This window comes from Poromitra crassiceps (assembly GCF_964638095.1).
Source record: "Poromitra crassiceps genome assembly, chromosome: 15".
Taxonomy (NCBI): domain Eukaryota; kingdom Metazoa; phylum Chordata; class Actinopteri; order Beryciformes; family Melamphaidae; genus Poromitra; species Poromitra crassiceps.
This window is the reverse complement of record NC_139634.1, coordinates 16,343,606-16,465,302: the sequence shown is the minus strand read 5'-3', so window position 1 is coordinate 16,465,302 and position 121,697 is coordinate 16,343,606. Positions and strand designations below refer to the sequence as shown.

General features: G+C 44.5%; 14 protein-coding genes across 20 annotated transcripts in view; 6 read left to right on the top strand and 8 right to left on the bottom strand.

Annotated features, from left to right (window-relative positions):
• Positions 1–5,053: 5,053 nt before the first annotated feature.
• LOC310789902 (uncharacterized protein) lies at positions 5,054–11,753 on the bottom strand. 2 transcript variants are annotated; one of them, XM_083651610.1, is made up of 9 exons: positions 11,618–11,753; positions 11,444–11,498; positions 7,398–7,543; positions 7,093–7,267; positions 6,675–6,950; positions 6,228–6,542; positions 5,965–6,143; positions 5,672–5,821; positions 5,054–5,505 (listed from the first exon to the last, which is right to left on the bottom strand). In XM_083651610.1, the coding sequence occupies exons 2-9, from the start codon at positions 11,493–11,495 to the stop codon at positions 5,332–5,334; spliced, it is 1,467 nt and encodes a 488-aa protein (XP_083507736.1). In that variant the 5' UTR covers positions 11,496–11,498; positions 11,618–11,753; the 3' UTR covers positions 5,054–5,331. The 2 variants fall into 2 exon arrangements, with proteins under 2 accessions (XP_083507736.1, XP_083507737.1); XM_083651611.1 differs by having other exon boundaries at positions 5,965–6,115.
• A 1,845-nt stretch (positions 11,754–13,598) lies between these two features.
• LOC310789753 (uncharacterized protein) lies at positions 13,599–20,574 on the bottom strand. Of its 2 annotated transcripts, XM_083651420.1 has the most exons (8): positions 20,505–20,567; positions 20,329–20,377; positions 19,596–19,650; positions 19,075–19,347; positions 18,638–18,931; positions 18,345–18,511; positions 15,995–16,117; positions 13,599–15,840 (listed from the first exon to the last, which is right to left on the bottom strand). In XM_083651420.1, exons 4-8 carry the CDS (start codon positions 19,163–19,165, stop codon positions 15,622–15,624), a joined length of 894 nt encoding a protein of 297 aa, XP_083507546.1. In that variant the 5' UTR covers positions 19,166–19,347; positions 19,596–19,650; positions 20,329–20,377; positions 20,505–20,567; the 3' UTR covers positions 13,599–15,621. The 2 variants fall into 2 exon arrangements, with proteins under 2 accessions (XP_083507546.1, XP_083507545.1); XM_083651419.1 differs by lacking the exon at positions 19,596–19,650 and having other exon boundaries at positions 20,505–20,574.
• Positions 20,575–21,462: 888 nt separating this feature from the next.
• LOC310790695 (uncharacterized protein) lies at positions 21,463–26,864 on the bottom strand. 3 transcript variants are annotated; one of them, XM_083652429.1, is made up of 10 exons: positions 26,788–26,864; positions 26,627–26,675; positions 25,298–25,455; positions 25,041–25,173; positions 24,577–24,849; positions 24,087–24,437; positions 23,822–23,982; positions 23,667–23,692; positions 23,477–23,633; positions 21,463–22,441 (listed from the first exon to the last, which is right to left on the bottom strand). In XM_083652429.1, exons 2-10 carry the CDS (start codon positions 26,670–26,672, stop codon positions 22,280–22,282), a joined length of 1,467 nt encoding a protein of 488 aa, XP_083508555.1. In that variant the 5' UTR covers positions 26,673–26,675; positions 26,788–26,864; the 3' UTR covers positions 21,463–22,279. The 3 variants fall into 3 exon arrangements, with proteins under 3 accessions (XP_083508555.1, XP_083508553.1, XP_083508554.1); XM_083652427.1 differs by having other exon boundaries at positions 23,477–23,692; XM_083652428.1 differs by lacking the exon at positions 26,627–26,675 and having other exon boundaries at positions 23,477–23,692; positions 26,738–26,849.
• A 7,235-nt stretch (positions 26,865–34,099) lies between these two features.
• Positions 34,100–40,489, bottom strand: LOC310789899 (uncharacterized protein). 2 transcript variants are annotated; one of them, XM_083651608.1, is made up of 7 exons: positions 40,055–40,489; positions 38,029–38,086; positions 37,178–37,471; positions 36,155–36,469; positions 35,875–36,068; positions 35,620–35,757; positions 34,100–35,254 (listed from the first exon to the last, which is right to left on the bottom strand). In XM_083651608.1, the coding sequence occupies exons 2-7, from the start codon at positions 38,081–38,083 to the stop codon at positions 35,120–35,122; spliced, it is 1,131 nt and encodes a 376-aa protein (XP_083507734.1). In that variant the 5' UTR covers positions 38,084–38,086; positions 40,055–40,489; the 3' UTR covers positions 34,100–35,119. The 2 variants fall into 2 exon arrangements, with proteins under 2 accessions (XP_083507734.1, XP_083507733.1); XM_083651607.1 differs by lacking the exon at positions 40,055–40,489 and adding an exon at positions 38,174–38,342.
• Positions 40,490–40,970: 481 nt separating this feature from the next.
• On the bottom strand, positions 40,971–44,834 carry LOC310789943 (uncharacterized protein). The gene is made up of 6 exons (XM_083651663.1): positions 44,675–44,834; positions 43,445–43,726; positions 42,988–43,326; positions 42,601–42,776; positions 42,362–42,478; positions 40,971–41,298 (listed from the first exon to the last, which is right to left on the bottom strand). The coding sequence occupies exons 1-6, from the start codon at positions 44,736–44,738 to the stop codon at positions 41,161–41,163; spliced, it is 1,116 nt and encodes a 371-aa protein (XP_083507789.1). The 5' UTR covers positions 44,739–44,834; the 3' UTR covers positions 40,971–41,160.
• A 1,464-nt stretch (positions 44,835–46,298) lies between these two features.
• Positions 46,299–50,642, top strand: LOC310789842 (uncharacterized protein). The gene is made up of 7 exons (XM_083651537.1): positions 46,299–46,326; positions 46,690–46,971; positions 47,321–47,523; positions 47,624–47,805; positions 48,257–48,418; positions 48,504–48,638; positions 48,743–50,642. Exons 2-7 carry the CDS (start codon positions 46,691–46,693, stop codon positions 48,947–48,949), a joined length of 1,170 nt encoding a protein of 389 aa, XP_083507663.1. The 5' UTR covers positions 46,299–46,326; position 46,690; the 3' UTR covers positions 48,950–50,642.
• A 473-nt stretch (positions 50,643–51,115) lies between these two features.
• Positions 51,116–58,449, top strand: prpf19 (pre-mRNA processing factor 19). Its single transcript, XM_083652116.1, has 16 exons — positions 51,116–51,271; positions 51,461–51,610; positions 53,525–53,601; positions 54,271–54,412; positions 54,505–54,578; positions 54,683–54,748; positions 54,859–54,900; positions 55,042–55,116; positions 55,224–55,299; positions 55,425–55,534; positions 55,695–55,850; positions 56,016–56,085; positions 56,178–56,351; positions 56,702–56,784; positions 57,402–57,507; positions 57,631–58,449. The coding sequence occupies exons 1-16, from the start codon at positions 51,253–51,255 to the stop codon at positions 57,726–57,728; spliced, it is 1,518 nt and encodes a 505-aa protein (XP_083508242.1). The 5' UTR covers positions 51,116–51,252; the 3' UTR covers positions 57,729–58,449.
• Positions 58,450–60,076: 1,627 nt separating this feature from the next.
• tcirg1b (T cell immune regulator 1, ATPase H+ transporting V0 subunit a3b) lies at positions 60,077–71,618 on the top strand. The gene is made up of 21 exons (XM_083652115.1): positions 60,077–60,210; positions 62,477–62,599; positions 62,785–62,863; positions 62,974–63,122; positions 63,537–63,632; positions 63,759–63,820; positions 63,916–64,042; positions 65,065–65,147; positions 65,244–65,337; positions 65,516–65,728; positions 66,254–66,404; positions 66,559–66,698; positions 67,123–67,280; positions 67,379–67,469; positions 67,572–67,690; positions 68,239–68,452; positions 68,644–68,754; positions 68,847–68,936; positions 69,031–69,151; positions 69,874–70,045; positions 70,768–71,618. The coding sequence occupies exons 2-21, from the start codon at positions 62,483–62,485 to the stop codon at positions 70,859–70,861; spliced, it is 2,481 nt and encodes an 826-aa protein (XP_083508241.1). The 5' UTR covers positions 60,077–60,210; positions 62,477–62,482; the 3' UTR covers positions 70,862–71,618.
• A 498-nt stretch (positions 71,619–72,116) lies between these two features.
• On the top strand, positions 72,117–74,097 carry mrpl18 (mitochondrial ribosomal protein L18). Of its 2 annotated transcripts, none has more exons than XM_083652447.1 (4): positions 72,117–72,375; positions 72,664–72,832; positions 72,953–73,187; positions 73,573–74,097. In XM_083652447.1, the coding sequence occupies exons 1-4, from the start codon at positions 72,276–72,278 to the stop codon at positions 73,648–73,650; spliced, it is 582 nt and encodes a 193-aa protein (XP_083508573.1). In that variant the 5' UTR covers positions 72,117–72,275; the 3' UTR covers positions 73,651–74,097. The 2 variants fall into 2 exon arrangements, with proteins under 2 accessions (XP_083508573.1, XP_083508572.1); XM_083652446.1 differs by having other exon boundaries at positions 72,935–73,187.
• A 29-nt stretch (positions 74,098–74,126) lies between these two features.
• LOC310790708 (protein phosphatase Slingshot homolog 3) lies at positions 74,127–88,026 on the bottom strand. Its single transcript, XM_083652445.1, has 17 exons — positions 87,899–88,026; positions 86,839–87,028; positions 84,111–84,148; positions 83,827–84,013; positions 82,605–82,720; positions 82,036–82,104; positions 81,065–81,130; positions 80,494–80,676; positions 80,287–80,383; positions 79,973–80,101; positions 79,696–79,742; positions 79,395–79,541; positions 78,882–79,082; positions 78,561–78,783; positions 78,327–78,428; positions 77,553–77,645; positions 74,127–76,059 (listed from the first exon to the last, which is right to left on the bottom strand). The coding sequence occupies exons 2-17, from the start codon at positions 86,884–86,886 to the stop codon at positions 75,922–75,924; spliced, it is 1,884 nt and encodes a 627-aa protein (XP_083508571.1). The 5' UTR covers positions 86,887–87,028; positions 87,899–88,026; the 3' UTR covers positions 74,127–75,921.
• Positions 88,027–89,530: 1,504 nt separating this feature from the next.
• On the top strand, positions 89,531–91,537 carry LOC310790078 (zinc finger and BTB domain-containing protein 5-like; the record flags this gene model as incomplete). The annotated part of the gene is made up of 1 exon (XM_083651771.1): positions 89,531–91,537. One exon carries the CDS (start codon positions 89,531–89,533, stop codon positions 91,535–91,537), a length of 2,007 nt encoding a protein of 668 aa, XP_083507897.1.
• Positions 91,538–91,872: 335 nt separating this feature from the next.
• grhpra (glyoxylate reductase/hydroxypyruvate reductase a) lies at positions 91,873–95,594 on the bottom strand. Its single transcript, XM_083652075.1, has 9 exons — positions 95,465–95,594; positions 94,844–94,974; positions 94,678–94,750; positions 94,477–94,593; positions 94,208–94,296; positions 94,010–94,111; positions 93,532–93,667; positions 92,842–92,972; positions 91,873–92,706 (listed from the first exon to the last, which is right to left on the bottom strand). The coding sequence occupies exons 1-9, from the start codon at positions 95,548–95,550 to the stop codon at positions 92,585–92,587; spliced, it is 987 nt and encodes a 328-aa protein (XP_083508201.1). The 5' UTR covers positions 95,551–95,594; the 3' UTR covers positions 91,873–92,584.
• A 5,947-nt stretch (positions 95,595–101,541) lies between these two features.
• tomm5 (translocase of outer mitochondrial membrane 5 homolog (yeast)) lies at positions 101,542–104,568 on the bottom strand. The gene is made up of 2 exons (XM_083652093.1): positions 104,358–104,568; positions 101,542–101,902 (listed from the first exon to the last, which is right to left on the bottom strand). The coding sequence occupies exons 1-2, from the start codon at positions 104,476–104,478 to the stop codon at positions 101,868–101,870; spliced, it is 156 nt and encodes a 51-aa protein (XP_083508219.1). The 5' UTR covers positions 104,479–104,568; the 3' UTR covers positions 101,542–101,867.
• Positions 104,569–119,301: 14,733 nt separating this feature from the next.
• frmpd1b (FERM and PDZ domain containing 1b) overlaps positions 119,302–121,697 on the top strand; it is a gene marked incomplete at both ends in the record, with an annotated part of 18,663 nt that continues 16,267 nt past the window's right edge. Inside the window, 2 exons of the mRNA XM_083651701.1 lie at positions 119,302–119,408; positions 120,739–120,911. Coding sequence (XP_083507827.1) covers positions 119,302–119,408; positions 120,739–120,911 — 280 coding nt within the window. The remainder of the gene's footprint in view (positions 119,409–120,738; positions 120,912–121,697) is intronic.

Here is a 121,697-nt window from a genome sequence, read left to right as displayed (position 1 = left end):
AAGCACAGTCTTGTTACCCTGTAGTTACACTATAAGTACAGTCTTGTTACCCTGTAGTTACACTATAAGTACAGTCTTGTTACCCTGTAGTTACACTATAAGCACAGTCTTGTTACCCTGTAGTTACACTATAAGCACAGTCTTGTTACCCTGTAGTTACACTATAAGTACAGTCTTGTTACCCTGTAGTTACACTATAAGTACAGTCTTGTTACCCTGTAGTTACACTATAAGCACAGTCTTGTTACCCTGTAGTTACACTATAAGTACAGTCTTGTTACCCTGTAGTTACACTATAAGTACAGTCTTGTTACCCTGTAGTTACACTATAAGTACAGTCTTGTTACCCTGTAGTTACACTATAAGCACAGTCTTGTTACCCTGTAGTTACACTATAAGCACAGTCTTGTTACCCTGTAGTTACACTATAAGTACAGTCTTGTTACCCTGTAGTTACACTATAAGCACAGTCTTGTTACCCTGTAGTTACACTATAAGCACAGTCTTGTTACCCTGTAGTTACACTATAAGTACAGTCTTGTTACCCTGTAGTTACACTATAAGTACAGTCTTGTTACCCTGTAGTTACACTATAAGTACAGTCTTGTTACCCTGTAGTTACACTATAAGCACAGTCTTGTTACCCTGTAGTTACACTATAAGCACAGTCTTGTTACCCTGTAGTTACACTATAAGTACAGTCTTGTTACCCTGTAGTTACACTATAAGCACAGTCTTGTTACCCTGTAGTTACACTATAAGTACAGTCTTGTTACCCTGTAGTTACACTATAAGTACAGTCTTGTTACCCTGTAGTTACACTATAAGTACAGTCTTGTTACCCTGTAGTTACACTATAAGCACAGTCTTGTTACCCTGTAGTTACACTATAAGTACAGTCTTGTTACCCTGTAGTTACACTATAAGTACAGTCTTGTTACCCGTAGTTACACTATAAGTACAGTCTTGTTACCCTGTAGTTACACTATAAGTACAGTCTTGTTACCCTGTAGTTACACTATAAGCACAGTCTTGTTACCCTGTAGTTACACTATAAGTACAGTCTTGTTACCCTGTAGTTACACTATAAGTACAGTCTTGTTACCCTGTAGTTACACTATAAGCACAGTCTTGTTACCCTGTAGTTACACTATAAGTACAGTCTTGTTACCCTGTAGTTACACTATAAGTACAGTCTTGTTACCCTGTAGTTACACTATAAGTACAGTCTTGTTACCCTGTAGTTACACTATAAGCACAGTCTTGTTACCCTGTAGTTACACTATAAGTACAGTCTTGTTACCCTGTAGTTACACTATAAGCACAGTCTTGTTACCCGTAGTTACACTATAAGTACAGTCTTGTTACCCTGTAGTTACACTATAAGTACAGTCTTGTTACCCTGTAGTTACACTATAAGCACAGTCTTGTTACCCTGTAGTTACACTATAAGTACAGTCTTGTTACCCTGTAGTTACACTATAAGTACAGTCTTGTTACCCTGTAGTTACACTATAAGTACAGTCTTGTTACCCTGTAGTTACATGGTTATTTGCGGGCTGTATTCTAAAGCGTTACCCCTAGAACTTTCAGTTTGAAGAGGTCAAATACCATCATCATATCAACATCATAATCATCGTGTGAGATTGAAAAAAATCCCTTCATCTCTCTCTGTCACATCAAGCAATAATTTCTATGTCAACATACCTCTCATAACACGTGGGTGGTTAATATGAACTCTGTATCGTAAAACATTTAGTAACATCAGTTAGTAGAAATCCCCCCCTGATTAATATGCAAATTTATAAGCAGCAGTGAGGTGTTCTGAAAATCTATAGTGAGATGATCAATGGTGTAACGAGGAACTTTCAATCTTGTGTTGTTCTTGAGTTATTGTGTTCACAAGAATGTGCCTACACAGACACACAGACACAGACACACACACGCCACCATGATGACATCATGTCAAACCATCTAGCATGGTGGCAGGGTCCGGGGGACATAATAACAACATAGAAATCAGTCCAAATTTAATTTGTCGCAATGTGAAAGCGGGCAAATGAACTGTTCCAGTGACCACTCAGACCATATTATAGTCTTTTGTAGGCAGGCTGCTCTCTCCATATTTAATGAGTCCAGATATAGGCTAGGCGGCAGAGTGGCAGGGAAAGTCTGTATCAACCAGAGTGACTCATGTTCAGTCCCCAGTGTGCCATACTGCACCTGCCTAACCCTAACTCTGCCAATACACTTTGGGCTTAAGACCAGTGGTGTAGTGCAGGATATACACAGTATTAGCCTGGGTAAACCCAGCCCCCAGTGACCTGCTCTCAGGCTTACCCTGCTTACTGAGAGCAGGTCTGAGAGCAGGTCACGTGGCGGCTGGGTTTACCCAGGCTAACACAGTATACCTACTATACGGTAGAGGCTACCCACTTCTAAATCCTCTCTGATGTAGTGTGCTCCAAATGTTTCTATATATACCCTAGTGTAACTATTACCCAGCAGGGCAAGGAGAGTGAAGGAATATGTAGCTATCTATTGTTGTTTGATGGTAACATTTTACAATAAGGGTAAAATAAGGGTTAAACAGTTAACTAATGTGTCTAGTAATAATTTGCTGATGGTTTTCATGTTAACTAAGTATTAATTCATAGATTATTTAATATTTTAGGGTTAGTTAAAGGTCGCATTCTGTGTAAAACAGGATTTCCATTGCCTCTTTGATTATAAAGGACTTGGACTGATAAACATGATGGAAGTCTCAAAACACACTGGACCCCAGACAAATCCACACCAGCCGTGCCAAGAAACAATGCCTCTGAGCAGTTTTGACTTCCGTGATTCTGTGACATCACAGAGTAACCATTTTCCCATTTTACAACTGAATGCAGAAGACCAAACCATCTGTAGCATAGTTGCATAGTATGGAAAAATGTCCAGAAAACATTAAACTGCACCAAAGATGGATCTATTCTACCATATCGTCTTATCAGAGGTCCCGCCGCCTCAAAACAGCGCATAGTTAATGAGGGGAGAGACACAGCGGATAGAGAAGTCTCACAGAGGCTGGATTCACTTCACTTTTTACCATAGGGGACCATAGGAGACATGTTTTAAACAGCTGACTAGAAATAACCACCTTGCGGTTGTATGCCTCCACCAACAAGTCAAGTTGTAGTCAATAATATATCCATGTCTGTCCAGACTCATACAAGCACAACTACCTTGAAGTCCGTGGCGCAGTGGTGTGGCCATTCAGTCTTATGGCACTTTAGGCAATGTTTGGGGGGGTAACTTAACACAGCTAATCGTTTTCAACATGGAACATGGTAACTATCCCTAACCGTACCCTCCCACCACTCACATACATGTAGCCACTCCTCTAGCCACCCCTGGAACCCCAACTCTCTATGGCCTTCCTATCCCTAGCTACAGTCCCTTTCCCCGCCCCCTTCCTTGATGGAAGGATGGATGTGAGGTCACAGTGACCTTGAACTTTGACCTTTGACAACCAAAACTTAAGTGAATGTTTGAGCCAAATTTGAAGAAATTCCCTCAAGGCGTTCCCGAGATATCACGTTAAGGGACTGTTCGTTCATGAGACTGAACAAAAAACAGATTTAGTTGAGATAAACAGCCAACACTTACTAAGAAAACTTCTGGTTTGGGCCCATAAAGGCCGCCAATGGGATGGGCAGGGCCGGGCTCAGACAGAAGGTGCACGGGCTCGGGTCAGACTTGTTTTTTTGGGGGGTCCAATCTAAGCTCTAATTTGCGTTTAATTTGCCTAAGTTTTATATTTTAATTATGTACCTCAATACATTTCACACATCTAGCACATTGAGTGTTACCTAAGGTGTCCCTCCCTGTCTTTCATACGGAACAGCTCGTTCAGATGCTGCCAGCTGGATACTAAATTTGGTGATTCTCTCCTTTGCCAGACATACTATAGATGCTAGCAGCAGTAATATCACAATGAGATACATCCATTTAGCTATGGATTTAAGATTCAAGATATTTATTGTATATTTATTTTTGTCTTATGCTAGGGACCATTACAAGACATAGTACAAGTACAGTAGGCACATACAGTAGTCACAATATTATATACGTACGGTAAATGAGGCAAACAGTAGACAAGTCAAATAAGGCAAACGGGCAAAAAACTATAGAATAGCAATAAAATATAATCAACAATGAAAATAGCATCACAGTGAAAGGTGCAGTCTCAGCAGTGTCAAATGAAGCTGATAATTCTGAACTAATGTGACGATGGGGATCATTACAATTTGATTGTCTACACCTATTGTCTAATTCAATTGGCGCAAGCCACCAGTTTGGGCGCCCTAAAACAAAAATCTAAATTTACTCATTTACTTTGTGTACATTTAAAAATACACATTAGTGTCATTGTACTAATTATTCCTCACTTTGAGAACCACTGGCCTACTACTGTGGCCTATGTGTTTAATCTCCCAATACCATCACTATAATATGCTTACATTGTACATTACATTACATTACATTGTATGATGATTTATAGTTTTGCTGTGATACTTGTTTAGTATCGTTTTATTTATTTTGGTCATCCTCAACTTGTACAACGATAGTGTTTTAAAACAACATAAAAAAAACATATCCTATCAACAATCACAACCTGCAAAAGTGGTTTTATATCTAGCTGAGGATAGCATGTTGTTCCCTGTGGTTTTCAAAACAATATCAAACTAGAGTGAACGTAGAGTGCATATCTCCGGCAACCTTTCTAGAAAGCTTTGTGGTGTTGCGTGAATCCGCTTGGAAGTTACGGACCTTTTTGTGATTGGTCACGCCCATTGGCACACCCCCTTTGGCCAGTGGGCGTGGAAATGTAATACGTTTAAGTTGGCCCGTGACCTACTTTTCTACAAAGTTTTGTACAAATCTGTTCATAAGGTCATTATAGAAAACAGTGCTGCTGTTCTCTAGAGTTAACCCTAACCCAAACCAGAGACCAAGACGGGACTGGTCTAGAGTCTAGACCAGTCCCATCTTGGTCTCTGATTTGGGTCTTCTCTCTAATTTACTACGCCTCCCTTTTAGTCTTTATTCTATTCCTTAATTTGCCTCTTGTCCTTGATTTCCTTGGCAGCACAAAATGGGCTACCATATATATATAGCAAAAGGCGCTAATTAAATCAATACTGCACTGGCTTCAAGTTTTGTTTGATCACATCTCATTTTCGTGTGTGTGTATTAATCCAATTGAGAATCTGATTAGCTGTGTGCCAGCTTACACAGCGACCACCGAATTAAATTCTGTTGCAAATCAATTTTCCAGCATGCTCCCTAAAGGAAGTTGAGTTTGTCTGAGGTGTAGACATGAGAGTTAGTGGAGTCTGAGCCGAGAGCAGAGGGAAAGCTCAGGCCCTTCAGGTCAAACTGCGGTTCAGGGTTCGAGGAGAGGCAGTCAGAGCCCAGAGAGAAGGATGGAGTGGCTGGCGGGCCTCCTGAAGCTGGAACCTGGAGAATGCAGAGAACAGGAAAGATTAAATGAGTCTGCTTGGGATTTCGCCAGACCAAAAAACAATTCAGAAATTAGCCATTTCTTATTACTTTGTTTGAATGTTTATGACATGAGAGATTGGTGCGTTTACATGGTTGACATGGATAAAAATGCAACACCTACCAGTGGCTCCAGGGACCTGGATTCAGGTTCCATAGCAGGGAGGGGAGTGGGCTCCTGAGTGTATGTTGGAACATATGGGGGAGTCGAGTAACTCGGGCCTGGAACATATGGGGGAGTCGAGTGACTCGGGCCTGAAGGTTGACTGGTGTCCTGAAAGTTGACAGAGGATGTTGAAATGAGAGAAAGTGTCACAATATGAAAACAGATTGGTGCCTTAAGCCCCAAAATATTGCCAACTGGAGATGTGTGACCCCAATACGAGTGTCAGAAAACCCCTTGGGTGAGATACCTACATCATGGTAATACCGAGCGGGCGCTGCTGCAGTCTGAGGAACAGACATGTCCCTTTTAGAGGAGCTCTTCTTACAGCAGCACCTCCTCGTGCAGAACCAGCAGATGACCACCGTGAAGATAGCACCGATGGCAATAGCAATATAGCCCCCGCTATGGAACAATGGAAGTCTGTCGGAGTCTGTAAGAGCACAGAATTGTATTTATGTTGATTTGAAACATTGAGCGATGGGTTGTTCGGACCCCTCCCTTCAGCATTACTCACCATCATCACCAACCACGGCCAAGTGGATAACGAGGGCCAAGTTGCCGTTCTGGTCTCGGACCTCAAAGAGGCCGGACTCTGAGCCCTTTAGGGGACCAATTGTAATATCCAACGTGGATGTCAAGGATGCTGATCGCATCCGAATTCTCTCTGCAAACACAGAATCAAGAGACCGTCTCCCTGCTTCTATCACCAGTATGGGTTTCCTCTTCGAAGTGGGAGTGGGAGTGAAGGTCACGGTGCACAATTCGGTGTCCAGAGGAAATTGTACGATTAGTTTCTCGTCCACCCGTTTCACATATGATTTAGTGTTCTCTGTGTATGATAAAGGGTAGGTTGCATTAGACTGACAGGGGTTATGAACTGAACGTACCCCAAAATACACAGAATTCAACAACAACAAAATTGTGGCCATTTCTAGAACTCTAAGCTTAATACATCGTTTACCTGTTACTGTGAGCTTCTTCCTGGCTACCAGCGTGTTGTCTTTTCTTCTTAAGTTATAGTAGCCGTTGTCTGCCTGGGTAACGTCCATCAGAGTCCAGCCAATACCGGCGATCTTCACCCTGGCTACTGCACTACTGGCTTCAGGGTTGGTGCGATTCCACAGGATCCTTCGCTGAGCAAGGCTGTGCATGGGAGTGAATTCCACGATATCTGTGTCTCTGAGAATGAGGAAAGAGTAGCTGTCCCCATAGTCCTTGGAGTCCTTGTCAGAACAATCTAAAATAAATCATGTATAGAATAAGAAAAAAACAATAGTGGCTGATTCTATTGAAGAAGAAATTTGGATCAAAAGTATTTAGGTGTAATAGTCCACCACTATAACAGGAGTACCTTTAAATGTGCATTACAATGCTCTCACCTATAACTTTAAGTTCGAAGAGGTCCGTTACCATCCATGTATCATTAACATCCTCATCATCATTATAATCACTTACTGAGAGTGAAAAAATGCCATCATCTCTCTCCGTCACATCACGCACAGACATTCTAGAATTGATCGTAGAATTTGACAACGTGTAGCGCGGGTCCTTCACCTGAATATGTAGATGACACAAACACATCCACTCAGGGTCGACAGTAGATTACAATTCTCTCCTGTAATCTGCGGCAATTCAATCGAGATCTGGTTCGCCCTGATTTGAATGGGATCTAATTGTAACGCACCTCTTTGTTTGCCATTATTAGTTTCCTGGGACCTCTGGGGTTAGTTGGAGTGAAGTACAGCTTTCTGATCATCGGTGAATTGATGTTAGCCGGTATATCGACATTTTTGCCATAGCATTTCGTCTTTGTCTCCATTGCATATGAACCTTGAAAAGAAAAGATACAAGTGAAGAGGAGACAGCTCTGGTGAGTTACAAGTAAAATCAGACCCAAAACATTTGAGAAACTGTAGAAACGTGTGTTAAAATTTGTAGCCACAGAACATATCTGTGTTTTAAATTTGATACCACAGGAAAGATTCACAACATGTGACTTGTCGTAAATTGTAAACAAATGTAATAGTAGTTGAAGAATACAATACATTTAGCATGTGTCATTTTATTTTTTACTTGATTTACAGATGACTTCATGCCAATCGGTCAGGGTGAGACGCTTCACTCCTCTGTACTTTGGCACTATCAAACTTCTATTCTTTACTGAGCAGTATCTAATTGATGAAAACAACAACGCTAACTAGCTAGCAAGCTAACGGCAGAAACCTACACACTAGCTCGTTGTTACACGCTGAAAATGGCAAGTTGGATTGTTGTTGAAAACTATTTTCCAAGGGCACTGCCGCTAAGCGCCGCCCATCGCCATTCCAGAATGGTGACCAGCACTGCCAGACTCCTCTCCCAGAAGGGAGGGGAGGCTGACCAGTGAGACTACTGATGCAATAACATTTAGTGAGCAACACTATAGGGCAGATGAGGCTACACAGCAGCTGAGCTATAGGCATCGAGCGTGCGTAGTAGTGCGCGAGATGCCTAGTACTCTCATAAGCCTCAAAATAAATGTATCACATCCATTGACTGTATATATCGCATCAGACAACAGAAAGCACAGAAAGTATGTTTGGGTTCTTCTTCAGCCATTTGTTTACACTAGTGCTGATACCAGTTGGAGCATGCAATCAGTAATTGGATATTTAGTGGGCTCTAATTACTTAATTAAAAAATTCCGCTCTGTCACTGTCTGCTTGGGAGCCCTGCTGCTGGTATCTGGGTTAAACATGAATGCTATTGGGGAGATGGTCGCCCTCTCCTGTGAACTGCGTTGCTGTGGCGCACTGGTAAAGTGGCTTTTCTCTTTGGTGCCATGTTCATGAACAGTGACTGCCTGCAAAACTAAATGCATTTGTGTGTGTGTGTGTGTGTGTGTGTGTGTGTGTGTGTGTGTGTGTGTTCACATGTGTGCTCACATGTGTGCCACCTGGTGTGTGTGTGTGTGTGTGTGTGTGTGTGTGTGTGTGTGTGTGTGTGTGTGTGTGTGTGTGTGTGCGCACACACACACATGTGCGTGCACATGCGTGTGTGTAAATGCTCAATGAAATGTAATTACAAATTATAGCCTAACATTTATCAAAATTAATAGATGACCTGTATTTCAAAAAATAACGAATGGACTGGAAGCAAAAAAAATACAGACTTATTTCAAAATTCTGCAAATGAAGGTGACAAGGTGAAAATAGGAATTACATTAAACAATCGTTTTTTAAATTTCATGTTATTGATCAAATGTACCAATCGTTTGTCAATTGCACTGTCTGGGACAACATTCTGTTACTGTTATGTTACTGCAAATCTACTGGTATAATATGATTTCTAGGCTGCAGTGTTCATAATTGATAGTACTTCATGCAGTTGATGTTTGTGAATGTGCTGCATGGCTTTCGCCACCAGGTGGTGATTTTGAGTAAGTAAATCAAATCGAATAAATAACCAAGAAGGCCAATCAGAAATTATATTTATAGCAAGATTAGACCATTTCTCACCCACACTGTTTCAAATACTTGTTTACATGCAATTTTTCTCTCAACAATATCCTATTGTCTCACAATCTGGTCCCTCACAACAAAGGAAATCACAGAACCTAACAACCTATAGCAAGACTATACAATATAGAGCTTATAAAATCCATGGTAACCTCCCACCCTGGACTCACCATTGTAGAACTACACAAAAGACCTCGCCATTCAATTTTACTTTTTGATTAGAAATAACTCTTCTTTCTCCAACACTCACACGGCTCTGCTTCCAAGACAACACAAGTCAGGAACGCATTGGCAGATCAATCTGACATGCACTCAGTACTGGCCTACAAAAATAATTTTGGACTGAGATCATTGTTTTCACATACACCAAAATCTGAAATGAGGTCCCTTATCACATTAGAGCAATAACCTCCATCTCACATTTCAAACAGGCCTACAAACAACATCTGATTCAAGAATACACCTGCAACAACCATTGATCCAACTCACATTCATATCCAGTACCATCGCACTCCGGCTTCTTCTAATTGTTTATGCTGCTGTATGTATGACTGTTTGCTGTGCATAAATTATGTTTGTGTTTTGTTCTACAGCTATGTGCTGCAGAACAGGAACCTGCTGAAAACCAGTTTTTAACTGAGTCAGACCAGTTTTAATTGCAACACTTGTAATGTCACTTTTAATATTTTCCTGTATAAATAAACTGAACTGAACTTTATTGTCAGTACTCAGTACACAATCATATCATCATCATCATCACTGATGATCATCATCATCACTGATGTAGGCCTATGGATGAATTGACTGGATGTTCTCTAACTGGAGTCCGGGGAACAAATAGCCTAATTTGTTAATTTTATTAATGAATTGTTTAATTAATACAAAAATCAATCAATTTTCAATAAATTTGTATTTAAAGTGCAAAATCACCATAAAGCACACTTTACAATTAAAAGAAAGCATAGGACAAAGTATAACAAACAATGCATTAAAAATATTGACGTTAAAAGGATGTTTAAAAAACAAAACAAACAATATAAGAGCCACATTAAAAACATCGAGTTAAAAGGGGTGTTCGAATACAAATAATAGAAAAAACTAATAAAAAGCCACATTAAAAAAAACTGCCATAATAAAAGGGTGTTTTAAAATGTAAAATGCAGTGAAAAAAGGTGGGTTTTCAGTCTTGATTTAAAAATTTCGACAGAGCTCGATTATGAGCAACCAGATGGCTTAATAACAATAGACCAAATCAAAGTTTATTTGTCACAAAGCCTACTGAGTAGGCCCTACTCCATAATACAAGTACAATGTGCAGTGAAACATTATTGCTGGTTCCTTAATGTGTTGCTTAATACGTAGCCTAGAATAAAGTAAATATGCATTATATACAAATAAATACAAGGATGGAATGAGCTGTTATACACAAATTAATTGTGCAGTTGAGTTAAACAGATGTATGACATAGAAAGAAAAATAATTATATACGCCTATATATGATAGGCAGGGGTTTTCAAAGTCTGAGGCTGTGTGGACTAGGCATGGGTCGATTATGGGCCAGATAGTCAGATAAAGACACACACACACACACACACACACACACACACACACACACACACACACACACACACACACACACACACACACACACACACCACACCACACCACACACACCACACACGCACACGCACATGCACACGCGCAGACACACACACACACACACACAGTTGCATGTCAGTGTCAGCATGTCATCTGTCCCGTTTTAGCTCGGTCAAACTTTTGGCAAACTCGTTGTTTATGTATTTAGTCTCTCAAGCCAGACTGTCTCTTCTACATTCTGCGACAGTTTAGGTGGAAGCATTTGAAAATTGCGAGAGCCAAGCATCTGTTTTAAGAGACTATTGTGTATTTAGGATTATAGGAATGCACATTAATATGAGGAGGCGGGCAAGACAGGCAGGGTGCTCAGACAGTCTGTCTTGTTGCTCAAATCCGCAGCGCCTATTGTGCATTATGGTGGCAAACAAATTCAGTTCAAACTGTTGCATAAAGAATAAGGTAGTTGTGTTAAAAATAAACATCTAGCCTGGCTCGTGTGTCTAAAGTAGGCTACTCAATGTTTCACTATCACTCCTAACGTTACAACTAAAAATGGCAAACATGATTAAATCTACACGTCTGTCAGACCTGTCTGACTGGTTAGGAATAGGAAGACTGGGTTCACTTTACTCACCGACGGAGAAACAACAAACAGCCAGGAGTGGAAGTAACGTTAACCAGAACATGTCCTGCAAGGAAAGGGAACAACATGTTATAACTGGCCTAACCCTAACATTACTTGTTAGAAGAGGACTTGGATAAGGACGGAAAAAAATTGGTATGAAGTAATTAAGATATAGGTACTCACTGCGAAGGGGGGAGAGAGACTAGGTTTTGCCTCCCAGTTGCGGCCAGTTTGCGTTTACACTCCCAGGACAGATCGTCTTTTACATTAGGCTCTCTCTATGTTCCGCTCCGCTAGCAAATACTGGGTAGGCATCCATCCTGTCCTGGTCTAACCCATAATATAACCTTGCAAGGCAGCTGGATTCGCGCGAGATCTTGAGATCTCACTATGCCCCCTACCGAAACATCACGTGTCTGTGGTAATAAATGTAGCCTGCCCAGTGCCTACTGCAGTGGTTTTCAAACGTTTTCAGGTCAAGGACCCCTAAACTGACACAAATTAGACTACAAACCCCCCAATGATAAGATTTTGTCTCAGGGTCTCCCATCTGATAAGAGTATTGCTATTAGATGTTGTATTGCATAATGCATGAAACCCATGAGCCACAACCAAAATAGTCATACATTCTGACATTGTGTTTGTTACTTATGGATGTAATTGTAGTGAAAATAAATGTTTCACCTTTTTCCTGGGGACCCCCTGGAACCCTCTCAAGGACCCATGGGGGCCCTCTGAACCCACTTTCAGAACCATTGGCCTGGCCTACTGTATGCGTTTAATCTCCTAATACCAGTAGCGGAGCCAGAGGGGGGGCAAGGGGGCGGTCGCCCCAGGGCCCACTCGTCAGGGGGGCCCATCAAAAAAAAAATTTTTTTTTTTTTTTTTTTTTTTGCAGGCCAGGCCACCTGGCTGGCAACCTGTGTTTTTATTTTTTCTTCTTCAGAACAAGCTTGTCTGTAAAGTGGCTTCACTGTAGTCTTTCTTGGACATAATATTACTTGGCTCAGTGAGTGACAAATTGTGTTTTCGGATATAGGGGCTATCAGCTATTTTACAGTTGTGACTTAAAATGACTTTATTTAATAAAGTCAGTGGTGTGAGTCTGAGAGGAATTCAATCAATAGACAATAACATTGGTGTGTTTAAAATGAGATATTCCACTAAATATGGCTAAAACCGATTCAAACATGCAAAAAAGGCACATTTTTCTTCGCGGCCTGGCAGGCCCGGTTCTACGGGGGTGCAAAAGCATGCATTGCACCCTTATTTGTCTGCATGCTCAGTTGAAAAGTAAAAAAATGTATAAATGCTACAGCTGCACACTTACTGTTTAAACTTGAATTATAGTTGTTGTTTTTCTTTGTTCTTTGATGTGATTTTATGGCTTTTTGGCACCTATATGTAACCTTTTAAGGTTGAGATAATTGTATTATCATTATATGGTCCAAATATTTCAGTAAAGCACTTGAAACACTTGAAATATTCTTGCTTGGGTGGTATCATTCTACTTGAAATGATGGTCAAATGCATTATTTTTAGTAAAATAACATGTCAAATTTTTCGGCCGGCCGGCCTTTGGCCGGCCACCCGAGTGGGCCCGGCCTTCGGCCGGGCATCTGCACCCCTTCCTATCTAGGATGCACCCCTAGTCATCTTGTTCTGGAACCGGCCCTGCGGCCTGGCCTGGCCTTCAAAAAAAAAAAAAAAAAAAAAAAAAAAAAATCTTTTTTTTGATGGGGCCCCCCTAAGAGCTTCGCCCCCTCTGGGCTGATAGGGTCGCTCCGCCCCTGCCTAATACCATCACTAAAATATTCTTCTGATGATTCATAGTTTTGCCATGTACTTTTTTAGTTTATTTCAGTCCTCCTCATTCAACCTGTACAACTGCAACATAAAAATACATATCAATAACAACCTGCAAAAGTGGTTTTATATAGCTGAGGATAGCACATTGTTCCCTGTGGGTTTAAAAACAATTTCAAACTACATTGTTCCCTGTGGGTTTAAAAACAATTTCAAACTACATGTAGAGGGCACTCAGTAGAGTGCATACCTCCACCAACCTTTCAACAAAGTTTTGTGCTGTTACATGACCATAGCGCAGATTACATTTATAGATTGTACAGGATACAAGTGAGCACAACCTTGATTAAAACAACTTTATTAATATTGCATATTAGGAAATGTGTTTGATTCATATTTGCATACATTTTTTGGGATATGACATAAGTGCTGAGATACACACAGTTTAACAGTTTCCAGATATTGATCTTATTTTTTACAATGCAAATTCAAAATATCACACACACATTTAACACCCTGAAGAAGCTGAAGGCACAATAGTGTTTTAAAATAACACATACAAATACATTATCAATCACAACCTGAAAAAGTGGTTTTACAGTATATAGCTGATAGCAGCATGTTGTTCCCTGTGGGTTTAAAGCATCGACATAAATAAATAGGTTTAAAGGAGAAACCTGGATCTTATTTTCAGCCTAGTTTATGTTAAACTCGTCACTCCACAACTCTCTGAAAATGTTTCTGAAAAACAGAAAATCTGTTGACAACTTCTCGAGATATGCTGCTGACAAAAGACAGACAGACAAACGGGGGGAAACATGGCCTCCGGCAAAATCCGTTGGCGGAGGTCATTATAGAAAACAGTGTTGCTGTTCTCAGTCTAGATCAGTCTTGTCTCGGAGGTCATTATAGAAAACAGTGCCGCTGTTGTTCTCAGTCTAGATCAGTCTTGGGTCTTCTCCCTAATTTCCTATGACAGAGGTTTTCAAACTGGCAGGCGTGCCTCCTCAGGGGGGAAACTGTCCTCCAGACAGTTTCAGGGGAGGCTCATTGAATGGAAGTGAAAAATATTACATTCATTATTACATTAGTTATCAAGAAACATGGATGCGGTCTGAAGTCAAACAGCAATATCAGGCTGTCTTGGCTCAATTATTGAGTGTCTATATGGGATCAAATAAAATAATCATAATGCCATAGGCATCTAGGAATTGAGTGAAGGGGGATATTCCAGGCATTGTCCGAGGGCTGAAGGAGGCCCGCAGTGTCAGGTTTTGAAAACCCCTGTGACCTATGCCATCTCTCTTTTAGTTGTTATTCTATTCCTTAATCTGTCTCTTGCCCTTGATTTCCTTGGCAGCAAGAAATTGGCTACTATGCGTATTCATGATAGATTCTGAGTACAAGATACATTTATGGCATATATTTCCATATAGAGCGAGCGAGTGAGAGAAAGACAGTGAGAAAGAGGAGAGAGAAATAAAATAAAAAATCTGCACACTATGTTAGTCTCATTACAGGAATAGATTTAAATTGGTTCTGGCCTTGGTATTAGTGGTAGTCTCGACTGGTTTGGTCTCAACAACAACCACAGTAAGAGTGTGGTGGTGGGGAATCGATACAGCATCGCAACATTTTGAATGGCAATATATCATATTGCATGAATGCCAAGTATCATATTTTATTATACAAATTGTCAAGTGCATGCAACATTTACGACGCTTTTATGGCAGTGTTGGTAAGTCTGTATGCTTGAGAATCCCATTTTGCTGCAATAAAAATTATTGAAGTGAGATGAACAGACTAGATACTTTATTTCATTAGATAAAACCGATGTTGACAAAGTTTTTTCCTTTGGGGACAGTTTGCAGGTAAAAAAAAAAGGTAATAAATCACAATATATCGCAATACTCAATATATCGCAATACTAGCATATCACAATATCGCAATACTATCGTATCGTGACTTAAGTGTCGTGATAATATCGTATTGTGGGGCATCTGGTGATTCCCTAAACCACAGCACCAACTGATGCTATTGAGTCATGAGGATTGTATGTGAAGTTGAGCAGAATAAAATAAAAAAATATATATTAACATTTTAAAGGGAACTAATTACATCAATACTGCGCTGGCTTCAAGTTTTGTTTGATCATTTTTTGCATGTGTATTAACCCATTGATACCTGATGCAGCATTTGTGTGTATCCCTTTAAGACCGCGCGGTCTTAAAGGGATACACACACAAATGAGGGATATACACGCAAATGCTGCATCAGGTATCAATGGGTTAATCCAATCGAGAGACTAATTGACTGTGTGCCAACTTACACAGCAACCACCGAATTCAATTCTGTTGCAAATTAATTTTCCAGCATGCTCCCTAAAGGAAGTTGAGTTTGTCTGAGGTGTAGACATCACAGTTAGTGGAGTCTGAGCCGAGAGCAGAGGGAAAGCGTAGGCCCTTCACCTCAAATTGCGGTTCAGGGTTTGAGGAGAGACAGTCTGAGCCCAGGTTAAATTGCGGTTCGGGGTTCGAGGAGAGACAGTCCGAGCCCAGAGAGAAGGATGGAGCGGCTGGCGCACCTCCTGAAGCAGGAGCCTGGAGAACACAGAACAGAAAAAAATGGGAAATGAGTAATTTCTTATTACTTAGTTTTAATGCTTATGACATGGGAGATTGGTGCCTTTACATTTCATGCATTTAAGGAGGTTGTGCATCCTTCAGGTTTAGGTGAAAAAAAGACAACACCTACCGGTGGCTCCAGGGACCTGGATTCAGGTTCCCTAGGACGGAGGGGAGTGGGCTCATAAGTGTACGTTGGAACATATGGGGGAGGGGTAGTCGAGTTACTCGGGCCTGAAGGTTGACGGCCGTCCTGCAAGTCAAGGTCAAGGTAAAAGTTTTTATCCACGAGGGGCTCAAAAATCTACCGTTTACACACAAGAAGAAACAACAGCATTACATGTTATTTAAAAGGCCAATAGCAGCAGGCTAGGGTCGGCAAGGATTGACTGGGCCTTCTTTGTGGCTCTGCCTTTGTGCAGTTGGGTGAGGTCCTTACATGCAATTTTATTGCACGTTTTAACAATGCGCTGTACACAGCGTGCAGAACATGCGCTATATACAGCGCCTCATGGTAAACGAGGAAGTCACTTCAGTTCGGTTAATCTTTGTTAGATCTTGGTGTGTGGATTCATTCAGAAAATGACCGTTTCCAGTAATTTTGGATTCTTATTTCATTGCGTGGTGAGTACACGATTCACAACATGTACATGTGAGTGTTTCTGGCGCTGTTGCAATGTGCATTTTGGGTGACTGAACAGGAGTAGGCAGCTGTACCGGTCACTCACTACCATTGTAGCGCTAAGTAGCAGTGAGGGCTGTACCTCTGTGTAGGGAACGCACAATGACAATAAAAGCATCCACATTATCCATTTACTGTCGGCAATATGGCAAATAGGCGGATCTCCCAAAAGGTTGAACTATCCTTTTAATTAATTTATCCATGCCGCACAGCGTTTGATACACGCTGCCTTGCATGCTGAGTCTCAGGGTGCTTTCTCACTGGGGACCCGGGAGCGGAACCGAGCACACTTGTCCCCAAATTGACCCCAGGTGTGGTTCGTTTGATGAGTGTGAACGTTGCGTTCCGTGTCTGGAAACAGCGAACCGTGACATGGTCCACTTGAAAATGTGGTCTGGGAAACACTTTGGCATGCCCGGGGACAGAACACTTGCGAATGTGAACACCAACCATACCGAACCACGTAGACAACACACGGGCGAGGATACACTCCAGACGTAGTTGATGACGCAATTGTTCCGTTCCGTTCCCGAGCACGGAAGACCTTTTGTAATGTGAAAGCTGACCAGCAGGGGAGGCAGGAGGGGGGGCAATCGTACTCCGGCAGTGAGAAGCAGTCTGTAGTCTGCTTTCAATTAACGCTATCGTCATCACTGACAATAACGTTTGACCCACTTGGTTTAAGAAAATACTTTTTAAGGTTTGATTCATGTCTCATCTCTCTCTCTTTCTCTATGCATGTCGTTATGCAGGCGCAGTATAGCCACAGTCTCCACCTGTTGAGAGCTGGTGACTGACCCAGACACATGCATTCCGTGTGCATCCTAATTGTGAATGACAGTAGGCTATGGCTTGTTGTTTCGGTCATTGCATAACATACAGTAGCCTATACTACACTGTAGTAACCTACAGATAAAAATATTTGTTAGGCTATTTAATAGAAGGAGCTGTGTGAAAATGTATTTTTTTGCCTATTTTATTACAACTCAAATTGGGCTGAGAGGGGATTATTTTCACCGTGCTTAGTGACCATCAGGGTGGGAATTACATGGAGGCCATGGCCTCTGTTGCCCCTCCCTCTGGCCGTGATGCCCTGAGATCCCTAAGGCCACCTTGGCAGTGCCCTGCTACTGCTTTAAAAGCATCAGTGGTCTTAGTTTAATGTAGCCTGCTCTATGTAAAGGATGTGTAATTGAATCATTTTAACACACGTTTCAGAAAAATCGCCCTTCACAATGTCAATAGAGCAATTGCACACCGAAGGCCAGATGGCCTTGCCCCTAAAATGATGAAATTCCCACCCTGGTTACCGTCAGATTTTAATTTGTCGGACTTTGAATAATTATAACGGGAAAAGTCTGGCAATTACGGAATTAACGGAAACCTTGATGATCAAATGAGAAAAATTGGCACAATAAAACAGTCGCCTTAAAAGTAACAGTTCACTCGAAAATGAAAATTCTACCCACCCTCATGCCAGTTGAAACACAGGTGAAGTGTGTCCATAATAACATACAGGATAGCTGCCAGCACGACTGGAGAGAAAACCAGTCCCCACTGACTGAATTGTAGTGTACTGTAAGTCAATGGTGACTGGATTTCTGTCGAGTTGTGCTGGCAACCTCGAAGTGTGTTATATGGACAAACTTCACCTGTTTCAACTGGCATGAGGGCCCGTAGATGCTGACAGAATTTTCATTTTTGGGTGAACTGTTCCTTTAGGCCCCAAAAATATTGCAAGGTAGAGATGTGCGACCCCGATACGAGTGTCAGAAAGCCCCGTGGGTGAGATACCTACATCATGGTAATGCACAGTGGGTGCTGCTGCAGTCTGAGAAGCAGAGGTGTCCCTTTTAGAGGAGCTCTTCTTACAGCAGCACCTCCTCACGCAGCAGCAGCAGGCGACCACGGCCAAGAGAGCGCCGCCACCCATAGCAATATAGACCCACTGAGGAGGAGCAGGGTCTGCAAGAGCATTGATTAGAGATGTAAGTGGTATATGGTGATTTGAAACATCGAGTTGTTGAAGACCCCCCCCCCCCCCCCCCCCCCCCCCCCCCCCCCCGCAAGGTAGACCTCAGCATTACTCACCGAGCACCTCCAGCTCGACAACGAGGGCTAAGTTGCCTTTCTGGTCTCGGACCTCAAAGCGGCCAGAGTCTGAGACCTTTAGGGGATCAATTATAAAATCCAAAGTGGAGGATGGCTGCATCCGAAATCTCCTTGCAAACACATAATAATCAACAGACTCTCTCCCTGCTTTTATCACCTCTATGGGTTTCTTCTCCGAACCGCGAGTAAAGGTCACGGTGCACAAGTAGATGTCCAGATCAAATTTGATGGATAGGCTCTCGTCCACCAGTTTCTCATATGATTGAATGGTCTCTGTATATGATAAAGAGTAGGTTGCATTAGAACAAGACTGACAGGGGTATGAACTGAACGTATTCCGATACACAGAATTATTATTACCGTATTTATTATATAATATATATACGATTTCTACAACTCTAAGCTTATATCGTTACCTGCTACTGTGAGCTTCTTCCTGGTTGCTAGTGTGTTGTCTTTTCTTCTTAAGTTATAGTAGCCGTTGTCTGCCTGGGTGACATACATCATCTTCCAGAGATTACGGTCCACCTGCCCCCCGCCTCCCCTACTGGCTTGAGGGTCGGTGCGATTCCACAGGATCCTTGGCTGATCGAGGCTGTGCAACGGAGTGAATTCCAGGAAGTCTGTGTCTCTGGAAATTCTGAAAGAGTACTCGTCCCCATAGTACTTGTATTCCTTCTCAGTACAAACTAAAAAAACATAGAAAAAGTAAACAACAATATTCCTTGATTCTATTGAAATCAAAAACCGAAAAGCATTTATCTGGCGCACCGCTTCTTCTTCTTCTCTGATCTGAAGCAACCCGGAACAACGACTTCCGGGTTGCTCGAGGTGCTCCAGATAAATGCTTTTCGGTTTTTGAGAGACAGAAAAGTGGATTTTATGCAACAATTTGGATGCAACAACTAGGTGTCATTAAAAGAAGAGGATGTTTTACATCGGATAGCGTCTTCACTTCACGTGAAGACTCAGGTAGGAGCCGGCATTTAGACCTAGACGTGAAAATGTCACAGTGTAAAATGGGAAAATGCGTGACGTTCGCCGGGCGCTAATGCGCTCGTATGAGCCAGAAGCGCCCGGCTAGCGGGGTAAATTAAGAGCAACATACCAGAGTCAAATTCCCTGTATGTCTACATACTTGGCCAATAAAGCTGATTCTAATCATATCAATTACGTCAATAATGTGGCCCATCCACTTTAATTTATTCAGGCCCGCCCACCTGCAATTTCATTTCTAGCTACGCCACTGCTCCATTTGTAGGAAGACTTTGCTCAATTTGTTTTTGAAACATTTGCGCAATGCATCCGTGCGTGGCCCAAAATGGTTAACTCATAGTGAAAACCATCTCATATTACACATGTAGGAGCCTTGAGTGTTTGTTAGAATAGTTATTATTGATATAGCTGTACAAACGTGATGTTAGTTAAAAGTGGAAAAATGCTTCCCGAAGATGCCTTTGCTAGCAGGCACCACTGGTAGACACTGCGAACTCAACGGCGCTCAGCGCTGCACACGGCGGGCGCAGCAGCGAGTGTAGCGGGGAGAGGGGGAAATACGTTGTTCGTTCATTTGCTACCTTCAAACCTTTCGCGAACTCTACGTGTATGTCTAGTGGTTGCATTGCCCCTGCCGCTGCCGGACTGCGTGATTTAAAACTGGGTTTACTTACCGACGGAGAAACAACAAACAGCCAGGAGTGGGAGTAACCAGAACATGTCCTGCAAGGAAGCGAACGGATATGTTATGATCTATGCTTAGAAGAGGACGTATTCGGATAAAAGCATTGGACATCAGCTAAAAAGTAAAATAAAAATAAAGTGGTCAGAAGTAACGTTAACGACTCACTGCAATATGTTTTTCCTCCCAGTTCGAGCTCAGATCGTCTCCAGGCTACTCTTCTTTTCTCCGTCCGTCCACTGGCCAGCGTCAAATGAGCAGGAATTTCTGAGCAGGAATTTCTTACTTCCTGTCACGATTTTTCAGAATAAAAGCAATCTATATTATTATATTAAGCTTGCTCCAATCAGTCAGAACACCATGAAAACGGTCCGATTTCAAATAAAGATTAAAAATCAAAAGTAAATTGTTGCACGTCAAACTCACTTGATCCATGTAGAGGCATTTTGTACCATACATATCAGTATAGTACATAAATATACCCAAACACACAATAGTGTTCATACCTGAGTTTTATCTTTGTTAATCACCTTCAAAAAATATTCCACAAATTAACTAATTTAACTGATATAAATCTTTGATTTGCATTTGTTCTAATCTTTGTATTTTTAAACATGCAAATTCCTCTTAGATCATACTGACTCACTCTAAATTTGAACCTTCTAGATACAGTCAGGAAGCATTTTAGGCAGCGGCATAGGCAGGGCCACCCGGTATGGCGGCTGGCCAGCAGGAAGGGGAACCAGAAGACTGAAATGCTGTAGAACACTTGAACTCTGGCCCTGGAGAGCTGCATGCTTCAGTGCTCTCCTCTCACATTGTTCTAGACTTGCCAAAAACTCTGCCTTTTCTTGCCTCAACAGGTCAATTATCTCATATTGTTCAACTCCTCCCAATAACTCAACTTGCCTCAACAGGTCAATCAGGGCGGTACAGCCCAGTATGGTAATCTTGATCTTGGAGGTACCATGTGGTCTATGGTTTGGCCCTTGGAGCCATTATCCAGACAGAGGCTCTTTCCGGCTCAGAGGACCATGAAAAACTGTAAATGCTTATTGTATGCTTAAGTGTTGTGAAAATGCCTGGATCAGAGAGCCTCTGACTACATGAGGATCCTAAGGCCATTTAACCATTTATTTGGTGTCGATGAAGGATGGAAGATGGATGGATACAAGGATGTGAGTGGTACAATCCAAAGGTAGAGTGTGTGTTCCAAACACAAAGGAAATACACAACAATCATGTACAGGTTGCCTGTCCAGTGATAGCACAGCTTGCAGATCACGGACCAATAGCAGGCGGAGCTACAGCTCTGGGAAAACCCTCATCTTGTGCTGTCTTGTGTGAGGTGCACACAAGGATCCCAAGATGGCGACAGGCCACATGGACGTGCTTCAACATGGGAGTCCAAAAAACAACGGTAGACTATGTCCAAATACAGTATACAAGTCAATGGGTGAGAGGTGAGGCATTATGGGAATGAGTCCATAGAAGTCCAGTCCAGCGATTCCCTGTGTGATGCAGCCATCTGGTGGTCCGCGGAGGTATTGCAAGTGGGATCCCAAATAATTTGAGGAAGAAAGAAAAATACATAAATGTGGAGAGCTCCTTGAAAACTGTAACAATGAAATAAAAAGTGCTCTGAGAACACATAATTTGGGCTCCATGTTTTTTATGGGGTTGGAGGTGGACCACGAAAAGTTTCTAGATTTTCAAGTGGGTCCTGAGTTGGAAAAGGTTGGGAACCGCTGGTCTAGTCTCTATATTTTATGTAATATTTTGATATTTTTAAACAAAAACAAAAATCTGCAGACTATTTTAGTCTCATTCCTCAGAATAGAGTTGAATTGATTCTGGTCTTGGTATTAGTCGGGGCTCGGTGCCAAGTCACACAGGGACCAAAATTGCTAAATTCTGTAGCAAATGAATTTTCCAGCATCCTCCCTAAAATTTTAAGTTGAGTTTGTCTGAGTTGTAGACATGAGAGTTAGTGGAGTCTGAGCTGAGGGGGGGAGCAGAGGGAAAGCTCAGGCCCTTCAGGTCAAACTGCGGTTCAGAGCCCAGAGAGAAGGATGGAGCGGCTGGCGGGCCTCCTGAAGCTGGAACCTGGAGAACGCAGAGAACAAGAAAGATTAAACGAGTCTGCTTGGGATTTCGCTGAACCCACAAAATACTTGAGAAATGAGCAATTTTTTATAACTTTGTTTTAATGCTTATGCCAGGAGACAATGGTGCCTTTACATTTCATGCAACTTTCCCCGCCATTGACGAGAACTTCCGTCATTTATGACACAACACATGCCCGCCATTGACAAGGTATGCGCCAATCCATGTTTTCACTGTTATACAGTAGGGGATGCTGTTACGGCTCTTGTGAAATAGTACAGCACTTCCAGGTCCAAAAAAACAAGTGAAGAAGAAGGTCTGCCAGAAACCAGATGGAGAGGATAGATAGGCTTGTTGGTCAAAGTGCTGGTATCGGCAAAGTTAAACCACCCGATCGTGCTCACTCGTCCACAGGAACGCGGACTCGATGATAGTAGAGCGGCCTCTCAAACATTTCAGCCGATGGATGAGCTCCAGATGACAGACCCTTTGTGAAGCACAAGGAATCAGTCGCCTGCACGGCTCAAATGAGAGGTCGGCCACCACCTCTCATCTCAGGCAGCGGGTTTGATCTCTCCTCTAGACGCCAGTGTTACACCGAAATCTGTGACCATCTAAATGTGTGGCCGTAGAGGGCGCTGATACACATTTTCTCCAGATTTCGGGGGAACACCAGACAGTATCTTCCCTCAAGAGACTACAGCCAGGCATTGGATTCGTTTCACGATCCACTTGAAAATGACAGCATTTTGTCCAAATTTTATTTATTTATTTATGAAAATGACAAACATCAAGTGCTGATAAAAAAAAGAATGAAAATAAGAATGAAGAATAAATGTGATTTTTGTGTATACGAACATAAGCTCTGTTCTTTCTTTTGATATATTTACTGTTTACATATTCATAGAACAAAATATTCTGGGGGTCTTGAAAGATTAGTGAATATGATCAAAAATAATACTTTAGTTAAGAGTTAAGTGTATGTGTATGTTTCACGTTTAGGTGAGTTCACATGGATAAAAATGCAACACCTACCGGTGGCTCCAGGGACCTGGCTTCAGGTTCCATAGCAGGAAGGGGAGTGAGCTCCTGAGTGTACGCTGGAGCATATGGGGGAGTCGAGTAACTCGGGCCTGGAACATACGGGGGAGTCGAGTAACTCGGGCCTGGAACATATGGGGGAGTCGAGTAACTCGGGCCTGGAACATACGGGGGAGTCGAGTACCTCTGACCTGAAGGTTGACTGGCGTCCTGCAAGACCAAGGATGTAGAAATGAGAAAAAGCGGCACGATATGAAAACAGATAGTTGTCTTAAACCCCAAAACATTGCCAGCTACCCCGATACGAGTGTCAGAAAGCCCTTTGGGTGAGATACCTACATCATGGTAATACACAGCGGGCGCTGCTGCAGTCTGAGGAACAGAGCTCTCCCTTTTAGGGGGGCTCTTCTTACACCTCCTCACGCAGCACCAGCAGGCGACCACGGCCAAGAGAGCGCCAACACCAATACCAATATAGAGCAAATATGGAGGAGCAGGTTCTGTAAGAGCACAGAGATGTAAGTGGTTTGTGTTGATTTGAAACTTTGAGTGATGAGTTGTTTCAGAACCCCCCCCCCCCACACACACACACAGGATTACTCACCATTTACTTTCAGATCGACGACGAGGGCCAGGTTGCCGTCCTGATCTCGGACGTCAAAGCGGCCAGAGTCTGAGACCTTTAGGTGATCTATTTTAAGCCCCAAACCCCAAGAGATTTCAATAGGTGGTGGCTCTGTATGAATTCTTCCTGGAAATAACTCCTTTCCTGGTGTCCACTCGTTCATATATATCATCAGTTGCCCTGCTTTCATCACCTCTATGGGTTCCAACTCCGTACTGTTTACACCGTGACCTTTACTGGAAGTAAAGGTCACGGTGCACAACTTGGCGTCCAGAGCGAAAGTGATATGTAGGTTCTCGTCCACCAGTCTCTCATATGATTCAGTGTTCTCTGTATATGATAAAGAGTAGGTTGCATTAGAACAAGAGACTGACAGGGGTATGAACTGAACGTTTCCCAATACTAAAAGGCTTAGGCTGTACGTAATAAAACAGTGGCGATTTCTACAACTCTACGTTGACATCGTCACCTGTTACAGTGAGCTTCTTCCTGGTTACCAACTCGTTGTCTTTCTTTCTGAAGTTATAGTGTCCGTTGTCTGCCTGGGTGACTTCCGTCATCAACCAGTGATTGCGGTCCACCCTGCCCGTGCCTCCCCTACTGGCTTGAGGGTCGGTGCGATTCCACAGGATCCTTGGCTGATCGAGGCTATGCAAGGGAGTGAATTCCAGGAAGTCTGCGTCTTTGGAAAATCTGAAAGAGTACCTGTCCCCATATTTCTTGTCATCCTTGTCAGAACAATCTAAAAAAGCATGTATAGAAAAACATATTTTATACACACACACACACACACACACACACACACACACACACACACACACACACTCTTTGGCTGATTGTATTGAAGAAGAAATTGACATGAAAAGTATTTAGGTGTAACAGTCCACCACTATAACAGCAGTGCCTTTAAATGTGACATTACAATGCTCTCACCTAAAACTTTCAGTTTGTAGACTTCAAAATCCACATGCTCGAAGTATAACATTGAAAAAATGCCTTCATCTCTCTCCGTCACATCGTGCAGAAAAACTGCAGAATATGTCTTCCTGTAGCGCGGGTCCTTCACCTGAATATGTAGATAAGACAAACATCCACTCAGGGTCGACAGTACAATTCTATCCTGTAATTGGCGGCAATTAAATTGAGACCTGGTTCGCCTCAGTGGAATGGGATCTCTAATTGTCACTCACCTGTCCATCTTCCATCACTAGCTTCTTGGGACCTGTGGGGTTAGTTGGAGTGAAGAACATCTTTCCGATAGATATAGGGTGGCCGCCTGCTTCCATATCAGACGGCAACCTGAAATTTCCACCATAGCATTCCTCCTTTATCAGCAGTGCATATGAACCTTGAAAAGAAAGGACACAAGTGAAGAGAAGACAGATCTGGTGAATATTACAATAAGTAAAATCAGACCCAAAACATTTGAGAACACAAAAATGAAGAAACTGTAGAAATGTGTGTTTTAGAATTTGCAGCCATAGAACATATCTGCAAACCATGTGCTTTAAATTTGATACCACAGGAAAGATTTACAAGTAACGTGAATTATTTTGTAATAATAATATCAATGTAATAGCCTAGTAGTTGAAGGAAACAATACATTTTGCATTTTATTTTTTTATTTAATCAAGAGATAACTTCATGCCAGTCGGTCAGAATAAGACAAGGTGCTTCACTCCTCTGTACTTTGGCACTTTCAAACTTAATCAGTATACAGAAAACCCCTTTTAGAAATCATGTATTCTTTACTGAGCAGTATTTAATTGATGAAAAGGTATCCTCATTTGTATTGTTATGAAAATTTAACTTTTTCACACAACTTTCTGTGTTTCTCCAAAATAGCAACTTTTCAGGAACTAAGAAAAACAGCCTTGTTTTCACTTCTCACCTTGAACACCCGTGCATTTTTGGGTTTATCCATTGGGTTTTGAAAGAGTCTGAGAATGTGGGCCTCCCCCAAGACAAAGCTTAGAAAAAGGAGCCCCCCTCACTTATCTTATAATAGGTCCATGGTTATAGCCACCCGTCAATTAGCCTGGGTAAACCCAGCCCCCACGTGACCTGCTCTCAGACCTGCTCGACTAGTGAGCAGGGTCTGTCTGAGAGCAGGTCACTGGGGGCTGGGTTTACCCAGGCTACCCGTCAATCACTCTCTCTCTCTCTCTCTCTCTCTCTCTCTCTGCTCAACATTGTTGTAGTAACACCATTTTATTTTGAAATTCAGTTGACTTTGCCATTTCCCACGGATATTGTCGCGTTTTTCCTTCATGGCTTGACAGAAGAAGTCTGCCTTCACGCGCCTAGTCGGCTTGAAAATAGAACAAAAAATCGTTGCAGGTCAGGCAAGGCGTGGGTACACGCAAGGTTCACGCTGAGGCGCCCTGTGTACCAAAATGACGCCTATTTAAAAGCGTGGGTAAAGGCAAGGCGTAGGCAATGCTTGGGTGCCCTGTGCTGTGTGAACATAGGTGGCTGTGTGAACGTAGCCTAGACTGGGGGCGGGCTGAGCTACTCACCGACGGAAAAACAACAAACAGCCAGGACTGGAAGTAACCAGAACATGTCCTGCGAGGAAAGGGAATTAACATGTTATAAACCCACTTAGAAGAGGACATAGATAGACATACATTGGATAAAAGCACTTAACATCAGCTAGAAAGTGACGTTAAGTACTCACTGCAAGTGGGGGGATCCTCCCAGTTTAGTCCCAGCCCAGGACAGATCACAGGCTCTCGGTCGTATCTTCTCTGCGGGGCGAGGCTCCAGTCCGTCCGTCCTTCCTGGTCCTTCCACACAATTTTAGACGGCATGCACAGGTACGCCCCCTGCTACAAGTTACGCCCATTTTATTATTCTGAGGATTCATAGTTTTGCAGTGATATTGTTTTTGTTTGGTTTAGTTTAGTTCATTTTATTTCGGTCATGCTCAACTTGTACTTGTAACTCAAATAGGCCTACATTTGAAAATAAATAATAACACGGTATTACTTTTGAAGCAGTGACAAATCAAATCAAGCTTATGCTGACCGAAAAGGTGGAGAAGTGTGCTGAAGCTGCTTATTACACCTTTTTACATTCATTATTTTATACAGATCCCTGAAGATTTATATACTGAAAATGAATTAAACAAACAAAATATATGTATACATCATACACACATTCCTATTATGCATAGAACACCACACATAGGCCTATAGCATAGACATATTACTATTATTACGTGGCTACTACATGCATACCATGTCATAGACCTACCTACACACTACATATAGGCCTACCCAAAAGTACCAAACAACATTTAGCTATAAACAGATGCTGTGCTCATAGGCCTACATGAATTTTATATTTGCTAAAGAGCATGATGCAGGTAAAAAATAAAATAAAAATCAGAATTGACATTTTGGGCTCCTGCCTCCTGATTTAGTATGAAAATAGCCCCACACAGGACGTTCTGCTGGGGCTCACAGGGATGCAAAGTCATGGACAGTGAAAAAGTTGTCAGTCTGACATATAGGCTACCAGGTCAGAAATAAAACCACTCAGAGATCCTCCTATTTTGGAATGAAAAAGGTGACTGTCACCTAAAGGTGACTAGTTTGCATCCCATTGACATCACAGGTGTAGTTACAATTCAGTAAACCACCTGCCACCTGCAGTTTACAAAAACGAGTCTAGATGCAGCTATGTGGGATTAACCCCCCACCCCCCTTCAAAAAAGGGGGGGGGGAAATCCCATTGCCAATACCCTCCAACATATTAATGCAATGTGGTCTCCAACCTGCACCATGCTCTTCAATCATCTTTATTTATTAAGTGTATTACACATTTTCTTTTTCTTTTCAAAACTTAAACAAAAGTTTATGAATCAGCAAAGTTTGTGTTTAGCAAGACAATCTTAACAAATGAGGAACACTGTTATGACGTTTGAAGCGTAAATGCATTTTTTAAAGTGTGATCTTCAGAAAACGCTTCAAAAGTAGTGGTTTTGATTCAACTATAAATATTGCGTGGTACATACACTCGATTCCTATGGTGGAGACTCTGGAGATGATCTATCATGGCTGCAGTTATGGAAATTGCCTGCTCCATGGGCTCCCAAAATTGTGACTGACAGACAGACACCGCCCACCCACCTAGGCACCATAATGCAACTGTGCGCCATTGGCTCATACTACATCACAGTTGCTCGAGTGACATCACTGATCATCACAACTGCCTGAGTGACATCAGTTGCTCGAGTGACATCACTGATGACATCACAGTTGCTTGAGTGACATCACTGATGACATCACAAATCCTCAAGTGATCCTCAAGTGACATCACTGACATCATCACTTCCATCACAAATCATGACAGACACCGCCCACTTAGCCAATTTTAACTAAGATGCTTAAAATAAGGTCTGTATTTAACAAACGTTTTTGAAAAAGCGAACTTCAAAAGTCATAAAAGTCCCCGCGGTACTCTATAGAAGAAAACTTGAAGCTAGCAATTGAGACCATAAACTCTTTAGGAAAGTGTTTACTGAGGTAATAAATCAAGTGAGAAGTTGGGTCATTTCCCCATTGACTTCTATACAATCGGACTTCGTTTGGCAGCCATAGACTGTATAAACGGGGGAGTTATATAAAAGTCACCAGTGAAATTAGCTATAGAGACCGTTTTATATATGAGGCTGTAAACATGTTTATCTCTGCTGTAAAGTTTGGCATTTTAACATCATAACATAGGGTCTATGGGGAATGATTCACTTTTGGAGCCAGCCTCAAGTGGCCATTCGAGGAACTGCAGTTTGTTGTACTTCCACGTTGGCGTCACTTTTTCAGAAGCAAAGGTTGGGGCATGGTGCCAAGTCACACAGCGACCACAGAATTAAATTGTAGCAAAGGAATTTTCCAGCATGCTTCCTAAAATTTTAAGTTGAGTTTGTCTGAGTTGTAGACATGAGCGTTAGTGGAGTCTGGGCCGAGAGGGGGAGCAGAGGGAAAGCTCAGGTCCTTCAGGTCAAATTGTGGTTCAGAGTTGAGACAGTCAGTGCCCAGCTCAAACTGCAGTTTGGGGTGTGAGTTGAGAGAGTCAGAGCCCAGCTCAAACTGCGGTTTGGGGTGTGAGTTGAGACAGTCAGAGCCCAGCTCAAACTGCGGTTTGGGGTGTGAGTTGAGAGAGTCAGAGCCCAGCTCAAACTGCGGTTTGGGGTGTGAGTTGAGAGAGTCAGAGCCCAGCTCAAACTGCGGTTTGGGGTGTGAGTTGAGACAGTCAGTGCCCAGCTCAAACTGCGGTTTGGGGTGTGAGTTGAGAGAGTCAGAGCCCAGAGAGACAGATGGAGTGGCTGGCGGTCCTCTTGAAGCTGGAACCTGCAGGATGCAGAGAACAGCAAGGATGAAACAGATCTGCTTGATTTCATGCGAATCCAGCTTCCTCACAAGGTTAGTACACAGCAGGAGGTTGAATGTTTGAGTGTGTGCAGGGCTTTTAAAAAGTTTGCGAACCACTGTAGGATAGGCTTGCTGGTCAAAGGGCTGGCGCCTGGCTGGTATCGGCAACGTTAAACCAATCAATCGTGCTCACTTGTGTTGTCCACAAGAACGTTGACTCATTGAATATGATCAATGGCGGTGGCTGGCAACTTTAAAATAATACTCGCGGGGAAAGAGTTAGCAGTGTGATGATGTTACGCTAGATTAGAGACTCTTATTTTAATCTAGGCATGGAGAGGTTTCTCATTTTGAAGCAGTGGCCAAACCAACCGGTTTACTTGTGTGGGTGACCTCCTGGTTTTCGTATTAGTATCTCGTAGAACACTGTGTCATTTAATGGCCAAAAGTAGATTTTGGAACTCAATGCAATGTACTGTAAACAGAGTTTGTGCAACACATATTAGTATTTGGAAGAATTTGTTGTGATGGACTCTTCCATTGTGGGCACTCTTTCTGCTTCAACCTGGACTCTGAGAGAGATGGCGCAGTCGAGCATATTCCCGAGACCTGTGTATTCACACTGTTATTCATTACTCTAATACAGATGCAGGCTGGTGACAATAAGCATGCCTGCCTCTGCCCAGAAATCATAGCGTCTTCATTGAAAACACAGAACTACATGTTTGTGTATCCCTCAAGTTTAACTGAATTCACATGGATAAAAATACACCTACCGGTGGCTCCAGGGGCGTGGATTCAGGTTCCCTAGCAGTGAGGGGACCAGTGGGCTCATGGTGATGAGATGATGATGGAACATATGATGATGGAACATATGGGGGAGTCAAGTAACTCGGGCCTGAAGGTTGACAGGAGTCCTGCAAGTTGACCGAGGATGTTGAAATGAGAAAAAGCGGCACAATATGAAAACAAAAATATCGCCAGCTAGAGATGTGTGACCCCGATACGAGTGTCAAAAAGCCCCTTGGGTGAGATACCTACGTCAAGGTAATGCACAGCAATCTGAGGAAAAGAGCTCTTCCCATAGCAGAACCTCCTCATGCAGCACCAGCAAGGGAGCATCGCCAAGATACCTCCGATAACAATAGCACCCTTATAATAGGCCTGCAACTGAGCATTCTTAGGGCTGCCAGCCTGCCACTGACGAGCAGGTTCTGTAACAGTATAGAGATGTAGAGATGAATGTGCTTTACAAAAAAAGAAAGAAAGAAAGAAAGAAAGAAAGAAAGAAAGAAAGAAAGAAAGAAAGAAAGAAAGAAAGAAAGAAAGAAAGAAAGAAAGAAAGAAAGAAAGAAAAGGAAGGACTTCTGCATTACTTACCATACACCATCAGCTCGACAACAAGGGCCAGGTTGCCGTTTTGGTCTCGGACCTCAATGCGGCCAGAGTCTGAGGCCTTTAGGGGATCGATTTCAAACCCCAACTTGGGTACATTGGATGCTAGCTTTCTAATTCTCCCGGAAAAGAATCCCTTTCCAATCAGTCTCCCTTCTTTCATCACCTCTATGGGTTCCCTCTCCTGGCCGGAGGTGGAATCAACAGATGGAGTAAAGGTCACAGTGCACAAGGCGGGGTTCAGAGCAAAAGTGATAGGTAGCTGATCGTTCACCAATGTGGCATACGATACAGTGTTCTCTGTGTATGATAAAGAGTAGGTTGCATTAGAGCAAGACTGACAGTCAGGAGTATGAACTGAACATAACCCAATTCTAAAAGGCTTAGGCTATGCGTGATAAGAGTGGTGATTTCTACATCGTCACCTGTTACTGTGAGCTTCTTCCTGGTTATCAGCCTGTTGTCTTTTTCTCTGAAGTTATAGTATCCGTTGTCTGCCTGAGTGACTTCCATCATCTCCCAGAGATTACGGTCCACCTGGCCCGTGCCTCCCGTACTGGCTTGAGGGTCAGTGCGATTCCACAGGATCCTCGGCTGATCGAGACTATGCAAGGGAGTAAATTCCAGGAAGTCTGCCTCTTTGGAAACTCTGCAAGAGTACCCTTCCCCATAGTGCTTGTAGTCCACGTCCTCGTCATAACAATCTAAAAAAAAAAACATGTATAGAAAAAAAAGTAAAACAATATTATTTGATTCTATTAAGAATACATTTACATCAAAAGTAATTAGGTGTAACAGTCCACCACTATAACAGCAGTGCCTTTAAATGTGACGTTACAGTGCTCTCACCTATAACTTTAAGTTCGAAGAGCTCCACTTCTGTAACATCATACCGGTATTTTAACATTGAAAAAATGCCTTCATCTCTCTCTGTCACATCAAGCAGATAAACTGAAGAATATGACTTGCTGTAGCGTGGGTCTTTCACCTGAAAATGTAGACAACAAACAAACACATCCACTCAGGGTCGACATTAGATTACAATTCTATCCTGTAATCAGCGGCAATTCAATTGAGACCTGGTTCGCCCTGATTTGAATGTGATCTAATTGACACTCACCTCTCCGTTTACCATCACAAGTTTCTTGGGACCTCTGGGGTTAGTTGGAGTGAAGAACAGCTTTCCGATATCGAAACTGAAATGTGTGCGTATTTTGTCAAATGGTAAAGTGAAATTTCCGCCATAGCATTCCTCCTCTGTCAGCAGTGCATATGAACCTTGAAAAGAAAGGACACAAGTGATGAGGAGACAGATCTGGTGAATATTACGGTAGGCTAAGTAAAATCAGACCTAAAATATTTGAGAACATGTTGGAAAAATTAAGAAACTGTAGAAACATAGAACAGAACAGAATCTGCAAACCCTGTGTTTTAAACTTGATACATAGAAAAATAAGTAGAGTCCGCACCCTGAAAATGTCAGGCTCCTGGTCAGTTTAGCTTTAGTTTTAAACTGACCAGAAGCCTGACAATTTCAGTGTGCGGACTCTACTTATTTTTCTAGTTATTTGCTTTATTTGTCCAGCACCTGCCTTATTGTAGATGTGCATGCTCCACCTTTTCTTTCTTTCGTACAGAGGATGTGCTATCTATGTGTCCCACTCCCCCCCAAACTTTAACTTCTTGCTTTTGCACCTTACCATGATGAAATAAGATTTTAGTTGGATGAAACAATGTAAAGTAGGCTACCTTTAATAGTCTTAGTGATTATCATTATTAATATGATTATGATGGTTGTTGTTGTTGTTGATGTTGTACTGTTGCTTTCCTTGCTTGTTTGGGTGGGGCTGGGTCGGGCTCTGACTGTAATGAAGTCATGTCATCTCTCCCTTTCTCTAATGTTGCGTTTTGTAGGCCTATCTCATTTTTACACACAAAAAATGAAAACAACTACTAGGCTATGTAGCGGCAATTAAACTAAATTGCAAATTAAACAGACTTGCATTGCCCCTGCATCTGCATGTCGGACTGGTCTGGTGAATATCAATCACCCAGATTGGGTGAATATAGGCAGCTTACTCACCAACGGAGAAACAACAACCAGCAAGGAGTGGAAGTAACGTTAACATGTCCTGCAGGGAAAGGGAATTATCATGTAACTGGCCACCTAACCCTACTTGTTAGAAGTGGACATAATTGGATAAAAGCTAAAAAGCGCTAAGAAGTAAGGTGGCTACTCACTGCGGGGAGGATGTTTTTCCTCTCAGTTGGCACTTGGCAGCCAGTTTGTGTTTGCCAGTTTACCTTCTCTACCGGGCGAGGCTCCGTCCGTCTCTCCGCACTTGTTTTCCGCTGCGCCAAATCTGCGCATCCTCCCAGTGAGTGATTATTATTACCACAAACAACAACAGTCTAATAAGCCTTCTGTCTAATATTGGCTAAGCTACAATGCTCCCTAAACATCACTGTACCCATGCCTTGTGTCTGTGATAGGCTATGTTGCCTATTTAATGTGCTAAAATTATTGTAATATTCTTCTTGTGAAGATTTATAGCAGGCTTATATATCCTCTAAGATTACTGTAGTGTTTTGTAACACTTATTCAATAAGACTGTGATTGTTTTCTATATTTTTATGTGATTTTTTTCTTGTCCATTTTCTGCATGCATTGACTGCATAATAATAATAACAATAACAACAACAACAACAACAACAACAACCACAACAACAACATGCAGGCTAGAACACTGTATATCTCAATAATAAAATTCGCCGCACTTTTTATTTTTGAACACAGAGTTTAATCTTAGTGATATGTTAGAAAAGAAAGTAAGGCCATTCTGCACAGTATAAACATGATATAATAGAAAACATGTTGCAACCAAACTTTTCATGTGTAAAATTAAACATAGCCTACTACTTGACTTATTTTCAGTAATGTTCACACTGTTAAAGGGTTTGGTAAGTTCAAATGATTGCACTTCTGCTTTAAGGAATATTTGATATCTCCTTATCTTCTTTTTTTTGCCAAAGTCTGGTTTAGTTTCTTACAGCTGCACTTCTATAAAACATTTCTTGTACTTCTTCTACACATCCAATAGACCCTTTTCACGGAGGCCATTTTGTGCCGAAAAGGCAGGGTAAACACAGGTGCAAGCAAAACACTAATGATGGTTTCCAGCTTCCAATGATTGGAATTTGGAAACTCTCATTAGTGTGTTGCTTGCACCTGTGTTTGTTTTTGTGCACAAAATGGCCCCCGTGAAATTGGTTTATCTGATATGAAATCTGTGATGTCTCTGGGTCTGAGGCGGTGTCACCTTCCTAAACACTGGGGTTGCACTTATGCATGGGAGTTTGTGTGCAGGTCCCATAAGAAAAGAGCAAACATGCTAGATTCATTTTTGGCACGTACATATCCAAAAATTGTCTGTGCCAGTGACCTGAGCTTATTGCATCAATCGTACCAGTGGTACACATAAAAACAAAGATATAGGATAATTTCCATCCATTCCAATTTCCAGCTTCCACTCAGAGATCAAGTTCATCAAAGCTCTGTCGTTCCCTGCATTTTTCACATGGCCATAATTACAAAATGAGCCAACAAGCAATACAGAGGGACAACGGTACCCCTCTACCCACAACCAGCCTCTCAGACAACTGAAACCCCCCCACCCCCCAGTAAATGCCCTGCGTCTACCCAGTGCAAATACAATAGGGGTGATACTTATAAGAAAACCTGCAATAATATATACATTATGTTAAGTACTTAACATTTTATCTTTACACAATCTTTTCCAAAACACCTAAAGATTTACATTTTACCCAGACTAAACATTTGACGCCTAAACAGTCAAACACAAAACTTAACTCCCTTACAACCTCCCCCCTCTCCCGAGTCCACTTGGTCTCCCCTAATAAGGCTAATTGAATTCATCAGGGCAGCAACACTTGACTCGTAGGAAGTAACCCTCAGCGAGAGCGAGACGATGATCAGAAACCAACCAACACATCAACAAAAGAATGAAAATGTCTGAGTTTATGCATGTACAGTGTATGGAAATATATGTGTAAGATAAGGAACTGTAACTGAGGGGCTGCATGCAGATCCCTCAGTATCCAGCCGAGTGAAATTCAATTATTTTTAATATTGTTATTTCTAATAGGCATGTCAAGGCTTTCCTTAATGACAGAGGAAAAATGTGGTTTGTGAGGCTAGACCAGTTGAAAACCAGTGGTTTAAAGGAAGTTAAGTTTGTGTGAGGTGTAGACATCACTGTGAGTGGAGTCTGAACTGAGGGGGGCAGCAGAGAGAAAGTGCAATCCCTTCAGCTCAAACTGCGGCCCAGGGTTCGAGGAGATAGATTCAAAGCCCTGGAGGACACAGAGAACAGGAAAAAATGTTAAGTGTGTGAAATGTTAAGTGTGTGTGTGTGTGTGTGTGTGTGTGTGTGTGTGTGTGTGTGTGTGTGTGTGTGTGTGTGTGTGTGTGAGTGAGAAGAGAACAGAGACCAAAGAAAATGGGATGCGCAGCAAAGTTATTATTATAGTTTTGTATTTTTCATGTTTGACATATTCATAGAGCAAAATATTCTGGGGGGTCTTGAAAGATTAGTGAATATGATAAAAAAATACTGGCGGTGGCTGGCAACTTAAAAATAATACTTTGGCAGGGAAGGAGTTTAATGTGTATCCTTCAGGTTTAGGTGAGTTCACATTGATAAAAATGCAACACCTACCGGTGGCTCCACGGGCCTGGATTCTGGTTCCTTAGCAGTGAGGGGAGTGGGCTCATGGTGATGAGATGATGATGGAACTGATGATGATGGAACATATGGGGGAGTCGAGTAACTCGGGCCTGAAGGTTGACTGGTGTCCTGCAAGACCGAGGATGTTGAAATGAGAAAACAGTCTTAGGCCCCAAAATATTGCAAGCTAGAGATGTGTGACCCCGATACGAGTGTCAGAAAGCCGCCTGGGTGAGATATACCTACATCATGGTATTGCACAGCAGGTGCTGCTGCAGTCTGAGGAACAGAGCTGTCCCTTGTAAAGGAGCTCATCTTGAAGCACCACCTCCTTACGCGCCAGCTCCTCACGCAGCACCAGCAGAACACTATTGCGAAGATAGCGCCGACACCAACAGCAATATAGGGCCATCGAGGAGCATCTTCTGTAAGAGCAGGTTCTGTACGAGCATAGATTAGAGATGTTTGTGCTTGTTGTTGTTGAAACATTGAGCATTATCAAAAGGTAGACCTCAGCTTTACTCACCATACACCTTCAGCTCGACAACGAGGGCCAGGTTGCCGTTCTGGTCTCGGACCTCAAAGCGGCCAGAGTCTGAGGCCATTAGGGGATCGATTTCAAACCCCAACTTGGGTACATTGGATGCTAGCTTTCGAATTCTCCGTGGAAAGAAGCCCTCTCCAATCAGTCTCCCTTCTTTCATCACCTCTATGGGTTCCCTCTCCTGGCCGGAGGTGGAATCAACAGATGGAGTAAAGGTCACGGTGCACAAGGCGGGGTCCAGAGCAAAAGTGATGTCTATCTTCTCGTCCATCATTCTGGCATATGATAAAGTGTTCTCTGTGTATGATAAGAGTAGGTTACATTAGAGCAAAACTGACAGGAGTATGAGCTGAAATGTATCCCAATTCTAAAAGGCTAGGCCTTGGCCACACTGATCCGTGGTGTCTGTCCGTGTGCGTTCATTTCTCTGTTCACTTCCATTCATTTTCAATGACAGCTGTCCGACTGTCCGTGGAGCACTCAGAAGCATACGTATCCAGAAAATTTGCATACGTTTTGATGGACAGAAAGTTGAAGAGGGATGAACTTTTTCTGGATGGACGTATCGGATGGTCAGATGGTCACTGTCCGTTTAGCCAATCAGAGTCGAGGTCTCGAGAGGAGGCGTTCTGAGATTTGTTTCAATTTTTCAAAGAAGATGGCGGCCGAGGCAGTGAAGGAGGCTATAATTAATGCTGTGTACACCATCCCGCTGTTGTGCAACGTGACTTCAAAAGATTACAAAAACAAAAACAAAACGGAGACAGCCTGGCATAATGTCGGGATTATTGTGGGATTACCAGGTCAGTATTATAGAATGCTACTGCTACTGTATTTTAACATGTTAGCTGATGCTGATCTGTCCGTTAAAACAATGCATCGGACAGACATCTGTCCGTTCAATAATTCTGTCCATTTTCTGACGGATCAGTGTGGCCAAGGCCTTAGGCTATGCGTGAAATAAAAACACTGGCAATTTCTACAACTCTACGTTTACATCGTCACCTGTTACTTTGAGCTTCTTCCTGGTTACCAGCCTTTTGTTTTTATTTCTGAAGTTATAGTCGCCACTGTCTGCCTGTGTGACTCTCATCATCTCCCAGAGATTACGGTCCACCTGCCCCCTGCCTCCCCTATTGGCTTGAGGGTCGTCGCGATTCCACAGGATCCTTGGCTGATCAAGGCTGTGCAACGGAAGGAATTCCAGAAAGTCTGCTTGTTCCGAAAATCTGCAAGAGTACCTGTTTCCATATTTCTTGTAGTCCACAACATATTCCTCATAGTCATTGTCAGAAGAACCTAAAAAGGCATGTATAGAAAAAGGGAGGAAATATTGAATATTGAGTATAAATATTGAGTAAATAGCAGCAAGTTAATTTAGTTAGTGGTACCACTCCCAGTCTGTCTCCGGACAAGTCGCTTGTTTAGTAGGCTACCAAACGTCAAACTATAAATCGATTATGTATATTGAGAGATTATAGTTCAATGTGTGTGTGTCGCTTGTTTCTTTAGTAACAAACGTCAAACTATAAATCGATCTACATGATGTAGCCTATGTTGAGAGATAGTTCAGTGCGTGTGCGTGTGCATGTGTGTGTGTGTGTGTGTGTGTGTGTGTGTGTGTGTGTGTGTGTGTGTGTGTGTGTGTGTGTGTGTGTGTGTGTGTGTGTGTGTGTGTGTGTGTGTGAAATATCCCTATACTGACGTTGTCTGAGCTCATGTATATTATTACACCACGGACGGACTGCTGGCTCTTCCCGAGGAGAAGGTGACGCGAGGACACGGAGCAAGTTTGTTACACAAGCCTGCACGTCGGACTGGTCTGGTGAATAATATGGGCAGGATAGGCTACTCACCAATGGAGAAACAACAAGTAACAACCAGGAGTGGAAGTAACGTTAACCAGAACATGTCCTGCAAGGAAAGGGAATCAACATGTTATAACTGACCTACTTGTTTATAAGAGGACATAATTTGATAAAAGCGCTACGCTAAACTCACTGCGGGGAAAAAAGTTCTTCCTCCCAGTCCCAGTTGGCAGCCAGTTTGCGCTTGCCAGCTTTGGCGAGGCTCCACTTACAGACAATGGTCCCACCACGCCTTGTCCAAACTCGTTTTCCCGCTGCGCCAATTCTGCGCATCCCCACCCATAGCATAGGCGCAAACCCTGAAACCCACACCCAGATATGATTTTGCCCAGAAGGGACTCCGCACCAATGGGGCGCGGCAGCACCAATGTAAGCGGATGTGCGTAAGTTCCTCAATATTTGTCCAGAAGGAAGGGACCCATGTGTCTGTGGTAGGCTATGTAGCCTATGTATTTAATCTGTTAATACCATAATTATAACACAATTTATGTGTGTGTCTAGTACCATAAACATAACACACGTGTGTGTGTGTGTGTGTGTGTGTGTGTGTGTGTGTGTGTGTGTGTGTGTGTGTGGGTATGCATGTACAGTATGTATGTGTAGGCCTATAGGCTATATATGTGTGTGTGTGTGTGTGTGTGTGTGTGTGTGTGTGTGTGTGTGTGTGTGTGTGTGTGTGTGTGTGTGCATATATATATATATATATATACACAGCATATATATATATATATAGCCTACAGTATATATATACATACACAGTATATATATACATACAGTATATATATATATACACAGTGTATATACATAGGCTATACCAGTGATACTCAACTGGCGGGCCGCGGGCCGCATGGAATTGCACAAAAAAACAGTGCACCTGAATGCAACATGCAAGATACCCGCTGAATAAGTGTCCAAATGTTCATGTCATTCTGGCCAATACTCCACTTCTGTTATAGCATTTCAGTCTGGAATATGGAATATCTTTCAATAATCTATGATTTAGCTGCTAAATTGTCAAATACTGCCGTCTGCTCGCTACCCAGGCACTTATGTATGTACTTAACCTAACTATCCAGTGTACACAACATTGTCAGACTAAACTCCGGCTGACACCCCAAAAACCTACAATGCGCTACAGAAAAATGTATATTGATTGTTTATTAACTGGCCCCTGGCCTTCTATCATTTCACGAAAGTGGCCCCTGGGCAAAGCAAGTTGAGTATCCCTGGGCTATACCATAGGGGTCTGTGGATAGGAATGGTAGTTTATTTTCTCGTGAGGGCAGGCTGTCATAACACTTAAAGTATTAGACTATGATTATTATGTTTTCTATATATTTTGTGTAATATTTTGATCTTTTCATATTGGCCATTTTCTGCATGTATTGACTGCATAATAATAAAAACATGTAGGTGAGAGTACTGTATACCTCACTAATAGTAAGACACATGCACTGAACTTTTTTTTTCAAGTAAAGAGTTTAATCATAGTGTTAGATAAAGTTATGATAGAAAATAAACTAAGGCTATTTTGCACATACCGTATAATATAATAATTACAGGATATAATAGAAAACATGTTGCAAAAAACTGTTCATGTATAGAAGTAAACATAGGCCTACCGGTACTTGATTTATCTTCAGTAATGTTCACACTGTTAAAGGGTTTGGCAAGTTCAAATTATTGTACTTCAGGTTTAAAGAGGACATGAAACATTTGATCACATGACTAGTCCATTTGAATTTCACCTCAGACAAGACAGGACACTGCTTTTAATCATCTTTCTATCAAATCCAGGTACATTTCAGAGTTGGAAGTAGTGTCCTGTCTTGTCTGATGTGAAATGCAAATAAACTAGAGTCATATGATCAAATGTTTCATGTCCTTTTTAAGGGATATTGGATGTCTTCTTAAAAAATATTTTTTTCCTAAGTCTGGTTTACTGTTGCTTAGCTGCATTTCTACAATACGCTTCTTGTACTTCCTCTACACATCCAGTCTGATATTAAATCACCTGTGCTGTGATGGAGGCACATGGAGAGGAGCAGGTTTGTGATCAGAGTGTATCTGGGCCTGAGATGGTGTCACCTTCCTGAAGAGCTCCTATAGGAAACACTGGGGTTGCACTAGATAAGTCACTGTGCATGGAGGTTTGTGTGCAGGTCCCATAAGAAAAGAGCAAACATGCTAGATTCATTTTTGGCACATACATTTCACAATATTGTCTATGCCACTGCCAGTCACCTGAGGTTATTGCATCAATGATACCAGTGGTACACATAAAAACAAACAAAAAATTTGATAATTTCCATCCAATTCAATTTCCAGCTTCCACTCTGAGATCAAGTTCATCAAAGCTCTGTGGTTCCCTGAATTTTTCACGTGGCCAGTCACAAAATGAAACAAGCAAAACAGAGGGGCAACGGTACCCCTCTACCCACAACCAGCCTCAGACAAATGAATACCCCCCCCCCCCCCCCACACACACACACACACACAGTAAATGCCCTGTGTCTAACCACTGCAAATACAATAGGGGCAATACACTTAGAAGAAAAGCTGCAATATACAGTACATTATCTACAGCAGGGGTTCCCAACCTTTTTTGTGCCAAGGACCGGTAGATACATGGAAAAAAAAGTCGCGGACCGGTTGTCAATTTTAATGGTTTTAGTTACATATATATTTACTCACCAGGTGGCGACAAAGGGTAAATAACAGCCTTTTGTGTTGTACTGTATGTAGCCTATACAGTATTTATGTTTTTGTTTGAACTACAAACATAAATAAAGGTCAACTTGAAACTATGTTTCAACTACCACACACAGCCTATAATATTATAGCCTATGTTTATTTATTTTTTTAAATGGACCGGCTCGCGGCCCGGTACCAGATGCGTTGCGGCCCGGTACCGGTCGGCGGCCCGGTGGTTGGGGACCACTGATCTACAGCACTGTTCATTTACACAATCTTGTCCAAAGCACCATATATATATATATATATATATATATATATATATATATATATATAGTTTTCTTAGACCCTTAAGCCTTGCAACCCCCCGTCAAGCTTTGGCGAGCCCTAGTAGGGGTCCCGACCACCAGGTTGGGAAGCAGTGATTTAAAGAAAGTTGAGTTTGTGTGAGGTGTAGACACCACTGTGAGTGGAGTCTGAACTGAGGGGTGGAGCAGAGGGAAAAGTCACTCCCTTCAGCTCAAACTGCGGGCCAGGGTTTGAGGAGATACATTCTTCATAGCTCTGGAAGACACAGAGAACAGGAAAAAAATTAGTGTATGTGTGTAGAAAATGCTCCATAATGGCCCACCATACCTCGAATGTGGGGGGATTATAAAGGTGTTGTTCTGCTATGATATGTATGGTCCTATTCCCCTTTCTGCAATCTGTAAGCTCTGTACGTTGCTTCTGCCTTACTGTCTGCCTGTGATACTTCATTAAAGCTTGAAAGACATCTCTGTGGTTCTAATCGATCACTGCCCGTGAGCCCTTACCTAAGATCCAGCAACTTCACACAAGGCAAGCACACAAACTTCCTTACAATGTGTGTGTGGATTTTTTCCCCCATATGCAGGGAAAAACTTAAAGAGGACAAACATTTGATCATATGACTACGGTAGTTCATTTGGATTTCACCTCAGACAAGTCAGGACACTGCTTTCAATTCTGAAATTTACCATTTCAGCTTTTCACCAACTAGGGCGCTGCTAGATGGTTGACTGTACAGTACAGCAAGTGTTGGTAGTAAGGATTTTGAATTCTAACAGGCTCACAGCATATGCTGTTGTGTTTCTTTCTTTATTTTTTTATTATAATTTTTCCCCAATTATACTTGGCCAATTCATCCCCATGCTGCCCTATTGGCTGCCCCGGTCGCTGCTCCACCCTCTGCCGATTTGAAGAAAGCCGAGACTAGCACCATGTTTCCTCCGGAGACATGCGCACGTGCAGTATCCAGCTGCTTCTTCACCTGACGGGGAGCTTCACCCATAGGACGTAGGACGTGGGAGGATCACGCTATTCCCACCAGTTCCCTTCCACCCCGACCAGGTGCCCCGACCAACCAGAGGAGGCGCTAGTGCAGCGACCCGGACATATACCGCCAATCCGGCTTCTCACCCTCAGGCACAGTCATCTTTCTAGCAAATCTAGGTAAATTTCAGACTTGAAAGCAGTGTCCTGTCTTGTCTGAGGTTTAAATGCAAATGAACTAGCATGATATGATCAAATGTTTCATGTCCTCTTTAAGAGTATGTGCATCCCTCAGGTTTAGGTGAGTTCACATAGATAAAAATGCAACACCTACCGGTGGCTCCGGGAACCTGGCTTCAGGTCCCATAGCAGGGAGGGGAGTGGGCTCCTGAGTGTATGTTGGAACATACGGGGAAGTCGAGTGACTCGGGCCTGAAGGTTGACTGGCGTCCTGCAAGACCGAGGATGTTGAAATGAGATAACAGATAGTCGTCTTAAGCCCCCAAATATTGGCAGCTAGAGATGTGTGACCCCGATACTAGTGTCAGAAAGCCCCATGGGTGAGATACCTACATCATGGTAATGCACAGCGGGTGCTGCTGCAGTCTGAGGAGCAGGTACAGAGCTCTCCCTTTTAGAGGAGCTCTTCTTACAGTAATACCTCCTCACGCAGAAGATGCAGAGAAGCACCATGAGGAGAATGCCGACTGTAACACCGGCGATACCGACACCGTGCAGAGGATCATAAGCTATTAGAGAGGGGAGGCAAAAGAGTCATCGCTGACAGCTCTTTTTTTTTTATGTAGGCTCAATTTAGAAGAAAAGAGTTACTGTGGCAGGCCCACACTATTCTAAACACTATTTAGTCAGATTGTGGATATCCTTAAAGAGGCGTTGATGATGCTTGCCTTTACGTGATATTAACATTTGGGTTCTACAGAGGAAGGCTGTCTCACTCACGTAACACGGTTAGGTGCACCTCCGACGCGCTGTTGCGCTGTTTGTCATACAGAGTGTAGATCCCGGAGTCGTGTTCTTTAAGGTCTCGGATGAGGACACGGACCTCGGGGTCCCTGGGGTCACTCAGCTCCTGAAGCCTCCCTCCAAAAACGTGGTCAACGGCTGTCTTGTAACTCTTGTTACGTGAAAATTCAGAATTAGCGGTCAGCAGTATACCCGCCCTTATCAACTCCACCGCTTCTCCGGATCCATCGTTAAACCTCACAGAATAATTTATGTCCACCTGAAATTGGAGGACAAAATCCTCACCCTCTGTTTTCCTGGGATACTCTTCCCATGCTAAAGGAGGAAGAGAGAGAGGGGGGGCATGATATTAAAATGTGACGCAGCATAGGCAAGGCAAAAAGAAATGAAAAGTCAGTTAAGGATGAAAAGATTTAAAAGATGAAGGCCTCACGTTCCACATCGAGGTGATAGATATATATCCCCCTCTTGTTCTGGTCGTTGAGGCGGTATTGGCCCGCATCACTCTGGGTGACGTTATCGATAATCCACTGGTTTCCCTCTGTGCGCCCTCTGCCTTTGACTCCAGGGTCTGTGCGATCCCAAACGCGCACTGACTCACCGTCCCTCACCTTCCTTGAGTTGGTGTACTCCAAGAAATAGGCATTTTTAGGTAGCCTGAAGGAGAACGTCTCCCCGTACAGCTTGGGTTCAGCCATTCCATAAATCTGACCATCTGAGAATCACAAAAAACATAAAACATTTAGAGCTGGGCTGTCTAACATATGAATCGGCCCGCCAAAAGGGCCCAATCCGGCACACAGGGTGACTTTGCAAAGTGTGAAAATTGCACCGAGAAGTCCTCCAATCCAATTTTTCATGCTCAGGATTTGACATCTAAAATTGATCGTGCCAGTTTTCAGGAGCAATGTTACAATATTAAATTGCCCAGTTGCCGTCGATTGTAATATCACATTTACAGACAGTAGATTTGATGAGGCCTGGTAGCTGAGATAATCCTGTGTGAAACTGTGTTCTTAAATGCAAGGCCAAAATTCTTTACACAGGTGTCCCACTTGAGACACCTGATTAAAAAGAAACCATTGGGTTGGGCATTACTATTCTTTAATCTTTACCAACCAAAATGATTTGACCACTTTAGATGTTATCTAACCTAAATGTGTGTAGTTTCAACTGTGACAGAAAAAGTCATACGTCAATAGGCTATACAGGAGCTCTTAACTGGAGAGTAGCTTCACTACAAGAAATTAAACCAGTAGTTGCAGTTCAACTAAATTCAAATGTGGGTATTGTTTATAATGTATTCTTTCTCTTTGGATATTAAGAAAGGTTTGTATATTGTCTTGTTGATTACAGTTATCTCCCCTTCTCTGTGACTGCTGTTAAGATGCATGTGTGTCCCTCTCTCTCTCATCATGTGATTATGTATTACTACAAGTGACACCCAGCCTGGCTGAACATCTACTTTAGCAGCTTTTACAAATTAGGCAAATTATAGACATAATTTCCCCAACAGCAGTCCGGTCTGGATGTCGATGGTCTGTGGACAGAGTGATGTCGACCCTGCTGTATGCTCTTGCCCAGCTTGCCTGTACTGTAATTAAATGGTAGGTATAGTCAATATTAAGTGGCTGACACAGTTGAGCTCGTATAGTATACTCACCAGCGCAACCTGTAACCAGCAGCAGATATGCCCAAAACTGCAATCTCTTCACGACAGCAAACATCTTTTATGAGCTGCAAGCCCAGCCACGTCCAGGACCCTTTCTTAAAACACGGTACATTTGAAGTCGGTTTCGACTACAGTACAGAGAGCCACCACCGCCCTCGATTTCCTCCCCAGTATGGCGAAGGCATGGCTGGTGGCCTTACTCCGCCTTGAGGAGGCATGACGGCTGATGATTGGTTGGGTTTAGGCATGAAGAGTGACTATTAGTTAAGGTTAGGGTAAAATATCAGGGAAAGCCAATCAAAGGTAGAGTAGGGCGGGTCATGCCTTCACCATACTGGGGGGGTTGCGATATCGCCACCCACTCCCACAACCAACCCGCTTCTTCTTCATTTTGTTTACCGAGGAGCGCTCCGTAAGTTGCGCAGGAGCCGCCGAGAATACAGTGTAGCCCCGACGTTGCCATAAATAAAAGTGAGGTTGGATGCTCATGCGCACTGAGCAAGGGGACGTTGTCAGTCGCAAGTATCTAACGGTGGACTTATTTTCCACACGTCGTCCAGGTGAGTCCAGAATAGATGCGTGACTGACCCTTCATTTCTAACAAATTAATCGCAGTCATATAGAGCAGTGCGTGGTCTTCTGTGGCTGATAAGTAACATATTGGACACCTGACTGACTGGACATGACTGCAAAGACTACGTTAGCCAGGCAGCGTGCAGCATCAGATACTATTTATTGATGCTTGACGAAAGTATTTATTCGCCATTAAATAGGCTGCAGAAACCTCGTCCCCGGCTGTCTTGCAGCACCCCATTCTTGTGTAGCTTGTTGATTGACGACAGCCTGTCCTCGGCTCGTTAGCTGGCTTGGCTTTTAGAGGAGGATGGGGGTGAATGATAATGACGTGTGCGTCCCTGTCCTCTGTGCGAGCTGTTTATAGGTGAAACAGTCCCACTTTGGTGTCTCTTCACTTTGCACGATGCTCTCCCATGTGATCATGGCTGTCCTGTTCACCCTCCCTCTCTGCATGGGTGAGTTTTCAAGATTATTTGCACTACAGATTCATTCCAATACATGTTTGGTTTATTATATTACCAGTTAGGTAGAAACGTTTTATTCTGTCTTTTCCATCAGGTTTCCTATTGGGTGAGTCAGTTTATACAGTCTACTGTATGGCCAGACGTTGCACCTCATGCCACACCTACAAATCATATTCTCTGTGTCCAGGACAGCAGGTGCTTGTTGACTATGTGCTGCTATTTCTGTGACACTTTTTCACAGGTGAAAACGACGAATTCCAGATTGTGTGTGCCGGGAAGGAATTTCGCCTGCCGGTATACTCCGCGTCAAGAATTGTGACTTTTACGCCGAATGCCCCTCCTGGGCCGCGCCGCGTCCTGCTGGATAAGAACACAGTGAGTCAAAGTGTGCATGCATGTGTGTGTGTGTGTGCGTTTGCTTGTGCAAAGTGCAGCTCAAGCGGGCTCAGCAAAAGCTTTGTACGCAGGTGAAGGACCCGCGCTTCGAGTGGACCAGAGATCGGATGCTGGTGCTGAAGGAAGTGACCCACGGTGACCAGGGACTCTACGCCATCAAGCTGCCGTCCGGCTTCACCTACGAGACTGTTCGCCTCACCGTCTCAGGTGATACAATATTCTCATACACAAGGGGGCGGCTGTGGCTCAAGGGTTAGGAGCGGGTCGTCCACTAATCACTTTGGAAAAAAGAGGTTGGTGGTTCGATCCCCGGCTCCTCCAGTCCGCATGTCGAAGTGTTCTTGGGCAAAATACTGAACCCCAAATTGCTCCCGATGGCTGCACCAGCACCCTGTGTGGTAGTTTCGTCGCCATCAGTGTATGACTGTCTGTGTGAATGGGTGAATGTACCTACTAATTGTAAAGCGCTTTGGATAGAAGCGCTATATAAATGCAGGCCATTTACCCTCTTCTCTGATTGGTTTGAAATTGAAGTTTTTGATTGCCTCCCGCTCCTTCATTCCACTTCAGAATGTATCAAATCGTACAGAAGAAACTACGGGGAGACGTTTCAGCACAGCATCCCCCAGGACGGCGTGCTGCTGGAGTTTTCACCCCGGGGTGCCCCGCCCCAGGCCGAGCCGGTGGTGCTGTGGAACCGGACCGACGACACCGGCGAAGCGGGCCGGGGGCGTCTGCAGCGGGACGGGAAGGCCTGGGTGGCAGAGAGGGTGACGCAGGCAGACCAGGGCAACTATACTGTCCGGGGCGAGAGCGGGAAGGTCCTGTCCCGCAGCACGCTCACTGTCCAGGGTGAGCAGGGGCCAAGTGCAGTGGGGGGGCAGGGAGAACAGACCTTATCTTAAACTTATCTTAAACTTTCGGCTCCTATCAAAGGTAATGCTTATATCTTTATCTTTCCCTTTCCACCTGGCACCCCCGCACCCTGTCCCACGTCTTCTCCTTACTTTTCCTTCATCCTCCATCTTTCCCTCTATTCATAATCTCACACTTGGCACCCCGCAGGACACACCTTCAATGTCACCCGCTTCTCCAAGGAGTCTCTAAACCTGCCCCTCTTTCTCCCTGTCCCTCATGCCCACCTCATTTTTACCCCTATCCGGTACCCGGACGAATCCTCGCTGGGCCCTTTTGACCCCAGGCCCCCCCGCGGCCCCGTGCAGCTGATCCGGGAGGGCCGGATCGTGGACCACGACATGCGCTACCGGGGCCTCGTCTCTCTGGGCAGGAATGGCTCCGTCACCGAGGTCGTGATCACCAGGCTGACCGCGAGGCACGATGGGACGTACGACATCAGAGACGTGGACGGCAACCTGGTGTCCTCTACCTCCTTGCAGGTGATCGGTGAGTGACAGGACGCCTCTTAGGTGTGTCGCTTGTATCTGGATGTTTTTTTTTGTTTCTTTCCATCTTGGACCCTTCTCTCTGCCTCTAACCTCTCCAGATAAGGGGGGTAAATGGCGAGCAGTCCTTAAGTCCATCACCGTCCCGTCCGGAATGTTCGTGTCGCTGGCCGGTTTCATCCTGTTCATGAAGCGCTACCCGAACTGCAGCCTCTCGCAGATCCTCACCGGCTTCCGAGCAAACCACACTCCTCCAGCTAACCCTCCCAGGATCAATATACATGTGAGGGAACATGCTTAATCAAGTCATGTTGACCTAGGCTAGGCGACGATAACTTAGCCAAAGTGCCACCATTAATTAACTGATGTTAATTCAACATTGATTAATTCGACATTGATTCATGATTCATATGGATTGTATATTGTATGTATATTGATGTAAATCAGTTGTGATTGTTAATTTCCGGTCTTTACCATTGATATTCATCCAGCATAAAGCCTGCAAAGAATAAATCTATTGAGTGAGATTGTTCATACAGAAAAAGGTCAACTAAGGAAAAAATGATGAATGCCAAGTTTGTTTTCCCTTTTTTTGTTGTTGTTCGGAAGCACAACTGAAGAAATCCCTTAGTCCGCAAGATTCATGAATGAGGCCGATTGTGTTTTGTCTTCCGTTTATCCCTTTATCTCCCTGTAATCCTCTTGTGCTGCCATGTCTTGCGTTTGTGTTGCAGGACTACAGCCAGCCGAGTCCTCAGCCCTCGGCCTTGTACAGTCACTCTGCTCAGCCTGGGTCTGCTCAGCCTGGGTCTGCTCAGCCTGGGTCTGCTCAGCCTGGGTTTGCTCAGCCTGGGACGCCAAGGAAGTGGAGCCCCAGAGCCAGTCCCACTCACATGGTAGGGCTGATCCACTTTGAAATGAGCGTCATTGGCTTTCTTTTCTTTTTTCCCGTTGATACAAAGTGTGTGTGTGTGTGTGTAGGGTTACACTCCTGTCATGGTAGAAACGGGGTCTCAGTTATCCCTAATTGGTGTGAGAGCTGAGAACCAGGAAGCAGACAGACTGCCAGACAGACTGCCAGCTGGGAGCTCCGCTGCTCATGACTCCACTGCTGAGGTAAAAACTAAGCTCCGTGTGTGCGCGTGCGTGTGTAGTCTGGAGAAACACAGCATCCAGCACACTGACTAAAAACCATATCGTATGTCCTTCCTCACTGTCAGGACCCGTCCAATGAGATGGCGCGGAAGATTTCCTTCTCGGTGCCCGGCGCCTCTGACTGCCTCCACTCGTCCGAGGACTGCATTCAGTTCCAGATGGAGAAAGAGAGGTCCAGCAAAGTGAAAGACTACTTCTCCACCCTGCCGCTAGACGTGGACACCTCTGAATCCTGCAGCGTTTACACTTCGGACAAACTCAACTTCTTATAGGAGGCAGAGGAGCGCAGCTAACATGATGGAAGTAGATAGAACTGTAGACTTCTCAGATGTAGTGAAACTGTTATGGGGGGAGAAAAGAAACCCTCACCTGTGCCTTTGACATCTGAACCTAGTTTCAAACTTGTTTGATGTCGATATTGCATGTTATTGCCACGATGCAGCTGAGGGCATCACGAGTACAAATTCAGGTGAGGCAGTCAGTGAGTCAGTGTGTCAGTCAGGTAACGCTTAGTGAGGTGATGCGCTTTGTTAGATTGCCTCTAGAGGGCGAAACATGCGCTGTGGGCCTAGACAGGATCTGGGCTTTTTCATGTAAATGATCATCTTTCTTCAGCATGAGTCGAGCAATAGCCTGTTCCATGTTACCCGTATGTTGACACCATGGTTGACACTGGTTGATAGTGTTTCTAATTCCGCTTTTCCACCGCATGGTACCGACTCAACTCGCTTTTGGTAGTAGACAGACAGACAGACGTTATTTCAGAAGAGGCCTAGACAAAACAAGACTGCTGAAAAATCTGTAAATGGTAAATTGGAACCGGTATGATTCAACTGCTTATTGTATGCTTGAGTGTTATGGAAATGACTGGATCAGAGAGCCTCTGACTGGCGTGAACATTGAAACATGATGATCCAAGGGCCAGTTACAACCATTTATTGATGACGAGAAGACGGGAGCTAATACAACACAGGATGTGTTTGATCCAAGAAGGCAACAAGTGTGTGGTGGTCAAAGGAGGTGTGTGGTTTTCATTAATGCTTCCAGTGCAGTTAGGCCAGCTCTCAAAGGAATGAGTGAATGAACTGAGAGGGTTTCTAAAATGCAGTATGCAGGGTGATGGCCTGATATCAGACTGAATTGTCAACTTGTTACACTCCATTTCCATCCAAAACTCAACTCAATGGAGTGGGCAGATTACAAGCATCTGGACCCTGATTGTGGGCAGCTGTAGGGTGAGCGGTTTGAAGTGAAGCATTATAGGAGATTGAGTCCAGGAAGTCACTCTTCAAGAGATCCATCCTACGCACAAGAGGTCAAGCTGACCTTGTACTGTAGCTAACGTTAGCATATATGTGCGCAATGATGACAATTCTCTCTGACCAATCAGTAGTCTGAAATGTCACCTTTTGGTGTACCCTCAGCTCGTTTGCAACCTCGACAGGTGCTACCAAAAAAAATACCACTACCAGTATGTAATATGGTACTTGGTACCTGCCCAATGGAAAACCAAAAAAGGCGAGTACAGTCGAGTTGACTCGAGCCAGTAGCATGCAGTGGAAAAGCGGCGTAAAATCTGCTGTTACCTACCTCTGGACCCTCAGGACCAATATGATCTGCACTGTATATTTGCTGTATGTGTAATGATTTTTTTAAATTAATTTTATGTGAGGACAAAGCTATATAGAAGAGAATGGGATAGATAAGGCTGCAAAGGGATTTTTTTTAAAGTAAAGGTACATTAATAGATGCAGCTATTTGAAGTATTTTTCCCAATCCACATGTTAATAATTTACCATTAAATAATATTTATCTTTTTTAATGTCTACTCCATGACCTTTAGTCTAATTGCAGTGATATTGTATAGTATTAACCAATGATTTACCCTCAAAGTCATTGTAGTTACATGTTTTATACATTCCACCAAATATTGCATTCATGTGTGGTTATGAACTTTGTGTGTACAGGGTGACATTTCTAGTGGCTTAGGCATGAATGGAGGTTGGCCTTCTGTAATATTTTTGCAATAGTATAATGTTCGAGCACTTCTCACTTGTCAAATAAAATTTAACATTAACAAATAGACTATACTTGACTGGACTGCAGAGACTGGGACAAATAGAGGCCAGTGTGAAGGGTATAATGGGATGTGTGGGAGTAGCGGAGGGGAAGAAAATAGTGGTCAGTTTTTTTAGAGGAACTGGACTGTTAAAAAGACTAATGGAATAGGGGAACAGTGGATGTATTAGTCCAGAAGGAGGCGGTAATGCAACATTTTGGATGCCAACCGCCGTAAAACCAAACAGAAGAAGAAGAAGAAGACTATACTTGTCTTATCGTGTCTGAGCGAGAGAGGGCAGTCAAGTGCCTTTGGGGTCTGAACACAAAGGGAAACAAAGCGTAGAATCAGAACTCACTGTCCCAGCATGCACTGGGATTTGTAGCGGCAATGAAAAGACAGCGTGCTACTTCCAACTTGAGCAAAACGTAAATAAAGTACAGATTAACTCCATCATCGTAAAAGGCGCGCGTAATTATAATCTTCAGACGTGACGTGTAGAAGTACGCGTGGAAGATGTCTTTGGTTTGTGCAAGTAAGTTGAAAGCAGCGATATTAGGAGGCAAAGTAAGCTAGGCGCCGCGCTAACGCTAGCTGCCTAGCTAACAGCCAGCTAATGTGTGTTAGCGGCCATGCAGGGTCGCCTTGATTCATTAACGGCATATCCATCTAGCTGAAGGTTGTATGAGTGTCGGTATCTTATGTTTTAACTGCGGTTTTCCAGTTTCCAACGAGGTCCCGGAGCACCCGTGCGTCTCCCCGGTGTCCAACCAGGTATTCGAGCGCAGGCTGATCGAGAAATACATCGCAGAGAATGGGACGGACCCGATGAACGGCCAGCCTCTGTCTGAGGAGCAGCTAATAGACATCAAAGGTAAACCAGTAGCAGCAGAGCAATGTAGGACTTGCACTATTATTTTGCACCGAACAGCGGGTCCTTAAAGTCTTAAAACCTGAAGGTATTCAGGTGTCTAAATACTGAAGTGTCCTTTGCCAAGTAATATCTATCTTATATATATATATACATTTGGCAATGTGGACTTTGTCTGTCTCTCTCTCTCTGTCTGATTGTTTGTTTCAAGAATGTTGGCCTGCCACAACTATGCCGGTTTAAGTGCGATCGGGCTGAAACTTTCAGGAAGTGTAAAGAGCATCTGTGCAGGTGACCTGATGGAGCTAGATTTTTTTTAATTAGGGCAGATTAATTGCCCCTAAGGCTGAGGCTATAGTTCAGTGATGATGTCATCAGTGATGATGTCATCAGTGTGAGGCTATATAAGTGAAGTGGAGTATAAGTAGGTAGGGGCTGTGCAGGTGACCTGACAGAGCCAAATGTTTTAATTAGGTGATTGCCCTAATTACGATGTCAGAGCAGGCAAGGCCAATGCACAGTGGTCATCAGTGATGTCATAAGAGCAAGTGAGCCCGTACGGCGGGCGAGCTAGCAAGTGAGCCCGCACGTCGGGCGAGCTAGCAAGTGAGCCCGCACCAGCGTTTCCGCTAGTACTCACAGCTGCAGGACACCGTGTCCTTTAAGATTTCAAATAAAGTTCAAGTGGTATGAATTCAGGACACATTAAATCTGTGTTTATTGAGCTTAAAAACCTACGCTGCGCTATCTGGTGTGGCGATGGTCCAGCTGGTCGTCTCATCCAGGTGGAAAACACTAGCGTCCCGATAATAATAGATCCATGCGTCCACGTTAGCAAGCAGGCAGAAAACACTAGCCTCTAGCTACGTTAACAAGGAGGCGGAAAACACTAGCCTCTACATTAGCATCAGGCTACAGTTCTCAGAGATAGGATAGCATGCAAAACGTTAGCCGTACAAACACACTTATTACAAATGAGTCAGGCTAATAAGAGTACTAGAGCTACCCACTAAGTTAAGAGGAAAACACACGCGCTATAGACGGTTTTCACATGTGTGTTGCGCAATAGCCACAACCCCTCAGCATGGCTGTATTCAGCCCTCAATTATAAACCGGAGTACGTTATAAACATAGTCAGTCACGTTATAAACAACTAACCAACGCTAGGGGTCGTCTGTATGGAAACAGTGTTACTCGAAATTGTTAAAAGTTAAATCAATTTGGTCATTCAGTGGCGTTTTATTGCCATGTAAAGTAACGTTAGCCGCTAGCAAACCTCACTGCACTGTCAAAATCCCAACACTCAGTCCCGTCCAGCTGCCCCATTAGTCAATAGCATTTTAGAGAAACGTGATGTACCTCTCTAAACTGATCAATCAGAAGCAGCTAAAGACGAGCAGTACTAGCAACTTAGTTTGCCACACCTCATGTGGAGCTGTTAGACAGTGTTACCAAACTATAAAGTGACAGGTCAATATTCTTGAGTGACTCAGGGTTTAACCCATAATTAATTGCGTCGGGACGGGACTCGGGAGATCATTTACAGGACACGGTGTCCTGCAGATTTTAATTTACAGGTTTTTGATGAATTTTAAAGGCCAATGTCCTGCAATTATGGGACAGCAGCCGAGCTGCAGGGCGGGGGAGGCCACGCAGCGGCCGAGCTTCAAGTTGCAGGGCCAGTTCGCTGTGCTGCAGGGCAGCCTAGGAATTGAGCGAGATGCCTAGTAGTTAATAGTTTCAGAACTTTCATTAGCAATGGAATTTAGAGATTTGTGTCTATTTTGGCTTTTATGATGCTCAGTTCCAGGTAGCATTAACAAGGCATTAATGAGGTTTTAATATTTGGTTTAACTTTAACTCCTCATGACACTGCATTTGTGCATTACCTCTGAACATTACTTTTCTCCACCCCAGTGTCTCATCCTATCCGACCAAAGGCACCCTCCGCAACGAGCATCCCTGCCATACTCAAGTCCCTTCAAGATGAATGGGTGAGTAACCTGATCAAGTCAACACCGAAACACTAACTGTTCATTTTGCTCTTCACTTCTGGGCCATTTTTTGTGTTTGATTGTGTATTATTCTTATTCCTGTGGACAAATGGCCAAATGTAGATGAGAGTTTGATGGCAGAAAATCCATCTAAAACAACAGTAAACATAGGATTTTGGTGTCTGTCCCTAAGGATAAAAGAGCAAAGGCTTCTGTCTAGACTCACCATTTTGCACCAATATTAAACAACACATCCATTGTGAAAGCAACAGATAGCAATTTCTCCACTAACAGTAGCCTCAATAGACCATAATGCAATGCAGCCTCAAGACAGGTTGTGTGACTCTTGCTGTTTCTTGACTGAAAAAAAATCACTCTCTTGCTCTTACTATGCAATTGCTATTTATCTCTCCAACCGCATATACTGTATAACCCACAGCTGAATACAGCAAGCGCTCACCTGTTTTCTCCATGTTTGATGAAAGGCATTCTGGTAGGAAATTACTAACTGAAGTGGATGAGCCAGGTTGAGGAAGAGTTGTGACTTTTTCCACAAAAGAATGCATTGGACATCACAGATTGATGAGTCTAAGAGTATTTGAGGGTGTAATGTTTTACTTTACTTGGTGAATGAGTTTCCCCTATTCCGTCGCCTCCTTTCTCTCCCAGGATGCGGTGATGCTACACAGCTTCACTCTCAGGCAGCAGCTGCAGACCACCCGCCAGGAGCTTTCTCACGCTCTCTACCAACATGATGCCGCCTGCAGAGTCATCGCCCGACTCACCAAAGAGGTCACCGCTGCCAGAGAGGGTAGGTTGACGCCAGCCCATGCCGTCCTGTGTCCCTTGTATTTGTGATGGTTGAATGTATTTTTCTCATGGGGTTTTTTTTCGGCTTCACAGCCCTCGCCACGCTCAAACCCCAAGCTGGATTGATCACGCCGCAGGCAGTCCCCACCTCTCAGCCGGCTGCAGTGGTGAGCTGGCTTTTATTCCTACTGTATGAAATACTGATCAGTAAAATCAGCATCTTTCCCATCATTCCTCCTCACAACCTCTCCTTTCTGCCCTCCTCTCTCAGGGCGCTGGTGGAGAGCCGATGGAGGTCAGCGAACAAGTGGGAATGACCCCCGAGATCATCCAGAAGGTAAGGCTGTCTTCTAGCTTTGTTAATTATTTATGTGATATTAAGCTACTCATTTTCTCTTAACGGGTCTAAGGTGCAATTTTAATAATGCAATGTTTTCCTGTCTGCAGCTCCAAGACAAAGCCACTGTCCTCACCACAGAGAGAAAGAAGGTAATGTTGTTTAGCTCTGTTATTCACACTTCTGCCCTAGCGATTATATGGTTACGCACGTGTTTGTTGTCCCTCAAACCTACATTGTGACACAATGTAACATTTTCTCACTCTTAACTCCTTTCCTGTTTGTCTCCCCAGAGAGGAAAGACTGTTCCAGAAGAGCTGGTTAGATCTGAGGATCTGAGCAAATATCGCCAGGTGGCCTCCCATGCTGTAAGTACTGCTTTCTGTCCATTGTGATTGGGAATGGATTAAATGAGGAGGAATTCAACTGCTTAGCATAATAGTGATTCACCATGTTTTCTCTGTGTTGCTCTCAGGGCCTCCATAGTGCCAGTGTCCCTGGCATTCTGTCTCTGGATTTGTGTCCCTCAGACACCAACAAAGTCCTCACCGGTACAGCGATCAATCTTTTGCTCATCTCTCAATTTCAAAATACATTTGAGAATTGAGATTCATGACGACACTTTACATTATTTGAGAGTATTTGTTATCTGACGTCAATCGTCCTGTTCTACCAGGTGGAGCCGATAAGAATGTGGTGGTGTTCGACAAGCAAGAGGAACAGATTGTGGCCACACTCAAGGGCCACACCAAGAAGGTCACCTCTGTTATCTACCATCCATCCCAGGTAACTTCTGTCACTGCTTCAAACATCAGCCTGTCACAATCACCAACAACCTGATAGTATGTGTGATAGTACTTTTTAGAAAGAGATATGATCCATAATTCTTATCTATTATTTGCTTTCTTTCCCACCCCTTGCTCCCTGCTCTCCCTTCCCCCTCCAGTCGGTGGTCTTCTCTGCGTCTCCAGACAGCACCATCCGTGTGTGGTCCGTCACCGGGGGCAACTGCGTCCAGGTGGTGCGTGCCCACGAGGCGGGCGTCACCGGGCTCTCCCTCCATGCCACTGGGGACTACCTGCTCAGCTCCTCCGAGGATCAGGTATGTCAAGCGTTAAGCTGAACCAAATTACTGGCAGAACTTATTCCCTATTAAAGATAACGACAATGACCTGTAATTATGCTGAGGGTGGATGATGAACAAATCTATCTCATGTTTGAACATCTTCACAGCACTTACCTCTTTTCCCTCCTTTCTCCGCTGCAGTACTGGGCCTTTTCTGACATCCAGACTGGTAAAGTCCTCACCAAAGTCACTGATGAGAGTGCTGGCTGTGGTAAGTGTGTAATCTGTGTCATAGTTTGTGTGTATGGCAATCTCGATAAACGTCCCATTCTAGGTGGTAACCTTTGTATCGTGCCCTCGCAGCTCTCACCTGTGCTCAGTTCCACCCTGATGGTCTCATTTTTGGCACCGGGACGGCTGACTCCCAAATCAAGATCTGGGATCTGAAGGAGCGCACCAACGTGGCCAACTTCCCCGGCCACTCCGGCCCCGTCACCTCCATCGCGTTCTCTGAGAACGGATACTACCTGGCCACAGGTGAGAACTGCATTTTTTATCTCAATAATTTTGATGCTATTAATCTTTGATAGACAGGTTGGGAAATGTATGGGGAATGATAGTTTTTTGGACTTGAACATTTGGGAATTGCACAAAAATTGGCCTACATCATAATATATTAAAATCCAGTTGAGAAATTAAAGTGTCAAACATATGGAGTATTTTGAAATATAAGCTGTGTAGGTAGGTATTGAGAATCTATTGTTAACCCCAGCACAGTACACTCACCCTGTCTTTGAATGAAAATGGATCAGAACTGTATTGTGTATGTGTGTTAGATTCCATTTGATTTAAATGCCCTGACGTCCTTGTCTGGCGTTGCACTTCAGGAGCCCAGGATAGCTCTCTGAAGCTGTGGGATCTGAGGAAACTGAAGAACTTCAAGACCATCGCTCTGGACAACAACTATGAGGTGAGAAATGGCAGTAATTTGTCAGTGCTCCTATTGCACCTTCTCTTTATTGCTTAGATGACATAAGCTAAGAGAGCCTCACAAGTCATCTTTGTTGTAGTTTAGGGCTGCGACTAACAATTATTTTCATTATCGATTATTTTCTCGACTAATCTATTTGTTGTTTGGTCTATGAAATGTCACAAATTGGTGAAAAATGTCGATCACTTTTTGCCCAAAGCCCAAGATGACATCCTCAAATGTCTTCTTTTGTCCTGACTTAACAGTCCACAACCCAAATATAATCAGTTCACTGTTTCAGAAGATTAAAGACAACAGAAGAATTAAGAAGCTGGAACGAGTGCATTTTAGCACTTTTTTTCCTTGAAAATGAGTCTGAATAATTAATCGATGCTAAAAAATAGCTGTCTATTAATTTTCTGACAATCGACTAATCGTTGCAGCTCTATTGTAGTTAAATGCTCAATGAGAGACACAATAGTCACTTGCTCAAAGTTGTATTTGCGTCATCGATCTATTCACATTAACAAGAGTTTTTAAATATAAACGGAAAAGATTTTCTTGATGAACGCATTTGGTTAATTAATTTATATATCCTGTCTGTGTGTCTGTTTCAGGTTAAGTCCCTAGTGTTTGACCAGAGTGGAACCTACCTGGCCGTGGGAGGATCTGACATCCGGGTCTACATCTGCAAGCAGTGGTCCGAGGTCCTCAACTTCTCTGGTAAGGGGGAAAGACAGCAGTCTATTTTAGCTGCTCACCCAGTATGCATTCCAATTGCCACATGGTGCATTTGCTGCAAAGATTTGTCCGGTTTTGACGCCGCTCTTCCCTTTCTATTCCTAGAACACTCTGGATTGGTGACTGGAGTTGCCTTTGGAGAAAACGCTCAGTTCCTAAGCTCTGCAGGAATGGACAGAAGCCTAAAGTTCTACAGCTTGTAGAGCGCACAGGAGGATTGGATGGGAGGAGAGCTGCCGAGATTGGGGGGGGTGGTAAAATACTTCCGACCACTCATTATCCTGGACACAGATCTAGCGTAGTGCTGTTTTTTGTTTTTTAACAAGAAGAGAAAAAAATCTGTTGGTCTGCGTCTTTAGTGTCTTAGTCCTCATGTCCAGGAAAGAGATCCTGTGAGGTGTTTGACCAAATAGCCTCCGGTGTGGCATGGTTCGGATGATGGTGGGTGTGTGTTGGGATTGTGGATTTGAAATTGAAAAGTTTCTGTCATACTGAAATGAGATGCAGCGGCCAGTGTAATGTGATTTGCCAGCAATGGCGATTTTACTGTAGAATTTGCTTCTTTTTTGTTTGGGGGGGGGGGGGGGGTCAAGTTGCTTGTAATACAGCTCCAAAGTGTGTACCGTTGAGAACTGTAATCGATGTGTTACAACAATCTGCTTTGCTTTTTCCTATACGCAATTATGAATACCTGTAGGCTAAAAGATGGAAATATATCTGTAGTGATCATGTGCAGCCAGGATAGGTACAGGAGTTTAAGATTTCACACTTCAATTTCATTTATTTTCAGTAAATAATGGGCTCATTTAACCTCTCCTCGGTTTCCTCTCTTCATTTGTTCAATTTAACTATTGTACATGTCTTATTCGTATTACTCCCTGCTGCATCTCTGCCCTTTTACAAGAAAATAAAATATCTTTTTGTAATGCCATTCAACCATTTGTCGGTTCAATGAAATGTACTGTGTATCATGTCATTTTAAGAGTAGGTCAGGTGTCTGCAGCCAGTTGGAAGACTTTGATCCCAGTAAACGTGAGTGTGCTGTGGTACATATTGCTGAAAGGGACCATGTCAAATGAAATGAAAGATTCTCAAAATTATTTTCAAACTAATACGGCGTTGAAGAAGTTAAGCTACATTGACATTACATTTCTGGTAGTATTAAATCTGTCTGGATGGGCATATAACATAAACATGGAGCAACAACTAACAATGTGAATCATGGATGATTTAGTGCATACATGGGCAACATACGGCCCGCGGGCCGTATGCGGCCCGCGGGCGCCCCCTGTGTGGCCCGCGATGGAATTGCAAAAAAAAAAAAATTTTTTTTTTTTTTTTTTTTTTTACAGTGCACTTGAACGCAACATGCAATATACCCGCTGAATAAGTGTCCAAATGTTCAAGTCATTCTGGGCAATACTCTTCTGTTATAGCATTTCAGTCTGGAATATGGAATATCTTTCAATAATATTTATGACTAAAAGGCTAAAAGTAATCTCATGTGTAAGAAATGACTGTTCTACATTGAAGTAGAAATTTAAATAATTAACTTGTTGGTTTTGGATTTATTTAGCTTCAAGAGTGCATTTTTGTTCTTGTGTGACCCTCAACACAGGCTTTGAGAATCCCGGGCCACTTACTGATACTTATGCTTAAATTAACCCACTCATATTCTGGTTTATTTCAAGAAAAACATTTCGGCTAGTGGAAATTATAATTGGCTGGTAACTTTAAAATCTAGCAGCCATATTGGCAGGTGGTGAAAAAAGTTAATTTCAAGCCCTGCAGGGAGAGCAGGTGGTGACATAGGAGTGAGTGAGGAAAAGGATCAAATATTGGTGGTTAAGACTGAATAATGACATCACAATTGTTAATTTAAAATGAGTTATTCCTCTAAACCTGGCTTCAAATGCCCAAAATTTTTCGCGCTGGCGCCGTTCAGCCCTCAGCAAAATCTGGTAGCGAGGACATTTTTTTGTGGGCCTCTCTATCATCAAAGTTGCTCATCCATGGGTTACGGCATGACAATATTTGTTCGGCCCCCGGCAACAATCTGGGTTTCTCATGTGGCCCCCCATGAAAAATAGTTGCCCACCCCTGATTTAGTGGCTCAGCTCAGGCATGCGCATTCTTAGACCTGGGGTTATTTTACTAGGGGAACGAGGTAATTTAAGGAGCCAAAGAAGGGAACCTTATAGAAATGTGTATTTTTTAAATTCTCTATTAGAATTACTACATGGCCAAAAGTGAATTATTGAAAAGTTCTTATAGTTGGGCTGCATTCCAAAGTACAGTACTGCAAAAATGCTTTTGCACTTAATTGAACATAACTACTCGTAACACTGGTTTGTGTACATTTAACCTACAATATTGGGCATCTAAACTTCCTAAAAATCCATAGCTAACCTCAAATACTGTTCATTCCATTTTGTGTCGTTCCATGTTGTTCCGCCGTTTAATCATACAAAGCACGGCCTCTCGTGGCCAAAAGAGGAACAACAGTCAACTGTCACGTGAGAGTGAAGTAACGTGACCTACGCAGACAAACGGGAAGTACGAGACAGTACACACCGCGACCAATAACTTCTCATAAACAGCTGAAGTTTGACGCCGTTAAAGTGCTTCTCCAGCCGGTACCGGTCTGTCCGTCAGTGTGGGACAGGACAGGCTGAAAGAAAACAGGTACGTGTTTCCTGGACTGAAGCAGCCAGGTGAATTGATCCAGTATTTAGCTATATTTGGTAAACAAAGTGGCCTGTTTTCAGCCCATATACTGTAAAAACAACAGTCAAATACGTTGCTGTTGAAGTGTTATTGTTGACCTCTTATGGCTGTTGTCATAATGCAGCAGGGGATTTGAAATAATGTTGGGAATTGACTAAATGTAGCTAGGTTAGCACTAACACTGACACAGTCTAACTGGGCATGTGCTAGAAAATGAGACACTGCCGCAGTGCTGTTGACTGATGTGCTTAAAAAATTAGTAGGATGATAGGATCATATGCTTATGAACAATCCCCATAGCTGTGAAACAGTGTGGGTCATTTGAGAAGAAAACTGCTCACCTTTCTTATGAAATTACAGCTAGTTTATTTATTTATTTGTTTGTTTATTTATCTATTTGTTTATTTGCTCCAAGATTATATAGATAAGATACATAATGTAGAGGGAGGGATGGTTAGAAATAACGCTAGAACAGTTTAATTACTTGCAATTGTTGCAAAGTGCCATTTCATTTAAGTTTAGATTTACAGTGTGTATTGTTGAATTGTTTGTAGGTAGGCCTACAGGTCTTTTCTTTATTGAATGTTCTGTCCAGTACTCAACCTTCATTTTGGATTTAACAAAACATAATGTTTAATATAAGTCAAGTCAAGTCAAGTCAAATTTTATTTATATAGCACCTTTCATACACAAGGCAATTCAAGGTGCTTTACAAAAAAATAATCGAAAAAACAAGCAGCAAAGCAATGCACATATAAAAAACACATAAAAAACACAGCCGACAGTTTTAGTTAAAATATATACTCAAATTAACAAACATGAAACATTATTTCTGTTTTAAATAAGTTACATAACTGAAATAAAATATATATTCCCACGTCTAGCCCTGGTTTGAAGTGTATTGTAGTAATATTTTACTGAACACACTCTAGGGAACTAAATGTGAGCTATTAATATTGGCAGAGGCGTGCCTGTGCATTAGTGTGCAAGAATGGAAATCCCACTGATCACCTTATTAGTCAGGAGGAGAAGAAAGAACTTCATGCTTCCCCTTTCTGTTTCCACCAGCTACAGCAGCTGCTGCACTAAGCTTTTTTTTGGCCTTCTCTGTCCTCACTGAAAATAAACACGTTATGAATATGAACTTGTTTTGTTTTTGTTTTTTTATTGATGTTTTTGCTTAAATCACTTGACATAGAGAATTCAGTTCTTATGGTATGACCATAGACTGTATAATAAATAGGGTATGACCCATCCACCATCGCACAGATTTACATAGTTTTTTACATTATATAAAAACAACACAAGGACAGAACAGTAAACAGAAAAAAAAGGAAAATAAATTACAACAAACAAAAATGTTAATAGAAAAAAAAAATATATATATATATATACCACGTGATCATGTTTTAAAATACATACTACAGCATGCGCTAGGACGCATCATCAGTGATGTTATCTGGGGTCGTAAGGTGTTTCGGGTCTCTCAACATCATACACCCTCGCCCAGTAGACCCAGCCGAGGCCAATTAAGACCTCGACTCGCGTCCCAGAAGCAGCCGCTCACGGATCAGCCTTCCTACTCTGTCTGCAACGTTGCCCGCGGAAGGGTTGAACACGCCCAATCCGCTGCAATAGAGCTAGTGCTACACCGCAGTATTGGACCTTCGGTGCATGGAGGGTCTAGGCCCTGTGGGTAACTCCCGGCCGCGCTCCTCCTTCATCTCACCAGACCCTCCCGGGATGCCTCAAGGACGCCTCAAGAGGGCCTGTGTGCTGCACGTCATTCGCCTGCGCCGAGCACCTCGCTCTAGCCTGAAGGACAGGATCAGATCTTATATCTCACAGTACCTGTGTTATGTTATCAGAAGGGTAGAACCTCATTTAGTCTTCAGACCTTTCAGTTAGCTTCAAAAAGTGACCCCACACCTCAATGAAGACATCTTCTCTTCCCATAACTTTATAAGTTACCCTTTCATATGATGCTGTGCGGCACATTAGTTCCATCCATTCCTCGAATGTAATAGGAGTAGGTGACTTCCAATGTCTTAATGCGATTCTACATCCTGATATCATGGCCATGAATATGAACTTGTAATTTTTACAGTTTACCTCTCTTCCCTCTTCCTCATTCCACTGTGGTTTGCCTCGTCATCCTCTAAACGTGTTATCAGAGGAAAATGTTAATCCGACCTTGATGGATTGTTTCCTTCCTGTTTTGTAGGCAGCGATGGGTTCCATGTTCCGCAGTGAGGAGGTGTGCCTGGTGCAGCTCTTCCTTCAGTCCGGCTCGGCCTACAATTGTGTCAGTGAACTGGGGGAGCTGGGCCTGGTGGAGTTCAGGGATGTGAGTCACTGCAGTTAGGCTACTTAGCCAAACTCTCGGTTCAGCCTTGCTGAAATGGTGAACTGATGGTTGCTTTTAATCACTGCAACACTTTGAAAACGTTTGTGTAGGCTTACATTTAGATCAGACGTGTATGACTAATCCTTCTGCCCTCTTCTCTTCCCCCCTCTGCTCTGTTGAATCAGTTGAATCCCAATGTGAACGCCTTCCAGAGGAAATTTGTTGGGGAGGTGAGACGATGCGAGGAGCTGGAGAAGACTTTCAGTAAGCATCTCAAATCAAAATATTTGACCCGTTGTTCCCCATCTATCTTTATCCATCTTGTTTTCGCTGTCTCCCCCCCCTCTCTGATCTTCTCTCTGTCTCTCCGTCAGCCTTCCTGGAGCAGGAGATCAATCGCTCCCTGTCGCCGCCCTTGCACGGCCCCCTCTCTCCTCCTTGCCCGACGCCTTCGGCCCCTCAGCCCCGTGAGCTGATCACCATAGAAGAAGAGAGCGAGAGGCTGGCCAGAGAGCTCAGAGAGGTGGGCTCTCAAATCAAAGCTGTGTTGATAAACCAAAGATGATCTGTCCTCTTATTTAGTTTAGTTTTAGTTTATTTGTTTAGCACAAATTTAGGTACAAATCTGTGCAAGGTGGGAACGAAGCCTTTGCAGGCTTGTACAGAGTTCCACACCTGAACTTATCAGTGTGCTATCAAGAAGTTTACCTTACGTGTGTGTGTGTGTGTGTGTGTGTGTGTGTGTGTGTGTGTGTGTGTGTGTGTGTGTGTGTGTGTGTGTGTGTGTGTGTGTGTGTGTGTGTGTGTGTGTGTGTGTGTGTGTGTGTGTGTGTGTGTGTGTGTGTGTGTGTGTGTGTGTGTGTGTGTGTGTGTGTGTGTGTGTGTGTGTGTGTGTGTGTGTGTGTGTGTGTGTGTGTGTGTGTGTCCCTCCCTCCAGGTGTCCAGGAACAGAGACAGCCTTCGGGCCCAGCAGACCCAGCTCTGCCAGTACCAAGGAATCCTGAGCCAAACACACTGTCTCACTGCCTCACAGGTGCTGATCATTCCCCAACACTCACGCCTGTCTTATTACTCATTATTTCATCCATTTTACTTACTGGGTCACAGATTAGAAATACCAAATATACCAAAAATGTCTTTTTTTGAATTCCTCTCACAGGCACCACCACCTGTACTGGAGAGCCAAGGCCTGTTTGATAATCGGCAAGATGTCCACCTCAGGTAGCCCTAATTTCTATATTTTTACAATCCAATCTATAGAATAGTTATTATTGTCTTTTTTTTATGCATGTCTCACCACATCTGCTCTTGTACAGTTTTGTAGCAGGAGTGGTCCATCCTTGGAAAGTCCCGTCGTTTGAGCGCTTGCTGTGGCGGGCGTGTCGTGGTTACATCATAGTGGATTTTCGGGAAATGGAGCAGCGGCTCGAGCACCCAGACACGGTGAGAAGTGGGGAGACGGAAAGAGAGGATCGTGATCGAGAGATAGAAATCGAGCAGTGGCGGCCGGCCACTAGAGGGCGCCAGGGCGCCGCCCCACCTGCCCACATGGAGGGGAAAATAAAACGTATATAATATATATATATATATATATATATTTATGAGCGAGGTGAATATTAGATAGTGAGTATATAATCTGCAATTCATATGTAGATTCATAATGATCTACATGTGTACTGTTTTGGGTCAACTACTTTCTGCCACGGAACGCCGTTCGGGGACTTCCGGCTTCCATCAGTGCTAGCCAGGATCTGTGTAAATTGCACATGCGCTGTTCGCTCTCAAAACAAAGGGATTCGGGGCACTGGTATCTAGCGACCAGGTGGAGGTGGGGCCAGGTAGAGCGACGGCAATGCATTCTTGACGGACTCTCTAGTCTATTTGCATGCACGAACGTGCTTTCCTCATAGGTAATGTAATGTAACTCATTCACATGCTGTGGGAAGTCCTTCTTCCAAAGTGTTTATGCCATGTGCTTTTCAACTACTACTTGCTTGATTTAGGGCTGGAGTGGATGATAATTCAATAGCCTATTATTGTTTGTTGTCTTTCCGTAGAATCATCGTGAAGATATGAAGTTATTTTAATAGTGACATTTCTGCTGTCTAAATTGATGATGACAAGCAAATGTTACTTAAAAACTGATCAAATGAGGTATGGCAGGAATATTATTTGAAAATGTAAGGTTTGTTTGACATCACCATTCAGTTCAATAAGATGAACACTGATTTTGCATACGTGAAACATATGCTATTGATATTGAGAATAATCCTTATGATTATTTATCATATTGATTTGAACCCCATTGTCCAGGCCTATATTTGGTATAGCCCTCCCTGGACAAAAATGCACTAGCCGCTACTGAAATCGAGATCTGTTCAGTTAAAGCAATAGAGCCTGCTGATTTCTCACATTATCTAATGCGATTTATGGTCATTTCATCGATGCGTGCTGTTCATTCACAGGGGGAGATGGTGCAATGGACGGTCTTTCTTATTTCCTATTGGGGAGAACAGATTGGACAGAAAGTCAAGAAGATATGTGATTGGTGGGTAAACCTGTCCACCAGTTTCATATTTGGCATTGCAAGTTTCCGTAGTGCTGCGCTCAACCTGTTAAATAACCTTTTATTTCTCAAACACAGCTTCCGCACACAGACATTTGCGTATCCCGAGAGCACTGCAGAGAGAGAGGAGATTCTGCAGGGACTCCAAGGCAGGATTGAGGATATCAAATCGGTAAGTGTAACGCCTGTGTATAAAAGCACAATGACGGCACTTATTAATGCAGCATTTTCCTCACAGCCTCATCACACTAGAAGACACTGGAATTAGTTGAGATGGGAATGGGTTGATTTGTAGTTTTCTCCAAAGAACTACTCTAAACTAAACTACTGCTCACCTCAATCCACTTCAGGTGATGTCCCAGACCGAGACCTTCCTGCAGCAGCTGCTGATGCGGGCGGTGGCTGTGCTGCCCCAGTGGAAGGTGCGCGTTCAGAAGTGCAAGGCGGTCCAGATGGTGCTGAACCTCTGCAGCCCCTCCGTCACCGACAAATGCCTGATCGCCGAGGCCTGGTGTCCTGTCTCCAAGCTGCCCGAACTGCAGAGCGCTCTGAGAGAGGGAGGGGTGAGTGAGGGGAGAAAAGCAAAGATAGAACAACAGGAGGAGTTGTGAATGAGAAACGATTAAAACAATATGATTAAAATGATAAATGCAGAAGGAATAACTGGAGAAAGACAGACAGGCAGATATCAACACAAATTTCTTCCCTTCTCTCTTTATGGTGGAGAGAATGTCATGTCAAACCAGATGCTGATATTTGTCAATTCAAAGTTCTACTACATATGTGAATATGTAGTAGAACTTTGCTTAAGGCTCCATTACCCATTTTGGCATATTACTGCCATCTACTAAGAAGTATATATATATTTAAAATTAAATTAAATTAAATTGAATTGAATTGAATTGAATTAAATTCTTTACAGCTGGTTTGTCCTGTCTTCAAAACGCCAAAGATGCCGGCATTGTTACCACCTCAAGTTAGATCTTGATGTTTAATACTGTGGTTTGTGAAGGTTTCTGAGCCTAAGCTCCTGTTCCGTTTCTCTCCATGTTTATCGAACCCTCCTCCCTCCCTCCCTCCATCCCCAGAGGAAGAGCGGTAGTGGGGTGGACTCCTTCTACAACCGCCTGCCCTGCTCCACTCCTCCGCCCACCCTGTTCCCCATCAACTCCTTCACAGCCGGCTTCCAGAACATCGTGGACGCCTACGGGGTGGCTAGCTACCGTGAAGTCAACCCAGGTACATCACGAAACACACAGATTTATCCTCATTGATGTCTTGGATAAAAAATTTGAACGGTGCACAAAATAATGTGTCAGGGAATGCTCAGGTTCTTATATGTTTGTGTTTTGGTTAACACCAGTCTCTTCTCTCTGCCCTTCCGTGTCTGTAGCGGTGTACACGATAATTACCTTCCCCTTCCTGTTTGCGGTGATGTTTGGAGATGTGGGACATGGCTTACTGATGGCCCTGGCTGCCCTCTGGATGGTACTGGAAGAGAAGGACCCCAAATTGAGGAATAACGACAATGAGGTAATTTGATTTGACAGTCACATGGAAAGCACACACACACACACACACACACACACGAGGATAAGACTCAGGCTGAGCAATTGCTACCTTAATCACTTTTTATTTTGAGGAATGTTGCATGTAATCATCCCATGCAGTGTACTTATGGGGTCGTGTCACAGAAGAACTAAGTTGATTTTGTTACGATATTCTCAATCTCACACATATCGCAGTTTTGTCAGTATTGTCTTACATAAATCAATTTTGAGTATTGTTTCGATCAAAACAAAATTGTTCAGATGTTTTAGGCTGATGCAAATCTTTATCCATGCACATTGAATATGGAATTCACCTCTCTCTTTCTGTCTCTCTCTCTCTCTCTCTCTCTCTCTCTCTCTCTCTCTCTCTCTCTCTCTCTCTCTCTCTCTCTCTCTCTCTGGTTCAGATCTGGAGGATGATGTTTGGTGGTCGTTATCTGATTTTGCTGATGGGACTCTTCTCTGTTTACACGGGCGCCATCTACAACGAGTGCTTCAGCAGGGGCCTCAGTCCCTTCAGCTCAGGGTGGAATGTTGGCCCCATGTTTGAGGCCAACACATGGAAGTGAGGACATTTCACACACAACTTCAAATGATTTGTGTGTTTATTCTCTCCATTCACTCAAGTCCCGTCTTACATACCCGTGTGTTACCCCCTTTCAGTGCATCAGTCCTGGCAACCACCCCATTCTTGGCCATGGACCCCGTTGAGCCTGGCGTGTTCACCGGCCCCTACCCGTTCGGCATCGACCCGGTACGTCCCGTCTAGATCCCGGGCTCTTCATTTTCTTCCGTCCTCTCGTCTCTTTAGTCACTCCATCCATACTCATTCTATCCTTTTGTGTGTCCCTGTCAGATTTGGGGTCTGTCCAACAACAAACTGACCTTCCTCAACTCTTATAAGATGAAGATGTCTGTCATTATCGGTATCGTCCACATGACTTTTGGGGTCTGCTTGTCCTTTTTCAACTACAAGTAAGTAATCACAAGTTAGCCTGGGAACCTGATCATATGCAAGCTCATGTTTTATTTGCTCTTGCAGATGCGTCTGGCCCCTCCCACTCAGACACATTTCCATCTGGCCTGAAAACCGCCACACCCCTTTATTACACAGCCTGGTTTAATACTCATCTGATTGGTCAATCACGGCATGCTACGTCTGTTATTTCTGTATAGCAAACCGCTGCTAGCATCTCGTAGCTAGGAGTGCTGTTCTGATAGACTCTGGAGGACCACGTCCAGTCATATAGGGTTAGGGTTACACGTTTCGTTCCTCTGATTGGTTGAGGTATTTTGGAATTGAACTGAGAGATTCCAGACTCATTCGCATTTGTGAATTGGTCTGGCAAAGTCAGTCTACATATAAGACAGTCTACATATACAGTATCTAGTATGACTGTAGTTTCTATTCAATAATTCCTTTTTCTATAATCCTCTTTTGTTTGTTTTCACATTTTGTTAACTTGCCTATCGTCCTCGCTCTCCGTCTCTGCTTTCCCTCGTCCTCATCTTGTTTTCTGCAGGAACTTTGGCCAGCTGAGCAGTGTGTTCTTCGTGCTAATCCCTGAGCTGTTTTTCATGGTGTCTCTGTTTGGCTACCTGGTCTTCATGGTGGTCTTCAAATGGATTGCCTACACTCCCGCCCAGTCCCGAACAGCCCCCAGTATACTTATCCACTTCATAGACATGTTCCTCTTCACAGACAACGCCGACAACCCGCCCCTCTACAGCGGACAGGTGTGTGTGTGTGTTGTGTGTTCATTTCTTTAAGACAGCCTCCTAAGGGCTAATGTACACCGCCTCTGGAACAGATCCAGCAGTTTTGCCGGATGCGAAACACAGCCGTAACGCATCTGGTGTACATTGCCTGTAAGGGTGAGTACTGTATGTGTGAGATAACAACTGCTCTCCCCGACTCTTATGTGTAGATGATAGTGCAGAAGGTCCTGGTGGTTCTGGCTCTGTGTGCGGTTCCAGTCCTGCTGCTAGGGAAGCCCACCTGGCAATACATCACACACAAGAGGAGAAGACGCCATGTGGTGAGGTTGCATTTGTCTCTGAATGTACTTCATCTCTTTTCTATCAAATGGCTGCATTTTCGGACATATTTCTGATTCTCCACCGCATTAAGGAGGAAGATAGACGTCCCATTGTGTCTGACGGGTCCATCAACACTCACCAAGGGGAGGTCGAGGGAGGAGCGGATGAAGAGGAAGAGGAGGTGAAAAGAGAAGCTTGTGTAACATTTTAAACCTCTCCACTACATCGAGCATACGATCATTCTTTTGTAACCACGGTAACTCCCCTGTCTGCAGGAGTTTGATGCTGCAGATGCCTTCATGCATCAGGCCATCCACACCATAGAGTACTGCCTGGGCTGCATCTCCAACACCGCCTCTTACCTCCGACTCTGGGCTCTCAGCCTGGCACACGCACGTCAGTGGCATGCATACTGTATCTACTACAGAGTTATTATACTTTTTGTTTTTATTTCGTTTTTAATTTTTGTTTTCAATTCAGGTTAGTTTCAGTTAGTGTATAGAGTGCATTTTCTCATTTAAAAAAATTTCATAAAAATGTTTAGTTTTAGTTTCAGTATTAGTTTTAGTTGTTTTTTTAAGGGCAAGATTTAAGAAGTTCAGAATAGGTAGTCTAGGCCTATTACAATACAAACAACACTTTGTGGAGGCAATTGACTCAATAGTTATGTAGGCATCCCAGTCTCAAACATATGCACGAATGCCTCCTCATGCTTGTTGTGTTGACAGATTTGACCAAATTGACAGAGGACCAAATTGACCAAGAGTAAAACTAAAGACATTTTCTGTATTTTATTTGTAGTTTAGTTTAGGTTGTAAGTACACAATATTGTTTCAGTGAGTTTAATTATTTTCTTACTAAATTCTAGTTTTTGTTTTTGTTTCAGTTGACTAAAGTGTGTTCTTTTACACACCTAGTTTTAGTTTAGTTTTACTTAACTATAATAACCTTGATACACACACACACACACACACACACACACACACACACACACACATCCTCTTATGAGATGCCCATACCCAGACCAACTTCCTCTATAATGCCAAAACACTCCGCTCCAGTCAGTTATTCATACACACATGATGCGTTCCTGTCAGTGACTGTCCGTTTCCCCACAGAGCTGTCGGAGGTGTTGTGGGTGATGGTGATGCGTATCGCCCTGAGGTGGCAGGGCTACGTGGGAGCCGCGGTCCTCGTCCCGGTCTTCTTCTTCTTCGCCGTGCTGACCATTTCCATCCTGCTGGTCATGGAGGGCCTGTCAGCTTTCCTGCACGCGCTCCGTCTGCATTGGTGAGGACGGACGGGAGGGGGGAGGAAGGGGACAGAAAGCAGAGAGATATTCCCAAAAGATTGATTGCTTAAATAGTACCTTCCTTTTTTAGTTTGTGCCAATTGTCCAGGTTTCACCACTCCTTGATATTATTCTCACTAGTGTCGGGGAGAAAGAGCCTGGTCTCCGTTGAGCCTGGTCTCCGTTCACAAGGAATTTCGGCTCTCGGCCTGTTTCCGGCCTAGACCCCGCCCTAGACAGGAAACAAGCAGCGGAAACAGAATAAGAAAATAAAACAACACAATAAAAGATGGAGTTCTTGTAGAAACATTGTGGATTCACATACAACTACTATACAGCTACTATACAACTTGTGTTGTTGTTCTTTTTATCAGGCTCTAGCTAACGTAACCTCACTGCCTCAAGCTAACGGCAACAAAGAAGATTTTTGGCGCACTTGTTTCCTGTTTCCTTGGTTTACGCTGCCAAGGCCAAAAGTGGTGTAAAGTGTGCCCAGACTAACTAGGGGGTAAACTAGATATGGTAGTAGTAATTGTGACTTAAAATTTTAAACTTAAAAGTCTGCCGCCTGGAGAGAACTGTATGGAGTAGTTAGAGATGGAGGATAATAGAAAAATATAGTGGATGGACACATGGAGAGAGGGGTGGAGGAATATGGGAAAAGGGATTCTCTTGTTAATTTTTCACTTATTGTGTTGACATTGTTGTTCTTCTCTTTCAGGGTGGAGTTCCAGAATAAATTCTACAGTGGGACGGGCTACAAGCTGAGCCCCTTCTCCTTCTCCTCTCTGATCAATGCATCAGCTCCTATATGACTGGTCAAATGATAATTAGTTGGGATTGCCAAATTGTTTTGCTAATTTATGTATCTTACTGAGCACTTTGAGCACCCCACAAAATGATTTTGTTCCCCTTATTTCTGTCTGTGTTTCTCTGTATGCTCTAGGTTACGAAATTGTTTAATTCACTTGCACTGTTCTCGACTGATGGACTGTTATTTTTGCATTTCAGTCAAAAGGGTAATATCCCTGGCCAATGAAAAATATACTTTTGTATCCCCACTTTTGTATAATTCTTTTGTCCCATCCCATTGTCTTTTATGATGTATGTTTCTGTCACTCGAGAAATAGTTACTAATGACATTTGCTTATCATTGTACGAGCCTGGATTGTAGACACACACACAAAAATGAAAAGGGAAGCACAATAATTCTGAGTCTGTTTTACAGTTTAAGGGAATGTATGATTATTGAATTTGTGCATTATACTTGAAGTACAGTGTAATCCTAGCAGGGAATTATCTGAATCATTTCCATAAGCCAAAATGTACTGCGATGATTATTGGTGTCCCTCATTCGCATGTCTTCCCGGCACAAACAACAGGGGCCAGTTGCACCAACTGGTCTTAACTATGCCTGGTCGTAACTCCTACGTCGGTCTTACTTAAGAGTCTTTAGAGTGGATTTACGCCTGTTGCACCAACAGGGCTTACGTCTGGTCTTTTTGGTAGTTTGCACTGTCAAAGTGATCAATTCTGGATTTAAATTAAATTAAAATTGATTTTCTTATTTCATCTTGTGTCTAATTGTATGGAATTTAATGCATTGAATATGCTACCTTTGCACATTAGTCACATTACTCTATAAACAAGCAGTCTATTGAAATAACCTTACATTTAACTCAATTCATGCAAAATCCATTAAATCAGTTGGGAGTTAGAGAGGGAGGAGACCCAATCAAAAGCACCTTAAAAACCCTTTAATATTTGATTGCTTACTTTCTAATTTAATATAACATTCAGGGCAGCATGAACTTCTCAATAACCATGTAAACCATGCACAAAAGGCATGCAGACATTATTATTATTATTAATTAATGTTTAGTTAATGAGAAATGAAGGACATTTGTGTGATAAAAATTAAGGCGTGGTTTTGTAGCAAGTGTAAATTCTGTGTTGAGTAGCCTACTTACAATGAAATGCTACATGTACATTTGCGAAGCGGAACCTTTAACCTGCTGGGGTATGTTCCTGTCCGTGCTCCTTTTTAAATCGCACGATCTCAAACGGATGTTATCCGAATGTCAAAGATGGCGTTGTATCTGTCATAGCGATTAATTCTAACGTTATTACATTTTCCCCCTTTATGCCTTACACCCACACCGCTTGAAAGGATTGTACCAAATTGACTGAACTTTTCAATTCATTTATGAAACAGTAAGAGCCGAGCAGATGGCGGTTTGGGGTGAAATTAGTCGAAATGCGCGACTGCTCTTAGGTCAAATCCAACGATGCCCTCAGATTGTGGCTGCAAACCAGTCTTTGAAGTCAGGTAACTACAATGATTTATCTAACTAGTCAGTAGTCAGTACACCACCACGCATGTTTAAGCTTTTGAAACGAATATTCTGTTAACAGCGTAACATTAATACGTAAGAAATTGTATCATGCAGCAGCAGTGTAGGCTGTGTGTATTTAGTTTTACCCAATATATGAGTGTCTCTCGGGGTTTTGCTCATAATAGCAGACCATCTCATTATTGGTGCTCGCTCAGCTAAGTTGTGTCATACCAAACTGCTTTATGTAACCTTCTGCCAATACTGACTGACTTTGTCCCCAGCTCGGTGTTTGAGCCAGGCAGCCTCCCAGCCGGAGCCCAGCACAGATGACAACGAAGCGGTGAACCCGACATTTGTGAACAGAAACCCGCGTAACCTGGAGCAAATGGGGCTGGCAGTGAAAGAAAGGGGCTGGAAGACAACCTGGCCCCACAGAGAGTTCTACCATAGGTGTGTTTGTTTTTGGCCATAACATGCACGGCTTTCTGCTTCACATACCGTGAGGCCTTGTAGAATACCCCCCCTCTTCTTCTCTATCTCTTTAATGGACAGTCTCTGCTGTCTTCTCAGGTTGATGTTTTCCCGCACCCAGCACCACGTGACCGCTGAGGTGTTCTCCAGCAGCTCTCCTGTCCCCGTGCTGTCCTGCTCCACCAAGGAGTGGGCTGTGAAGCAGGAACTGGCCTCCACACGCTGCGTGGCAGCCTGTCAGGCGGTGGGCGAGGTGCTGGCACAGCGATGCCTCCAGGCCGGCATCACTAGAATGGTGTACAGGGCCATTCCCTGGACGTACCGCTCCGACGCTGTGAGTACACAGTACACACACACAGGCTGATTTCACAGTTATACCATCAAATTTGTGCATCCGTTTTTCTTCCTTCCACTAACGGGCTGGGGTCCCCCCCATGGACATTATCCCACTGACACTACCCTACCCCCATTATATGTCCCTTTAAAGGCCCTTTTCTAGACATTTTACATGGATATTATCCCACGGACAGTCGGACACTATCTTACAGTTTTACTACAGTTTTCTGTTTTGCTCCATCCTCTGCCTTTGATTTGATCGCTGCGCTGCATACTTTGCACTAAGGCAAATTCCTTGTTTGTAATCTGATGACTCACTATGGCTATTCAAATGAATCTTCAGCACCTGCCATGTTTTTCTCTCCCGTTTTCCTTGTCTACAGGTTCAGTGTTTCAGGAAGGCCATGAAAGAAGGAGGAGTCACCCTCAGCGAACCCAGAAGGAAATACATTGATAAATGAATTGAGCTGTTTTTGTCTGTCACACTATTTTATTTTGTAAACCGTTTCAGTAAAGATTATTGCCCCAACTCATTGCCTTGTTCTGAACTCTGACAATACATCGGCTCAGTTCACGAGATGCTAGGAGGATGAGCCAACTATTACATGACGGTATGAAGAGAACAAAAAAAGGAGCTTGTGCGGGGCGTCCCAGTGGCTCACCTGTTAGAGCGCGTACCACAAAGGCCGACCCGGGTTCGGATCCGACCGGTGGTCCTTTGGCGCATGTCATGCCCTCTCTCTCTCCCCACCTTTCCTGTCTGCCTACTGTCCTACAAGGCAAAATGCTCTAAAATAATCCTAACAAAAGGAGCATGTGATGGAAGTTAGGACCGCTTGTCCCTGTGCTGTTTCTCTTCTGGAGGTTTACGGACATAATTATTTCTACTCTGGTGTATTATTGAATAAAGAAACACAATGCAGTAGTTGGTCTGAGGATAATTATTTATTTTTCACTCATACAGTGCACACTGTAAACAAGAGTGTAGAGTGTCCAACACATGGATGCATGGAAATAAAGATTTAAAAGGAATAAAATAATCATTTATCAATTTGATCATAGTACAGCATGTCATTACGTTGGCTCAGGCGGTGGAAGTCATGTGCGATGACAACTTATAAAGTGCGTGATGTGTTTTCTAAACGGTGAGAATGCCATAGATGGAACCCAGTGAAGTGACGTTAGCTTTAGCCAGGATGAACTGGATAAATAGGAATGCCAGCATGAAAAACAGTGATCCACATCAGAATCAAATGTCCAAAAATCTGGAAGCATTGAATAATTTACTTGGATCCACTACCAATATAAATACGGTACATGGGACAATCCTGATCACTCGTTCACAGGTAGGTATACAAACAGACATGAACATGCACTCGGTTCATCAGCTATTGTGTAAAAGAAAAGAAAACGTTCTCATACATGCATAACTCAAAGTAAGTTTATACTGCAGCCCAAACACGTGAGAAACGTTCCAAGATACATACTGCAGCCGTCACCTCATAGTGAATACACTTTATAAATACATGGGTCGTAGTATCAGGTTGAAGGCACTCATATAGCAAGGATAGGTTTCATGTGTAGCCAAGACAGCTAGTATGTGTGACATTACAAATAAAATACATTGGTTCTTGATGTACTGATCTGAAAAACGCTTGTATATTTTCTGTTGTTTTCAATTTTAAATATTTGTTGGCACATTGAAATACATTACACCTGACCTGGTCTTGCTCGAAAAAGAGATCATTGATCTGAAGTGGCTACCTGGTCAAATAAAGGTTACATAAAATAAAAACATTGTTTGGCATACAGGCTTGTGCCATAGAACTGGCCCCAACTTGGTCCATAATGCACAGCTTAGATACAGCCATCATGGTTTAAAACAAAAACAAAAATCTCCCATTTGTAAATAATTTAAGTCTTGTGAGATAAGACTTGATAAGAATATGAAATACTAATCTAAAACTTAACCCAGACTGGCAGCATACAGCTTGCATTCACAGAGAAGAGAAAAATACACTGCAACAGTAATTGCATAGATTTGGTCAACTATGGAGTGGTGATATGAGAGTGGAGAGAGGGATGGTACGAGGGGAAAAGGAGGTCTAGAGAGAGAAGACGCTGAATGGAGGGAGAGACCTGTACATCTTTATGTGGTGGGATAAACGGCAGAATAAACTATAAATACAAATGTACATGGATAATAACCACCAGATATGCTTGCAACAGTCACTTCACTGATCTGGTATCGCAATACTGCAACAGTACAAAATCCTTTTATCAACAGTGAACCATCAAGCCTAACAGTTACGAATAGAGCTGTGCAATACAAGACCTGCAATGAACACTTTAACACTTGCATCATCCTTAACTAATCAAATAGAATGCAAAGGCAAGCAATAGAGTATTGCTATATAGACTGTTTCATTGGAATTCTGTTGCTAGGGAACCGTTTGAAATCTAGCTTATTTCCTGTCAGTTATTGTATTAGCAAACACTGGAACTGGAAATAAACTAGAGGCCATTTATAATGTTTGTGTTGTCAAGTTGAAATTCCCATAAATATCTTGGCATGTGACAACCATATTCATAATTTTGAGCAGTTGCAGAAAACACTCACAAATATATCATTTATTTTCCTCACCATCCATTTCTCCCCTCCTCCACAGGCCTCCGCTCATCTCCTCCTGCCACCCACTGTCCCTGCATTGTCTTCCATCTCTTTCGTCACTCTAAGGTTTGCTCAGCCCGGCCGCTGCTTGACTGTGTGGGTCGGGCGACACATCCACACAGGCTCTCTGGTGAATCAGACCCCTTCGCCCCTGGCTGCGCCTCCGCTGCCGCGGAGACCTCCTCGGACTGCCAGGCAACTACAACGATACAAAAGTAGAGTAGATTATAGTGTTATCAAGTTAAATACACTGGGACTGTGTCAGGGAGTACTAAATAGGCATATAGTAACTCCAACATAACCAAGTCCAATTACAGAATATTTGTTTTTAATCTGTTTATGGGCAATGGGTGCCTCATATGAATTTTAGAGCTAATAAAACAAAGTACCGTAATCCCTTAAAACCCCTGAACACACTGAAAGTGTTAATTGACGCGGGTCAATTGATGCTCCTATAGCGCACTACTGCAGGCATCAGATACTAAATACCAACAGTACAGAACCAGCAGTATTTTGGGAAAAGGTCACTATTTACAGTATATGTAGGCAGGCACAAGTTTGTATGCTTTACAGGTACCCCCATTAATTTTCCTATGATCCCGAGTTGACTTGGCTTCTGGCTCGTACTTATATCTCATACTTATATTTCAATTAAGATATTTTTGCAGATGCAAATTTCAATGACTGATGAATAAAAAGTTGTTATCCCGTAGTTTTGAGCCCGTCAGTCAGAGGCTGTTGGAATCGTCCTACCTGTCTGTCCTGCACAGCCAGAAGGGAGGGAAATAAGGCAGTACTACAGGAGAAAATTAAGCACTCCAGTCTGTCCAAACTTTCGCCAATTTAACCTCATCATGACATGCAGGAAGAGGCTATATTTTGCTAGCCTATGTGTTTAGAAGAACATTTTCACTCTGTTCAGACAGTCTTGCTCTAGGGTAGATACTAGGTAGCGTTATATTTTACATGCTTTCTATAATTTAAACTGCCGTGAGATGTTTGGGGAGCATATGAGAGTGTGAGACAGGCGGGGATGAGAGTGGCTTCACAGAGAGGGACATACACGTATAGAGTGTGCTTTGGTCGCTGCTGGGTCCTCATTTGATGGTCTAAAATCAAAATAATTTTAGGAGTACGGGCATCAAGGCGGTTTGACACACCTCATAACGCTAAGTAAGTGCTTGTCTGGCCATTTAAAAACAACAGGTGGACTTCAAAGCGCGAGTGTCAGATGCTTCCAGTGTGTTCGGGGTTTAGCATGCTTCATATGCCTCGAGTCCCATTGTCTTTGTAAAAAAAAAAACTGCTAGGATTTAGGAAAAAAGAAGAAGCACAAGATGAAATAAAAGTTGCATGGAAATTCTACTATAAAGTAAGCAGGTTTAGATACCATCCTAGTGAATGGGCACTTACTTCAATAAAATACAATTTCAAGCAGGATATACATAAAAATATGGAGAGTATCACAACACCAACAACAACAAAAGAGTGAAAATACAGTGGGCGTTCATTAAGTCCTCTGTCCGTGTCCACCATGTATTGATAGCCCTGGGCCTTGACAGAGTCTATTTTGACACTTTGAAAAGTGTCTTCTTTGCAAGCACATCTCGTCAAGAGGAAAACATTAGGCAATGTGTGCTTTTCATTGATTTGTTCCCCTTGCAGCTCCCTCCCTGCACTCCCCTCATTTACCTGTTCGCGTGCGTTCTTCTCCTCGTCATCCTGCTCACAAATGGACTGCATGAGAGAGAAGAGGTTCATCCTGCCACTGCGATTAACAGACGCCTAGGGATGAGAGAGAAGGAAAAACAAGTTAGCTACAAGTGCAAACCTTTAAGCTCAGTGGTGTGTGGCCATTCAGCTTATATGGCACCATGCCCCCAAGACCCACATCCTTCTAGCCACTAGCCATCCCTCAAATCCAGACTCTCTATGGCACGGTGGCTCAGTGGTTAGCACTGTTCACACTTGCCTCACAGCAAGGAGGTCCCGGGTTCGAACCCCGGTCCGTCCCAGGTCCTTTCTGTGTGGAGTTTGCATGTTCTCCCTGTGTTTGTGTGGGTTTTCTCCGGGTGCTCCGGTTTCCTCCCACCATTAAAGACATGTATGTTAGGGTTAATACTCCTGTCAGTGCCACTGACCAAGGCAATGGCAAAAGAACTGGAGTTGGTCCCCGGGTGCTGCACTGCGGCTGCCCACTGCTCCTAGTTCTAGGAAGGTTCCTAGTAGAGGATGGGTCAAATGCAGAGGATGAATTTCCCCATGGGGATAAATAAAGGATAACTTCACTTACTATGACCTTCCTATCCCGCTATGGCCCCTATTCCCACTAAACGTCCATGACTGAGTGTCCTGCCTTTGCAATCCCCTGCTCCTGGCGGGGCCAACTGGCCCAGCGCTGAGGGGAAAACAGAGAGTCAAGCATGAAGACAAACAGCTCCAGATCAGTGTCGTGAATTCACTCACCTTGTCAGGTGCCTGTACAGTGATGGTGGGATTGCTAGCTGTTGGTCCTGACGGTGGCACTTCCTGGTTGGTTTCGGACTGGGAGGCGGGTTCCTCAAATACCTTGGTTTATGTGTGTGCATATATATGGAAAGATTGGGGTTGGGGAGTTGGAATTGATGGGGGAAAACAGGTCAATGAAAAAGAAATGTAAACACAATAATTTTCTCATTGTTTCTGGAATAGTCATTTTACCTCCTTGTCTCCCACGGCATCGTCGTCACTCTCACTCTCCTCGTCACTCTCCTCACTCTCTACATAATCTTCAAGTCCCTTGTCAACATTATGCTCCTCCTCCTCTTCTTCAATCTCTCCTTCCTCCTTCCCGTCCTGCTCTAGTGGCATCCCGTCCTGCTCTAGTGGCATCTTCCTTTGGTCTCTCGACTTGCGCCTCCAGAGGGCGCTGTGGCGCTGCTGACTGGAATGAAGAATGAACATACAACAGAGTCCTCACATGACTGCGCGCACACACACACACACACACACATCACATGAAGGCCTAACCCTGTGCCTGACCTTGCGTTGAGGATGCCGCTGTAGGTGTGGAGCTGCTTCATGAAGCCGTCGTTGGGCTTGACGATGGGCCGGCACTCCCGGACGTGGGCCAGGGCGTCGTCCAGCGCCAAGTGCTGCTGCTTCATGATGTAGGCGATCACCGTGGACGCCGAGCGAGACACGCCCATCTTACAGTGCACCAGCACCGCCTGCCCGCTCTTCCTGTGGAACCAACACATCAACACATATTCATTCAAAGGGTTTAGGGATTTCGTATGCCAAGACACGGGCAGGCATTATTGGTTTGGAAGTAGAGTGTGAATGCAACTGGAAAACACAGCTCTCAGGGGCAGTATTTGATCCACGATTTAAATCATATTTAAAGTTTGTAGTCATCATACACATGGCTAAAACTTCAACTGAAACATACCAGAAGACACAGACTGCTCAAAACTGCAAAACCATCTGTCACTGCCAAAGAGCAAATGCACTCTGTCACCTTGGATGGATGGAGACATAAGTAAAAAGGACTACCGGGCAGTGTTGATGAAGCTGTATGTGTCTGTCCAGTGTTGCAGCAGGTCGGTAGCGTCCACATCGTACACTCGGATGTTCGTGTAGGTGAAGGACTCGGGGAAGAAGTTGTCGATCTCCCTTGTCACATTCAGGATGTAGCCCACACTGGAAAATGTACAGCCACAACAGTTTCTAACCAAAACATGTCGGCCATACATAATCTCATTGTTTCCCATTAACACAATACAATGGACAACAGAGGTGGGCATCAATAAAAACACAGTGAACCGTACAAAACTGTGCAGGTGAAAAGACTGACTTGTTTTTCTGCAGCTCTTCGAAGTTGGCTGCATTCCACTCGGAGCCCTGAAACCAGAGAGAGAGAGAGACACTCAGGCAGAAGCAGTAGAAAAGGAAAGCGCGCGCAGCCCCATCTTCCCTATCGCTGTAAACACAGAACTTTCACAAAGGGGAAGTCACGGTCACATGACCACATCTTGGGAACAGCACACTTCCTTCACTTTGCTGAGTAGTACAAGTACAAGCAAGGCCTTAGTGTGGAAACGTTCTTCCCTTACAGCTGCAGGGTCACTCACCAGGAGAAGGTAGTCAAATATCTTGGAGGGTTTGTCCATCTGAGCCATGGTGACCATCATCTCATTGTCGATGTACTCCTTGTAGGGCCTCATGTCAAAACCTATCTTTTCCTCCAGGGCAGCGCGCACCTGCAGTACAGCAGCAAAGGAGTGAGCAGTTAGCACATATTCTCATCCAGACACGCTTTCAACAATTTCTTTCTCATTTTCTTGACCCAATAATTTCCTCGGCCCTCCTTTACAGGTGGCTCTTCTGTCCTTGGTTGTCTTTCTTTTGTCAAACCCTACTTCCTCTATCTGCCTCTGTCTCTCACCATTTTAGACGTGAGGCTCTCGAGGTCTTCAGTCCTCATGATGTCTCTCAGGTGCTCTTTGATCAGCATCTCTTTAGAAACTCTATCGTCCGCCGAGCTGCACGTCCAAGAGAAGATGACATTCTAATACAAGCAAATGAATGTAAATGAAACATGCATACCCTAACCCTAACTAACAAACACACACACACACACACACACACGTACCTCTGTCCGTTGCTGTCCCGCCGCACAGACTCCAGGTCGTCCATGGCCCCCCACTCGTTGATGCAGAAGCGGTCCGACTCGACGTGTCGGTGGTAGTGCTGGGCCCAGTCCAGGCCGCAGCCCGGGATCACCGCTCCCTGGACCGCCCGCTCGCAGCAGCCATGCAACGCCTGCAGCACTGACCTGAGGGGGAGAAAGGACGATGTCATCGTGTACGGCTGAGGATGCTACAAATCTCTGTATGAGGTGAAGGATGCAGGGAGGACAGAGCTGCAACCTGCGGATATAGAGGGAAGGGAAGATCTGGAGTTGTCGTTGAGGGACTTTGGGAAGTGATGCTCTTAATTTCATTAGGACATTGTTGATTTTAGATACATGTCCTGAATAGGGATGCTGTCAGATACAATCTCTAAAAGATCTTACCGAAAGGATGGGGCTATTTGATTTTCCTGGTGGACAATGTTGAGATGGCACAGAAATGATTGGATATGTTATGTGATGTGTGTCTGTCTGTCTGTCTGTCTGTCGTGCATATGTTAACACCTGCGTGTCAAGTATTGGACTCACTCACCACATAGTCTGCATAGAAACGGGTTTGAAAATTCTGGTCTCTTCTGCTGAGGTCACACTAAAACCACTGCGGAGAGAAGACAGAAAGAACAGGTGGACTAATTCAAATCAGAGGAAGGTCACAGAAAAATGAGGAAGTAATATGGACGAGAAGCATGCAAGAACTAAGACGTAGACAGAAAAAGAACAAACTAGATGACACAGTGGAAGTAAGGGACAGTGGGTGTAAAGTCATTCGCAGGGGGAAATGTGAGAAGGAAGAGCAAATGAGATCGACATAAAGACATGACAGAAAATGAGACGAGCACAGTTGGAGGAGGTGGAGCACCAGCCTGCTGATGGTGTGCATGTTGCTGCCACATGGCTGCCTGTTACTGATCAAAGACTCTGGTAGCAGCCAGGCTCAGCATGTGACAGAAGATTAGCTGCTAAAAGCACAGCAGCCACATCATTACTCCCATACTGTTCTTAGACCAGCTTACTCACAGTTCTTCTCCACATCCCCCCCCTCCCTCCCTCCCTCCCTCCCTCCCTCCCTCCCTCTTTACATGTCAAGCATCGAAAGCTGAAGGTGTTCAGACACTAAACGGACCCAAAAACAGTGACTAGCCACAAGCTAAAAACAGACCCAAAACTTTCAGTCAAGCAGCCATAAAATCGTACTAACCGTAACACCCTGAGACAGAATGAAGTCAGCTATACGGTCATTAGAAAGTAGTGGCATTGCAAAAAAAACACATGATCTCTACACGTTGACATAAGGGCCGACTGAGTGATAGGAACAGAGGTCATTCCTGGGGCATGATTCAGCTCCATAAACAGAGACATTACTCATTCATACTGTATGATCTCTGGCCGGGCTCCCAGACAACAGGCTCAGCCAGCAGCATCTGTGCTGCAAATTCACAAAGTCCTCAGTTGCGCCTTAATACACTTTCAATTCATTCCTCACTCCCTTCTTCGCTCTCTTACCCATCTCCGTCCAGGTAGACCTGTGTGTCGCTCCATATCGGCAGAACCAGGCCGATGGTGCACTGATCACTGCAAACAAGAGAGGAAAGAGACGGAGACAGACACAAGAGGAGGGTTGAAGTCCAATTGATCAGATGTTGTCAAATTTAATCAGCAAATAGTCACACATAGAGTTTCCGTGGAGGAACCCATTCGATTTTGGAGCGGCTCCAGATCCGACTCACGAACAAGCAATTGACGTTGGTGGAGGTTTGCGTTCTCAGAGTGCCCTTCCAGTATTCTAATTCCAAATCAAATGTATTGATTTCGGATCAGGTTTGGGCTTCAAATACAGTTGGGCTTAGTTTTGGGTCGGGCCTGAATGTCATGAGCTCGCCTCAGGTTGGGCTTGGGCTTCATTCCCAGGCCTGTGCAGAGCTTTTGTCCCGACTGGTAATTTTCACCGGACATTAGGACCGGACAGATTTAAACATGTCAGACTTGATTCAACAGATTTTCCCTGGTAAAAACAAAAAACAAACAGTAATTACCGGATAACGGAAACTACGGAAACTTGATTACAAACACACCTGTCGGAGTTGGGGAAGTCCATGCCTAGCAGGATGCTCTCCTGTTTGTTGCCGAGGGTGGCGACCACAATCAGATACCTGACTCTGACGGGGCTGACTGAGTCCAGCTGCACAGCCTGTGCAGGACCAGAGAGAGGCAGAGGAGGGGAAATGAGAGGATGAGGAAGTCATTCGAGCAACAGAGAAGGTCCGCACACTGTAGCTCCCATGAAACAAACCCGATGTGAGGTTTCGAGCTAATGATCGTCTTCTTCAGACAAAAAATAATAATAATAATAATATGTTTTTGGTCCGAGTAAACCGTTATATGGCCTCTCCTGATTCTAAATATACTGTAGCTGAATTGCTTGGCTTCACCAAGTAAAACTATAACTAAACTTTTTAAGCATTTTACGAAATGTGGAAAAATGAATGGCGGAAGAATCCCTTGGTGCGTATGCCGAACCCAGAAGAGGGCATGGCTTTGGCACTCTATACATATCCTACATCATGTTGGGATTTGCTCTGAAGTGTGAAAATGTGACAATACTGCTTATTTGCTGAAACCACTGACTGAACCTGGCTGAACAGACACAGTCCACTTACGTTACGTATCTCTGTAGAACTTTGACTTGGCCTTCTCGGCAAAAGCTCACGAGGAAAGTCACTGACTATATTTAGACCTGCAGAGTAATATGTTGACATGGAATTTCAATACCCAGTGATTGAGTACCCTTGTTGCCATAAACAAACCATTTAACAGAATATTCCTGTTCACCTGAGGGAACCCGGCCACAGAACAGTCTGCCATAAAAAAAAACGTATGAAAAAGATACTACGCTCTCTGAATAAGCAGTAAGTTAATTCTAATATAGGGGAAAGAATAATACAAATAGTAATAGCAAGAGCCAACATGTTTTTTGTGCCAATACTGCTTTGCACAGATGCTGAAAACCTAAAGTGGAAGGAGTAAGATGTTTTACGTGCCACAGAAATATGGAGTAACCAGGTTTCTCATAATCCAAGTATGATCTTAACCGGGTTATTGTAACAAACAGAGTTACAATGTTTTCAAACCAGGTCACATCTGAGTAACCGAGTTAAGAGCTGAATTCTCAGTGGATGTAAACGCAGCCACAGACAGCTAGGCAAGCGAGAGAAAAAACTATACACCTTCAATCTCTCTTCTAAATGGACTTTTACCGATGTGACTTGTGACACGCATGAAGATATGACGCCTCACCAGTTTGATGGTGTCCTCTGGTCTGAGCAGGGTCACCATGGCATGCAGCTGTCTGTGTCGTGTGCCTGAAGCTCCGCCCTCCTGCTTCAGGGGCTCGCCGTGAGTGGGTGAATTCTCCTCATCAGGCCCCTCCCTCTCATCCTCCTCCAGCAGAAGGGCCGCCCCCTTGACCAGGGCAAAGCTCTCCCTAGAGCGAAAGAAAGATCAGTTACCTTCTAACTTTGGCAATCATTTGATCGGGCCTGAAATTAGATCATTCAGAAACTACAATGGTGAAAATCTACCTTTTCTGAAGTCTCCCTCTTGTTGGGATGCCTTCATCCTTTAAAAACAAAAGGATCAAAATATAGCATAATCAACAATCCACCGGTCACAAAAATGGCTGTGTGATATACTTGAAGCTACTGGACTACTCCAAAAGTCTGATGATTCTGTGTCTCTATATTCCAGTAGATATTTCTGACTTTTCTGTTGTGTGGGCTGTTATAAGTGTGTGAATGAAAGACGGAAAAAAGTGTTCAATAACTTCTGGGTTGAAATGCACTGCAACAAAGATATTGTGGTGTAAATACTCCTCAATCAACTTACGCCTGGAATAGCGTTGGATTGTCAGAATCCCGCGTCGGGCATTAAACTCACCTTATTCCTGCATTCTGAAGGTTTCAGGAGGATCACATGAGACAAACTTAACATATTGAAATCCTAGTTGCATCAAAAAGTTAGAGGTCATTAGTTTAAAACACAAAGTTTGATGAAAAGCGGCTAGTTGTCTAGAACCAAACACTAGAACCAAACCCAACACATGCGCACCGGCGGTCTTGTTTAATCTTCATGGGGCCTTTTAAGGTGCCGCCACAGCCCACAACCATAGAAGAAGAAATAAGAATGCCAGTGCACATGCCAACGAACCGGTTTTCATCCAACTTTGTGCTCTAAAACAATAACCACTAACTTTTTGACGATTCCAATACGTTAAGTTTGTTTCATCTGGTCCTACGGAAACCTTCAGAATGCAGAAATAAGTTGAATGCCCGACACATTGGATTCTGGCAGGGTTTTTATACAGTAAGGAAAGAGGACGCTATCCCAGCGAGCCGTCAGGCGTAAGCTGATTGAATTGCGTCTGAGGGATCGTGCTGTAACAACGATATGTGCTGTAACAAAGATAAGCAGCGGTGGAAGACCCAGAGGAGAGAGAACAACAGAGGGGTGAGTAAGCAGAGAGGGAGACACTGAGGAGGAAGGATCAAACAAAGAGACTGACAGATTAATTACACAATCTGAAGAGAGGGAAAGCGGTTGGGTTGAGAGAGAGAGAGAGAGAGAGAGAGAGAGAGAGAGAGAAGCTGCAGTAACAAGGGTTTAAGGAGGAAGAAACTTGAGACAGTAGCATTACCTGTTACGCAACTGACATGTCCAGACAGTCAAGAAAAAAACAAGGGGGGGAAAATAAAGAAAGAGGAGAAGTGGGCCGGGGACAGGAGGGAAACTATGAGGGTTTGAAAGGAGAGAGAAAAGGAGAGAAATGAGTTAACAGGATTACGATTCAATGACAAAATATGCAAAAGGAGGAGACTCGAGTTGGACCCACAGTCGGGTCATTTGGGGTTTAGGTGGAGATGGAAAAGAGACAATGTCACCTGGGGTTTGTCAGGAAAGGCTAACGCGGTACCAGCCAGCCTTGGTCGTAAAACAAAGTTAACACGTTATTATGATGGGATTTACTGAAAGAGTGAAAGAATGCAAGGAGAGGAGACAAACAGATGAGTCGATGAGGTGCGATGCGTGTATATGTACTGATTAACTGTGTTAAACAGACAGAGGTAGAGATTAAATCCCTCTGACTCTGCCTCCACTCGTGAATATGAATGGCAAATCAACTTGATGAAGCCTTATCTGCGGCACGTTTGCCCTGCAGCTAGTTCGACGTCGTCACAGCCTATCAATACACACTCAGCCTTGGTGGCAGATGCAAAGCAGCTTCATTATCACACAGGCACAAATGTAGATGTCTGATTTGGCTACGTTCACACAGTCATCCTTAGTGCTTGAATCTAATCTTTTCCCCCCTAAGTGACTCATGTCAGTCTTTTCCATGACTGTGTGAACAGTACAAGTCACATTGAAAGTGACTTTTTTAAAGACGACCTGGGCTACTTTCAAATGTGGAAAAACATCAGATTTGAATCTGATGTTTTGGAATGTGACTCCGGTGTGAACAGACATCTGGCCCATATCTGACTTAATGCTTCAATGTGACTTTTACGTCATTCCAGAGCGATATTCGTCACTATTCTGCGCTGGCGGGAGGAGGGAGGACCAAGCGGGCAAATTGTGATTACAAACATGGAGGACAGCTGTGAGGGAGTTAATCAGTGGAGGGACAGTGAGGTTTTAGACCTTATATGTATTAGCAAGAAGTAGCAGCTATTGCTCCACAGAATGCCATCATTAAAATGTTGGCTCTCCTTCTCCTCCTCCTCGCTATCATCTGCTCCTGTATTCGCTGGCTTCCACTGCACAATAACTTGTAAATTAAACCGTAAACAACATCGTCAGCTACCCCCATGTTTACTGCTGTCTTCTTCCGGGTTTACGTAGAACAGCAGTGTGCTACGTGTGACATTATTGTTGTTCTTCTGCGCATGCGGGTCACTTCAGGTCCGCGACCTGTTCACACCAGAGTCTGATATGGGCCACTTTTAAAAAGTCTGTCTGTGTGAACAGCCACACACAAAAACCAGATGTGAGCAACAAGTCAGATTCAAGCACTAAGGATGGCTGTGTGACCGTAGCCAAAGAAGCCTGGGGGAAAGATTGCTCTTTGGCTAGAGTGTGAACACAAACAGTTCATTACTTACAGGCCTAGTCTGTGCTGTGTATCAAATCACTCTATGCGGGTCATATGATGTGAAGTGATTGTGCTGCTATGTACTGTACAACATGGTAAACAACCTCAGATACCAAGCGAGATGACTCGCTTGTTATTTGCACTAAGGGTAAGGGACTCACTGGAGTGGCTGTGATGGTTGGAGTCCTACGCAGGGTCAACAGAGCCATGGCCCAGTACAGCTCTCTCTCTCTCTCTGACCTGCTGCTGCTGGCAGGCTCTGCTGCTGCTGGCAGGCTCTGACAGGCACAACAGGTTCCTCCACCTCAAAGTGTGCCGTGGGCGTGTCGGCGGCTACTGACTGCTCTTCTTCTGAAATGACAAGACAGACATCTGCTGAGCTGGTTGCATTTGTTATATCCAATATATTTAATGGTCCGGTCTGGGCGAAGGGTCTGAGGACCTCCCAGGGGGGCTTTAGGGTGCTCTAGGGGTCTCAAAGCAAAAGAAGGAATACTTTCATTTCATGGTTATTTCACTCACTGGTCACTGGAGGTTAGCACAGAGAGGAATGACTGACACAAATAGACCATGGTTCTCAGTCCTGGCCCTCAGGGGCCAGTCCTGGTTTGCTTATCCCACCACTTTGTTAACTGCATTCCTACCAGGTGTCACTATCTGATTAGAGGCTGGGATCAAACCAAAAAGTTTGGGCCCCGAGGACCAGGATTGTGAACCAATACTAGACAACGCTGCACTAACGCTAAGTCTAATATATATCCAACTACAATACATATTCTCAGATGGTGTTCATTAGGACAAAGAAGACTTAACTATCAAGGTCTGTGGCGTTAAAAAAAAACGATTTTCCTATATAATTTATAGAATAGTGAATACCTGGATTATTATGACAGGGGTTCGACAACACGATACATCCATAAAATGTCAACCACAACGTCCCTATGACATGTCCTGACAGTGACACTGTTTAATCATGGGGCGAAAAGTGCAAACAGGCGAGTAATAGTAATATTGAGTTCTGACTCTTTGGCAGACGACGAACTAGAAAGAGACAGCTGGGTCGTTGCTGCAACAACAAACCACAAGAAGCTATCTAACGTTACTAGCCTGTTAGCCCAGGCTAGCGTAGCTCACGATAACACCAGCAGCGGCAAAGCTCTCCCGTCCAGGAAAATGGAATATATCGAAATCCAATATATGGGGTGAAGCCATTTTTCTCACCTTGTGCAGACTGTCTTCCCAGTCGTATTTCCTGTTTAGTGCTTATTTGTTGCTCCTCGATAATCTTTGGTATCCCGCTCTCTGTTGCTTTCTATGGAGAGGGCTTCACGGTTTACATTACTGCACAGTGAAGACACTTTACTACTCTAAACACACGGAACCTGAGAAGAAAATAGGAGGAGACACATCAGTGGTCTGGAGAGGACACATGCGCAGTGTGCCACGCCACCGTATACAAACGGCACTTCTGTGATTTGGTGACTTTTTCATTTCGGTTGGCGCACTGATATGATGACGTTGTGGCTAAATAAACGTTATGCAGTCACACACATTTGTGTTTATCCGTAGGCTGAATGAGAGCGAAAGCTATTAATAGTAATAGTAATTAAAGTGTTTACTAGCCAGCCACCCATGACGACGTTGTCTTCTCCTGCTTTTAAATCTTCCTCGCTCAGACCCAGGAAGTAAACAAACATGCCCTTACAAGGAGGGGATGCTTCCTGAAGATAAGATAAGAATATCGGTTGATAAACCAAGGAAAAGTAACTTACAACAATAAGTTGAGAGGCATCTGAAACAAAATCTTTGGGTGAATGAAATGAATGCTCACAGATGTGTTTAGGCAAATGTTCTGTTCACTTGAGCCAGCCATTCAACACAAACTGACAAACTTCGAAATTTCCCATCATATTTTTCTCATCCTAAAAAAATGCTTGAAGAAATTCTGCATTATGAGAAATAACATTTCACCAATCTTCTTTTCCAAGATAATCCATCCAACTGACAGGTGTGTGGCACAGTGTGCCACTATGCCACCCGAAAATGTGCAGTTTTATCTTGATGATTTGGATGACTTGACTTTTTGGGCACTGAATGGCTCTACATGACTAGGGCTACTATATTCATTTTTTTGAAGACCAGTCAGTATCTGGTGATAAAACTGCCCATTTTAGAATGGTCTTTTATCGAGGCCAGCCCAAGGCAGATCAGCATCTCGATATCTTGATATCTATCTTGTTATCTTAAGTGTTCAGCACATTTGTGAAGACACTCCGAGAGAAATAAGACTTTTGTGTGCAGAGAAAAAGTCTGCTTTTGAAAAATGGGAGCCTAGGAAATATTCGCAGCATCACCAGTTGGGGGCGATGTTGTCGTTTTTAAAAGAGATGCGGCTTTGCAAGTAATGGTGGCACGGGGATACACTGGATGCTAAACCAGACCGATTCCATGCGTGCAATAAGTCAACTGGATTGATTATCATGGTAGCAGTAGTTCGTATTTTATAATTTGTCTGAATTGCGGAATGCAGCTGTGCAGACGTCGGACATTTTTTTTCCAGACAAAGGGGCTTCAAACCGTACTGCAACGGCCCGCCTATTGTAGTCCAGTGCATCTCCCCGGGTAAAAGGATACGCCTGGAGGTAATGCTAATGTGGGATGCTGTCAGAGGTCGATGAAATGGATGCAGTTTTCAGCTGATGAGAAGAGAGTGGGCGTGGAGAATGACACATAATGTCCTCAACCTGTTTCAATCTGAGCATCTTCTGCACCTTTATTGGTTTATTTAACTGCCAGCAGCACACATAATGGAAAGCATAAATATCTAAACAAAACAAAAAACACCCAGCTATCATGGACTTCCCAGGTCATTTCCAGCACATTTTTCAGCAGCTGAACCACCAGCGTCTCCATGCCCAGCTGTGTGACTGTGTGGTGCTGGTAGGGGGCCAGAGCTTCCAGGCCCACCGCTCCATCTTAGCAGCCTGCAGCTCTCACTTCCGGGCCCTCCTATGCTCCTCGGAGGGTGACGAGTGCGGGAGACCGGGAGCGGACAGAGGCGCAGGAGGCCCCAGTGTTATGGAGCTGGACCCAGAGGTGGTGACCCCCGAGGCCTTCTCTACCCTGCTGGACATGGTCTACACCTCCAGCCTCTCCCTGGGGGCCTCCAATGTGATGGACGTTCTGCTGGCCGCCTCGCACCTGCACCTCAACGCCGTGGTCAAGGCCTGCAAGCTCCACCTGTCCAAACGCAACTTCCCCGCCTCTGCCCCGGAAGGCTGGAGGTCGGTACAGCAGCAACAGCAGCCTGTGTCTTACCAGCTCGCTACCATGGCTCCTCCTGGAGCAATTTCAATTGAGCTCAGGCTGGTCACCTCTGCCGTGGGAGAAGAGCTCTATGAGGGGGAGGCGGGGATGGAGGTCAGCCAGTCTGGTGGGGTTGAAGGTGGAGGGGTCAAGCGTAGGTCTTCCCTACATGAGGACAGGCAGGGCAGTAGGAAGAGGACTTGCAGGCTGCCCAGGGAAAACCTCAGGGAACGATCCCCTACTGTGACCAGGAGCACCATCAACGGAGAGGCGGGAGGAGAGCTGTCCTCCCCGGACGGCCTGCAGGAGAGCAGAGGCGAGGAGGTCGAGGAGAAATACGAGGCGACCAAGGGCGAGTCGGAGGAGATCCAGCTGCCGAGCCAGTCAGACAGCGGCGTAGAAGGCACGGGCGTGTGGGAGGACGGTGATGGGGAGACTGTGGTGAAAGTGAAGGTGGGAGATGAAGGAGAGGAGGAGGGAGAGGAGCAGAAGATGGCAGTTATTGAGGTAAAAAAGGAAAACCTGTGCTTGTCATCTCTAGACTTGGACACTGTGCCCAACAACCCTCCATCTCTAGTAGACGACTGTAGGGACCATTCGGACGCACTGGTGGGTGACGAGAAAATGGTGTCAGCCAGCCCGACAGAGGGTGACGTCGGGTCTTTAGAACCCCCGCTGTGCAGCAATCTTCAAACAGCCGCAGAGAGAGAGGGCGGAGATGCCGGGGAGGAGTCGATTGACGGCGAAGGCCTCGACAGCCTGTCGGAGCTGGCCTTTTCCTGCTTCCTCAACCCGGCTGATGACAGTGTCATGGGGGAACTAGAGGCGGAGGACAGCCTAGCTAGTCTCACTGCTGCTGCCGCCGCCAGTGAAGCTGCTGGAGATGCAGGCGAGCCATCTCAAACCTCTGAAGAAGCAAACGCCTCGCCGTCCTCTGATTGTTCCTCCTCCCTCGTTTTTCCAGTCGCTCCCGTCCCCTTTCAGCCGCTCCTCCCGACTCAGGGCCACGGTTTCAGCGACACTCTCATCCTCCAGCCCACCCAGAGCTCTCTGGCGGGATTCCTGAGTGGCATCAGGCCTGCAGGCCTCAGTCTGCAAGCCTCCCTGGTCCAGCCATCCAGCAGAGGGTGCGGCAGCGGCGGCTTGGGGGCCCCAGCTTTCCGACGCATCGCCCCAAAAGCGCTGCCCACATCAGAAGCCTGCGCAGATCCAGACGCATCTTCTTCCTCTGGACCAGCGGGGGATGCGCCCGATCGGCTGCCCCTTACTAGAGCTTCGGAGGATGTTCTATCCAAGTGTAAGAAGGCTGCAGCCGAGGACCACGTGCTGTTAGTGGAGGGAGAGAAGAAATATGCCTGCAAGATCTGCTGTAAGACCTTCATGAACCTGACAGACTGTAAGAAGCATATTCGTGTGCACACAGGGGAGAAGCCCTATCCCTGTCCCAAGTGTGGCAAACGCTTCAGCCAGTCCTCCCATCTGTATAAACACTCGAAGAACACCTGCCTGCACTGGAAAGGCGATCAACAACCTTTCACAGACACCCTGCTCTGAACTCTACCTATTGGAAGCTTGTCCAGTTGACAGGAGACAGGATTGTTTAGGCTGGAAAAAGAAACTCTGTCAACATGACTAACGTTATTTATTACCCTATTGATTCTTGATTATACAAATGATTATTCAATCAAAGCGGATATGTAGTCTGAAGTCATTTTTTAATATTCTCAACCATGACGATTTATGATGACCGTTACATGAAATGAAACATGTTATCATAGATCAAATGTAGCCACGATGACATGAATGCACTGAACATGTTCTCTGAGAGAATAATCTTGTTTACAATATTCCTACTTGAAGAGTGATAAACAAATAAATTACGTACTGGAGAATTTCTGCTGTATTTAATTCTTCCATTTTTACTTGGGCATCAACAATTGATCAGATAAGCACATAAAATCTTTGCATTTCAAAAATCTATTTTTCTCAATCAGAAATCTAATTTTACACCAAACTGGAGTGATTATTTATAACAGTAATACTAGACATAGAGCATTAACATCAGTATACAGTTGAGTACAGATGAAGAGAGAATTATGTAATGAATCTTTCTACAGTTGGAATGAGAGGAGAACCAACAAGCAATTCCATTTTATAGGAAACATACAAAAAAGTAATACGGTTTTTGCAATTCAACTACACAGTAGACTGAACATATTTAGTGTGTTTTTTTTTAAACTATGGTTATGGATGCTACTAGTTTATTAGGCTCTCTTCCAAGAGCTTAAATACTTAAATGTATTGAGTATTCAAGGAATGAGATAGGTTTGCACTGTAATTTGCTACCTCAAAAATATAAGTTGTGTATTAAATTAATTATTAACTATAAAGGGATGAAAGGAATATATCAAATTAAAATTCCAGTCTCTGATCTACAGTACATTTGTATTATCAGCTGTCTTCATGCTCAAAGCATATTTTCTTTCATCCTTTCACCACTACGATTTCTGAAAAGAGGCCATCACTACACTATGTAGTAGCTACAATAGGCTTTGTTACTTGGGCTTCATGTAGTATCCAGAGGAGGCAGCAGGTGGCTCTCTAGGAGGTGAGTTCACTGGGCATGTCTGTGCCCTGTAAGCCAGCTAGCAGGTTTCGGGCCGACAGGTCTGCCATGATGCCTCTTGTGGAGTAGGTGGCACTGCCGATGTGTGGCAAAACCACTGCATGAGACAAGAGACAAAAAACAGTAAAAGAACATTTTGTGTCAAATCAGGAAGAAGACATATTGTACTCTGCAAAGCAGAAAAAAAGACTTCAGAAACATAGCAAAAAAAATGCATATTCTGTCTACTCACCACAGTTTTTGAGTGTTAGAAGGGGGTGGTTTGTTGGAAGAGGCTCAGGTGTTGTGACATCAAGTCCAGCTGCAGCTATCTGACCACTGCTCAAAGCCTGGTACAGATCCTCCTGGTTCACCACATTCCCCCTAAAACACAGACAAACGTCAATATGCCAGTATGTCTCCAAGAGTTGATTTGTCTTAGCCCTGTTATATTTTGCTGTCGAAGCACAGCCTTAAGATGTACAGCAGTTCTGTCCAATCATGTGCCATCAAGCATGTGTATTACTGTTCAGGTTTTCATTCAAACCCAGCACTACACCAGATGATTTAATTGATTACCGTATCTTCAACCAGAGAGGAACTAATCGGTAAACGCAGCTGCTGTAGTGTTTGGTTAGAATGAAAGCCTGCACACACATGGCTTTCCAAAGCACATGAATGGAGATTGTTGCTGAAAATAATACTATAATAATGGAAACACTGCTCTGCATGGGCCTTTTTCACAGCATCCATTTTGTGTCTAAAAGGCAGGGTAAACACAAGTGTAACCAAAACATTAATGAGGACCCCAGCGCTGTCTGGAACACCTAAATGGATTGGAAGTTGGAAACCCTCATTCATGTTTTGGTTGCACCTGTGTCTACCCTGCCTTTTAGACACAAAATGGCTGCTGTGAAAAAGGTCAATGGCATTGGAAGGCTACCTGCTGGAGTTGATGAAGACAGCGGTGTTCTTCATCTTGCTGAAGAAGGCCTGGTCACACAGCCCCTGGGTCTGCGGTGTGAGGGAGCAGGAAACGACCACAAAGTCGCTCTGCGACAGCAGCGTGTCGAGAGGAACTGTTACACAGCAGGGCCAGAGCGGAGAGGGGCTGAGTCAATCAAAGTCAGTCAAAAGTCAAAATGAGCAAACCTACTGAACCTCACTGACTTCCACACTGTCTGTCCTGCTATCTCACTCACAGACACACTGTCTGTCCTGCTATCTCACTCACAGACACACTGTCTGTCCTGCTATCTCACTCACAGACACTGTCTGGCCTGCTATCTCACTCACAGACACACTGTCTGTCCTGCTATCTCACTCACAGACACTGTCCTGCCTTGCCATCTCACTCACAGACACACTGCCCACATCATGTCCCCACTCCCTTTCATCCCCTCAAGTCTCTTTATCCTTACCAAACTCTGCGTCCACCTCAGCAGCATGGGGCTTGGCTGTTCTCCCAGAGTACAGCAGCCTCTTCACTCCAAACGGCTTCAGCCTCCTGGCAATAGCCAGACCTGACGGAGCAGCAGTTTTTCAGTTGACCAACAAATACGTTGGCAGGGAGATCTCAGGGTACAGTGTGTGAATGAAGCGATATCAGCAAACCCTACCTATGCGTCCCAGTCCAATGACTCCTACTGTGCTGCCAGAAAGACCATAACCACACAACCAGAGCGGCTTCCATGTACTCCAGCCCCCACTGAAGAGAGAGAGAGACAGAGAGACTGAGAGAGATGATCTCTACAGGGACATGGTGTGAGGGGGTGACCGCTGCTGTCATCTCAAAACAAATATCAGATAGGATTGTTTGTACTGCTGGTTAAAAGACAACAGAAGCATCATCAAAGTAGAGTCTGATGAGTGTAAATGTGTCACTGACTTCTTGACCTCCTCCACTCCCTCTGGTATTCTCCGTGCAGTAGCCAGGAGCAGAGCCACCGTCAGCTCTGCCGTCGCATCGGTCAGCACGTCAGGAGTGTACCCAACACGTATGCCGCTGTCGGAGACAACAGTAGAAGTATGGTTTACAAGCCACCAGACACGTACTTTTACCAGTGGAAGGTCAATGTATGTAACTCACCGTTTTTTTATCTCATCGAGAGCCAGGTGGTCAAATCCCACAGACAGGGTGCTGATCACCTTCAGGTTGGGCCCTGATGTATTCGGACAAGAGACAAATCAGCCGGTTAGAGCCGATGGCACAGTTCTGCACACAGTCCAGATCAGACCTCCTCCAGCAGGCCTACCTGCAGCGTCCAGCACCTCTGTGTCGATCTTGTCCGACAGCAGACACAGCAGCCCGTGCGCTCCCTGCACGCCCTTCAGAAGCTCACTCCTCGGCACCGGCTCATCTGAATCCCACAGAGACACCTCGCATCTGTTTGCATGGGGCGAGAGGAAGAGACCAGGAGTGCACGAGGCAACCTAATGTCAGTTTACTCTGCAAAAGCAAATATTACAAGGATCCTCTGTTGTCTCCTTGTGATATAGGCTGCATGATGACTGAGTGCTATCATGTTTATATATCTGGTAGGCTATAACTTGGCTATAACTAATAATAATTATTAAATAATTATTAAAACTATAATAATTATAACTATAACATTGAGTGTGACCTGAGAAAAGGTCAGAGGCTGACACACACTGACTGGCAAGTGCACTGTAACATGAAACCTACTCTAATGGCCAACTCTCTCTGGAAGTCTTTGCCAGCCAACCTCAAAATTGAAGGAACCCACTGCACGACGACCCAGTCGATATGCATGGCAGGTAGGCTACAAACCCTGCTAAATGCTAGCTTTCCAATGGCTATAGTTATCTTGCTATATTTAAAGTGAGAATTGAAAATAAATAAACGGCATAATTACAGTCCAGCCTGCGACAGGATCTTCATCCCCTCTTGTGGGATGCGTCTGGTGATGAAAACCTTCATGAGTTTCTGAACAGCTTGCATCCCACTTTGAAGAAAAGTTCACACACCGCTCACACAGACTGTGAACTGCTGTCTGTCTGATTGTACGTTTAAAAACTATGTTCCGCCTCCTTCAGATACGGAAGTATCTGACTTTTGAACAGTGCGCCTGCGTGGAGTTGTCATTTGACAGTCCACCACATGACAGTAACCTCATGCTGCCAGATGAGGGCAGTATTGTATCGTCGCATGATCTCGCGAGAGAATCCAGCTGGCTGGTTTGCAACCACTGCAAAGTTAACACAATGCGATGCGGTCGTGTCTCTCTCTCTCTCTCTCTCTCTCTCTCTCTCTCTCTCTCTCTCTCTCTCTCTCTCTCTCTCTCTCTCTCTCTCTCTCTCTCTCTCTCTCTCTCTCTCTCTCTCTCTCTCTCTCTCTCTCTCTCTCTCTCTCTCTCTCTCTCGCTCGCTCGCTCGCTCTCTCTCTCTCTCTCTCTCTCTCTCTCTCTCAATTCTATTCTATTCAAAGGGCTTTATTGGCCTGATAAGGTGCACCTTATATTGCCAAAGCATACATTAGCAACACTTAGCAATTAGGCTACATAAATCATAAATCACAAAATCTGAAGATATTCAAAGAGGAAGAGAAAAGATATAGGCCTAGTTGGCTAGTTAGTTCACTATGATAATACGAATGCACACCAAACAAACAAAAGCCTAGTAGCCTAATGGTGAGGATCGCCTATCAAGTGTTCAATTTGAATGCAAATCAGTTATCGATTAGCCTACTGTATAATTTCTGCGGTGGAAATGCGCACACCTCGCAGTTAGGGACTGTAGTGTAGGCTAGAGCAAGACAGCCAGGTGCATCATACGGGGCGGGCCAGTCTTTGAAACACACGCCAGCGATCAAGGCGGCCTCACCATCACAACACAGACCAATCATAATAGATACAATACGCGTGCCGCGCATGCCATGCTGCAGCACGTTCTCTCTCTCAGAATGTCTGTGTGTGTGTGTGTGTGTGTGTGTGTGTGTGTGTGTGTGTGTGTGTGTGTGTGTGTGTGTGTGTGTGTGTGTGTGTGTGTGTGTGTGTGTGTGTGTGTGTGTGTGTGTGTGTGTGTGTGTGTGTGTGTGTGTGTGTGTGTGTGTGTGTGTGTGTGTGTGTGTGTGTGTGTGTCTATTTAACTCAGTGTGTAAATCTCTTGTAAATTCAACGTAAATTCATATTTATCATCCACAGAACACTTCACCACTCATGTACATATTGTATATATTTACTCGATTTGATTGCACTTGCAACTTTGCGATTGTCTTTAGTTATCTTCCTATTTCTTATCTCTGTATATTGATGTGACCACTACGCTGCATACAGACAAGACAAATTCCTCTTGTGTAACTTGCATACTGTGGCAATAAAAGTGATTCTGATTCTGATTCTGATTCTGATTCTGAATTAAAAAATATAGGGTAGGCCTACTAGAATTAAGAAGTAGCCTATGTAAACAGCTGTGTAACATTGCAATCAAATATTGCAATCAAAATATCAATCGATCAATAATCAAATATAATCAAATATCCCTCCCTCTCTCTCGTAAATTCAAAATATCTTTATTTTTCGTGGGATGGGAAAGATATGTGAAATAAAAACAAAATGTAAGTACAATAAGTAAATAAAGAATAAATCAATACAGGTCGCACTTGAAAATTAGATCCAGGTCTCAAGGTGATTCACCTGTATAAATAAAGGTTAAATAAAAAAATAACATTGCAACCTTATTATTTAAAATTAACTAAAATATCCAAACAGAAAAAATATTTTGCTCTTTCTCTCTCTATCTCATCCACGCACACACACACACACACACACACACACACACACACACACACACACACACACACACACACACACACACACACACACACACACACACACACACACACACACACACACACACACACACACACACACACACACACACACAGGACAAAGTCCTGCAGGAAAAGGTTAGGGTGAGGTGAACAGTGCAGAGTGCAACATTGACAAACAAACGGCTTGATGCTTCACACCCATCAGCACTTGACCTGACTGTGATCCCAAAGTCTAGATGACATGATCCAAGTAGTCTCTTATATATCCTCAACTCCACCGTGTAAATCAAGTGAAGAAACTTAATGCAAACAGCCTATAACCTGGCTAATACTGAGCTATGAAACTGCCTAACAACTACAGAAGCAAAACTATATATTCAAATGCAATGGTCATCCCCACATATGACCAGTTGGACTCAAGCATAGGTAAACAAAACCAGACCCATTTTATCTCTGTAAGCAGGCTCTCAAAGACACACACACACACACACACACACACACACACACACACACACACACACACACACACACACACACACACGCACACGCACACACGCACACACGCACACGCGTGTCTGCAGGTGTGGAGGCCTTTTCAAAGAAAGCAGACGCCCTGACGCCCAGATCCACAACATTGTTGCACTTGAGGAATTTAGGGCAATTCTCGGACATCTATAAAAATGGGAGGCTGCATGGCTGCACAAATCACTGCAAAACCAAACTCCGGACCATGCAGAGACAGAGCCAGACCACCCTTCTCCCTGGTGCATGGGACGACTTTGACATGTGGCATGACTACATGAACCTGGGCACAATGCTGATGGAGCAACTATGCGTCACCGGTGCTCGCCAGACAGGAGCGAAAGCAACGCCACCACGGGACCAAAAGCAGCCTCGCCAGACAGGAGCGAAAGCAACGCCACCACGGGACCAAAAGCAGCCTCGCCAGACAGGAGCGAAAGCAACGCCACCACGAGACCAACAGCAGCCGGCCTGGACCCAGCAGAAGGAGAAGGAGGACTGTAACTCCACGGAGACCCTGAGCTCCGCCAGCAGCAGCCTTTCGGACACCGCCTCCTCCAGTGGGACTTCCTCGGACTACTGCCGCTTCTGCAAGCAGAACGGGGAAACTGCGGGGGTGTACCGGTCACACAAGCTGAAGTCAGACGACGGGAAGGTGACCTGCCCCGTGCTCTGGAGCTACACCTGTCCCATCTGCGAGGCCACCGGGGAAGGCGCTCATACGCGCCGCTACTGCCCGCAAGCGCAAGCACGTCGCCACGGTGAGATGATGGGGACCATGATGGACCGTCACGGGCCGGAGACCCAGTTTTGGTAACAGCCAATGGACATTAAAAAAAGACTGTATACTTAGGCTTAATAGGCTCTCTAAAAGCCAAATAATGTTTGTCATGTGTTCCTGTTCATGATTTCAATTGTAAAATGTTTGACTGCATCAAGCGCTCAGTGCATGCTGTCCCATGGCAATTGGGTTGCTGACAATTGCTGAAATAACAGACTGTTATTATTATGAGACCTAGCCTACTTTTGGTCGTTATTATTGTTGATCGTTAACACAATAATAATTAATGTTGCTGTTGTGCACTTTTGCCTTGTTCCCCATTCCATTTCAACCCGTCCTATTGTGATGATTCCTACTTATAGCCTACTGTTGCTCAGTGTTCTTTCATGACTGCTGTTTGGGTTAAACATTTCCATATTTTATAACAATAAAAAATAAGGTTTCAAATTGCCTGATTTATTGCAGCAAAAAGAGAAATGCTTTTACTTGTAGCCTAAACTTTGAAAATGTGTTTATATTAGTTAATGCTAACGACCTTGTTCTAACCCATAACAAAGCCCAGCATGGCATACTCAGTGGTGCGTGCTACCAAGGTTATTATATATAGTTAACTAAGCCTGAGTTGGCTGAAATAAAAGGACAAACTAGCCTTTAGTGGGGGGGGGGAGGGGGGGACTAACTGAAACAAAACAACTAAGATAAAATAAACAGAAAATGCATTTAGTTTTAGTAGCATGTTTGGTCAAATTTGTCAACAAGCGTGAGGAGCCATTGGTGCTGTTTATTGAGAGCATTGAGACATAGATGTCTACATCAGCGCATCTCAAAGTGGGGTCTAGGGACCCCCAGGGTTCCTTGAGGGGGTGCCAGGGGGTCCCCAGCAAAAAGATAAATATTTTATTTTCATGAATTCCATCCATAAGTAACACCATGGCAGAATGTATGACAGTTTTGATCAGTTTCATACTTTCTGTAACAAAACATATAAAAGCGAAACTATTATCAAATGGGACCCTGGGACAAAATCTTATCAAATGGGGGTCATGGCCTAATTTGTGTCAATCAGACTCAGACAGCATGAAAAAGTTTGAGAACCACTGGTTTACATGACTGTGAGTCAATTCACAAAGTGTTGTGTTTATTGTATTGCTAGCCTACCCAATACAATTCTGAACTTCTTAAATATTGCCCCTGACAAATATTCTAAGATTAAATAAATAAATAAAACTAATAGTCTACACAAACTAATAAAAAATAAACTGAAATGAGCAAACTTCTTAATTCTTGCCCCCTGACAAATAAATAAATAAAATAGCCTACTCAAACTAATAAAAACTAAATTGAAATTAGCAAACCCACTCTGGAAACTAAACTATAAACTGAATTGAAAAGAAAAATTAAAATTAAATACCTCCTTTCAATTCCCAAATGTAGGTCAGTTTTAGGCTACTCTGCTGCACTCTAGTGGTCATGTGACATATTACAGCAGAGTTCATAGTCATCTGTCTGTCTGTCAACACAAAATTAACTCTGTATTATGTAAGTGAAAGAATATGTTAATTTGGTCATGACTTTTCAAAATGGCAAAAGGATTGTACCAAGCCAACATATCAAACAAAGAACATACTTGTTCAAAGTCAAACATTCAGGCACATAAGTAAACCCTGCTGCCCCCTTCTGGCCATTTAACTGAAAAATGCCTATTATCAAACAGGCCAGTTGGGACAAAGTCTACCTTTAAGAATTGTTTGTTACCTACAACAGTAGTCACTGATAGCAGTTTTATTACCCCCAGCATATTCACCAAGTTCTTCATTTGAAGACAGGCAGAGCTATCTTTATACAATTGGGGGGGAAACTCTAAACTTTGATACTCCGTATGTATATGTGCTGAAGGGTCATAAATCATATGGCTCTTAACACTACATGGGGAATAGTGAGTGAATGAGTGAACCATTCAGAACACGGCTAGTCTTAAAGGAGCACCCCAATATGTTACAGGCTCAGTTCCAAAAATGGTCCTACTTGTTCATACATGTAGTATCAACACAACAGTACTTTCCTTACACACAAGGTTGTTGTCCATCGAAACAGCCTATTTGTGTTCTTAAAAATTGTGTAGTTTCCAACACCGAGCCCTAGTTCCCCGCTGGGAAGCGGAAGAACGGCCATTTTCAATGGAAAAGACAGAAATGACAGGCTCTGGCATGACAAAACAGCTCGGAATTGTAAAGTATGCAATATTTAAGAACAGAAATAGCCTAACTCGAAGGACAACAACCTTGTGTGTAAGGCAAGTACTGTTTTATTGTGATTGCTACATGTATGAACAAGTAGGGCCATTTTGAATGAAGCCTGCAACGCCATGTTGGGGTGCTACGCCGAGACTCAGGATGAGAAACAGGCCAAATCTCACGTCGAGGTTAACAAAAGGCTTATTTCTCTAAAAAATTTGTTTAAATCCATGTTATAAACACTTCTCCTTGACCAAGATAATCCATCCACTTGACAGGTGGAACATCAAGATGGAGATTAGCATGACTATTGCACAGGTCGGCCTTGGGCTGGTCACAATAAAAGGCCTCTCTAAAATGATGTGCCACACACCTGTCAGGTGGATGAATTATCTTGGCAAAGGACAGGTGCTCACTAACACAGATGCAAACAAATGTATGAACAAAATAAGTATTTTGTGTGCATAGAAAAATCTGAGCAAAAACAAATGTTTATATTTTTGTTCAGTATGTTATAGGCATGTTGATTTTCTTCTGTGGTTTAACAGGTTCTAGTGTTCTTAAACAAAGCTGGATGGATCCGTTTCATTCCAGTAACTTCACATTTTCAAACAAACAAATTCAGCGTGTTTTCCCTTTATTGCGTGACACAGCAGGCCAGGCACACACGTTATCATACTTTGCATTGGAACAGTGCTCACAATGTGGTGTTTTCTGTAACAAAAATGCAAACCGTAGCACAGACAACAGAGAAGTAGTACAACTAAAAACAGGGTGATTTCTCCGGGACAGTGATGGGAGGCTGGTTGTCTTCCACAGTGTGTGTTGTCTGGTGATGCATGGGTGATGTCCGTGTTGTCTCCATGTGAACTCGTGTTGTCTGGTGATGTCCGTGTTGTCTCCAATGTAAACTCGGGGAATGGGAGGGGAGAAGACACAGGCTGCTCGACTCATATGCTGTCCAGCTTCTTCAACACATAGGGAGCTGCAAATGAAGGAAACAGAAGATTAGTTTGTTAGTTGCTGTTAGAAAATGCATAATAGTCTATTAAGTCAAATTTAGCAGGGAAAATCCCCACAATATATAGGTGTAACCCTATGTCTTAGGTGTTGACTCCAGTCCCCCGGGCAAGAATCGGGCTCGGGCTAGAGCAGTGGTTCTCAACTGGTGGGACTCGCCAGTGTCCGCGGCCGGCATTACTGTCTTTCAGAGGCTGCGGTGGGCTCATTTTTTCCCTCCGATTTTTATCCCCCGTTAGTGCTAATTTTAATTTATTTATCCTGGTTGCTGCTCCACCCTCTGCCAATCTGGGGAGAGCCGAAACTGGCTCCTTGCTTCCTCCGAGACATGGGCAGTAGCCAGCCGCTTCTTTTCTCCTGACAGGGGAAGCTTCACGGGTAGGACATAGCAAGTGGGAGGATCACGCTATTCCAACGACTTCCCCTCCCTCCGAAGAGGCGCCCCGAACGACCAGAGGAGGCACCACATCAGCAACCAGGATATTGCATGTTTTCATGAAGGGGTTCCTATATGAAGGAAACCCCCAGGGGGCATGGGGAGAACATGCAAACTCCACACAGAAAGGCCCTTTTGACGACCCCACCCGGGCGGCGGGCACTCGAGGACATGCGGACGGGCACGCATTCCTTAAGCGCTCACAGCGTCCCAGGTGGGAATCGAACCCAGGACCTTCTAGCTGTGAGGCGACACCGCTTACCACTGCACCACCATGCCCCCCTGGTGGGCTCATTTTTAAAGCCAGAAAGAAGATATGAAACTAGGAGACCTAGGGCACCCATTGGTAGCAATGAGGGTGGGAATTTCGTCATTTTAGGGGCAGGGCCATCTTGCCTTCGGCATCGCAAATTTTTTTAGGGCACAAGGCCACATGCCAGGGCACAAAGGCAACTGCTCTATTGACATCATGAAGAGTGATTTTTCTGAAATGTGTCTTAAAATGAGCCAATTACACATCATTTGCATAGGGCAGGCTACATTAAAGCAACTGACAGTAGCAGGCTGGTAGCAGGGCACTGCCAAGGTGGCCTTTGGGATCTCAGGGCATCACGGCCAGAGGGAGGGGCAATGGAGGCCATGGCCTCCATGTAATTCCCACCCTGGTACCAACAATCTCCTGCTAAATCGTCAAGAAGGGGGCTAAATAATGCTCCAACTTAAGCAACATTTTGTCAAAGGAAAAACTGGCATGGCCATCACCAGTTTAAACTGGTTTAAAAAGCTTATAGCCATAAAAAAAAATCTGAAATTTGGATCGCGACTTAATGACTAAGTGAGTCACAAGGCTAGAACAGTTGAGAACCACTGGGCTAGAGTGCTGTTTGGTTATTCTCTTTTATTACAAAGACAAACGGAGAGGAGAACAGTATTAGAACAGTCCTTGCAGGTACAATGGGAGGGTAGCACTCAGGCGCTTCTGACAGCTCGCCTGATGGCTCGCTGGGGAAGCGCCCTATTACCTTAGGTATAAAAACGTGTGGAATCCTGTATCGGGCATTAAGCTCACCTTATTTCTGCATTCTGAATGTTTTGGTAGGGTCAGATGGAACTAACTTAGTGGTTATTGTTTGAAGAAAACCAGCTAGTTGTTTGGGACCTGACACCCGAGGCATCCGCACTGACGGTGGTCCCATTTCTTCTTCTACAGTCTTATTTTTATTCTACGGCCGGAGGCTGTGGCAGCAATTTAAAAGAAATATGTGCCTGACAAGGCAGGCAGAGGGGCTGGTGTCAGAGCCGTACCAACGCGGTGGCACAGGGCTGTTGACAGGTAAGGTTGGCAAAGGTCGTTTGTAGACTTTTTTTTTTGTCTATTGTGGAGAACTATCCATTTTCTTGATTGTTCATTTCTTGGATCTGTGATCTCATAGGTCACACCAGGGCTGCAATCCCTGCTGCAGAACCACAAATGGGCCCTTCCATCTTGGGGCAAGCTTATGCATCTGTTGAGCTGGATCATCCAAGAGCACAAGATCTTGTGAGGGTGAAACACCACCTTTTTGTCATACTAGTGCGTGCTTCTGGTGTAGTTTGGATGTAGCAGACGTCTGAGCTGCCTCTATTGATAATATTCTGTTACATCGCCACATGGCCATCTTTGTAAGAACATAACAGGTGATTGTAATCAATTAACATGCCATTACAATCAAATGAGGGTGATGTGTGTATTGTAAAGCGCCATTGGTAAAATAAAATAAAATGCATGCGACATCATGGGAATAGTATGAATAGCATCACTGGAATATGTTTTTGTTGTAGGCCTGTTTGTACTTTCGTGTGGGAAGATATATTGTAACCATAAGGTTGCCTCAGCCAATTAGAAGAGAGAAGCAACAACAGATATCCTAAACGTACATAAAACTAGAATATCATACTAGGTTAGGTTTAAGCGTCAATGTCATCTGTTTGACTGACTACTCACTGACTCGGAGAAGGGCAACGTATATGAGAAAGTTGCGCACGGACGAGATGACGTCTTCACGCATTTTCTTCCTCATCTCTTCTGGGTCCATCTTAGGCCCGAGACCTTCCAGTTTAAACATTCTGGCTGTAGTTTTAACTGGTATTCTTCCTCAGTCTGCCTGTGTAGGTTGAAAAATTATCGTTTCGGAAGAAGCATGGATGAAATCTAAACCGGAAATGCGTATGACGGACCTCACGACAACAACGGCGCCCGCAGAGGGACAAACTTCACGGACGCACCGTACACGTGAGTTTGGAATGGTTTATTATTTGCCTTGTGACTAGCCTATGAAAATGCATTATAGCCCTGCTATATTGATGGGGTCACTCTGACAACAGAGATTGCTGATGATTTCTGATTATTGTCGTATCAGCAACATAGACAGCAAGGTAACACTTCATAATACTGTAACACAAAAAATGGGTAGTTACTGAGGAACGAGTAAGGAACGAACCATTAGTTCATGAATAGTTAATGATTAGTTAATGAGTAGTTGATAGATAGTTCCTTAATGGTAGTTACTTAAGAACTGACCATTAGTTACCATGTTAACGAACCAGTAAGTAATGATTACTTCCCTAATTTTTTTTTTCATTTGTTTTCATTCACTAGTTCATTAATAGTTAATGGGTAGTTCCTTAAAGATCCTTAATGGTAGTTACTTAAGAACTGACCATTAGTTCCCATGGTAGTTACTAAAGAACTGACCATTAGTTACCATGTTAACGAACATGTAAGTAATGATTACTTCCCTAATTTTTTTTTTCATTTGTTTTCATTCACTAGTTCATTAATAGTTAATGGGTAGTTCCTTAAAGATCCTTAATGGTAGTTACTTAAGAACTGACCATTAGTTCCCATGGTAGTTACTTAAGAACTGACCATTACTTACCATGTTAACGAACCAGCAGGAAGTAATGGTGTATTCCTTAGTAACTACTCAGTAAGATGTACTCCTTTACTTGAGGGGGCACAAACATGGGAACTAATGGTAAAGTAAGCAGGAAGTAATGATGCACTAACATGGTAAGTAATGGTAAGGTAATCATGAAGTAACGATGAGTACTCATGAACAACTGGTAAGTATTTGGTGGAGTCATGCTCACGAACATGGTAACTAATAGTCAGTTCTTAAGGAACTACCTGTTCATGAACTAGTGAAATATATTTAAAAAAAATTTTTAGGGAAGTAATCATTACTTAATTAAGGATCTTTAAGGAACTACCCATTAACTATTAATGAACTAGTGAATGAAAACAAATGAAAAAAAAAATTAGGGAAGTAATCATTACTTACTGGTTCGTTAACATGGTAACTAATGGTCAGTTCTTTAGTAACTACCATGGGAACTAATGGTCAGTTCTTAAGTAACTACCATTAAGGATCTTTAAGGAACTACCCATTAACTATTAATGAACTAGTGAATGAAAACAAATGAAAAAAAAAAAATTAGGGAAGTAATCATTACTTACTGGTTCGTTAACATGGTAACTAATGGTCAGTTCTTAAGTAACTACCATTAAGGAACTACCTATCAACTACTCATTAACTAATCATTAACTATTCATGAACTAATGGTTCGTTCCTTACTCGTTCCTCAGTAACTACCCATTTTTTGTGTTACAGTATTATGAAGTGTTACCGACAGCAATATGAACTGACATAGGTTAGAGTCTAGAGTAGACGTGTAACTGCCAACCCTGCCAACACAATTACAATAATCTTATAACAATAATAGCAACAATAATAATATTAATAATAGCTACTGCTAACCGCTCGTACCTAACCTAACCTAATAATATATAATAATAATAATCATAATAATAATCATAATAGCAATAACAACAACAACAATAATAATAATAATAATAATAATAATAATAATAATAATAATAATTATTATTATTATTATTATTATTATTATTATTATTATCATCAAACTGACCTTGTGGAGGCGATGGGGAGGGGCGGGGGGATCCTCGAGGCAGACAGCGGAGGAGGAGGGAGAGAGAGAGAGAGAGAGAGAGAGAGAGAGAGAGAGAGAGAGAGAGAGAGAGAGAGAGAGAGAGAGAGAGAGAGAGAGAGAGAGAGAGAGAGAGAGAGAGAGAGAGAGAGAGAGAGAGGGGTGGCTGGCTTTATTTCTGAGCTCAGGGCCGAGGATTAAGCGGAGAGAGCAGTCCCAATGATGACAGCATCCAGCATAGCCTATAGCCAAACCACCCCCCACACCACACATCACACAGTCCGGGAGGACGACGGGGCCGTTTTTGCGAAAAGAAACATTATTTCTTCTCCTCAGCAGCAGCAGTGATTTATCGGGACACTCTCTCTCCCGGACTGCCGGACCGGTCCGTCTCTCCTCTGAACACGAGGTGAGTCTTCTTGGTATTTCCCCGTGTTATTGTCTGATGAAGGAGCGCCAGCCCGTACGAGGCGTCTGCACCTTGCATCAGTCCCGACCGACCATTTGGATTGATATGATCACCTCATCCAAATGAATAACTGAACCGATGGTCGTTTTGCACATCGCTGCAGGCTACACCCGTGTCCCGGTTTGGGTGAGGCGTGCGGTGGAGTGATTTAAATCGGATTAAGATTAGGCTATAATGGAAGCAACAAAAGAGTGACCTTTTTTCTTTTCTTTGTTTAGCCTACTGGTTTAACTGGCATGGCTGCTGCCACCGATTAGGCTAAAGTTAGAGTTGGTCTAGTCGTGTGAGGGAAATTGATGCGTTAAAGGTATGTATTAAGCATGTATGAGCTGCAATAGACAGTCCAAAGGGCCGATTTGTGGTTAGTTAATAGCCTAATTCTGATAACCAGACTGGGCCGTCCCGGTCATCCCAGGTTATAATGTGGAACTAGCTAGCTAGTTTAGCCTACATTTTTAACCATTGTAGGCAGATCATTGTAGGCTACCCCCCTGGATGCCATTCATCTACCCAGCATTAGCCTATTCACAAACACATGTCTTTATGCTGATAATGGGAATCCACGCATTCCGTGTGCGCAGTGAAATTCCCGTCACTGGAGTGGATGCAGGCTGAAAACGAACCGGCTAAATCCAGAAGGATCAAGGGATGCCAAGTGTCTGGGTTGTAAAACACGCATATTATGAATGGGAGTCAGTCGTCTTTTTTCCTCCTTTTGCGCGTAATCGTAGCCTATGTATCCTCCGGGCAGCAGAAAGGCGACGTGCAGCCTCTCTCCCTGTCCTGCACACGCTCCCCCCGTGCCGTGCCAGGCATGACAAGCGCAACACAACTAGACCGGAACGATGCGTTTTGCTGTTCTGGGGCCTTCGTTTAACGCATGACATGATTCAATATGACCGCTGATTACGCTTCCATTGAGACATGTGTAATTACCGCTGCCTTGCCTTCACGGGAATGTGACTGGAATGGAGAGAAAATGTAGATCTCGATTAGCCTAATCTTTTATTGTGTTTTTTAAGAGCATCATGTATAGGCTGTAGTGCCCCCCCCCCCCCACACACACACACCCCTAATTGCTATTTTTGCTCCTGTGATGTGTGTCTATGCCACTCGTGTTTTAATTGAAAGGACTGTTACTATCTCTTGCTAATGAGGTGACAAATAACCATGGATGTTAGGTATCTTGCTTTTGTGTTGCTTGTGTGTGTGTGTGTGTGTGTGTGTGTGTGTGTGTGTGTGTGTGTGTGTGTTCATGTGCGCGCTCATGCCTGTGCTCTGCCAGCGCTGCAGGCCTTGTGCGGTGACTCAGGGATGCACTGTATGATAGAACATGCGATGGGAGTGTTGTTGCTCCGAGGTCACTCGGCCAGAGGAGAAAGACGACCGGACAGAACTCGCACATCAGGAAAGACTTGCTGCCTGTCCGCGTTAGCCCAGAACGGCCCCGACTGTCTGGCTGCTGCTCTGTCCCACTTACTCCAGCCAGCCAGCCAGCCAGCCAGCCAGCCAGCCAGCCAGCCAGCCAATCAAACAGACAGTCTCCCATCCCCTCCCTCCAGTCATAGCTGCTTGTCTCGGGGGCACTTGGTGGTATCGGCCGGGGCTGGTGTCTGCTGCTGCTCCAGCCCATTGCCTCCACCACCAATCATTAGATCAATCAATAATTGACACAGTTAGGTAATCAGAATCATATTCTTGCACCAGAAACACTTTGGCTATAGGAGACTGCTGAAAAAAATCCATATCAGTAAAGGAATTCAATTAATTCATAGCTCGATGGGTTACGTGCCGATGGCAGTGGGCGGATGTGGGCTGTAACTTGGGTGGATGTTGGGTGGATGTTGGATGGATGGATGCATGGGTGGATGGGTGGGTGGGTGGATGGATGGATGAATGATGGATGGAGGGATGGAAAGAGGATGAATCTGGGAATCGAGTGGGAAATACACATCTGTATCCTTCTCTCGATCTGTACCAGCGTTACTCACCGGCAGACGTGACCTCATTGATTTGACAGCTCAGCGGTGATGGCACACTTGACTGGAAGTGGCTCCATAATATAGGCCACAGTCTATTTATGAATAATAGCTACACACAAAGAGACAGAAAAGCAGTGGACTAAGGCCACAAAAAAGTCTAAAGCCTCAGCAAATGTCGGCTGTTCTCTCCCCTCACCCTAACCCTACTCTTCTCTGTGATATGAAATATTGAAGTCCTCGCTCGAGTCGCTATATGCAAGTATTCTGCCAGAGGCCTATTGTACTGTAGCTGCTGGCTTCCTGGCTGACCTAATATTACTCTTACTTACAGATAAGACCTCTATTATGCATCTATTATGTATTTTACCATCACTGAGGTGAAGGAAATTGGCCAGGACAGCCACAGAAGAACCGAGGCGGCCAGTTTTCCAGACTCCCCCGACATCCATCGAAGATCCAGAGGCCTCCTCCAGACAGCGAGCGAGGAGGACGTCCAGGCATCCCCCGCCAGTCTCTCTCTTTCCGGATCAGAACCATCGATACAGATCGGCAGCACAACGCAGCAGCGCACTATTAATCTTCAAAAAGAGGCATTATTTAATAGTGCACCGGGGGAACTGAGGCCTCTACAGGTCGCTGATGAAATGAGCAGGAAGGTCAGTCTTCATAACACTAATGGACTGAGCTGACCGGCTGAATGAGGAGCAGGACGCTGGATTTGATTATGTCTGGAGGAGACGCAGCACAAACATAGCCAACGAAAAAACAAACAACCAACATCTGTATTGTCGGCTGAGTTGTTTACTAAACAACACATTATGCGATCACGGCCCTCTCACTGACTACAACAACGAGAGTTTGGTGCGTGCTGAATTTAGTCTGGCGCACATTTGGAAAAACGGTTGTATTTTGTGAACTCTACTCTACTTGTCAAACTGCCTCACAAGCTTAAATCAAGCTCACCTCAAGTCGTCCAAATATTCATATTTGTGCCAAGTCGGCTGTTGGACAGAATGTGCGCTGTGGCCTCTGTCCAACTTGGCCGGCCAGCAGCAGCAGCAACAACTGTGAGTCCGAGTGAATTGTTGCATTGCTGAAGAGACCCCTGCTGCTGCCCCGCACCTCATGCAGTGCAGCTGTATCCGGTGTGATAGCCTAGCCTTCAGCTGGCCGTGTGTGTGTGTGTGTGTGTGCGCGCGCTCATGTGTGTGAGAGTGAGTGTGTGTGTGTGTGTGTGTGTGTGGGGGGGGGGGGGTTGTTGGTTACAGAGGGCACATTTGGGAACGAGATGTCAATAGCAGCAGCTGGCGCTTTCACAGAATAAGAGTTGTTCAGTCAGTCAGTCAGTCAGTGTGCGGGAATACTGCTAGAGTCTGGTGATAGAGTTACCAATCATATGTTGTATACCTCTCCCTTATCACATTAGGGGCTATGGCTTACGTGTGTGTGTGTGTGTGTGTGTGTGTGTGTGTGTGTGTGTGTGTGTTGTGTGTGTGTGTGTGTGTGTGTGTGTGTGTGTGTGTGTGTGTGTGTGTGTGTGTGCATGCGTGTGCTGCTGGATTGCATTAGCAGAGAGCAGAGGTGCTCTGGCCGGCCTGGCTTCATTCGTCGTTGTGGACAGCTGAATGGCAGGAATTTGATCAACAATCCGTGACGTAGAACGTCAGCCTGCCTCCGTCACTATGTATTGTGTTGTTGTTTAGTGGAGGCCTGCCTCCGTCACTATTGTGTTGTTGTTTAGTGGAGGCCTGCCTCCGTCACTATGTATTGTGTTGTTGTTTGGTGGAGGCCTGGACGAGCTGTGTGTCTGGGCCTTTTTTCAGAAGGACTCAGTCAACCCGGTCCAGCGCGGATAGGTCCAGTCCATTCCAGTCCTGCTCTGTCTGATAGGTCCAGTCCATTTCAGTCCTGCTCTGTCTGATAGGTCCAGTCCATTTCAGTCCTGCTCTGTCTGATAGGTCCAGTCCATTCCAGTCCTGCTCTGTCTGATAGGTCCAGTCCATTCCAGTCCTGCCCTGTCTGATAGGTCCAGTCCATTCCAGTCCTGCTCTGTCTGATAGGTCCATTGCATTTCAGTCCTGCTCTGTCTGGCCTGCTACAGTGATTGGATTTAAAGCTGTGTTGTGCCCAGCTGGCCGCACATAGGAACAGCCACCATTGCCAATTCAACACGACCTCTCAATCCCTGAGGACAGAGAGAGAGAGAGAGAGAGAGAGAGAGAGAGAGCGAGTGGGGAGTATTTCTATTTCGATGAACTGCTCGTAACAGTAGGCAGGGTTGAGCAAGACTGTATTACCAGAGACAGAGGGACTGTGTGTGTGTGTGTGTGTGTGTGTGTGTGTGTGTGTGTGTGTGTGTGTGAGAGAGAGAGACAGAGACGAGAGAGAGAGAAAGTGGGCGATTGTGTTGGCAAATCAAACAGAGAATGGTGGGTTGAGAGAGAGAGAGATATGGGTTTGTGTCAGAGAAACAACATCCAGAGATAAAGAAATAGAAACCGATAGATAGATTTAGGGATGCCGATATTAACATTGCTGTTATGGCTGATTATCCTGGGTAAACCCAGCCTCCACGTGTCAGTCAGGTAGAAACCTACGCTACAGACAGTCTCTGACATCACGTAGAAACTTACACTACAGACACAGTCTGTGACATCACGTAGAAACTTACACTACAGACACAGTCTGTCACGTCACGTAGAAACTTAAGCTACAGACACAGTCTGTCACGTCACGTAGAAACTTAAGCTACAGACACAGTCTGTCACGTCACGTAGAAACTTATGCTACAGACACAGTCTGTCACGTCACGTAGAAACTTAAGCTACAGACACAGTCTGTCACGTCACGTAGAAACTTATGCTACAGACACAGTCTGTCACGTCACGTAGAAACTTAAGCTACAGACACAGTCTCTGACGTCACGTTGAAGGCTGGGTTCACCCAAGCTAATAGCTGATCATCAATATTTACGGACTTCGAAATGATCTGTATAAAAACAAGTTTCTATGATCATCAAATTTTGTACATACCGAAAAACACATGTAAACACAGTGAATTTGAGAAAGTAACGTCTTTCTTTATTTCCAAAACATTTGGAAAAGCCCATAAATAATAGATAAATAATTTACTGCATTCTTTCCTCTCAATATGAGATGATTTTGGATGATAGGCATTGCAATAATAAACGATATTAACATTGCTGTTATTTTGCTCATCGGACCGATAGCGATATATTAAAAAGTGACCAACATCGGCTGATACCGATATGATTGACGACGTATCGTACATCCCAGATAGATAAATTCATTCGTGACCAACTGCCTATCCAAATAATATTCTGTTTGCATTGAAGATAGAGAAACAAGTACAGAGAGAAAGAGACAGACAGAGAGAGAGCAGAAGGGAGAGAGTGACAGAGGAAAACAGACAGACAGAAGGAGTGGAAGGCCAGACAGGCGAGAAGCCTTGCTGATGAGTTGCGCGGCGACTTAAGGACACGACGCTTCACGAATGACTATTGATTTGGAAGCAGATTAGGAGCAGGACTCATCACAGCAGCACACAGACGGAGAGGCCACGGATTTGAGTCACACCAAACGACTGTCACCTCGTTAGCAAGAGAGAGTAACAGTCCTTTCAATGAAAACACGAGTGCGTCCAGCTATTCACACACAGCAGAGAAGAAGGCGAAAAACAACAACGACGACGACATGGCGAATGGTAATGCTTCGACTGACCAATACATCAATGTCCGCCGCCGGGCTGTGTTTGCGCTGGGTTGGTGGAGAAATGCTGCATCTATCAGCCTTTCCCCACCTTCTCCTTTCCAGCACGCTGGAGAGACACTTTTGTTCTCTCTATTCTCTCTCTGCCCTCTTCACCCTCTTTAACATTCTCTCCCCTTCTGCACCCCCCACTCCAATATCCTGTCCTTTCTCCGCCTTGACCAATTCTCTTCTTCTCCCCCCTTTTCTCTCCCCCTCTCTCGGCCCCTCAGACCCCCCCCCCCTCCTCTCTCCTCCCCCTCTCCCCTGCAAACCCCTGCTATATACCTCTTTCTTCCTTCTTATTCTACTGTTCTCCGTGCTCTTCTCGGTCTTGTTGGCAAAGTGGCAGAAGGCCCCGGCTAGCTGCGTTAGCCACCATGCATTATTCATGTGCCCCCTGTAATCTGTGTGTGTGGGTCCCATGCTCTTCTTCTGCTGGCTTTTCACTGGCACACACATGGGCCTGGTGAAAGAGCTCTGTGTGTGGGACACAGGGGCCTGCTGGAAGAGCTGCACAGATGGGACTATCAATTCCCATGATTTCCGCTCCCCTCGCCGCGAATAAAGCCCGGCGGAGAGCGAGAGAGTTGAGTTGAGCTCGCAGATCATTCAAGTGAGCAAAATGAGCTGGTTTCCTTCGACAAGATGGAGAATGTTTATTCAGTGTCGCTCCCAATCCGACAAACTAGGCTTTTTGCACAAAGCGCTCCCCCAAGGGTATTTGTCTCCCCGACTAGCGGCTGGCTTAGGTTTCAGCCTCCTACCCTGATGTTTCAGCCTACCCTGATGTTGATATGAAAGAGTGCCAGGCGGATCTCCGTCCGCCTGGCAGCGTCTCTCCCACCAAGCGACCGCCACATCACGACTCACAGGCTGTCCTCTGCTTTTAGAGAGCGTGCCCAGTAAGAACTGTTAACTGAAGCGGGCGGGATGAAATTTTAATTTAGACTCGCCGACAGAGATGGAGTGCCTCCGCCTCGTCTCCACATCGCCATGTGCTTTCGAGGCTGCAGGGACGTAGAGGGAGAGAGAGAGACAGAGAGAGAGAGAGCAAGTGAGAGAGAGAGAGAGAGAGAGAGAGAGAGCCTTGGGGACCAGAGGAGGAGCCCCTTGGAAAACCACAACCACATAGCTGGTTTGGACTCACATCTGCTTTGCTTGACATACTTACACGCTCGCTCTGAGAAGATCAACAACTGGAATATACTAGCTCTGTTACTGACAAAAAGCAAGGCAGATAATGATTGGCACTACAATGTGAGAATAGCGAGGAAGCGGTTGTCCGTGGTTGGCGATTGGTCCGCGTCTCGTTCTAAATATAAACCCGGGGGTGGGAGGGGGGGGGGGGGGGGGGGGGGGTGGGAGGTGCGGATGTCCGTGTGGTTCATGGATTCTGACACGTCCGCCTGATGGGATTTCTCTGCTCTGCTCTGCGCAGGTGGCCGTAGCAGATTGGGATCGTTCCTGATGATCACGGAGAGCCGCCCTCCACCTTGTGTCAGCCAATCGCGGAGGGGCTGCGGAGCGGATGTCTCAGAGGGCGAGAGGCTATTTGTGTTGTGGAGTCCTGAAGAGACACGCTACATCACGGTGAGTCACACAGTCACTGAATGTCATGAGGAGATGATCCTGCTGCTTTCAGGACAGAAAGCAGCTCTGAACCCTGGTATAAAAATCAAAGCTTGTCACGTCTGACATCTACAAAGAGAACATCCAACAGTTGGAAGCACACAGAAGCACACCTGCTTTACTACCATTGATGGTTTAGTGTAGGTAAAAGGGCGAGGTGTTTTGTAAAGAGAGAGAGTAGTAAGCCTCTTCTTATTCAAGTGGATCAGATGCTCCAGACTCAGGCGTGTCAAACTCATTTTAGTCCACGGGCCACATGCGACCCAATTTGGTGTCAAGTGGGCCAGACAAAGAAAATCAATAATAACCTATATATGACAAAACCTCCATGTTTTCCAGTTTCTTTTAGTGTAAAGAATTACAGGTACAACCCTACAACACGTAGGCTTATCTCAGCTACCATCAAGCACATTATCTCTGTACTGTGCATTACAATCAGGGGTGTAGTCGAGGGTCAACGCAAGTAAACAATTAACCCACCCCTTTGAAATGAGGCAGATAATTTACTCACCTATTTTCAGATCAACTGTATCAATGAATGAGGGCAAACAAGGGGGGTAAACTACCGGTACTCACCTTGGATAGTTTCCCCACCTCTGTATTTATCACTACACCCCTGATTACAATTGATGGCAACTGTGCAATTCTCTATAGTCAAGCAAAGGTAATGAAATCAGCTGACCATTTAGTGATTACCGTAATACAGATAACATGAATAGGCTTAATATGTAACTTGCTCATGAAACCTGGTATCTCTTAGCCTTCACAAGTGCATCACATTGGATTGAAGGACTTCTCAGTGCAATTTTAACCCTTTGCAAAGTCATCCTTTGGGCCGGATTGGACCCTTTGGGGGGCCGGATCTGGCCCCCGGGCCGCATGTTTGACACCCCTGCTCCAGATTAAAATATATATATATATATGCCGCCCGGAGAGAGTGTCATCAGATATGACCACCTGACTCGGCAAGGACAAAGACAGAGACAGAGAGAGAAGAGAGATCTTCACCTGACTCAGCAGCACTGACTGCAGCACTGATGCACATACAACACACACACGCACACACACACACACACACACACACACACACACACACACACACACACACACACACACACACACACACACACACAAACACACACACACACACACACACACACACACACACACACACACACACACACACACACACACACACACACACGCACATTCACACATTCACACAGGGAAAAATTCTCTTAGCAGTCCAAACCGTTTCAGGACCTTTAAGAGGAGCTGATGGGCCTGTCGGCGGGGGCGGGGCCGGGCGGGTCAATAACCACGGCGTGTGGCGTAGCGGCAGCTGTCAGTCACCCAGCCTCGCTCATCCGCTTCCTCGTCCGCGTCAATCTGGCTGAATGGGGGATCAGCGGGAGGTGCTAAAGTGACACCCCGGCCGGTCTGCGCTCTCGCAGGAAGAGAGCTTCTCTAATCCTCTTACGGGACAGAGGCCGCACTACTGCTACCGAGGGCGGCTAGTCAGCACTAGCCTCTGGTCTACCACAAATCACATCAGCGGAGGGTTAGCTTTAGCTACCGCGGGAATCCCATCTGACGCTCAAATCCAGCCAGATTGTTTGTGAAAAGAGAGAAAAAAACGAATGTGTGACTGTGTGTATTCTCGCCACTCTCCTGTGAATATGTCTTGTGGTAGTGACATTAACAGTCCTTATTGATTGCATTGCAGCTCGTAATGATTCCGCATAACTCAGGACTTGGAAAGTACAGCAAGATAACTGCACCGTAATGACTTCAGGCATGTTTTAAAAATGCCCGGGACAAGTGTGCTAGTTTCTAGTTTGTCCCCCAAGGACAAAAACAAGGTTGTGCTTCCTCGAAGACCTTCACCAAAGTTTCTGTCTCGGGCTTCCGGAAGTTTCCTCCACATTTCAGGGAGCTGATCAAACAAAGCTGCCGGCTGCAGAGGCCGAGGTATCGAGCGGCTGGTTTCTGGAGCGCATTCATCATCGTTAGCCCGTATCGATCAGGTCCGGGTCGCTACTGTTGCCGTCCCTGCCAAAGTTCCTTTCCCTGCCATGTGGGGTCACACGGTCCAGTACAACAGCAGATGTACTGTATCAAACACCAGACCATGACAGGATAGTAGCTAAATATGTCGTTTAATCGCCCATCCGATGCATTTACTTTGGAGGATGTTTAGTTGTCTGGAAAAAAAACAACAGATCAAGCGCACCTCAACTACTTCAAATCTTCAAAGGCCACTTACTTTCATTCACACTCCTGTAGAAGAGATAACAGCATAAAGACTGTCCAGGGAATGATCAGAAGATGCAGACGGCCAGCGCTGATCTCTGGATGGGCCCGCAGAGAGGAGGCTGCTGGCCTTGAGTTGTGGTGCAGAGTTCAGCACTGGTCTCTGGATGGGCCCGCAGAGAGGAGGCTGCTGGCCTTGAGTTGTGGTGCAGAGTTCAGCACTGGTCTCTGGATGGGCCCGCAGAGAGGAGGCTGCTGGCCTTGAGTTGTGGTGCAGAGTTCAGTGCTGGTCTCTCTGGATGGGCCTGCAGAGAGGAGGCTGCTGGCCTTGAGTTGTGGTGCAGAGTTCAGCACTGGTCTCTGGATGGGCCCGCAGAGAGGAGGCTGCTGGCCTTGAGTTGTGGTGCAGAGTAGAGGTCTTCACGGGTCCAAAATCACGGACCCGGACCCTAATGGACCCGGGACATTTGTGCCCGGACCCGGAGTGGAGCCGTCTATTATTAGAAATCTGAGACCCGGCCCCGTTCAGAACCGATAAATGTCGGACCCGTGTGGACCCGTATATTATTAGAAATCTGAGACGCATGCAGATGCATGGCTGAAAAGTCCCCTGGCTAACGTTAAATGCGAAGGGACACGCCGCCAACATCTTCACTGTGCGTGGCGTGCATTAGAAAGTGCGTTTCACAGTGATACATGGGGGCTGCTAGTACTGTTAACGCTAGTTAGATAGTACAGTAGTGTGGCAGTCTCTAATATGCTACCGCCGTTCATTCCCCCAAAAGCACACACAACAGCGCTAGAAACAATCACATACATGTTGTGACTTGTGTACTCACCATGCGATCATCAAATAATAATCCAAAGTACGCAAAACTGTCATTTTCAAAGTAAATCCATAGCGAGAGGAACCAGCAAGAGTGGTTCCAAGAGGGTTACCTCTCTGCAACGAAAATCACTTCCTTGTTTGCCTGAGACGCATGTGTACCCATGCGCTCACAATACATGCGCTTTATGTAAACGAGGAAGTAATGTAATTTTCGTTGCAGATGGGAACGCTCTTTGCTACTTATTTTCTCTATGGATTTACTTGCAGTTTGTGACAACAAGCCTCACGTGCGCTGTTTTGATGCGTTTCCCTCGTGATCAGCGCTGATCACGGGTCTTCTCGGATCCACTCTTATTACACATAACGATAAATAGACCCGGACCCGTGGGGACCTTAATTGACCATAAGAAATATGGACCCGGACCCGTACGGGTCTCGGAACGGGTCCCGGGTCCTAGGGTCCGAGTAGACCCGTGAAGACCTCTAGTGCAGAGTTCAGTGCTGGTCTCTCTGGATGGGCCTGCAGAGAGGAGGCTGCTGGCCTTGAGTTGTGGTACAGAGTTCAGTGCTGGTCTCTGGATGAGCCCGCAGAGAGGAGGCTGCTGGCCTTGAGTTGTGGTGCAGAGTTCAGTGCTGGTCTCTGGATGGGCCTGCAGAGAGGAGGCTGCTGGCCTTGAGTTGTGGTGCAGAGTTCAGCACTGGTCTCTGGATGGGCCTGCAGAGAGGAGGCTGCTGGCCTTGAGTTGTGGTGCAGAGTTCAGTGCTGGTCTCTGGATGAGCCCGCAGAGAGGAGGCTGCTGGCCTTGAGTTGTGGTGCAGAGTTCAGTGCTGGTCTCTGGATGAGCCCGCAGAGAGGAGGCTGCTGGCCTTGAGTTGTGGTGCAGAGTTCAGTGCTGGTCTCTGGATGAGCCCGCAGAGAGGAGGCTGCTGGCCTTGAGTTGTGGTGCAGAGTTCAGTGCTTGTCTCTGCCTGGATGGGCCTGCAGAGAGGAGGCTGCTGGCCTTGAGTTGTGGTGCAGAGTTCAGTGCTGGTCTCTGGATGAGCCCGCAGAGAGGAGGCTGCTGGCCTTGAGTTGTGGTGCAGAGTTCAGTGCTGGTCTCTGGATGAGCCCGCAGAGAGGAGGCTGCTGGCCTTGAGTTGTGGTGCAGAGTTCAGTGCTTGTCTCTGGATGGGCCTGCAGAGAGGAGGCTGCTGGCCTTGAGTTGTGGTGCAGAGTTCAGTGCTGGTCTCTGGATGAGCCCGCAGAGAGGAGGCTGCTGGCCTTGAGTTGTGGTGCAGAGTTCAGTGCTTGTCTCTGGATGAGCCCGCAGAGAGGAGGCTGCTGGCCTTGAGTTGTGGTGCAGAGTTCAGGCAGCGCTGGCAGCCACACTTCTCTGGGGTTTGACTGAAAACTGTCCCATCCCTCATTAAGTCCCCCAGTGCTCCCAGGTTTAAACAGCAGGCTAAGCAGAAAGTGCGCTGCTGCGGATTTTCTTTTCTTTTTTACCTTTATTTATTCAGGGGCGTTACTAGTAAACATGCAGGTTTGATTCTCCATCCTCTTTTTGGGGATAAAGGTGTAGTTTGGTCCTCATGCATCCTACTGTAAATGTATCATATCGCCCTTTTGTTACGACTCGCATCACCTCGATGAATGCATATGACGTGTTGCTATTCACATCGACTACCCCCCCCCCCCCCTCTCTCTCTCACACACTCTCTCTCTATCCCTCTCTCTCTCTCTCTCTCTCTCTCTCCTATTCACATATCTGATTATGCAGTGTATTCAGGGCAGGCTACATGCTCTGCATATAAAAACGGTGCAGGCGAGATGCAAATGTAGCTGTTGCACTATTTCAGCGCTGAACGCACAGTCCAAGAAGACACAAGCAAACTCTCTTTTTTTTCCGACCTCACAATCCTTTCATCTCCGTCCCCAGTGTCTCTCCTTATCTCTGTCCTTTGTCTCTCTGGGACGTTGTCACTCATCCCTCTCTCGCTCTCCTCCTCTGTCTGTCTCTAGTTAAATGGAGGAGAAGGAGCGGTGTAGGAGCAGGTCTCCGGCTCGGGGGACCAGTCGGGTGCAGCAGGTGGTGGGGACCATAATAAGACGCACCCGCGAGTCGCTTAGCAGGTACAGTATAACCCAGGGGGTCGAAGGTGAACAGGGGCTCGGGGGCAAAAATGCCCCCAAAAGTTCATAAAATGCTAGTGAGATTAAAAAACAAGGCGTCGAAAAGCCCCTGATAGGATAACTGACATTTGACCCTATTTACATGTATTACAGTATTCACATGCGGATGTGACTACTCACCTCGTGGGCCACCGTAGGTGATTCATGAGAGCTCATAACTAGGGGGATCTTTCCCCCCCCCCCAGTGCATTGTGGGTAAGAACATTTGAGTGGTATTTGATCAGAAAACAACTGAGCACGCAGCCTGCAGCAGGAGGAAGTGTTGGCACCATGCTGCCAGCAAGAGCAGGAAACGCTGATCCCATACAAACCACTGCAAGGGGTAGATGGACCCTTTGGGGACAAGGAGAGGAAACAGCTCAGCTTCTTCTGCAACCAGTTTCCAGCAATGGGAAAGAAGTGAAAACACATCATAGTGGTGCCAAATAATATATCATTTCACTGTTAATTAAATAGAATTGTGCCTGAAAAGCACCACAATGGACCTAAAAATGGCAAAAAAAAGTTACTTTTTTTGAATGTCCTACCCTGATATGAACACACACACACACACACACGCACACAGACTTTGAGATGCATAGTTGAGTGCATATTCAAAAACAGCCTGTCCCTGTCGCACACAAACACACCCCACGCTGAACCACAAAATATGCTTTGAAGAGCCCTTCATTCCCTCGCAGTCCGCTAAGTGTTTTCTGGTTCTGAGGCGGCGCAACAGGAAGTGCGGCTCATCAAACATCTCGCCGTGTCACCACCACCAGCTGACCCGGGGAGCGGGTCTGACAGAGCCTGATGCGTTTAAACACAACAACAGTTCCGTCCCACGCCATCAGCGCATATAGAGATCATTAATGACCGTTTTATAGGAATGTGATGTCAGCTGCCTTGTTCCGTGTAGAGATGTAATGTTAGACTTCTGTAGTTAACATTAGCCGGAAGCAAACAGAGCTTATAGCACTGCTTTCACAACCAGAAACGATAGCAGGTGAAGAAAGATCTTCCATGATGTGACATTGTGTGAAATGAGAAGAAAATAATGGGGTGTTTTGTGCAAATTTGCTGGTCGGAAGTTAGATTTTCACACCGATACAACTTTCACTTCCTTTGATTAATTAGCCAGCGCATACACCATTTGTATGAAGTGATTTTGCAGAGTTGGATCTCTCTTGCTTACAGTACCCAACCTGATTTGTAGCTCTTGATTGGTGTGTTGTTGTGGCCAGCGGTCAGGTAACCTCTCGCCTCTCTTCCCCTCGTCTGACCTCCTCAGAGAGCGGTTGCTAGGCGACGGGCGCTCGACACGCTCCAACAGTCTGACCAATCAGAACTTCCATGTGAAGCTGACGTTGCAGATCACCCGGGACCCGGTTCTGGATGGTACCAGCGGACATGGCTTCACCCTCACAGCCAACGCACCCCTGCTGGTCAGGGACGTCGCCACAGGTACATGGGTGGGTGTGGCGAGGTGATGTGGTGGGTAGGTAGGTAGATATAGAGAGAGAGAGAAAGGATGTTGTGTTTGTTTATGTGGATGAGTGCACTTTGCTTCCCTGCTCCCCCTTCAAATGACCACCTGCTTCATGCAACAGGGCCCTGCCTACAGCAAGACAGATTTACATTCTCTCTCTCTCTCTCTCTCTCTCTCTCTCTCTCTCTCTCTCTGTCTCTCTCTCACACACACACACACACACACACACACATGCACGTACATTGACTCTCTCCTGGCATTCAGACTGCGAGGCGCGGTGCCAGGAAAGCCATGGAAACAACAGAGCCACCTGCTCATCCCTTTTTAGATTCAATCACTTTTCATTTAAAGTTTGATAGGCGAGCGAGAGAGAGGGAGAGAGAGTGTGAGAGAGGGAGAGTGTGTGAGAGAGAGAGAGTGAGAGAGAGTGTGAGAGAGGGAGAGTGTGTGAGAGAGAGAGGGAGAGGGAGAGAGAGAGGGAGAGAGAGAGAGAAATGCTGAGCCATGAGTTTTCTGTCTCTCTCGTGGAATCAGCTGATAAATGCCTGAGCAGGGTCCAACATTGCCACCAACTCAATAATCGTTTATTTGCTGCCAGAGAGAGAGAGAGAGAGAGAGAGAGGGAGAGAGAGAGAAGAGCAGACAGAAAATGACAGAGGAAGAGGGAACAGACAAAGGCCGACAAACAAATATGGCGCGAGAGAGCAAAAGAGAGAGCGTGAATGTGCGAAAAGAACAGAGCAGAGCACAGGGAGGAGGGG

Excerpts from the sequence above, each read along its gene's own strand:
- LOC310789902 (XM_083651610.1), bottom strand. The coding sequence starts at position 11,495 with ATGTTCTGGTTAACGTTACTTCCACTCCTGGCTGTTTGTTGTTTCTCC. Across the intron at positions 7,268-7,397 it reads TAATAATGGCAAACAAAGAG|GTGAAGGACCCGCGCTACAC; the intron begins GTGCGTTACAAT and ends CTACATATTCAG. Across the intron at positions 6,951-7,092 it reads CTTCGAACTTAAAGTTATAG|ATTGTTCTGACAAGGACTCC; the intron begins GTGAGAGCATTG and ends GATTTATTTTAG.
- LOC310789753 (XM_083651419.1), bottom strand. The coding sequence starts at position 20,374 with ATGTTCTGGTTACTCCCACTCCTGGCTGTTTGTTGTTTCTCCGTCG. Across the intron at positions 18,512-18,637 it reads TGTCGAGCTGGAGGTGCTCG|ACCCTGCTCCTCCTCAGTGG; the intron begins GTGAGTAATGCT and ends ATGCTCTTGCAG. Across the intron at positions 16,118-18,344 it reads CCACTGTGCATTACCATGAT|GACGGCCGTCAACCTTCAGG; the intron begins GTAGGTATCTCA and ends CTTGACTTGCAG.
- LOC310790695 (XM_083652427.1), bottom strand. The coding sequence starts at position 26,672 with ATGTTCTGGTTACTTCCAGTCCTGGCTGTTTGTTGTTTTTCCGTCG. Across the intron at positions 24,850-25,040 it reads CTACAAACTGAAAGTTTTAG|ATTGTTCTGACAAGGATGAC; the intron begins GTGAGAGCATTG and ends ATGCTTTTTTAG. Across the intron at positions 22,442-23,476 it reads CCAGGTCCCTGGAGCCACCG|GTTCCAGCTTCAGGAGGCCC; the intron begins GTAGGTGTTGCA and ends TGCGTTCTCCAG.
- LOC310789899 (XM_083651608.1), bottom strand. The coding sequence starts at position 38,083 with ATGTTCTGGTTAACGTTACTTCCACTCCTGGTTGTTACTTGTTGTTTC. Across the intron at positions 36,470-37,177 it reads GAAGAAGCTCAAAGTAACAG|AGAACACTTTATCATATGCC; the intron begins GTGACGATGTAA and ends TATCATACACAG. Across the intron at positions 35,255-35,619 it reads CCAGGCCCGTGGAGCCACCG|GGCTTTGAATCTATCTCCTC; the intron begins GTAGGTGTTGCA and ends TGTGTCCTCCAG.
- LOC310789943 (XM_083651663.1), bottom strand. The coding sequence starts at position 44,738 with ATGTTTGCTGTCGTGAAGAGATTGCAGTTTTGGGCATATCTGCTGCTG. Across the intron at positions 43,727-44,674 it reads GCTGGTTACAGGTTGCGCTG|ATGGTCAGATTTATGGAATG; the intron begins GTGAGTATACTA and ends TGTGATTCTCAG. Across the intron at positions 43,327-43,444 it reads CTATCACCTCGATGTGGAAC|CATGGGAAGAGTATCCCAGG; the intron begins GTGAGGCCTTCA and ends TTCCTCCTTTAG.
- LOC310789842 (XM_083651537.1), top strand. The coding sequence starts at position 46,691 with ATGTATCAAATCGTACAGAAGAAACTACGGGGAGACGTTTCAGCACAG. Across the intron at positions 46,972-47,320 it reads CAGCACGCTCACTGTCCAGG|GCCCCCCCGCGGCCCCGTGC; the intron begins GTGAGCAGGGGC and ends TTTTGACCCCAG. Across the intron at positions 47,524-47,623 it reads TACCTCCTTGCAGGTGATCG|ATAAGGGGGGTAAATGGCGA; the intron begins GTGAGTGACAGG and ends TAACCTCTCCAG.
- prpf19 (XM_083652116.1), top strand. Across the intron at positions 55,851-56,015 it reads TCAGCTCCTCCGAGGATCAG|TACTGGGCCTTTTCTGACAT; the intron begins GTATGTCAAGCG and ends TCTCCGCTGCAG. Across the intron at positions 56,785-57,401 it reads CTCTGGACAACAACTATGAG|GTTAAGTCCCTAGTGTTTGA; the intron begins GTGAGAAATGGC and ends TGTCTGTTTCAG.
- tcirg1b (XM_083652115.1), top strand. The coding sequence starts at position 62,483 with ATGGGTTCCATGTTCCGCAGTGAGGAGGTGTGCCTGGTGCAGCTCTTC. Across the intron at positions 65,729-66,253 it reads GCGCTCTGAGAGAGGGAGGG|AGGAAGAGCGGTAGTGGGGT; the intron begins GTGAGTGAGGGG and ends CTCCATCCCCAG. Across the intron at positions 69,152-69,873 it reads TCTCAGCCTGGCACACGCAC|AGCTGTCGGAGGTGTTGTGG; the intron begins GTCAGTGGCATG and ends GTTTCCCCACAG.
- mrpl18 (XM_083652446.1), top strand. The coding sequence starts at position 72,276 with ATGGCGGTTTGGGGTGAAATTAGTCGAAATGCGCGACTGCTCTTAGGT. Across the intron at positions 72,376-72,663 it reads AAACCAGTCTTTGAAGTCAG|CTCGGTGTTTGAGCCAGGCA; the intron begins GTAACTACAATG and ends CTTTGTCCCCAG. Across the intron at positions 73,188-73,572 it reads GGACGTACCGCTCCGACGCT|GTTCAGTGTTTCAGGAAGGC; the intron begins GTGAGTACACAG and ends CCTTGTCTACAG.
- LOC310790708 (XM_083652445.1), bottom strand. The coding sequence starts at position 86,886 with ATGGCTCTGTTGACCCTGCGTAGGACTCCAACCATCACAGCCACTCCA. Across the intron at positions 81,131-82,035 it reads GTCTACCTGGACGGAGATGG|TGGTTTTAGTGTGACCTCAG; the intron begins GTAAGAGAGCGA and ends TTCTCTCCGCAG. Across the intron at positions 77,646-78,326 it reads CTGTACAGGCACCTGACAAG|GCGTCTGTTAATCGCAGTGG; the intron begins GTGAGTGAATTC and ends TCTCATCCCTAG.
- grhpra (XM_083652075.1), bottom strand. The coding sequence starts at position 95,550 with ATGCAAGCTGTTCAGAAACTCATGAAGGTTTTCATCACCAGACGCATC. Across the intron at positions 94,751-94,843 it reads AGAGGTGCTGGACGCTGCAG|GGCCCAACCTGAAGGTGATC; the intron begins GTAGGCCTGCTG and ends CGAATACATCAG. Across the intron at positions 94,297-94,476 it reads GGAGTGGAGGAGGTCAAGAA|TGGGGGCTGGAGTACATGGA; the intron begins GTCAGTGACACA and ends CTCTCTCTTCAG.
- tomm5 (XM_083652093.1), bottom strand. The coding sequence starts at position 104,478 with ATGTTTAAACTGGAAGGTCTCGGGCCTAAGATGGACCCAGAAGAGATG. Across the intron at positions 101,903-104,357 it reads CGTTGCCCTTCTCCGAGTCA|CTCCCTATGTGTTGAAGAAG; the intron begins GTGAGTAGTCAG and ends CTTCATTTGCAG.